Below are 144,179 nucleotides of genomic sequence, written 5' to 3'. Positions count from 1 at the left end.
TATGAATCCTTACATATAGCAATTCTTTTTTAGATTTGGTTTCTAGCGAAAAAATATTTTTCTAAAATTGACATTCTTTCTTTTGTCTGCTAATGATATGACACATATCTCGTTTCCACTTTTGCCTTGGCCTCCAGGAAGCTCAAAGTCATGTTTTATACTCACAGAAACTATATTATAAACTGTACATTATAATTATGTTACTAGACTACATTAGCAATACTGTATTTACTATATTTTTTCCTTTTAATCCTTAGTTCTCATTTCCACTCTGCTTTTATTAAGCCTATGATATGCTTTTGGTTGTAAATTATTTCAAAACCATTTTGGAGAAAGTCAGGGTTTCTATAAATGATAAAGTATAACTGTCTTTTATCGTCCAGCGAAGTTGTCTTTGTTTTATGCCTCTAGAAGAAATGGACTGCATCTCTCTTTTAAAAAATGAGAAGCAAATAGCTTGCTTCTTCATGAGGATGGGTATAGCATCCACATTAATAATAGATGCTTGAGACCAAGGATTACGTTTGATAACCAGGAAATTTTTCTTACCCATTTTCAGTAGCTTCCGCCTCTTACATTCTTTGTCCTTCGTATTTACTCTGGAAAGGTACTCAAGTTTATTAGCTAAGAGAAGATACAATTACACAGACAACAGCAATTAAGTTAGAATGATCATGATTAAATAGAGCAAAATTGAATTCAAGAATGTGAATGAGTGACAGTTAGACAGGCCCAGATAATCAGCACTGAGGCTCTGTCTGTTGGTGGGCTCGCTTCAGTGGCCGAGGCGTTAGCCACCCACCGTGCACAGATCGCCCCTGTGCAGCACTGCCTGTAGGAGCTCAGTGTTGAGCAGACTGTGTTCCTGCCATGGACAGACACAGAATCTCAGCCCTTGAACACGAGGCTTGATCTAACCAATGGGGCACAACTGCTTAGCTACGCTTTCCTGGTTGGTCTCAGGGGGCCACTCGTGTCAGTCATCTCTCATGCTCTTATCCACTCTTCATAATCACACTCATAATCACCAGTCTTCACTTCACACTCAAGACAAGAACCATATTTTGTCAACTACTAGTGGAGGCTAAGGAGCTTTCCATGAGAGCAAAGGCAGCCGGGCGAACCTCAGGAAGCCTCCTCGGGGTGATGTCTGTGGGCAGTGGTGTAGTCCACTCCCAGCTCACCCTTGGGCACTCTTGTGCATTGCACGGGGCAGCTGCAATTCGTTAAGCACTTCTGGATCCCATGTGTTTCCATGATCTGCTCTTCCTGTGCTATGTACTCATTAATTTTTCCCATTACATCACAAGTTCTTCAAGTCTAGAAGCAACGCTGACTTTTCCTTGGCAATTCTCTACAGCACAGTGGGGCTCCTGTGCCCTGCATCTTCTGAGCTGTGAGCGGCCCCCACGCTGCCCGGTTGGGTCACGACCAGAGTCTCTGGAGAAACCTGGAGTGATACACTTGGCCACCAACCAGGTGTGCATCTCGAAAACTGAAGTCCTCAAGCTCTTTGGCCTTAGGTTTTTCATTTGCAACATGAGGGAATTGGAATAGGCCCGTTTTCAACAATCTATTTGAGTTTATATTTGAAAAACCTGTTATAAACCCCCCAAAACTCCAAAACAAACAAACGAAAAAATCAAACGTGGGTCTTTTCCCAAAACCATGTCATCAGCAGCCTCTTTGAAGGTGGGAAACTTTTTTTTTTTTTTTTTTTTAATGATACCGCTGCGCCCTCCGGTGGTTGAAAGTAAACTCATCGAGCTGTTCATGCAGGAAGACAGAGCTGGGGGATAGGGAGGTCTGAGACACAGAGCCAAAGCCACGAAGATCAGTATGTGTATAAAATGACTATTCCAGAAAGCACGAATTGCCAAATCAAGTGGTTGCCCCGTACAACGGAGAGGCCCTAGGGGTCACCCGCCTGGGAATGCCAATCCCGAGACTGAGGCAACTTTCGCTTGGCTCACAGGAAATGGAGTATTTTTCAGTTACTTCCAAGAATCTCAGTATGCTGACAACTAGTGAGAGTCATCTTCCCTTCTTACTGGAGCCAGTACTAGATGAGGCTGTCAGGCAGGCTAGGGGTGCTGCCGGTGTCACCAGGACACCTAACAGTCTGCTGGAAGGCCCTGTCGAGTCCCCCTATTTCCTGGTTTGGAGTCCTCCAGAGCTCCAGACTCACCTACCATGTCAGGAAGAGTGATCACTGCTGACCTGTGGGGCGATAGAGAAAGCATGGGCCCCAACTCTGCGGTTCACTAGGTGTGTGTCGGTGCGAAAGTTACTTAAATCACTGCGAGCTTCCATATTCTCAATCGCAAGCCTGGTTGAATCATGAGGTTTGCTGGAATGAAATAACAAATTCAAAATCTCTGGCACTCCATGAATGTGATTCCTTGTGCAGCTCAAGGTATTCAGACACATTTCTGGATTCCTTTCATGGGTCACAGAATTTACGGTTGGTAAAAATTGAGGGATTTACCTAAGTCATAGAATGAAAAAAAAAAAGGCACGTGAAGAACTGGTTTCTAGGCAAAGTCTAAATAACTTCTGCAGGATGTGATGTAGCAGACACAGTCCTGGACTGTGAGAAGAATGGCCACGCAGCCAGAGCCCACTGTGTCCACAGGACCACCACCAAGAGAGAGAAAGGGTTAAAGAACGGTTTGGGTCCTTACTATCATCATAAAGGAACATTTATTGAACACTTATTATATATGGGGCAGTGGAAGAGATGCTGGTGAATATTAAGAAGAGTAAGTAAGGAAACGTTGTATTTGATCTTTCCAGGTAGCTGAAACTTTAGACATTCACTTGGAGGGTTCCCATAAGCACATCTGTACTGCTCAGCTCCTGGGCTTTTGGTTCTGAAAGATGTTATAAATTTAAGATATGTCATCTGCCTCCAAGAGATTTATATTCTAGCCATGAAGAAAATGCAGATATATATATAGGTGTATATATACATATATGTATATATATGTGTGTATATATATTATATGTACACACACATATATATACATACACACACACACACAATTTTAGTATAGATATATAATACAGAGGGTGCCAAAAAAAGGTGTACACACAGTGTGAGGGATATAAAAGATAAACGTCTAAGTATTACTTTGTCTTGTGCACCTGAAACTTAAAAAAAAAAAAGGGAAAAAAAAGGTGTACACATTTTAAGAAAGGAAAACTATATTAAAATTACAATACTCAATATATATCAATAACAAAATATGAACGCAAGTCACGTTTGACTTCTGCAATTACAAGAGGTGCTCAAAGTGGTTACCATCAATGTAATTTTAATATAATTTTTTCCTTTCTTAAAATGTGTATACTTTTTTTGGCACCCTGTATGTGTGTGTGTGTGTGTGTGTGTGTGTGTGTGTGTGTATACTTAAACATGGCTTCCCAAATTCTTTTGGTAACTTGAGACCTTAGAGTTTTACTAAGTTAAATAATAAAAATTATGAAATATCTAGATATTAAAAAAATCACAAAATACTGAAATATTAACTCTAAGGTAAGTCTGAGTTCATCTACTTTTGGTTTGTTATTATAGGAAAGCTAAAAGATAAGATCTGTTAATAAATGTGTTTTGTACTGTATGAAAAATATGATTGCAAAAGAATTGTCAATATATTGCCAACAAAGCCTACACTTCTAAAAATTACAAAGTATGTTTGTAGATGTTCCAAAAGAAATGCTAATTGTTTATTTATTAGTTATCAGTAGGAATTAAGATTCTGAAGGTTATGGATTCTAATTAATATGAAAGAAAATGATGTGTGTTTTCAGAAAACGTGTAAGATATAGAGATACATTTTTGAAGGAACTAAAAGAAAGTAGTTTGTCCTAAAGATGGTTATTTCTGAATGAGTGAGAAGAGACAAACTAAGAGGAACTGGGAAAGTTGTAGAAGGTTTGTGAAGAAAAAGTATTGAAATTTTTTATGTATGGTTAAGCTAAATATAATTAATTAAATAAACTTGAATACCAAAAGTAAGCTGGTGCAAAATTAGAGTTGAGTGTTCTCTCTCTGCTAAGTAGGACAAAGTTTCTTAGACTATTGGTCTCCTACTGATATTATGAAAAAGTTTTCTTCCTGAAAAGCAAGAAATAATTGTCATCAGAATAATTTTCTGTGTTTTATATTGTCTTAATCAGGTCCTTGGTTACTTAAGAAAACTAAATATCCACAATAGTAAGAACTAAGTTTTGCTAATAATTATATACGCGTCTATTTTGGGACTGTTGGAGTTCATGTGCCCTTCTTATGTCAGATACATATAAGTAAATGTAAAGAATGGTTTGACTGTGTAAGTTCAGGGTAAATTCATCAAGCTTGGCCTAGCAAAGTGTTATAATAATTCTGACTTACTGTAGCATCCCTGCTGAGAAGGTTCAGATCCTTAGGAAGGCCAGGAAACTTGTTATGACGTCTTTAACAACTGAGACAGGGAAAACAAGGAAAGAAAGGAACAGCGAGACCGGAGACGAGATCAGAGACAGGTCAGAGTTTTGGTGGCAGTTATAGACAGGAGTTATAACACCAGGAGCCTGATTTGGATGTGAAAGCCCAGATCACTGCAGTAAAGAATGTCCAAAACAGCTTTGCCCCCTATGCAAACAAAAAGGGCACTGAATGAGGAATTGTCCCCTACTCTAAAGGGAGCAGGGACCAACTCCTTCCCACAAATGGCTGCGATCAACTGATGGGGCCCAAGATTCCCAGCGACTCTCAAGAAAAAAGCCACGATCCTCATCACAGGGGAGGAAATGCAGGTGACCCTTAACGTGGCAGGTAAGCCTGTTAATTTCCTGATCAATACAGGAGCCACTTACTTTGTCTTAACCTCTCACTCTGGACCTATTTCCTCTGAAACCTGCTCAGTTGTGAGGATAAATAGAGCTCCGAGATATGGGCTCATACTTAGCCTGTTTCTTGCCAATGGCCTGCAACCAAGATTGAAAACGACTGGACTTGGAGCTGAGCTGCGCCCTCCACAACTACACTGAAGGACAATGACTTGACTTGGAGCTGATGGGCCCTGGAAAAGCACACTGTTCCTCAATATTCCCCAATAAAAAAAATTAAAAATAACATAAAATAAAATAAAAAATAACGTAGATCTTAAAAGTTCTCATCACAAGAATAAAAGAATCGTAACTATTTGAGATGATAGATGTTATCTAAACATATTGTGGTAATCATTTTGCAATATATACATATATCAAATCATTATGTTGTATACCATAAGCTAGCACAATGTTATATGTCAATTATATCTCAATGATAATAATAACAATAATAATAATACTAAAGTACAGACCCTCTAGTAGTAGGATGAAACTCACTTGGGTCTCTCTGATGTTCTCTCATGACCAGACTCAGTCCACACATTCTTTGCTGGAATACCTCAGAAATTATGCTGTGTTCTTCTTGGGGGCCAACTATATCACCCTGACCCACTTCAGTGACGCTAATATTTATGAAATGGTCAAGCTGGTGTCTGCCAGTTCCTCCATGATAAAGTCACCATTGTGCACTTTGTATTTGATTAGTGTTTTGGGAGAGATATTCAATATTATGTCAATATCTTCTTTGTCAAATCTCTGTGGACCTCTCTTAGCCACAAATTAGGCTCCTGTTTTCAGTAAAGAGAGGAAAAGTGGAGAGAGAGGAGAAGGCAGAAAGGGAAAGAAAATTAAGAGCATTTAAAGGTATCTAACTAGAAATATTTAAAGGTGGAGATCAACAACTTCTATTTCCCATTTTTAATATTTCTTCTAGCATTGCCTTGGGTTGCTATAATAATGCTTACCTAAACCAAGAAAATGTGTTCCAAAGACACATTTAACTGAACAAAATCTTATTATTAATGATAATCCCAACTGATTTTTTTTTCCAGAGTTTACTACTTGCTAAGGTTTCTCTAGGTATCAGTATTTTTAATCCTCACTACCATTGGATGCGCTGGCAGTATGGTGATTTCCACTTTACAGAGGAGGGAACTGAAGTATAGATAGCTTAAATAACCTGTTTTAGGACCCACAGCTAGTAAGCCACCTTAGAATTTCCATGGCTAAAATCTGTGATGGTAATTTTCATCTCTATTGATAAATGTAACTACTTAGAATCTGCCATGCCCAGAGTTCCACGGTGCTATATGCCAAAATGTTGAGTTCAATTTCAAATTTAAGGTCAAATGATGGAGTGGTTTCCAAAACTGGAGAATAAGTTTCCCATCTCCTACCATAGTTAGAATTCTTGAAATGATTGTTTTGTTTTTCAATTTCCAAATTTTGTTTTTCAGAGGAAGTAATGCTTTGACCTTCCATTTCACCCAGCTAGCTCAAGAAGAGTTTTGCATTTGGGAATAAGTAATAAGCTGAATATTCAGAATAAAATTGAGCAGTGTCCAGAGAAAGAATCAACTGCATAAACACAAAACACAACCTGGCAGGCAAGGAAATCTGGGCCTGAGTACAGACTCAGCATACTCACTGAGCACCCCATTTTCTACCTAAAAAGAGAAAGAGGGGTATCTCTTGAAGCCTACTATATAGTGAGATAGGAGCTTCGTACGCTCTAAAGAACCATGTGGAGGTGGCATTTTTATCTTGATTTCTCTGATGAGAAAATTGAAGCTCAGAGAGGTCAAATAGGTGGCCTCAGCTTGTATAGCTGGTAAGTAGTGGAGCTCAGATGTAAACCCACAAAAAGTGTGGTCTCCAAAAAGTGTGTTCTTTTAGTTTATATCATGATGACTACTTTTAGGTGAGTGATAGTCTACTTAGAATTGAGCAGTGTGTTTCTCAACTCCCTAAAACCCATTTGGCGAGACCTATATAATCTGATCATAACGTGGTGGGTTAGGAATCAAGAGACTGTAGAGCCAGGTGCCTGAGTGAGGGTGCAGAAGTCCTGCTGTTGGGTGAGAATCAAGGCTCCACTCCCAGCAGCGTGATTTTGGGTCTATTCCTTGACCCACAGGTTCATTAGTGTCTTCAACATAAAATGGCAGTTATAATATTTGTCTCTTAGAATTGAGAGGATTAAGTGAGATAATACGTAAGCAATGCTTAAGACAGGGCCTTGCAAACGGTAAGTGCCCAATAAAAGTTAGTTGTTAATATGTAGTATAACTGAATGGTATGGCGAAAGAATGTTGATTAAGTTATCAATATGAACCTAGATTATCGTTTCCAGAGGATTACAGCATTCTAACCGAAGCCCTGTCCCACTCAACAGCATAAGAGTAACCAGAGTGAGAGTGTGTATAATATACACAATCATCAAATTTAGGGTAAGAGAAAGCTGGGAGGAGTAGTGAATGTGTTGGGCAATAGAGCTGGATCCAGAAGGCTTGGGCAGTAGACAGTATTTAGCTGCCACCAACTATTCAGTGACCTAAACTAGCAGTCATTTATTGTCAACGGACCTCAGCTCTAGGCTGGGGTGTTTGAATTGGGGGCAACTGCGCTCCACGGGTGTTGTACCTTTCTCTGAGGATTAGCAGCCATCCCATATGCAGCCTTCTCATGTTCTATACATGAAGGTCTATCATATAAAAGAGAAATTAGACATGCGTGGTATTATTTCATAGGTAGACCTTAGACCTATGGAAAGAATAGTGAAAATTTGAATGCGAAGAATGATGCCGTAACCACTGCTTACCAGTTTGTGGGACCTTGGCTAAGCCATGTCAATGGCCTCATTTGTACAGAAGCAATAAAATGAATAGCAACTCAGTCCCATTGCGGATTAAATGGGAATGTGTTTTGTAACTGTACTTTGCAAATTATCAAGTGCTGTACAATTTTGGTATGATAATATGGGCATCAGATTCCAGTCCATTTTAAGGAAAGGTCTGAAGCATCTGAATGCTACTCTTAGAGTTTGATGAGACCATCGAAGCTGGTGGGAGATCACTGGGAATTTCTGGCAAGGATGTTGGAGAGAGGTTCAAGCAAGTGTGTGGGTCCTCAACCGGATTATTATGAAGGTCCCTTTTCACCCCAGGTATTCTGTGATTCTGCTGAAGAAGAAAGATAGTGCCAATTGTACAAAAAGAAAGCACCGGGTAGACACTACATAATCTGGTCTGGACTGAAGATTCAGGAAAACGGAGTGAGTCGTCTTAGAAGAGCTGTAATTGTGTCATTCCGGCAACCTTTAGTGTTATTAGACCAGTGTCAGTACCTATGAAGGCTTTCCCTTATGTTGGAAACACACCCATTCATGTTTCCGCCATTCTGGCCGAAATGTTTCCTTTCTTTCCAAGACCCATTGCAGGGAGTAAATGTAACCGAGAGAAGTACATTGCATGGACACTGTGGTGAAATGAAGCCAATGTGATTCATTTAAATAGGACCAAGCACTTCCCAGCCTGGGGTAATTGTTCATCATTGGTCATTTGAGAGCAGGGGTTCATGTGTTCTCAGGTATCTCAATTGTCAAGAGAAGCCAGAATTCTGGATTGTAAGTAAAATCGGCCCAACTTTTAAATGTCGACGTAATTCTTTAAACGCTTCAATTATTATTAGCATACATTTAACCTTGGGTGGAATGCATATTACATCAATAATACCATATTATAGATAGGAAAGCAAACACGGAGTGGTGAGAAGCTTGCCTACGGTCAGGCGGATAGGATTCGAACCCACATCGGTGATTTTCCAGTCTGATCTGCATTAGACCTTTGTGCCTACTTGACCCTCCAACAAATGAAAGCATTTTGTTTATAAACTGCTCAAAACTTAATAAAATGATTTTAAACACTGCATCTCGCATTTTCTCAGAACTAGCATGAATTAAGTGGGCCCAATAATACTAAATAAATATGAAAACCTTAAGACCCTTACCTCCTAGGTAGTTGGTTGCATTACATCGTCATATCATCCATTCCCTGGAAAAAGATAAGGTGAAGTGCTCCAAGAAAGGCTACTTCACAAGTAGCGATACCCTTGCTCTTCTAATAACACTTGTGGGTTTTCTGTCTCATTTGTATTCCATAATATTGGTATAATTTTGTGGAAAGACTGGCATGAGTTTAAGGGTGTGGGAGAAACACAGCTTTTAGAAAGACTAAGAGTCCTATTATGTTGGGAAAGAAGAGCTACAGGAGAATCTTCAAGTCATCATGTGGATGACATTCGTGTGAGGAAAGCTGATAGGCTTTATACCCCCAGCAATCTCCAAGCCCACAAAAAAGCAGCATTTGATATATTTTGTAATGGAGGACAGAGCACAGATTCCTCACAACTTGCCCCAGGTTTTACCAAGTGTCGGTGCCACTCTTTGAGCTGATACTATTTCTGCTTTTCTTATAAAGACAAATATGGCATTGAATATAGTTTTCTCAATCTTTCTATTATAAAGACAAATGTAGATTTTGGGTTTAAAAGCATGTTTTGTTTCTGTGTGTCTAACCTGCTCATCTGGATTTTACTGTGGCCTTTATGCCCAATTTTCTTGTCCTGTGAATAAGATCAGGGTAGGGTGGGGCTATGGCTGCCTTATTCTGAGTTACAATGGCGTGAGGAAGATGGAAAACACCCACTGTTCTCTCATCAAAACATCTGTGATGGATTCAGTTAGGAAAATGGTACTTAATTTTTTTTAAAGTAGGCTGGATTTCTCCACACTAAATTCTAACTGTGTGTGTGTGTGTGTGTGTGTGTGTGTGTGTGCGTGTGTGTGTTGCCACTTCTGGTAGGTAAAAGAATTCTTGAAAGAATATTGAACACTTCCTGAATCATTTGGGCAACCACAGGTTAGTACCTAGAGAATAATTTTAAAAGCATTAACAATAATATTCTTAGTTGTCGTTTAGGTTTCTTATACAATGTATCCATACTATGTAATATTATTTAGCAATTAAAAACTATGTATTTAAAGCATATGTAATAACTTGAGGAAATATTTTGTAATAATCAATAAAATAATGTCAATTCAAATTTAAATTGTTTGAATTAGATCTCTTTTGGTTGCCAGTAACATTGACCCAGCTCAGATAAAAGGGGTTTTAAGTATGTTTCAGAAGTGTCATGAAAATCAAAACATAGAAATCAATGACAGATAGATCTCTTAAAAACTGAACCTGGACCAGCACTGAGGGAAGGAAGGAAAGCCAGCAGGTCAGAGGAGGTGATTCCTGCTGACACCATCCAGCGCCCAGGAAGGAGAATCTCTCACAGAAGCCCCTGTGGACTTCCTGTATTATCTCATTGGCCAAAACTGGGTCATGAGTCCTTGCCTCATCCAATCACTAGCAGGGGGTTGGGGGAGGGGAGTGGTTGCCATAACTGACTTGGACCAACTGTGATTCCTTCCAACTGAGCATCCACAGGAAGAAGGCAGCATGTGTGTTACGTGAGCGAGCAACACCATCCTACCACAAAGGAGAAATGGACAAGGGAGCTGAGGGTTCAAAGCCAAGGGAACAGAAGACCAGGAGGGTACAACATGCAAAGGTGCAGAGTTGTGCCAGTTAAGTCCAAGTATTACATCACTCCGTGCTCCTCAAACCGGAGGATGCAAAACAAGAGTACCCAATACATCTTTCTGAAGCAAGACATTTATTGAAAGGTTTGGAAAACCGAGTACTTTAGTAAGAATCACCCCTTCCCACAGAGCAGGGGAAGGAAGAAGGGTCCCAGGAAAAAACAGTCCAGTCTCTGAAGTTGCACCCAGCTGGGGGCTGAAGTGGTGGGCCTGCAGCAAGGGTGGTCCCTCTTCTTCTTTACCAGGGAGCTCCAGGCAGTCTTCCAAGGCGGTCCTTCTGAAGGCCCCGACGATGCCAGATGCCACGGAGATGCCAGATACCCTGGCTGTGAATCCCATGCAGAGAACACCATGGCACTGTTCACATCTCCATTGTCGGCTGGACCAAGTCCTCTCGCCCACGGCTCCTTGGACACGTCATGTGTATGTTTTGTACTGCTGCCACCTGCAGTTTGCATCCAGCCTCTGGCTGATCTCCCCCACCACGTGGTCAGGCTCCTTGGACTTCAGCTTTATCCAGTTCAGACTTTAAACTGCTGGGAGCCCGGCTTGACCTCCCCAGAGTCTTGTTCTAGCCCTGCCTTTGCCGTCAAAATCTAAAGGGGCTTCACCTGATTGCCTTTGCAGTACCCCTTCTTGGGTGGCAGACAGAAGAGTTTTCGTAAAACGTTTAAGCCCCTCCTAGCCACCCGCCGCTGCAGGCCCTGCTTGATTTCTTCCGGGTTTTCACTGCTGCTGGTGGTTCTATGGCTAGAGAGAGAGTCCCCAGGGTGACACTGGGGGGCTGGGCTAAGGATGGTGGTGCTGAAACCAGGGCTGGGTTTGGGAGTGGCAGTTCTGGAGCCTGGGCTGTGCTCGGGAGTGGCGATCCTGGAGTCCCGGCTGGTCGCAGGAGTGGAGTTCTCCGAAGTGGAGGTCCTGGAGCCCCAGCAGTGCTTGGGAGTGGAGAGCTCAGGAATAGCATTCCTGGGCCCACAGCTGGGCTCAGGAGTGGCGGTCTTGGATCCCATGCTGGATGAGGAGGTGGTGGTCCTGGACTCCGAAAGGGTGGTGCTGTGCTCCAGGATGGCTGCAGGACCGGCAGACACTTGGGCCTTCTGCCCTGGCTCGTGGTCCATAGGCTGCTGCTCTGCCGGCCGGGAAACGGAGCACTCGGATTGAACCTTCTGGGCTGGGGAGGGGCTGCGGCTCTGGAACACAGGAGGATGGAAGGGCTTTACCTTGATGGTGCGATATGGGAATTTTGTTTTTTCTGTGTGTAAGATGCGGTATGTGGCCATGATGTTGTTGTATATTTTATTTGACAATGTGTCCTTGATGTCTCCCTGATGAAAGCCCAGATTAACCATCTCTTCTTCTACCCAGGGGTCTATGACATCACTGGGTGGCTCAACATACGGCTTCAGTTCTTCCTTTTGGCCCGTGTTTAGTCAAGGATCTGGCATGATGTCCTTTAGGTTTTCCCTCTGCTCAGGGTTGAGGGTTAGCAGTCTTTTGAGGAAGTTTTCCACGTCAGTGGACAGGTATTGCAGTACCATATACTGCCCACTGCCTATCTTCTTCAGCAGCTCCTTCCAGCTCATTGCGTCGAAAGGGATGGTGTTCGTGAGCATCTGGTACAGTAGCACTCCTAAGCTCCAGATGTCTGCGACACGTCCATCATATGTTTGGCCCAGGAATAGTTCTGGGGTTGCATACATGGGACTGCCACAAAACGTGCCGAGTTGATGGACATTGAAGGATGCTCTAAGTCCAAAGTCTGCAAGTTAACGTTCATCCGCGTGTCTAACAGCACGTTTTCTGGCTTCAGGTCCCTGTGAGCAATGCCCTTCTTGTGGCAGTAGTGCACTGCTGACACCAGCTGCTGGAATACGCGGTGGGCCTTGTCCTCCGACATGAGCCCATGGTCATGAAGATAGTCTAGCATGTCCCCTCCGGGCATGAGCTCCATGACAAGGATGAGGGATTCCACCATGCTGATCACATGGAATAGTTGGACAATGTCAGGATGGTGCAAGACCTCCATGCAGCGGACTTCATGCAGGAGAGATCTGTGTGTCCTGTCAGAGACCTCTTGGTGGATGATTTTCACAGCCACCTTTCTTTCCGTGAGAATGTGCTTGCCCAACACTACCTTGCCATAGGAGCCCTTGAGGATGTTTCCCTGGAGCTCGTAATGGGCACTGTGGGGCTCCTGGTCAACAGGGATGTCTGTAAAGTCATGTAACATGGTGACTCGCTAACTACACTCACTGACGACACTAACTATGCTCTCCAACTGTGCTCACAAACAATAAATATACCAACTATGCTGTATCGACAATATTGCTAACTATACTAATAATAATAACTATGCTAACTACACTGACTAAATATACTAACTGTATCAACAGTATTACTGTGCTAATAAACAATAATAACGATACTAACTACGCTGACTATATACGCTAAGAGAAAAAGGAGGAGAAAACAAGCTAAAAGGTCCAAGTCCAACAGGTCACCACAAATCAGCTTCCTGAGCTATCAGGGACAGAAAGCTCAGCCCAGGGCCTTACACAGCAGCTTGGGGTAATTCCCTCCCACTGGTGCTGTATGAGCTCAGAGCCAGAAGCTGACCGTATATGGCTAAGGATAAACTACAGTGGGTTTCTCAGTTTGGGGTTTCAAGACCCCTTTACTCTGAAAAAAAGGGAGGAGATCCCCAAAGAAATTTTTATTTATGTGGGTTATTAAAGGCTGATATTTATTTTATTAGAATTGAAAGTCTGTAGGATGCTTAAAAAAAAAAAGTTGTGTATTAGAATGTTTTCCAGGGGTGATAATGTTGCATTTTGAAAAGCCCCCTAAGATGATTTGTTTCCACTCCTTCAGCCAAGAAATGTGCTGCCCGTTAAGAAGCACTACTTGGGTGTATTGTATAATAAAGTAATTTTTTATGTAAAATGTTCATTTAAAAGGTATCTACATGTAATTGTTCTTTAAAACCACCTTGTGCTTATTAATACCATATCTTAGCTGAGTAGTCTCCTCAGAAAATACTTTCAGGTTGTGTATTCATTTTGGATACTTCAGGGTTTTTTTGTTGGTTTGTTTTTGTTTTTAAATAAATGGAACCTTGTTAAAAGTGGAAAAAAAAACACACAAAAAAACTGAACCTGGAAAATCCACTGAGCATAAGGCTTTTTCCTTGGACTACTGGATTTCCCTGTGGAGCCTTCTGCCTGCATGCCTGCTTCATATGTCTCTCTCTAACATACCGTAATGTACCCCCTCTCCTTAAACATGGTTGTTATTTTGTTACAGTTTCTTACACTTAATCCAAAATGTTTCCCTTACATCTTGCATCTGTTCCTCTCAGCTTTAGTACTTATAGGCTTCATCTCTCAGTCTCCCAATTCTAAATTCCTAAACTGATTGGCTCAGTTCATCTTTTGGGAGTCAGGCCACCAACTTGTAGGTCCTTAGGCAAAGAATGGGCTCCCCTTGAGTCTGATGGCCAGAGAGGTCAGGTCCTTTGGCATCAGTATGTACACAAAGGCTGGAGGAGTCTTATGTGAGAGACATCATAAATGTGTCTAGTTCTTAATACTATATAGACATATGAGGTAAGACAATTAAGTTCGTGAACTTGTTGCAACGATGTTGCTAACCTTTTTTGATATCAGAGGGATTATTCATTATGAATTTGTATCAAGTGGACAAACAGTTAATCAAATTTACTATTTGGAAGTGCTGAAAAGGCTGCATGAAAAAGTTAGATGACCTGAACTTTTCCCCAACAATTCATGGCTCTTGCATCATGACAATGCACCAGCTCACATGGCACTGTCTGTGAGGCAGTTTTTAGCCAGTAAACAAATAACTGTATTGGAACATCCTCCCTATTCACTTGGTCTTGCCCCCAGTGACTTCTTTCTTCACCTGAAGATAAAGGAAATATTGAAGGAAGACATTTGATGACTTCAGGACCATTGAAGGTGACAGTAGTGATATTCATCAATAAGGTATGTAGCACTTTTTCTAGAATGAGTTCGCAAACTTAAATGTCTGATCTTATAGTATGGATAGAAAACAGAATTAGGGAAAGAAACCAAAATATTAATAGCAGTTGTCTCTGGAAAGTAGTATTACAAAGAATTCTTTTTCTTCATTTTGAAAGTGGTCTTTTTTAAGACACTAGCCTTATACATTGATTTTTAAGATTGTGATCAACAATAAAACCAAAAGACACTAGAAAAATCACTGTGGAAAGCTAGATATCAAGACTAGAGAAAAGGTCCTCAAAAAGTGTCACTGTAAAAAAACAAATCATAATTATGTTCCCCACCATCCTATGGAAGATGCCTTCTCTCTCGGCTTGCCTATAAATACCTGTCACTACTATATTAATATGACTCTGTTGATGTAATATTAGTCTTTTCCACTAGAGAAAGTAGTGCAGAGTTCTGTAATACTCCAACTTGGCATAGACCAAATTTGATTGGAAGGAGAGAAGAGTCAACTGACTGGCCTAGAATACAAAGCTTGACCAATGAGGTTGCCAGCCTGCCCTGGATACCTCCAATGGCATGCTGGTACGTGCTTAATGACCAACAACCCTGTTTGTAGCAGCTGCATCTTTTTTTGGTGTAAACACTCCCACCATGGCTGATTTCAAGCTACCGATGTGATGCCACTGAATGCAAGATTAGGAAGAGATGTGCACAGTTGCCTCCAGCATTCCATCGAGCCCACCACAATGGGGCCTCGGACCGTGAGCTGAAAGCAGAAATGTACAAGACAACAGAACAATGGCCTGAGGGGGTTCCACGAAAACCAGCCCACCTGCCTCTTTCTCTAGGAGGTCTGCTTAGTGTTTGTCCTATCAGACCACAGAAGGTGTAACCTTAACCTACGAGGATATCAAACACCAAATCTAACTTGGTGATGCTGTATCCTGATTGGCAGTTGTAGACTTCCATGAGTGATTAAGATAATTAGGTAAGGGGATGAGTCAAACCTGGGCCCAGGAATGTGGGCCAGATGAACACCCTTTCGGTGAGGTGCAGTCCGTCTTTGCGGGGCTCAGCCTGGCAGTGGAGGTCATAGAGAAACAGGTCTCGATGTGTGAAGATTCTGAGCTCAGGTCCCAGATCATATCTCTTGTTGTTATGCACCCTCAGCAAACCGAAAAGTGACCTCCCAAATTGTTGGGGCTACATAATTGCCTTCTTTGTGGGTAAGCATCTTTGAATCCTGAGAAGGTTGTGAATTAAATATAAAAATGTGTAAGGGCTGAAATCCATCAATCTTGTGGCATTTATAGTTTAGTGCTGAGAAATAAATTGTGCATATTTGACAATTTAGTTATTTGTAATGTTGAAAAGAAATTGGGATATTGGAGCAACAGATTAGCCTACAAGTCTATTAAAAATATGTTACCGAATAGCTCATTTTGACTTGCTGTTTTACATTGAAGTTTTACACAAATTACATATATTTAAGATAACTTAAGAATCATGACATTTATGTTTGTTCGATTTCTAAGCGTCATTTAAATGCTCAAGAAAATTTTGTTTATTAAATTGTAGCACTTACAAGGAAAGTTGAATAGTTCACGTTTATAAATAAGTCTGAACTATTTATGGCAGTCTAAGTGAAAATTTCCTTAGTTGAGATTGCTCAAATTTGCTAGTCATGCTATTCATTTTATAAAATAATAAGATTTATAAGTTGGATTAAAAGCTAAATGAAAAATTAGATTTTATAATTTGTGACTTTACTAAAATATTGCTTTTTAAAATAAAAATCACCTTAGCGTAATATTTTGGTGCACAAAAGCCATTCTTGAGACTATCAGTCTGTCACTGACATGTGAGTCCCACAGGCAGCCATTTTCTTTCTTTCTGTCCTCTTGTCCCAACACTTGGTAGATGCATCTGATTATGCTCACGTCACACTCACTACCAGCTTGTGCTAGGCAGCTTGTGTGCCAGCTTGTGCCTTTCTTTCTCACAAGGCTCTGCACTTCTCCGGGGAGGGGGTCATTCTTATTTCTTTTTCTATCCCCTGAACCTCGTGCAAACCTTGGCACTAGTCTTAGCTCAGGCTGCTATTAGCGAATACCAGAGACCGGGCAGCTTAAGCAACAGATGTTTATTTATCACAGTTCTGGAGGCCAGAAGCATGAGGTCAGGGTGCCTTCCTGATCAGTGAGGACCCTCTTCCTGGGTTGCAGAGGGCAGCTTTCCTGCTGTGTGCTCACATTGTGGAGAGATCGTCTGTCTCCTGTCTCTTCTGATAAGGGCACTAATCCTTTTATGGGGGCCTCACCCTCATGACCTAATCCCCTCCCAAAGGCCCTACCTCCTAATACCTGCACATTGAAGATTAGGGCTTCCACATATGAATTTTAGGGGGACACAGACATTCAGTCCATAGCAGGGGACCTCAATAAATATTTGCTGAAGGAATAAACAGTGGGGAGAAAGCCGAGGTGGGGGAAGAAAGCAGCCCCAGGATGGACTCAGGGCAGGCGTGTGGAAGGGAGGCCAGGGGCTGGCCTCACACTGGTTTTTCTGGCCTGGCCTCTCACATGCTTCTCTCAGGCTCCATGCAATTCTGCATCTGTTTGTGAGTCACGGAGCTGGGCTCCATCATTTCCTAAGTCGCTCTTCTCCACATTCCAAAGAATCATTCAGGGTGATGTTATAGCAACACTTGCCAGTCATCGTTTGTAGAAGGATTCACTGAATTATGTCACCCCGTGACTGGAGGCAGCTGCTCCTGGTCCATCAGAAGTCTCCATCTCCTTGACAAGGTGGCCTCTGTGAGGCAGCAGCTGCTGTCTTCATTGTTTCCGAGGGAGCACAGCCAGGCATCAGCGATTTCTTTTTATTAATAAATGGATTTGTTTTAACTGGATAGTTGGCTATAAGGATAAAAGGAAATTCAGAATGAGTGACTCTGTCTTTTTCATTTCTATGATTGCACCTCGAAGCATAGTACCTTGTACCTAATAGACATGTTATTAAATATTTGTTGTGCAAGCAAATGTGAGAATGGATGAATGAGGAAAGCGTTCCATAAGGGAAGGGGTTGAATTCCATAAAAATGCTTTTGTAAAAGATGGCAGTGAAAGTGGTAACTGACAACTCGTTTATCTGTGTACAACAGTGAGTGCCTTTCTTCTTCCGGGAGCTCTTATTTCAAGTGTGAGTAACAGTTACCACCTTCCTCAAATCCCCTGCCCATCCACAGTGATTGGATAGAGCTGGCCCTGGGGCAGCTGGGGAGTGTCTGTCATTCAATGCGCCCAGTGCAGGGAATAAAACTGGCCAAAGAGAAAAACAGGCAAAAGACAAAGAGAGGGTCCATGTGGCATTTCAAACCCTGGTTTTATTAATTCCTCAGGCCAAAATTTCCTTTTTTTTTTTTTTTTTAAACCTAAACTAGTTTGAGTTAATTTCCTCAAAACTACAGTGGAAATGTAATGGCTGTGTGTGATGTCAGAGGAGTAGTAGATTGGGGGAGGGGGTTATCTCTTTATGAGGGGTATACATGTCTAACTATTACATTGTTTTGTACACCTGGAACTAACAATAATAATAAAAGCAAAACAAAACTAAGAACCCTTACTAATCGAAGATCGACGGTTCTAGTAATAATGTGGTATGTTTTGAGTGCTTACTGTGCTCACAGAAACCTTACAATGAAAGTTTTAGTATCATTGAGTTTTTCAGACGAAGAAGCAGCACCAACTAAGGTAGTTTCCATGCCCAAGTTCACACAGCTCCTCCCAGGGTGTTGAAGGACCTCTCCGAGCTCTAGCACCTGATGACAGCGAGGAAGGTGGTGCCCCCTCCCCCATTACGTCAGAAGCAGAGTCTAGCCCATCAGCGGGAGTCTGTGGAGTCCCACATAGAACCAACCAAGCCGGGAAGGGTGGGAGGGTGCCACACTCAGAGTGGCCTTGATGTTTCTACTAATCGTTGTTTGCTGCTAACCTTGGAGAACTTCTTGGGTGAGGGTATTTTTCTTGGCTTCTGCTGGGTATTCAGCTAGGTTAGGATAGGGCTAGGAGTAAGGAGGGACACTTAATCGGGAATGAACCAGTGACGGGGGACAGCTGAAGGGTCTGGTGGAGGCTGGTGGAGTCTTGATGCTCACGGCCCCTCACTTTGTGTGGATTCACAGTTGGCAATACATTCTATCTCACTTCATAATCATTATTGCTATCATAAAAAGGTGTGGTTAATCTCTAAATGCCTTGCACATATGCTATGCCAGATACAGCACAAAGCTTTTAGAGACATAAAAATTCTGATGCTCCCTTGACGATAATGGTTGCCCTACAGATCTGGGTACTTGGGAACTTGGGGAGTCTTAGTGTCTTCTAATTTACAGATGGCGAATAAACCTAAGTCCCTGGCAATGTGCATTTTTTTTGAGACTCTACATTTTTTTATTGAGATATATTGACACATAAAATTATATAAGTTTCAGGTATACTTGTACAACATAATGATTCGATATTAGTATATATTATGAAATGTTCACCACAATAAGTATAGTTTAGTTCACATCCATCACCACACAGTTATACATTTTGTTTCTTAAGACGAGAGCTTTTAAGACTTAACCTCTTAGCAACTTTCAAATATAAAATACAGTATTATTAACTATAGTCATCATGCAGTACATTACATTTCCATGACTTATTTATTTTACAACTGAAAGTTTGTACCTTTTAACCCCCTTCACCCATTTAACCTACCTCTGGCAACCACCAATTTGTTCTCTGTATCTATAACTATGATTTTTATTTTTATTACTTTTTAGATTTCACGTAAAGTGAGATCATACGGTATTTGTCTTTCTCTGATTTATTTCACTTAGCATAGTGCCCTCAAGGTCCATCCATGTTGTCACAAATAACAATATTTCGTTCTTTTTTTATGGCTGAATTACACACACACACACACACACACATATCTCACATTTTCTTTATACACTTAGGTTGTTTTTATTTCTTGGCAACTGTAAATAATGCTGCAATGAACATGGGAGTGCAGGTATCTTTCAAATTCATTTTTTAATTTTCTTCAGGTGAATATCCAGAGTGGAATTGCTGGGTCATGTGGTAGTTTTATTTTTAATTTTTTTCAGGAAGCTCCATACTGTTTTCCATACCAGCACCAATTTACGTTCCCATCAACAGTGCATGATAGTTGCCTTTTCTCCACATTCTCACCAACACTTGTTTGTTGATTTATTGATGATAGCCATACTGACAGGTGTGAGGTGGTATCTCATTGTGGTTTTAATTTACATTTTTCTGATTAGTGATGGGAGCATTTTATCACATGCCTGTTGGCCATCTGTATGTCCTCTTTGGAGAAATGTCTATTCAGGTCCTCTGCCCATTTTTTAAGATTATAATTTTTTTGATGTTGAGTTGTATGAGTTACTTTTATATTTTGCATATTAACCCCTTACCAGATATATCATGTGCAAATATCTTCTCCCATTTGGTAGGTTGTCTTTTTGTTTTGTTGATGATTTCCTTGCATTTTGTTTTAGTTTAATGTGGTCCAATTTGTTTATTTTTGTTTCTGTTGCCTTTGCCCGAGGAGACACATCCAAAACGATATTGCTAAAACCGGTATCAGAGAGTTTACTGCCTATGTTTTCTTCTAGGAGTCTTATAGTTTCAGGTCTTACTTTAAGTCTTTAATCCATATTGAGTTTATTTTTGTATATGGTGAAAGAGAGTGGTCCAGTTTTATATTTTTGCATGTATCTGTCCAGTTTTCCCAGCACCACTTATTGTAGAGACTGTTATTTCCCTATTGTATATTCTTGCCTCCTTTGTTGTAGATAAATTGACCTCATAAATGAGGGTATATTTCTTGGCTTTCTATTCTATCCTACACGTCCATCAATAGATGATTGGAAAAAGAAGATATGATACACACACACACACACACACACAAACACACACACATGCCCACGCAAGCTGTCTAACAATTAAGTTTGTAAACTTGTTACAATGATGTTGCTAACCTTTTTTGATATCAAAGGGATTATTCATTATGAATTTGTACCAACTGGACAGACCGTTAACCAAGTTTACTATTTGAAAGTGCTGAAAAGGCTGCATGAAAAAGTTAGACCACCTGAACTTTTCACCAACAATTCATGGCTCTTGCATCACGACAATGCACCAGCTCACATGGCACTGTCTGTGAGGGAGTTTTTAGCCAGTAAACAAATAACTGTATTGGAACACCCTCCCTACTCACCTGATCTGGCCCCCAATGACTTCTTTCTTTACCTGAAGATAAAGGAAATATTGAAAGGAAGACATTTTGATGACATTCAGGACATCAAGGGTAATATGACAACTCTGATGACTATTCTAAGAAAAGAGTTCCCAAATTGCTTTGAAGGGTGGACTAGGCACTGGTGTTGGTGCATAGCTTCCCAAGAGGAGTACTTCAAAGGTGACCGTAGTGATATTCAGCAATGAGGAATGTAACACTTTTTCTAGGATGAGTTTGTGAACTTAATTGTCATACTTGTGTGAGTGTGTGTGTGTGTATGTGTGTGTGTGTGTAATGGAATACTACTTAGCAATAAAAAGAATGAAATCTTGCCATTTGCTACAATCTGTATGGACCTAAAGGGTCTTATGCTAAGTGAAATAAGTCAGTTAGAGAAAGACATGTATCAAACAATTTCACTTATATATTAAATCTAAAAAAACAACAACAAAATGATCAAACAAAACAAAAACAGACTCACAAAAACAGAGAACAAGCTGATGATTGCCAAAGGGGAGGGAGGTTGGGGGAAGGGTGAAAAGGAATAAGAGGTACAAACTTCCAGTTATAAAATAAATAAGCCATGGAGTTGTAGTGAACAGCACAGGGAATATAGTCAGTAATATTGTAATTTTACATGGTGACAGATGGCTACTAGACTTATCATGGTGATCACATCAGAAGTTATATAAATGTCAAATCACTATGTTGTACACCTGAAACTAATATACTATTGTATGCCAAGTATACTTTAATAAGAATATAAAAAACAAGTAATGAATGTACACTAAAATAAAAAATAAAAGTACTTATTATAAGAACGATTTCTTACATTTATACAAAATGAATAAACTTTCCTTGAAAACATGAAGTGTCTTATATTTTTGCCTAGCAAATCCAATTAATAAATGAGACCACTCAATTTCTGCAATTAACTGGCTAAATTTATCTGTGATAGAATGGGAAACTTTTTTTTCCTATTGAGAATTGCCTATCAAGTAGTCCTCAGTCTAGTTTCACGCATAGAGAATTGTTGCTGTTTCGTTTACAAAGTTATTCTATCAGAGAAAAAAAAATGATATTAAAGAATGAATGATTTTACAATAAATAGTTCAGGGTAGAGAAGAGATAAATTATGGAAGCAACGTTGATGAGAAAACTCTGGCTTGCTAGCATTCTAAATGGAAACAGTCTTTGTTGCTTATACTAGAATTTGGATTTTTGGGGGAAGAATAACTGCTGTGATACAAAAAAGCTGCTTCTGTGATGTTGGCCAGTAACATAGAAGCAATAATAGTAATAACGAGAACAACAACACTAATAACAATAATGGTAAAAACTACCCCAACAACAGTAAGAGCAGCTCACACAACAATGTGAAAATGACGTGGCCAGGAGTCAGGCAGATGAGGGTTTGACATGTGACCGAGCCACTCAATAGCTGTGTTGCTTTGGGTAGATAATTTAAATTCTCTGTGCAATGGTTTTTGTTTTTTTTGTTTTTTTCAGTGACAGAGGGTGTTTTATTTCATCATCCGTTTAAAAATAGGAAATCCACTGTAATATCTGACAGTTGGAGATCTTCAGATGGTTTTTCACACATCCATTTTCTCAGGGCTAGTATTTTCACTGTGTGGATTGTATCTTTTTTTGAAATTTTTTTTATTAGTTTCAGGTGTACAAAACAATGTACTAGTTAGACATTTATCATTTAGATCCCCCCCCTGAGTAATAGCCTCCCCTCCCAAACCTACTACCCCTCTGACGTCGCACACAGCCTTTACACTTCCACGGTCTCTATGGTGCAATGGTTTTCTTCCTTGTAAAACGGTACCCCTATTTGAGAGGTGTACTAAGAGTAACATTTAAATGAAAGCAAGTAAAGTAGTGGCTCATAGGAGACGAATCAATTCCGTCGTCAGTAGCCGCTGCAGCTATTAGTTTGGAAATGTTATTGTAGGGAGTGATACATTCGACACCTTTGTTGATACTTTGAAGAGGTGAATGACGGAATCCCCCAAGGGCCGTGGGGCAGCTGTGTGTGCTGAGCAGAGGAGGACACAGGGGCACCCCAAGGGCCCTGTGTGTACTTCTGTGTGTACTCTTGGTCTTGGTCGACCAGGAGACAGATTTTGAAGAGGAGCCTGGGAAGCAGAGAGAAGGGAGAAGTATATTGTAAGGAAAACAGTGCTGGCAAGACGCAGGGCTGGCATCAGGGAGGCTGGGATCCCTAGGCGAGGAGTGAGAGGAAGCTGGGCGAGGGCAGTGGTAGCGAGAAGCGGTGCTCGGCTCTCTGTCCTAGGACACGGGCAGGGTGAGGAACAGCAAATCCACAGGGGCTTCCAAAACACCAGGAGTCGTTCTGCGCGCTTTTCCTTCAGTTGCTGAACCCCCGCGCTGGCCCGAGCGGTAGGAACATCGCATCGCTGTCTCCCTGTTTCATTTGGACCCAGGTTTAATTTATCAAGGCGGCTGACGGATAACACAGAGAGGTCAATACCATTGAAAGAGGCTCCATTGCTCACAGTTTTCAAGGGAAAGGGGCACGCCACGCCAAACCGGGCCACACGAAGAAGTACCAGGGTCAGGAGGCAGAGGATCGTAGGAGAAAGCATAGCCCAGAACCTTCATTGTGGTTTCTACAAGAAGGCAGGGGAGACAACTTTGAGCCAATTTAGGATTGGATACTTTGAATAATTCTGGGGGGCCCTGTGCTATAGAGTTGGTCTTCAGTTGTCCAGGACCTGGCCAGTGGGTGATCTAGGGCAGGAAAAATATTGGCTTGGGGTGGGAGAGTTAGATAAAGGAGGCAGTGGGTATATGGCTTTGGTTGGCTTGCATATGAAAAGCATGCTCTCAGGCAAGTTGTTTGCTGTGTATAAGAATTAGCTACCCCATGAATTAGCGAGGGCAGTGTCTCCCTGGCCAGCCAGTGAGGTCCCCAAGAAGTCGAGGCATCATAAAATATAGAAAAGAAAAAACATGGTTAATACACCCCCTGCCTTAAAAGATGAGGAAATTCTGACACAGAGAGGGTAATTAACTCACATAAAGCCACACAGCTAAGTGATGAAATTCGACGTTCAATCAAGGAATGGTTTCTGTGCTTACTCACTATGATCACTGCCTCCAGTTAATATTGATCTTTCTAAAAGTGGTAAACTGAGAGAGCTCAATTATTATGGGAAACAATTCTCTACAAACCAGCCGAGTTTATATAATGGCAGACAGAGAATGGGAAGCCAATGTCCCCGGTTCACATGAAGTCATAATCTGCTCTTGCAACTTGTCTAAATACATTTCACTTTCGTGATCCAAGGAAAAACGCCATCATCATGCACCAGAATGCCTTCCAGAATCAAGAGGGCACATTCGACTGGACGTCATTCTGATTAATGAGGAGCAGGTGGCATGACAGGGTAGGCGAGCTCTTATCTCCCAGGGGTGGCTTAGATGTAGGCTGGCCTGAAGCAGAGATGGTCTTTGATGACTTTCCAAGTTTCACTCGGGGCATAACATAACTTTTCTAGCTTCCATAGCCCGTGGATTCATACTTCCCTCCTGGTTTACACAAAATGAGCCAGTAAATAAACTGTTCAAAGTGACTTCAGCATTTTCCAAGTTGGGTGGACAAGCACGGCATTGTGAATATCTCTACAATTTGCTTAATCCCTGTTTCAAAATTTATCATGAGTGAACATATTTAGATGAAAATCAAAATACATATTTAGAGGAGAATCACAAATCACAACAATAATGTGTGGGAAATCAAATTGATCTTTCTTTTCCTGAATCAAAAATTACAAACATTTTGATTTCAAATACTTTTTAGGTTTACTCTTATGTAAGAAAAAGACAGACAAAAACTCACAAGTAAACCATTTACTTAATAGGTGTTGGAGTCTAATTCAGCGCAACTAAGAACACGTTTCTTAAAAGTTGGTTGGTTCCAAAGCAATTCACCTGCACAAAGAACTTAGGTACTGAACTTGAGATAGAAATGCTACTTCTCCGTTCTTTTCATCCCTTATAGACGCACTCACAGTGCTCCATTTTCATGTTTATCTTCCCCACTTATGTAAACATCTTTCAGGATAGAAGCTATGCTTTTGTTTTTCTTTTCTTTTCTTTTTTTTTTTTTACTTTTCAGGTGTACATTTAATATGCCGTAGAGGTGGGATGGCAATAACTATCTTTTTAAAAACTGCAAATGTGAACTCAGACACATGAAACACCCTTTTAAAATGGAAACTAGCTTTCAATCAGTAAATTTCCTCTGCCACCTAGGATTCTTAAAAATATTTAAAAATCAGATTGAATGTTCCTTTATTATTCTTGAGTCCCAAGGGAAAGAATAAAAGTACCATTCTCATGTAGACTTCAAGTTTTGAAATACCTATTAGAAATCCTTGTATTTGAGTTAGTTTTAAGGTTAGTTTTGATAACTGCCTCAAGTGACAAGTAAATGGCTAGTGTGAAAATTAATGATTATTCACAAAATGTGTTAGTTAATAAAATCAGTCAATGATAAGCTCATAAAAAAAAGAAAAAGAACACCTTACTTGGGTAGCTGTCCTGTGCAAGTCATTGTACTGGGCTATATCAAAACACCTTCTTTCAGTATCTTGTTTATAGATGCATGAGCAGGTCAGACTGCAGTAGGTATTTTTTTTGTCACTTCCTAATTGTTTTATTACATATTACTGCTATTATGTATTTTTTTGATACATATTGTTAAGTTGTGATTTTTTAAAATTAGTTTCAGGTGCACAAGACAAAGTAATACTTAGACGTTTATCATTTCTATCCCTCACACTGTGTGAACCCCCCTCCCCCCATACGCTATCTCTCTGACACCGCACAGAGCCATTACATTTCCACTGTCTCTATTCCTAATGCTGTACTCCGCTTCTTGTAAGTATATATATATATATATATATATATATATATATATATATATATATAAAATTATGGTTGGCATTCATTATTGTTCAGCTTCAGCTTCAGGTGTACAGTGCAGTGATCAGGCATCTACATGATCCCTGAGATGGTCTCCCAAATGGGACAAGTGTCCATCGGATACCCCACAAAATCTTTACAACATTATTGATTACATTCCCCAAATTAATTTTCAAAACCCCGTGGCCACCTTGTGGTTACTGACTGTTTTCTAATCCCCTCACCTTCCCCCTTATCCCCACCTTACCATTTGCAACAACATGGATGGATCTAGAGAACATTATGTTAAGTGAAATAAGTCAGACAGAGAAAGACAAATACCATATGATCTCACTTATATGTGGAATCTAAAGAAAAGAATAAGTGAATGAACTAATCAGAAACAGTTTTGGAGACATAGAGGAAAAACTGAGGGTTGTTATTATGTTTTGAGGGTTTTTTTTACATCTCTTGTGTCTGTATGGTAAAAAGTACTATAAACTGATGAGCTGCTGCATAATTTTTTTTGCAACTCCACGCTCAGTGATTTCATATTGTTAGCTTGAAATCGGCTAACAATGGTCGGTATTGTTTTTGTCTGACCAATAATGGACCCCAATGCCATCTCAGTGTTTTCCCAACATGAGCAGAGGTTGAGGGGTAGGCATGGTTGGCATTCGTTGGGTTGCTCAGTGATCCCTTTCGGTATCCAGCTCTTTCCAGATTTCTGCTCTGCCTTCTTTAGTGGGTTGGCTTTTGTCCACAGGCTTACTACTGCCAACTTGCAACCTCTTGTCTAACTCCTACACTGAGAACCCTGGCAGGAATCGACTGTTTGACCCCCTCCTCTTGGGCAACAACTCTTTATTTTTAGCCCAGAAAATAAAAATGTTATGTTGTCCATGGATCCAGGGCATCCATTACACAAGGCTGTCATCCCTGTGAGGAGAGAGTGAGCGAGGGTAAATGATCTTTTCATTCTTTAGTGGAAAAGTCCACGCTAGTGGAGGATGAAAAGACCCAGAGGATTTTTTCTGCATTCACTTTTCAGTATACCTTTTTGTCAGATTTCCCTTAATGTACCATCTCTATTCTTCACCAACTTTTGATCTGGACTGGATTCTAGGTCTTCTGCTGCTGTGGGGACAATACGTGATGAAGTTACAGTCAAAACTTGTGGCAGAAACACTGCCTTGCTAGGCTAGAAAGGCAGGTAACAACTTGAGGGTACAGACAGGAGCACGACAGCGTTAAACAGCCTCCTGACTCAGTAGCTCAGGGATGGTGTGGTGGTTTTTCTAGGTGTCATCTTGGTGAGGCCACCATCCCCAGTGACTCAATCATCTCATCTAGGGGACACTGGGCAGGTATTTTGCAGATCAAAACCTCAAGTCAGTTGATTTTAGGTAAGGGAGATTATCTTGGGGATAATCTGGGTGGGCCTGATTCAAACAATTGAAAGGCCTAAATAGCTGAGCGGAGGTGTGCCTGAGGAAGAAGAAAGTCTGTCTGTGGGCAGCAGCGTCAGCCTGTGCCAAGGGTTCTGGCCTGCCCTCCACTTTCAGACTTGCTTAACCAGGCCCTATAACCCCCAAGCCAATTCCTTCCAATAAATCACTTAATAATATCTCCTACTGGGTGAACCCTGACGAATATAAATGGTATTACTCAATACCTTGGAAGCTATACTAGCTCTCATTTTCAAACCTGCTCATTTATGTTCTTATACAATACGTTAGTTTCTTAGGGCTGCCATTACACATGACCACAAAGTAGATGACTTAAAGAGCAAACACTTATTTTCTCACATATTTGGAGGCTGGAAGCCGGAATCTGGGTGTTGGCAGAGACACACTCCCTCCAAAAGCTCATGGGGAATCCTCCCTTGCCTCTTGTAGCCTCTGGTGGCTTCAGGCGCTCCTTTCATGTACATCACACTCCCATCTCTGCTTCTGTCTTCACATGACCTTTTCTTCTGTGTCTTCTCTTCTGTCTCTTATAAGGATGTTCATCATTGGATGGAAGGCCCACCCAAATGATCCAGGCTGATCTCATCTCAAGACCCTTAATTTAATTACACCTATAAAGATACTTTTTCCAAATAAGGTCACATTCAGATTCCGGGGAATACATTTTTGGGGGAGCTACCATTCTACTCAGTACATGCAGTTTTCAGTTTGGGATAGTTCCCTAGGGGGTCTGCAATTCTGTGAAGAAATGACTCTGATCCTCTGTGACTTAATAAACCTTTATTTTTTTCATGATTCATTAGTTTCAAGATCACTAATTTAATTTTGCCAACATTTGAAAATATAGATGCATGAATATACAATAAGCATGAACATACATAAGTCATAATATATGTATGCTCCCCTACAAATTGAGTTCTGTTTGATATTAATTAATACAGAGTATATAATTAATCCAATATCAGTCTCTCATTTTACCTTAAGAACAGTACTTTTTGAAAAGTTCGAGTTGTCTTGTTCTTTCCAGTTGTGAAGTCTTCCCTGCTCTTCCGTGGAGCTCAGCTCACTTCCCCAATGTCATGGTAGGAAGGTTGATTATGAGTTGCAGTCTTTAAGTCCCTTGGTGATGCCTCAGTGTGTCTTGTGGTTACCCGCACGGCCCCCATAGAGAAGGATGAGCCTGGGGCAGGCCTTACCTTCCAGTACAGCCCTGTCCCACTTCCCTCCACAACACCTCCACAATAGTTGAGTGTGTCAGGTATAGTAGTGCCCCCCGCCCCCTTATCCATGGAAGATAGGTTCCAAGACCCCCAATGGATGTCTAAAACCAAGATAGTACCAAACCCCATGTATACTATGTGTCTTCCTATGTATACATACCGATGATAAAGTTTAATTTATAAATTAGGTACAGTAAGAGATGAACAACTAATAATAAAATAAAACATTTATAATAAGACACTGTGATAAAAATGATGTGAATGTGGTCTCTCTCTTACAAAATATCTTAGGGTGCTGTGCTCACATTTTCACTGAAAGGAAGTGCTTTACGCCCCCTCTTTGGCGTAATGGAGTTGCCAGTGGCACTAGTCTTGCACTTTGGGGCCATTAAGCAAAAGAAGAGTTAGTTACACAAGCACTGAGATACCGTGATAGTCAATCTGACAACCCAGATGGCTACTAAGTGACTAATGGGTGGGGAGTGGACACCTTGATATGGTGGCTTTGGTTCCAGATCACCGCTATAACGCAAATATCACAATAGAGCAAGTCACACAATTGTTTTGTTTCCCAGTGCATATAAACGTGATGTTTACACTACACTCTAGCCTATTAAGTGTACAACAGTATTGTGTCTAAAAAAATGCATACCTTAATTCAAAAATGCTTGTGCTGAAGAATGCTCACCATCCTCTGAGCCTTCCGTGAGTCGTAATCTTTTGCTGGCAGAGGATCTTACCTTCAATTTGGTTGGCTATGGATAACTGAAACCACAAGAAGCGAAACTGCGGATAACATGGGGGCGACCACCATATATTGGACTTTATGGCTCCTCATTTATTTTATCTTCTCGTCCAATGAGGTTATAGTTTCAAGAATTGTTAGTGAGTTAACATTCTAAATACATCTGGAGTGCCTTGAGGATCTTCTCTACTAGTTGATGCATTTACATGAAATTCAAATCTGACTTCAAAAGGGTTGAAGAATAATGTAGAATATTATTGTAGGTTTTATTGAGGGGATTGACAGAGTGCATCTGACAGGGAAACATCCTTACGTTTTATCACCCCCCACAGAGGCTGCTCAAAAATACCAGTTCTTGCCTCCACCACCTTCCTTATACAAATAATACAGACAAACTTCTAGTTGGTAATTAAGAAAAGGTGGCGGAGGGAGGAGAGGATATAACATAATTGGAAATAAGCCAAAGAAATGAACAACGATACAGAGAAAATTTTAAGAGTTATGGAACTATTTTGTAAAACTATGCAATTACATTTGATAACTTTCGTGGCTCAGCTTAAAACCAACAAAAGGAACACTGTTGTATGTTTCAGGTAAATGTGGACAAAAGCGGCACGTAACAATGAATACTTAACATGGCCTGTTTTGTCGTATGTTGTGGGTATGTGTGGGGCATCTTGCAGTAATAAAAGAAAACCGTCCTGGAGAAGGAATCATGAGGTATATATAGCTTCTGATTAGAGCTACCGTGTTTCCCCCAAAATAAAACCTAGCTGGATAATCAGTTCTAATGTGTCTTTTGGAGCAAAAATTAATATAAGACCTGGTCTAATATAATATAATATAATGTAATGTAATGTAATATAATATAATACAATACTGGGTCTTATGTTAATTTTTGCTCCAAAAGACATATTACAGTTGATTGTCCGGCTAGGTCTTATTTTTGGGGAAACACGGTATATGGATACTTGTTACTTGACACTTACTAACTGCATTTTCCTTAGGATGTCATCTGCCTCTCTGTGCTTCATTTTTATGTTTAGAAGATTAGGAGATTTATGATTCTGTGATTCTGCAATAGGAGCCTGAAGAATCCTGAAGTGAGATATACAAAGATTCAACAATGTATAGTAGAAAGTTACCCTGTTTCTCGAGTAGTTTCTTAACGAAGGATGGGAATCCAATTCATGTGATTTCAGACCTAACTAAGGGTCAAGGGGCAAGTATTAATGGCATGCCTGTGAAATCTGGAAGTGGCTCCCGTGAGTGGCCAACCCGTTTTACCGGGCAGGGACATCCATGTGCCATACAAGTCATGGTGAAGGAGAGAGGCCTGTTCAGTGGGCAGTGACTCAGCTCAGTCAGCAGGAGGTGTGTTGGCAGTGGGGAGGCAAAGTGCCTAAACAGACCGTGAGTGTCTCATTTACATGGGATGCCCCTGGGAGGGAAAGAGCCTGGGAGTTTTCCATTAACAGTAATTAGAGAAGGACGTGAGGCCGGGCTTATTGTCCACATTTACCTGAAACATACAACAGTGTTCCTTTTGTTGCTTTTAAGCTAAGCCATGAAAGTTTTCAAATGTAATTGCATAGTTTTACAAAATAGTTCTATAACTTTTAAAATTTTCTCTGTATCACTGAGGGATGAGACAGTGTCCAAAATCCAACAGGTAGTGGTGGTAGCTGCAGTTTTGATGGATGCAATTCACACAGACGAGGTTCAGAACTCTGGCTCTGCAAGATCTCTGTGCGACCTTGGGCAAGCTTGTTAATACTTCTGTCTGAACAGAGCAGTAAGCACACCGTCAGCTGTTAAGAGGCAGCTGGGCTGGGTCCACACGGTTGTGTTGGGTTCACCTTGTGAAGTGTCATGTGGGAAAAATGAAATCACCTACAACGTCCAATAAGATACAACTGTGCAGCAATTGGCAGTTGCTATGTTTGTAATCTCTTCTTAAAGCACGAGAAGGCCAGCATCTGAAGAGAAAGCTGTCCTGCAGAATGCTCTGGGGAGGGCTGGGCTGGTCTGAAACACTGAACTCTCGCTCACCAGGTATCAAAGGCTTGTTAAATGAACCCTGGGCTACTGGCCTTGATACCCAGCCAAAATATGTGTCCCCACAGCTTCATGCACAATTCAGCTCTGTTTTGCACGCCTCCCAATAGACTATGCGTTTGTTTTTCCTCCCTGGCTTTACTCAATCTTGGATAATGTTCTAGGTAAGGGGCCTGGCTGGCTCCCAGGCTTTATTCACATCCCGTATGTGGCAGCAACTCCACTCACAAGCTCACCCAGCCTGGGACCCATCACTAGACTCTCATTGTTAGCTTTGTGCAACTGCAGACACCAAAAGGCCAAGTGCCCTACAATGAATATAAAGGCCCAGAGAAGCCTAGATACAGATGATATAGGGCACAGAACACAGTGACACAGAGAAGATCCCTCAACAGCACCAAGCCGGGAAGGTCAGGATGAAGACTGAGACATTTCTTTCTTTTTTTTTTTTTAGACATTTTTCTTGAACTATTAAGTTTATATCTTATACCAACAATTTAGTTGATTTCATAGTTTGTGCCTTACCATTGTCAACAAATCCTTTCTGTTGTCTCACTGGAACTGAATGAGATGAACACTTCAGATAGCATTTCAGATAAGTACTTGGACCAGGCAGGCTCTGGATGACCAAGACAGCCCAGGACGGTTGTGTTTACTAACATGGTAGCCATATGCAGTGTGGCGCCCAGATGAGACCTCTTCCTGTGACCATTGGCCACACTGGGGTAACCCAAGTGGAGTGACAGGGACATTGGCAGAGGGGACATTCAGTTCTGCAGATAACTCATTTTCCCGCTTGGATTCCTATTCTATCTGCTTTATTAAAAACTGTGTTCATCCCCAAAATTATGCAATGAAAATATTATAAAAGATTTTGCTAAAACTCCATGATCTTACCACCTTTTCCAACTATTTTGACTATTTGGAGCCCATTCCCAGAGTTTTGGCTTGTGTATATATGTTCTATGTAGTTGTAATCACGGTGCATTTACTTAATTCATGTACCCTAGCTCCCATTTAACATATTGTAACATTTTCTATGTTTCTGTCAGGCTTCATGAAGTCCCACCAGATCCTACACTCAGAAGGGCCACACACCAGGTGTAATGCTCTGTTGTCACCCTCATGAAGTTCTTAATAATTTTGAACATGGTGTCCAACATTTTCATTTGGCCTGCAAATCACATAGCTGGTTTCTACTTTTATTTTGTTTTTGTGACTATGTTATTTCGTAATTTATTCTGTGCTCATTTAAGCTGTATTGAATACAGATAGTGTTGCAAAAATATCTGTAGAGTTTTGTATTTTTAAATTATTCAGGATGCATTCTAGATGCAGGTTTTATGGATCACAGTGTATACATTTTTTGTGTCTCACGTTACCATATCGTAATGTGATATCTATATTTCTCCCTCCATATTCTTTATTAAAAAATATTATACATCCTACTTCTTTTTAAGATTACTCAACTTTAGGCCTCTTGAAGAGAGATCTGCCCTTGTCCTTGTTACCCAGCCTGGGATAAAGGATGTGTGGATAAAGAATGGGTGAGAGCAGATACAAGTGTGTTTGTTCCTTACAGAGAAGGAAGGTGGCAATCACAGAGACCTGGGAGTAAATCACTCTAGACAGTGACTTCTTCATCTAATGCAGGAATAATACCCTGAAGGGCTACTTTTGTGAAGATTAAGAAAAGCATTAGAGTAACCAACAAAGCACCAGGAATGCAAAATAGGTAATAGTTTCTATTCTTTCTTAAAATCAACTTCCTCCACTTATTTGTTTAGGTACCCAAAGGTCAAAGAGTTTTCAGTCCCCTTTCCCTTTTCCTTGTCTTTTCCAAACTTACACAGATACACATCACAACAATAGGCCTGTCTCCTCTTATTTAGTATTATTTATAGTTTGTACTTTGTTATACTTTCTGATTTTACTCTTTTTCTAAAACCTCTATATTTGTTTAAATGACAAGTCTCCTTATTCATAATTTATTTAAATAGGTGTTTAAATGAAACTTTATGGTTATATATCTACATAAAAAACCTACCCAAAGTAAGGCCAGTGATAGTGAAATGGAAAGTGAAATACGTATCAGAATACGAAAGAAATCAATGTACGGAATCAGTAGCCAATCTTATTATAATTGAGCAATAACACGTGTCCATAGAATCTCCATTGCTCACAAGAAAGAGTGCTTCTTCTAGAAGACAGTCATTGTATTAAATTTTCAAAAAAATTTTGTCACATGAGTGAGGATATTGCCCACTTTGTTTATCCCAGTGTCCCGTTCACAGGAAGTATTCAATAAACGTGGAATAAATGAATATTGGACTTCATGCTGCTGACATTGAATACCACAGAAAAACAGCAATATTATAATAATTTCCTGCTAATATTTATGGAAGAGCTGAGCCAGGTGCTGTGCAAAGCGCCTTATGTGTATAGGCTCGTTTATTCCACACAATAAGGTATTATCATCCCCATTTTACATTTGAGGCATATAGACAATAAGTTGTGTTTCCAGGGCCCACAGTGGTTATGTGGGAGGCCAGGGCTGGCCACAGTTGGCACATTCTCTTACCCGTTCTGTCATATTGCCCCCCACTGCGGCACAGAGCCCCTTACATAAAGAGTGGGACTCACACCTTCACAAAGTCCTTCATGACTTCCTCATACCCTTTAAATCCTGAGGAACACCTGGAATCCTCATCTAAAAATGAATGTGGTTATTCTTACCCCTACTCGTGGGAATGTCAACTGGTGACTTCTTTCTGGAGGGCAGTTTGGCAACTGTTATGTAAGATGCTTTAAAAATGTCCATCCTCTTTGGTCCAGTATTAACTTCAAGGAATGTAACATAAGGAAATTATCCTAAATGCATGAAAAAATTATAGGTGTAATTGGGTATATCTGAAATACTCAACAATAGGGAAACTGATTTTCAAAAAGTATAATACAACTGAGATGGAATATATGTCTTTTCTTTAAAAAGGACACTTAAATAGACAGAGAAATGTTCACAGTGTTTGGTTATGTGGGAGAAAATGTAGTCTTAAACGAGCATATCATGGCTCTAATTAGCAAAATACACACTTCTGGTGGAATATTAAACCAATTAGTGGGTATAACTTCCGGTTATTCTGGAACATTGCAGTACCAGCACTTTAAGTGGATAGAGTCCTTAGACAGTACATAGTAAAGTTGAAAACCTAGGACCCAACAATTCCACTCCATATCCCTGCCAGAGAAAAATAGTCATATGGACATAAAGAGGCAAGTACAGTTTTATTTTTCAAAAATATTTACAAATTGGAAATCACCTTAAAATCTATGAAAGGAGGAGTTGAACACACTTATGTCTCCTAACTATAGAATACTATGCAATAGTTAGAAAGAATACGGTTCTGGCATGGGAATATAAGAATATTTACTGACAGATTGTTAGGTAAAAAAAGCAAGTTGCAAGAAGGAAGGTATAATTCATGTTCTTTTGAAGATTTAGTACAATATGTTGCTATGTTTATATGAGCATGAAGTATTGAAAAGATCTAGATTTATTTTAGGAGACATGTTGTATGATAATGTCTGTTTATTTTGAGATGAGAAATGGAAGACGTGCTGGTGATAAAGGAAGGTTTGTTTTAGCTGTAGTATTTAAATAATTTAGAAGAAAAATGAAATTACATGTTACTTGTGTAATTAAAAATAAACTAATCTTTAGAGTATAAAAAAAGAAATATATAAAAATTTTAAGAGTGGCTGTCTTTGTATTTGATTTTTTTCTTTGATGATATTCACCCTAGTCTCATTAAGAATTGTAGCTCTAGTTCTAAAATTCTATGTTTGATAATCTTTGCATATGATAAGTGTCCAGTAAATAATTTTTGATGGATATTTTTCTCTGTCTAAAATAGCACCTCCCCAATGCCATTACTGTATTCTTACTCTAATTAACTTTCTTTGAAACATTTATTTTACCACTTGGCATATGAGTTGTGATCAAACAATACGATGAATGTTCAAATTAAAAAAATGATTACAGTAAAAGACACATTGCCATTAATGCCTATCAAAATACTCCCCCTCTTTTTGAACACACTTAGTCCGTCGTTCTTGCCACTTTCTGAAGCAGTTCCGGAAGTCCTTTCGTGAGTGTCTTTAGTTGCGCTGTCGTGGCTGCCTCCATGTCCTGAATCGATTGGAAACATTTACCTTTCATGGTCATTTTGACTTTGGGGAAGAGCCAGAAGTCGCATGTTGCCAGATCCAGTGAATAAGGTAGATGAGGACACACCATAATGTTTTTACTCGACAGAAATTGCCATATATCAGAAGGGATGTGTGACACGGAGCATGGTAATGATGGAGGATGACTGACAACACCCTTTAAAATACACCTTCTCTCAACCATAGCTCACACCTGACTGACTGCACCGAACAAGTTGAAACTTGTCACACACTGTTACTAAGGTTCGACTTGCTGCTATTGGAGATCCCTGCCTTTCTGTTGGATGGCACTCGGCAGCAGCATTCACCGTATTATTTGATCACAACGGAAAGGCTCCTTGTCACACATCGCTTCTCGTACAGCAATTTCTGTCAAATAAAAACATTACAGCGTGTCCTCATCCACCTTATTCACCGGATCTGGCATCGTATCACTTCTGGCTCTTCCCCAAAGTCAAAATGACCATGAAAGGTAAACGTTTTAAATGGATTCAGGACATCAAGGTGGCCGCGACAGTGCAACTAAAGACACGAAAGAGGACTTCCAGAACTGCTTCACAAAGAGTGATGGGATAAGTGTGTTTGAAGCAAGGGGGAATATTTTGAGGGGAATTAATGGGAATGTGTCTTTTACTGTAATAAACTTAAAAAAAAATTAAACATTCACTGTATTTATTGTATATGTTTGCTTGTGTATATTTGGTCTCCCCACTAGAATGGAAATTTCACATTGTGGAACTCCAGCTTGGTGGTTTACTGCAGCACAGAAGACGCACAGTAAATAAATAAATAAATAAATAAATAAATAAATAAATTGTTGTTGATTGCACACATATGCCTAGGAAATAATCTGGAATAATTTACACCCACTGAAACACCAACAGTGTTTTACGGAGTATTATGGTTGATTTTCACATATTTTAAGTGAACTATTTTTCAAGTGTTTTTTTGTTTTTGTTTTTTTAATATGGGAGCTGGGAGGCTCATTTGAAACAACTCTGTGATATAGACCCTGTTTTGTGGACTCACGGAAGTTAGGGTTATTGGCAATAATATTTCTCTTCTGGTGAATTGATGATCCTGGAAATTGGTGTGCAGTTTATTATTATTTTTTTTAATTTTTAAATTTTTTTTAAATTTTATTATTTATTATTTATTTTTTAATTTTTTTTTTTTTTAGGTGTTGGGTGGCTTCATGCATCACCTTAAAAATCAATCGCAATTTTGCCTACACTGCATCATGTGGCAGAATTGGGTAGGTACGCTATAATTAAGATGAGCAAAGTTTGCAATCCTTCATTGTAATATCATTATATTGTAAAGCAGGGACAAAAGGAACATGATTTGGGCTTTGTACAGAAATCTACTTACAAGGAAGCTGTATAGTGATAGTCTTTGTCTATATGTCTATGTGACTATGCCTTGGAAGGCCCGGTTATTCTGGAACATCTTCGTACTATCCAAATACAGGGAATGTTAAGTCAGAATTGAACTCCAGGACTGACTTCTTAGAAAACAGTTCAGCGAACCAATGACAAGTCTGTAACTAGCAGAGGAGACAAATAAATCTTTTTCTCTAACCTCCTAGGTTCTGCAGCTGGGTGGAAATTAAACTGATTAACAAGTAAAAAGCTTACAAATTTTAGTAATGTGTGCAAAGTGCATACACACACGAGAAACTCAATAATGAGTAAGTAGTAGTAACTCAAAGGGGTAATTAGAACTTGGGGCTTATATAAAACCTTAACAAAGAACCCCAAGTTTATAGAGATGTGACAAGACAAAGGAGAAAGGATTTAGGCTTTTAGGGTGGCAAACTTTGGGAAGGTAGATATATGGGGAAACAAACAGGAGAAAAGGGTTGTTTAGCAAGATTTCCGTGTAGATTCCTCTGGACCAATAAGAGTCCAGAGTCCTCTCCCATGAGTAAGAGGAGGATAAAGAGCTTTTCTCTGTCTGATGTTTCTCAACGGTTTTCAGTTCAAAATAATCCACATGCCAACGTGGAATATTTTAGGGTGGCATATTCTGATACCCCATATAACACAGTGAGGCATGAGAACAAAATTGTCCTGAGGAAAAAGTGGGCTCTTCCCCAAGTCCCCTCTGTCCAGGTAACATTGGCCACACATCTACGTGCTCTCCCTGGGCTAGAAGCTGTGGAGGATTTAAAAGAAATCTACAATGTGGCTGGTGCCTTTCCCATGCCAGCTTAGTTGTCCCGAGGAGCCACAATGCTTATGAGGTAATGCTTCTTCTCTTCGTTGTTACCCGACACCATTCATATTTTCATAACTCAGGGTCTATGTGTCCTTCTTAGGGATCATTGTGCTGCTGTTGTTAGAAATGTAACTGGGGAGTTCATGAAAGTCTTGAGCTGAGATTACAGAGGTAGTTCCTAAGGGCAAGTGTCTTGTCCCCACCTCTAAAATTATACTCCTCAAATTGGAAAGTGTCCTAAAGCAGGAAAAGTAATAACCTCTAAATAAAAAATACAAAACTAATAACCTCTATAATTTGAACATCTATTATATGCCAAGCACTGTGTACTCCATATTGTAAGGTAGTATTCCCATTTTACAGATGAAGAAACTGAAGGCCAATAAGCATTGGCAACTTGCCTATACATTTACTGGTTTATAGGGATTGAGTTCATGTCTGCCCTACTAAACTGCCTAAAGTAGTTATTGAGATGGAGAGGGTACTGGCATTTTACACAGGTGAGGTAACAGAATCTGTTACAAAGACATGAAAGCTAAGACTCAAGAATTATGAATGGGTCCATCAACAAAACAAAAAGACATCCTACTGAATGGGAGAAGATATTCACCAATGATACATCTGATAAGGGCTTAATATCCAAAATTTATTAAAAAAAAAAAAAAAACTCATACAACTCAAAACCAAAAAAAACACAAAAAACCAAAAACCCAAAAAACAAAACAATACAAATCCAATTCAATTAAAAAAATGGGCAGAGTACCTGAATAGATATTTCTCCAAAGAGGACATACAGATGGCCAATCAACATGACTAATCATCAGAGAAATTCAAGTAAAAATTTGAATTATACACAATGAGATACCACCTCACACCTGTCAGAAAGGCTATCATCAATAAATTAACAAACAAGTGTTGGCGAAGATGTGGAGAAAAGGGAACCCTCATGCACTGTTGGTGGGATTGCAAATGGGTGCAGCCACTATGGAAAACAGGATGGAGGTTCCTCAAAAAATGTAAAATAGAACTACTTTACGACCCAGCTATTCCACTCCTGGGTAGTTATCCAAAGATATCCAAAACACTAATTTGAAAAAAATACAAGTACCCTTATATTTATTGCAGCACTATTCACAATAGCCAAGATGTTGAAACAACTGAAATGTCCATCAATAGATGACTGGATAAAGAAATTGTGGTATATTTATACAATGGCGTATTACTCTGCCCATAAAAAAGAATGAAATCTTACCATTTGCAACAACATGGATGGACCTAGAGGACGTGATGCTAGGTGAAATAAGTCAGACTGAGAAAGACAAATACCATATGATCTCACTTATATGTGAAATCTAAAGAACAGAATAAACAAGCAAGCAAAACAGAAATAGACTCAGAGATATATAGAAAAAAACTGATGGTTGCTAAATGGGAGGGGGTGGGGGTTGGGTGAGAAAGGAAAGTGATTAGGAAGTACAAATTGGTAGTCACAAAATAGTCACAGGGATATGAAATACAGTATGGGGAATATAATCAATAATATTGTAAAGACTATGTCAGATGGGCACTGGACTTATCATGGCGATCACTTCTTTACGTATATAAATGTTGAATAACTATGGTGTACACCTCAAACTAATGCAATATTGTAAGTTAGCTATATTTTAATAAAAACATTTTTAAAAGAATTATAAGTGGGTGCTGAGATTGAGCTGACATCTCTGAGGTTGAACAGCGACCATTTCTGAGTTGATGAAAATCTGACACTCATACAGCTTTGTGGAAGAGGACCACGAAGGACATGTGGTCTCCAGGCCACATGGGAAGAGAGGTTAGGCCACATGACAAGAGTGGGTCACAGTGAGAGCAACAGCTGGGAGTCATCTAGAAGAAGAAGCCAGAGGGCTGGTGGTGCCAGCTCTTTAAAAGCCCTCTGGTTAAACCTTTATGGTTCTGTGTTCTCAATAACACTTACGCCACTTTCTAGGGCCAGCTTTAGGTGAGGTAAAGATTGGTTGACCTCTAACCTACGTATATCAACAGTCAATCTTTGACCTGACTTTGGAAGATTCATGATTCACTAATTATCCAGAAACTGAAATCTAAATCTTTTGATCATAACATTCAAATACCATAAATGGTACCATGAATTTAACTGATCTCATATGGCTTATTGAGTATGCTAGTGTATCTGGAGAGTGGTGGGGTCAAGGGCTTGGGCTGTACATGAAACTATCTTCAGAATGCATGTGAAACCACATAGAAACACATGCAAATTACTATGACGGTAAAAAGGCATTCATGTGCAATGCTCATAGAAGCATCGAAACTTTAAACTCCGCGTTACTAGGCTATTTCTGCATAGCCCATATATTACTTTTATGCAGTGGGAATAGGTGGGCAAAAAGATATAACCTGTCTGAAAACAATATATATCAACCTAAAAATTGAACAATAGGGAATTGGTTGAATAAATTATGGTATAACTGTAAGAAAGGTTATCTTGCATCTATTAAAGAGTGTGTTCTTAAACAACAAAAATATTCTCAGGATAATATGAAGAAGGAAAACCAGATACAAAACTGACAATTACATTCACGAACTTGTTGCAATGATGTTGCTAACCTTTTTTGATATCAGAGGGATTATTCATTATCAATTTGTACCAACCGGACAAATAGTTAACCAAGTTTGCTATTTGGAAGTGCTGAAAAGGCTGAGTGAACAAATTAGACAACCTGAACTTTTCGCCAACAATCCATGGCTCTTGCATCACGACAATACACCAGCTCACATGGCATTGTCTGTGAGGGAATTTTTAGCTAATAAACAAATAACTGTATTGTAACACCCTCCCTACTCACCTGAAACAGCCCCCAATGACTTCTTTCTTTACCTGAAGATAAAGGAAATATTGAAAGGAAGACATTTTGATGACATTCAGGACATCAAGGGTAATATGATGACAGCTCTGATGGCCATTCCAGAAAAAGAGTTCCAAAATTGCTTTGAAGGGTGGACTAGGTGCTGGCCTCGGTGCATAGCTTCCCAAAGGGAGTCCTTTGAAGGTAGTGATATTCAGCAATGAGGTAAGTAGCACTTTATCTAGGATGAGTTCGCGTCTGTAATTGTCAGATCTCAGAAGAAGAGTTATTTCAGGTGGTAGAATTATGGGTTATAGTTCTCATATTTTCTAAAATAACACATTGCCTTTCTAATTAGTATAAAACAATAACTGTCATTTAAGAAAAATATCTAGGTTTTGTCATTTAATTGTGAAAACATCATCAAACGAATGACAGCACAAGGCCACGGGACTCCGTATAAGTAGTTGCACCCCGTGAATGTGGCTGGCTGGCTAAGCTCATGACCTTAGGGACCCTAGGAGGCAGGGAGCAGTGTGAAGAGCCACCTTTGATGAAAACAGAAAGTATTTAAGAGACAACAAAGAAGCAAGTGGAGTCATCCAGGCCTGAGGTAAAGAAATCTGGCCTCTGAGTGGTGGCAATACTGACGCAGAAGGAGAGCGAGAAGTTAGAGGTGGAGGTGGGGACAGTGAAGAGGAGGCCGGAGTGCGCAGTGGGCCACACCGAGGAGGCCTCTGGCCTGGACGGCACAGCTCCGTAGTCACTCTGCAACCGTCTCTTTGTCATCCAAATATGTCTTCTTGGTACCAGAGCTGAATGTGACTCAGTACTGTGTCACATTCCAAAGGATCCCAGCTACAGAAGCATAGAGGAGAAACAGGAATGTTTCTACTAAAGGTTTTTTTGTTTGTTTGTTTGTTTTGATGAGGGTACTGGAGACAGAATTACTTCGCACAACCCGCAACGTGACTTTCTAAAAATTCACTTTCTAAATCACTTTCCCCAAAGTTTCGCTCATCATAGAAACACTTCAAGTCTTCTCTCGCCTCTCCCTGACCCTCTTCAACCTTCCCAGCGCCTGGCTCCTGGAGATTTTTCTAGCTCGGTGGCACACCTACGCATAAGTAGAAGGATCTACCTTTTCTCTAGGCTTCTGCTACTTGCATCTCAACACTTTTAGGCTCAGCAAAACGAAATGGTCTTCTTGGGGAGCCCCTTTCCTTGGAAGGTGGTGGTGGGGATATAAGTACTTATAACTGAGAACTTTTGCCCCTATGGGGCTCTGAGAGTTCAAAGTTATGAGTAGATGACCATGCTGGGTGAACAACCGCGGAAGAGTCCCCTTTCAGTCCCCAGCGCCTCGCTGAGTGCCAGCGCTCAGTACATGTGTGCTTAATTAACTTGATGACAACTTAGTGGCGCTGTGAGAATTACGGTAGCTTCTGGAGGAGACAGGCTCACTTCCATAGGTGCATGCCACCAAGGGCCAGACTGCTGGTGGTCCACACAGCACTATGGTGACAGTCAGATAAAAGGGCTTCTCAAGACACGATTTCTCTCTGATAAAAACCTGTTATATAGTAATTTGTTAGAACAAGACATTTCCCTACTATCTCCTAGGAAATTTTATATATATATATATAAAATGTGTGTGTGTGTGTATACATACATACATACATATATATATATATATATATATCTCCGAATCTATGAGTCTAGGATGGGAAGAAAATGGCATTGGATTTGGTGTCTTAAGTGACAGCCCTGCATAGGGCCACTGCAGAGAGGCAGGTGGCTCTGCTTCTGAGGTGATTGATGACATCTGGGGCCGGCTTCCGTCTTCCCCAGGAGAGATCAGTTTAGCTTTTTTAGGTCTGGCGTTTGCTGAGCTGAGTTAGGTATTTTTCTCAGAGGTGAACTAACCGGGAGCTTCTACGTTCCAGTAGTTCTAGATAAGCCTCAATTTTAGATTTGTATTGATGACGTAGGCAGTTTTACTAAGGAGACTATAATGAGGAATATGGTGTACTGAAGGGGAGTAAAGGAGGCTGTTTAAAAAACAGGCTCCCTTGGTATATCACATCCCCATTTGTAGGAAGCAAGAAGATAGAGTTCTATTTGATTTATTGTTACAATATTTTTATCCTTCAATTGACAGTAACAGTGAAAAGTTAAAACACCTTACAGCTATATAGCATTTCACAGTTTATGAAGCATTTTGAGTGGATGCCTATTTTAGAATCTTTGGAACCTCATACCCAAATCTAAATGAAATACAAAAGTGTTTTGTAACCTATAACCTGCAATGCAAACATTATGTATTATTGTATTTTACCAGCAAGTGTGTAGCTGATGTTTTTGAATTTAATTTTGGTAAATGATCAGATTTCCAGGCTGGGCATTGCCTGGTCACAACTCTTCATTTTCCACGAGGTAAATGAGATCCAAGAGTGACTTGTCTAAGGTCATGAGGCCAGTGTTTAATTGAGCCAGCCATGCCTACCTTCTAAAATTAATCTTTGCTACTTGAGGAGAATACAAAATTCATTTACTGTTATTTTGCATCTTCAGTGAGCAACCATGCTGCATTTTGCAGCATTATTGAAACTAAGGTTGATGATAGTCCTATCTCTTTAAAAAGAAAAAAAAAAAGTCCGCTGGGGGTTGGGGGTGGGGGGGCTGCTGACTGCGGCATCTCATCCAGTCAGTCTGGACCCAGTGCAGCTGCGGTGGCAGTCACGCTGGAACCTGCTGATGTGACAAAGGAAAACAAAGGCGCGGGGATGCGAAGCTGACAGCTACCAGTAAGTATTTGAGGATCCAGATAGATAACAAACGAGAAGGGAAAATGAAGGAGCTTAGAAATAAGCCGGCGCCACAATTTGATCAGTCATTCAGTCGTCTGCAAACTGGGCTGGAACCAGGTCAGTCAGTCACTGCAGTTTTTTGTGGAGACCGTTGGCCACTTTCCTAAGGTTCAGCTTTGTTAGAGGATAGTCTTTAACGTGTTGGGCAGCTGTGAGTAACGGGTGCTTTTTAAAATTGGGGCTGGCAGGCTGGGGATTGCGGGTGAGGTGCCAGCTACAGAGTTACTAGAGATCCATGCTGGTCAAGATGCTCGGACAAGCCGGCTTTGTCATTTTAATTTCCACCCTGGATTGCAGTCTTTGCTCACACTGGGCCTACTGCTGTAATCCAGTGTGGGGTCAAGAGTTCTGTTGAACAAGAGTGTGAGATCCTCAAAGTAGCTTCTAGTTTAATTTATAGTAATTGTCCTCGTTTTAAACAGCATGCCTTTAAATGATTCCATACGTCATAGTTACCTTATATAATAATATTTGAAAAATCTGCTTTTACTTTAAAAGCATTTTACTTAGTTATTTAATTGTATTGTAATAAGTGATCATTAAATTCTTAGAAAGAGTATGGCAGTTTTAACAACACAAATCTCTTGCTGTCTTTTTTGTCCTTAAAACAAAGTTGATACCTCACTGAAGAGTGCTAGATTCATTTCTAACACGTCAATTGTTTTGGCTTTAATTTTATCCTCTCTGTGGAATGATAGCCTGTTCTGATTATGTAAAAGGCGCAAAGCAGGTTACTTCTGTGGTTGCCCAGCACAGCTGCTGGGAAGTTATACTGAAGGGGAGTTCTTTATTTCTCCACCAATGCAGATAAAAGTAATTGCCACTTCATCCCATCTTGTTTGTCACGTGAAAAGTAAATTTTCCGCATTGTTTTGTTAAGCTACTCATTAATAATCATATACATACTAGGTTAATGCACGGTTAGTATGTCCCAATGGTTTTTCTTATGACTGACCAGCTTTCCCTCCCTAATCTTGCGTGGAAGTCTTACTTCATGCTGTGGATAAATGACAGCCAGTTCCTTTTCCCTTTTCCTCTGTGGCCATCCCTTTCATCCCTTCTTTACCCTTCCTGGCTTTTTGGGCTGGCCAATTTCCCCCTTTTCTGGCTAGATCCAGGCTCCTTCAGTCTCCCTTTCAAACAAACCTAACCCAGTTTTCCAAATTCCCATATTTTCCTTGTGACTCAGTTGGTTTGTAAGATCTTTCCCATGATTAACATGGTATTTTGTTTTTTTCACATACTAGGAAGAAAAGCCCAATTACAACTTTTTAAGACCAGGGTTAGCTTACCTCAGAAGCATGGCATTGTTGCCTCATGCTGGATTTGCTCTCAGAAGCCTTAGGTTCAAATCTGCCATAACCTAGCTTAGCAGCCACTGAAAATTCATTTAACTTCTGTAAGCCCCAGTCCCTTCCTGTGTTAGAGATGATGGCAGCCACTGTTCACACAATTGTCATAGAGTCGGAATGAGGTAATGTATGTGGAAGGACAGTGCTGGGTACAGGGTAGCTATTTAGCAGGTGTTTTGTCCGTTTCCTATTCAGTCCACATATCGACCTATCCACTCATCCATGGGGAAGCACGCTAACGTGGTTTCTCATGCTGTTCCCCCAAAGGAATGAATTTTGAAATGATCCTTTGACCAAATAATCAGCTCCAACCAAGCACAAAACATATATTCAGTCCTTGCTCAGGATGTCTTCCCTATAAAAGTACTGTTGATACTCTATGCTGCCTTGGGAGTGTCCTGTTGGAGGAGGGAAAGCCAGCTCCCTTTGCACAGCCCCTAGGGAGTCCTGTCTGATGGCAGCAGGGATGCTGTTGTTGACCGTCCTGTGAGCGCAAGTGAGGACCGCTACGTGTGATTGATGCAAAGGGCGCCAAATCGGAAATCAGAAAAATTCCCGTGGCTCGTCTGATTTTGGACGACTTGGGTGGCAATTTGCTCTTAGTATTGCTGATCCTGTTACTATTATAGTTTCTGCCTTATATGCCTTTCTCCTCCCCCCTTGCTACCATTGCTTAAACTCTACACTCAGCACATTGTGTCAGATTTAAAAGTCTAGGATGGAGCTGTTCCACTTGTACTTAAAGGGGAACATCATGGAGTTGGAAGAAGCCCTGGATTGGAAACAGAGGGAGGTGGCACTAGCTGTGCCTTTGCTTTTTGTGCTAACTGAAAAGTCATTTAACCTCATCTCTAGGATAAGAGGTATGGAGTAGATAATTCTAAATTTCCTTCAAGTTCTGGATACATGATCCATATAGTTCTCTGTGGAGTAGACTCAGTTTATAACAATTATTCGATCAAAAATGTGTCGTCTGATTTCATTCTCACAATAGCTGTATGAAACAGGCAATCCCATTTTGCAGATTATAAAATGTAAGGTTGGGAGAGAGTAAAACCCCAACTATTTTTTATTTGTAAAAAAAGAGGGTTGACTGGATGATATCTAAGTTTGCTTTTCTTGCTGAACATCAGCGAAACCTCAGGTTGCAAACCCTGAGCTCTGCTCCCCACGTGACCGTGTCACCGTTCATCATCTCCGTTTTGAAAGGAGAAATCTGTCCCACTTACAGCAACTTCACATCCAGACAAACATTTGTTTTAAATATTCTGCTGTGTACAAGACAACGAGTCTGTTTTCTAGTCCAGAAAAATATGGGCTCTGCAGTTCGTATATCCTTTTCATGCGTTCTGAAACTACATTTTAAAATAAGTCAAAGCCACTCTAGTATCGTTATGGGTGATCACTTAAACGTCATAGATTTCTTTCTTTTGTTAAAGTACTAAGTGTTAGAGAGGAGAACGTATTTGAATTTTTAGGTATCGGGAATTTGAGCACAATTTTACATAGTAGTAGATGTTCAGCTTTTCTTGTGTTTTTAATGCAATGATAAATTTAACCATTAAAAAATTCCTAATAGGGTTATCAGATAAAATGCAGGAAATACTGACTAAGACATACATACGCGTATAATAAAAAAACTGTTTTGTTATTTTTTTGAAATTCGAACTTAACTAAGCATAGTTTTATTTACTAAATCTGGCAACCCTATATAAACAGAAGCTTAATCGATGAATTAAATAATACTTTGAGTTTATGAATATTAATTTGTTAGGTTTTTAAGCTTAAAACATAAATCATATCCAATCTTTACCAATTTTCCATAATATGCCAAATATCTCACTAGTTTTATTTATTAATGTTTTTGTTTATTACATTTTAAGTTAAGTGACTATCCTCAGAAACTCTCATCCTGAAGAACATAGTATTATGTCCAACTCACCTTCATATTTCCCGAAGACCCTGCTACTGAATGAAAAAAACCCACAAAAACCCAAATTTTTAATATATTTTTATTTGGAGCCAGATAAACTTGGTTTTAAAAATTGGCTCTACATCATGCTAACTCTGATACTTCACCTCCTGGAACTTGAATTTCCTCCTTAAATGGGACTGATAATGGGTTAATCATCCCACAGCAGCGCTCAGACACAGGTAAGGAAAGGGTCTGGCATGGCTTTACATGGTGGGCTCCCCAAGGAAATGTTGGGTTTTAAGTGAATGAAAGAATACTCTGTTTCCCTTCAAAAAGCTAGATAATAATAATAGTAGTCAGATAATATCAAATGAAATATATTTTAATCACATAATCCATTTTTAATATATAATTTTTCAAAAGATGTCTTGGGATGGAATTCACATACCATCCATTTCGCCCCTGTGGTATATATTATTTTTATGTAAAATTTTATCTTTGAAGATAAATCGAGCTTTTAAAGGCAAACCTAAGACTGAGGAGCTTCTAGACCAGTGCTAGCCACCTCCCCACCCCTGTTTCCCATAATTCTCTCTGCTGATTGACAGGCTGTGAGCTGTGGCTAGATCAACTCAATTTAAGATCTGCTATAAAAGTATATGTGTATTTTTATTACCTGGAAATTGGCCAAAGTAACTAAATTATTCACTCTTTATTGAACTTTCTGCATCCATGGTCCTGAAAGTGACTGAGTAGCAGATTCAAAGATGAATAAGACGTCCTTGAGGAACTTTAGTAGACCAGGAAGATTTGTATAACACAGAAGCCATTTGGAACACTGAAGGAATAAGTTACATATTTTCCTTATCAAATTTGAAATACACTATCTTTTCTGTTGTACATTTTACATGGAAATATTTAATTGCACACACACACACATCCCTTTAGTTTTACCTTTGGTGCTCTATAAAGTGCATTTATGTACATATTCAGTTCCAACTATGTATATTTGAGGTCAAATAATGGCTGTGGTGACCATTGGTACATTCTACAACAGATTGTACCAATCCAGTTCTGTCGCTAATGACATCTGCAATTCTTGCTATCTCTTACCTTTTGGTTATTGATTTAGAGGGTGAATTAATCTGACTTGTTCATTTTGCAAAGATGCCATTTTAAACTCCTTGCTGACTCATGTTTTGTTCTGACGTCAAAGAGGGCATACTGATTATTCTGAGGGTAATTCCAGTGGAAGCTTTCTGTGGGCTTGGAGGATATCTGTATGTGGCTTCTTGTTTTTGTAATGTTAGGGACTTTCAAGGGTAAATGTTCACCACATCACAGAGGATTTAGCTGTGAACTTGTTTGGTCACACATGATAAAAAGCCACATTGATTTTTAATTCCCACATTTAGATGTATGTATATCCCATTCTCAGGAGGTCTCCAAAGGCAGTTCTGGCTCTCTTCTTTGCTATAAATGGGTTAAGAGACTGTTTCTAAGAAAACTAAAGCTATTGTGATAGGTAAAGCTACACAGGTAGCTTTCAATGCAGCACTAACAGCAGTGAAAGCAAAAGGGGTCCCCCCACTCCCCGATGGGCTTGTTTCATCCAGGACATTCCTCTCCTACCCCATGAAGAAGGGGTTTTTCTAGTTCTAAGTCTATGCACAAAGGATGAGGTTCTGAAACTTCACAGACGCCCTTGCACAAAGAGAAAGGTCATCATACTGAAGAGGATTGAATACTAAGGTTAGCTCCTGACTGTATTTTTATCTCATCCCTGTAAGAAAGATCTTTCTTTTCATTCTCTCAGGTGACAGCCAGGAGTCTGTGTACTAGTTCCTGGGAAGTTTGCTTTGTCCTCTTTCCTCTGGTCAAGTCCATCTTCTTCCACCTTAGGAACTCTTTCATCTTCCCGTGCGCTTCTCCCTGCCTACATCTACCAATGGGCGGCTTTGGGTTAAGGGCACATCAGCAGTTGTTTATACAATGGTCATGATTTAATGAAGCCCCGAGTCTCGGGGCTGTACCTGTTTCAAGTACTATAACTCAAAGAAATGTTCACCTCAGTGAGTAAGTGAAGCTGGCATGTTTCTTTCCTACTCCTTAATTGAGATCATATATAGTGCCAAATCCACCGACTACGGGAAATGCCCAGGATGCGAAAATAGGATATTTTTGCCAGGAGGGCGAAGAGGTCACTGAATGGGCACACTGTGCTTCTATTAGCCATGGGCAGTGACTTCAGGTTTTAGAGCCAAATGAATGGTTCCACAGCTGGTGACGATGGCTGTCCAAGCCCCATTCCCTGAGCATCCATTGTTTGGATCCATGATGCATTAGAGGAGGACATGAATCCGTGGTGGGAGAATATCACGAACACATTTCATGTCACTTCATGTCTTCAAGAATATGACGTGAGCAAAAAGAGTGCCTCCAATATTTACAAAAACCACCTGCAAACCTTTCAGACACAGTTGAATTCTGTCTTTGTGAGGATCCTGTTCGTGGATAGGGCAGGTTCGTCCTGTTTTACGGATGAGGAATGTTGGGCACAGAGAGCTTATGTGATTCTCACGTCGTGGTCTCCATCATGCCACACCATCCCCCAAATGGTATGGTGTGGAGGCAGCTTTCTTCCCCCTTGGGGAAGGAGTGGAGAGAGGAAGAAACAATACGTGAGTGCCTGCATTGTATCAGGCACTCAATAGCAGGGACTAAAGGAAGAGCTGGGAGCCAGAGGATCTGGGCTTACGTCCCAGTACCCGGTGTGGGATATTGCTTGACTTTGCTGAACGCCAATTTCTTTATCTGTGAAACAGAATTAATAATTTCCTTCCAAATCACCAGGCAGTCACGAGCCTGAAGTAACATAATATCTATGAAATCACTTTAGCAAATTAAAATACCATATCTCTACAAAAAATAATCTTACTATGCTTACTATGCATTTTGATTTTATGCTCCATTACATTTCAATTGTATGTAAAATTTAGGACATGCTAATATTTTTCGCCATGTTAATGAACTACATAAACATGAAATTATCATCAAAGCAGGAAAATATAGCAGGTTTATGATATCATGATTAATTTGATGGTCTTATTGAGGAACTGTCTTAAATTTATTAGCAATGGATAGTTTTGAATGCTTGCACTTCTTATTTTTAAATTGTATTAGATTGCTCTTCAATCATATTAGATGCAATAAAAAAGTCTACTAGGTTTTATCCTCCACGCAATGTCATTGTTAAAGGTTTATAAAAGTAAATATGTGACATATTGAAGCATTCAAAAATTGATGCATTATCACATGAGGATTATATTCAAGAGGAACATCAAACATATAAGTATAAAAATCCTATATAATGTTAATCACACAATCAGTAAGGAACAAAAGCATTTCTGTGGTTTAAAATAAAAATGAAATAGAACTAAATATATATTTAATTACAAGCAGAGATATTCTTTGCATATATGCGCATATATCTGCATATGCAGAATTTTTAATTATGGTACATCAGAAAATGGATATCTGTTGAATTGAATATAGGTGTGTGTGTATGTGTGTGTGTGTGTAAGAAATCTCGAATTGGAAATTTTTATATTTCTATTGCTTATATTGTACATCTGGAATTAGTACACAGTACTCATGAGAATAAATAAAACAATATATAATAAATGCTTTGGGACTGTTCATGTGTTCTACACATTTCAATACTATTATATGAAAAATGGTCTGATTTATCAGAGAAACTCCCTGAACTACGGGCTTAGAGCTTGTATTGGAGCTGTGTCACTTCCTCGGTGTGACCTTGCAGTGAGTGACATACCAAGTTTCCCCTAAAATAAGACCTAGCCGGACCATCAGCTCTAATGCGTCTTTTGGAGCAAAAATTAATATAAGACCCAGTATTATATTATATTATATTGTATTGTATAAGTCTGGGTCTCATTTTATAGTAAAATAAGACCCGGTCTTATATTAATTTTTGCTCCAAAAGACGCATTAGAGCTGATGGTCCAGCTAGGTGTTATTTTTGGGGAAACATGGTAGTACCCCAAAAGGCACTCTGATGGGGTGCACACTCTCCCTCCTATGCTGTGACTGCAGAGGTAGAGTTTTCAAAGACTGACTTGTTTATGGCAGCCCTGTAGACTGGCCCTGGGAATTTTGGTCACCTTGTGCTCTTTTCTATGACCTAAGAGCCTGAGGGTTTTCTTTAACTTCTGTAAACATCAGTCTCTTGTCCCATAAAATAAAGATATCTGGTCTACCTCTTTATAAAGTTGTCTTGACTGTCACATGAGACAATGTATACAATTGTAAAGGGCTACACAAACATAGTTGCTATTATTTAAATACCACATGTAGAATTTCATATTCATTAAGAAGGGTTTACCAGTACCATGTGGATCTTTGGAAGACTAAGGAATACTTTGCAAAGCTTGGGGAATAAGTTCTCATGGAGTGTTTCACAAGGTGTGGGACGCATGATCTGATGACAGTGAGAGGGTAGTTGGTGTTCAGGGAAGAAGTAGGTGCTACTCAGGTAGGCACCAAAAAAATGAAATTATGCAGTGAGGAGAGACCCCTTTTGCCAATCCGTTCACTGTTTGTCTCTCTTCCCTTTCCCTTCCCTTCTTTCCTTTCTGAAAAAAACTTTATTATGTAGGCTCTATTATTCCATCTATACTTAATTCTCAACTAATAGCTACTATGATAATAAATGAAAGATATTAACATTATTTTTTTACATATAGCATTAATTTTAATAATATATTTTATTTAACCCAGCATATTCAAAATGTGATAATTTCAACATGTAATCAAAATAAAACTTATTACTGAGATATTTTACATTTTTTTGATACAAAATCTTCAAAATCTGGGATGGTTTTTTTTTTTTTTTTTTTTATTTTTTTATTTATTTTTTTTTGGGATGGTTTTGTATTTACATCTTGATTCAGATTAGCCTCATTACAAGTACTCATGGGGCTACTTGGAGAAACTATTTCAGAGATGTCATCATATAGTCTCCATTAAGTTATAAAACTATTTTCAATATTATCCCATGTATGAGACACAATTTATAATACAAATTTAATTTTTATTATTTAAAATATTATAGGTACAAAAGAGTATATACAAATTAGAGTCTTTTGCCCACTTTTCTTTTATGTTGTTTCTTGTTTTATTTTCAAGAGTTCTCTATATATTCCAGACACAAAACCTTTGTCAATTACATGTGTGGCAAATTCATTGTTCTGATTTATCTGGCTTGCCTTAGGTGGACAGAAGTTCTGTTTTAATGTAGTTTGAATGTGACCATCTTTTCTTTTATGGTTAGTGCTTTCTTTTTGTTGTTTTAGGAATTCTTCTCTACTCTCCGGTCATAAAGATATTGTGATAAGCTCTATGATTATGTTTTATTTTCTTACTATGCCCTTAATCACCTGGAATTGGTATTTGTGCACAGTGTGAGGTACAGATAAATTTTTGTTTCTATGTGATAACCATTTGTCCCAGTAATATTTTTTGTATGGTACAGGTTTCCCCAGTGAACTCCACGAATACCTCTGTCATTGCAATAATGCATGGATCTGTTTCTAAGCTCTTTACTTTATCGTTTCTATGTGAAAGCCACACTAACTTTGTTATTAGAGTTTGATATTAAGGTTTGTAAGGAAAGTAAGTTTTTTTCCCTTATGCTTCTTGTCCCTTTGTTCTTCCAAAAAACTTTTAGAATCAATTGTCAAGATTTATGTTTTAAATGAATTTGTTTATTTATTTATTTGGTTGTTGGGATTTGGGTTGGAATTCCTTTGAATTAAAAGATCAGTTTGAGGAGAGTTGACATTTCAATGATATTGAGCCTTCCTGCTCATGATGTACGTATGTCCATTTTTCTTTTTAAGGGACTTTTGCATGTCTTTTGTCAAAGTTTATAGATTTTCTAATTTTTCAATAAAAGTTCTTTTGTTATAATTATTTCAAGATGACTTATTTTTCCTTGCTATTATAAATGGCTATCTTTTTTAAAAAATACAGAAGGTGCCAAAAAAAATGTATACACATTTTAAGAATGAAAAACTGTATTAAAATTGTAATACTCAATATATACTGATAACAAAAGATGAATACAAGTCATGTTTGACGTCTGCAATTACAAATGGTGCTCAAAGTGTCCAGACACTTCTGATTATGGCGAACTACTGCTTCAACAACATTGACCAAAGTGTCCACTTGTATACAGTTTTTTGGCACCCCTGGTATTTTAAAATACTTGGTTTTTAAAATTCTTGCTGGTACGTAGAAATACAATTGAATTTTTATCAGTAATCTCGATAAGCTCTATGATTATGTTAATTTCTCTGAATTTTGTTGGAATATTCCATCTGTGAATACTGAAAGTTTTGTTTCCCCTCTCCCTCCCCCACTCCTCCTTGTTCCTCTGTTCCTTTTTCTGTCGTGTACTGGCTAGCAACTCTGGTAAAATGTGAATAGAAATGGAAACAGAAAAGACTCTATCCATATCGCTGTTAAGCATGAGGTTTGCCTTTAGTTTGCCCTTTAAAGAAGTTCTCATCTACTTCTTGTTTATTAAAAGTATTTTCTTTCCTTTTTTTTATCATTGATAGACATTAGATTTTTATCCTCTGATAAATCCAATCAATGTGGTCATCAGGTATTCTCTTTTTTATACATTGCTGGGTTCAACTTGCATTAATATGTATTTGGAATTTCTGCATCTATGTTTATGAATGAGATTAGCAAGTAAGTGTCCTTTTTTGTATTGTTCCAATCTGGTTTAGATAAACTGGTTTGGGAATATCACCAGCCTCATGAATTTATTTGGACACATTGCCTGTTTTTCTGTTCTCCGGTAGAATTTGTAATATATTAGAGTTACCTGTTTAGTGAATATTTGGTAGAGCTCACCAATAAAATCATTTAGTCTAATGTTTTCTCCATGGAGGGATTTTAGATATCAGTGATTGAATTTATTTATTAGGATTGACTTATTTCTTGAATTAATTTTGTTATTTTATATTTTTTTTCAGGAATTTGTCCATTTTCAAATTTTTCAAATTCATTACTTTCCAGTTCTTATAATAGTCTCTTATCTTTTTAATTTCTGATGCATTCCATTTTTCATTCCAACATTGGTTTGTGTGTGTGTGTGTGTGTGTGTGTGTGTGTGTGACTTCTTTGTTTTTATCTTGTTCAGCCTTGCCACAGTTTGGCCAATATTATTAGTCTTTTTAAGGACTAACATTTGTTTTTGCTAATATTTTCCCTTGTATCTTTGTTTCTAGTTCATTAATTCTGCTGTCATCTTTATTTTCTGTTGTCTTTGGGTTTATCCCCATTACCTTTTTTGCTAAGTTCTTGAAATGGACACTTAAAGTTCAACCTTTCCTCTTTCTGAATGAAATCATTAAAGGCTATAAATGTTCCCATAAATTTACTAATCCACATTTAAAAATGTGTTTTAAATTTTCAGTTACAGTCTACATTCAATATTATATTAGTTTCAGGTGTATAGTACAGTTACTCTTCCCGATTTTTAATTAAGAGAGAGCAAGTCAAAAACTTAGTGTTTTTTGTGGGCACTTGTATCCAACCAGAATTTAATAACATTCCATTTGTGTTCATTTTTATATTTATTTTTAGACTTGGCATCTATTTGTGGCACATGATACTGGGTTTCCATTTATGGTGTGGATGGAAAGTTTCCTTTTATAATACATTAAGTAGAGAGCAACTTTAAGGAAAATATTAAGTAAGTAATCAAGCAGGGATACACAAATAGGCCAAAGATCCCCAAAGTGGTATGTTGTATCTCAAACATGATGAAGATTAAGGGGGTGATTATTAGTGACTAGTTTGGGAAACTGATGATGTTCCAGGCAACACACTGCCTTCTCTCATCCACAGGCAAGATGATCTCATTGGCATATGCAGTTGTTCAGTCAAAGGGGGTAATTTCTGAATAATCACAGCATAAGATAGGTCTTGGGGAGATGAACATACACAATATTCCAGTGTCCAAAAAAGGAATAATAGTTTTTGAAATTCTAAATTGTGAGTTAGGTGTTAATTGTAAAAGTGATATAAAATGAAAGATTGGATTGTTGCAAAGAGAGAGAGGGAGTTCAAGAGCTATTAGACAAAGACATAGCAGTGATTCCATCAAGAACAGGTCAATGACGTGTTAATGGACTTCCCCTTTTAACAAAATTATTAGACTGGCAGCTCAGGGGAGGTCAGGAGAAAGGCTATATTGTGGCTTTCGTAATTCATTGGGCGAAGTCACGTGTCCTGCTAGAAATCATAGAAATAAATGTGCTTGATAATAGTACATTCATAAGTTCTCAGAGTTATTTAGGGAAAGCTATTCGAAGCTTGTGTTTGTAGCGAAGATATCATTGTCCATCTGGAGGAAAGTTGTAATAATTCGCCCCAGGGCTCTACGCTGTTTAGCATTTTTATCAAACATACCAGGTGATATAAAGCTAATTAATACTTCACATTACAGGATATGTATCTTTAAAGATATTGTTAAATTAGAATTAGAGGTTAAGAATGAATGTGCACTATTTCACCTTAGATCAATACTTCTATTTCCCTCGAATGTTCCCACAGAGGCGGAACATCAGGAACAAATAATTCCAGATTTCCCTTGGAGTCTCATATTTTATCACCAACACTCAGACAAAACTGCAAACATTCATATTTTATGGTCATATTTAGAATGACAGTTTATTGGCAAGCACTCTTTTTATTTAGAAGACATATTTGGATTAATTCCTATTCTCAGAATTGTAGATGAGTTAAAAATATATACTTGTCTGGAATCACAGCATTTTAGAAGTGTTAATAACTTAAAACACCTATTCCAATCCCCTTTTTTTTACAGATAAAGAAATTGATCCTAATTCTCTACTATATTATACCTAATCTCTCTTAATCTAAACATTTCAAATTGAAGAGACCAATTTTTAAAATCTATTACACAATAGCTTCCATCCTCTTGCTAATATAAGTCCTTAATGTAATTTTGATTCTTAATTTTAATTTTAAATCTAGAATTTCTTCAATTCTTGACATGTGACAATCAAAATTCCATGATATATATTTTATATGAAATAACAAAAAGTTTGGATTGGTTCATTTCAGTTACTCTCCCGCATGATGCATAGTAATATTTTTATTATAGCAAGTACCTGGGGAAGTGTTTACAAGGAAGAGTTTCCAGTGAGTTTTGAGTTCTTTTCCTGGGTTTTAGTGAACACATCCAAGAAGCTATAGTGTTATAAGTTCCATTTAGATTATTATCTCTGTATTACTTTGTCCACAATGAAACATTGTTGGATAGCAAAAACAGAATAACAAGTCCAGAGCTGGTTTTCCAGTTTCCAGTCTGTCACTTCCTAGGCTAGTGAACTTAAAACAGTTACTTACCTTCCTGCATGCAAGTTTCTTTAATATATTAGCAATTCTACCTTTCCTGTTCTGTCTCCTTCAAAGAACCATTAAATGTGATAATACCTAAGAGTGCACCTTGAAAATTATCAAGTATTTATAATTATGATATTTGCATAAATGGGTAGAAAATTCAATCTCATGTGTCCCTCTGGTTTATCATTGTGGTAAAAGCTTGTCATTTTTTTTCTAGTTTATTTCGTAAAATGTTGACTGTTGCAGGCACCAATAAGTTGTTGAGAATATTACTTGAAAAATTAAGACTTTAAAATAGACACATTTCCTCTTCTTTTTCTAACATAGGTGTTTCACTTTCAAACATGAGTTACATTATGTGTAAATTCATAAGTTTGGATTTAAGGGTACTGTTCCTGAAAAAAGGCACATTGTATGAAGCATATATTTCTACTTAGAAGCCAATGAAAAGAAATGTATAGGGAATGAGAACATGAAACTAAATTAAGTAGTATGTTTTTTGTTTATAGAGACTGCCATGTCTAGTTCCACATGGGCATTTGTTGGTTGCGAGACGAGGGATAAATGCCATGCCATCTGGCAGGGCTGTGGTGTAACCAGCAGTTTATAATTAGAAAGTCACCATGGCTGTCCTCCACAAGGAGTTACATTTTAAGTGCAATTACTTCAAGTACTTTTCCCTACTCCTTCCTTTACCCTTCCTTGACTTTTCTTTCAGGATCACAGAAGTGATGCCAAAACGCAGGTGTCACCAGAACAAGAAGAAAGTCACTGACCACTGAGGATTTTCCATCTGCTGAAATGAGGGTGAGAAACACCCACCCTGAGAACGGCTACACCATTTTACCCCATCACCTTCAAAAAAAGATACAGGAAATTCTCAGATGAAACTAGCTTATTTTTTGTTTTGGAGAAAAACCAAAAATCATTAGCTGATCAATACTTTTTTACGTTAAGAACTGCTGTGTGTTGTTGGATCACATCTGTATGTTGTTGGAGGCATAATCCAAGGAGGCAACCCCTTCCAGAGACTGGTGAGTCATATTTCAAGGAACGCAAACACAAAATGTGACAATGCTTTTGGACATCGGATGATGAATGGACACTGAGGAGAAAGCAGGCTTTTCACTGGCCGGGCAGAGCTGAACTTGGAGTACACGTTTAAAAGAAACACAAACCAAAAACACAAAGAAGAAAGAAAAATATTTTCATGGTTTTCACAGACAAATATTCCAGGGGAAGTGATAATGGAGACCAAGGATAATCGGTAAATGAGTTAATGTTTTAAATTACAACAGTTTGCATTGAGATTTTAATGCTTATGGGGTTTTCTCAAGTGAGACATAGGATGGCAAAAACAAATGAAAGGTATCTAGAGGTAAAAGTGAATCAACTATAGATACTTCAGTTCTAACTGGAATTGTGTATTTAACATTTCAAGTTAAGGGTTGGAAACCATTCCTTACATTTGTCCAGATGGTTTGGATTTTCTCTCTCAAGGACAGTTGACTAGATGTATCCCACTTTCTCCTTCATCAAATGTATATATTAGTGCCTCTTACTGAACATATGTTTATTTGGAAAGTATTAAATAAGCAACAGTAAAGTACTTAGAATTGTATCAAATACACTGAGAAAGAAGAGAGAGAGCACTCTGCTTTTCCTTTTTAAACTATGATGATTCAAGTTTATGCTTGTTCCTTTCCTCAAATTTGCTATTTTATAAGAAGGTATTGCTATTTTTACAAGCTTGAGGATTTATGCACAAACATAATGTTAATATATATTTATAATTATTCCTTAAATTTCTATGTGCTTTTTTTTCCCTTAAGCATATGACAAAATACTCTTTCATTGATTTTGACTGCTGTATTCAAATAGTACGTCCAATAATTGCAATTTTAGTGCCAGAAACATGAGGTAAGGCTTTACATCTTGTAACCGACTCGTATTAACAGAAAAGACTTTTTAAATTTGGCTTTCCAAATTTGAAACATTGAAACAATTCAATATTTGTTTTTCTCTTAACCTTTTGAAATTTTTACTCGTTAGACAGAGGAAGTAAGCATAAGTTTTTCAAGAGAACTTGCCTCTTAACAAATGAGAATTAATTTTGTGACTGATTGTTATTTAAATATGTGAATGCACAAAGGTATTGAGACTACTTAGCGTGTTTGATTTTTATTGAAATATTGGGATATTTTATGTTTTCTGTATTATCTAGTATTATAAGAAGTCATCTGAGATGAATTTTTACTATTATTGATGCTAAGTTGTTTAAACATGAGCAAAGTATACTCATGTGTCATCACACAAGTTATATCACAATATTTCTGTGAAAATTTCTTTTTACCTTCTAAAGTGCTTCCATATAGTGCTTTCCCCTTTGTTTTGAAAGTAGGTATTTTTTCAAATTAAAGGTGAATTCATTTTCATTCACCTTATCAGTAGTCTGATTTGTTAGAAATAATTTCATTTATAATTTATTTTAAAAGCAGTAATTATATAGAATCATTGATACTTACACTAAGTATAAATTTTCAACAAAAATCAGGATTGATTTCAAGCATCTAATAGATGCTGGGGAAAAAAACCTGATTAGATTGTCTTTGTAATCACTAGGTGACAAATTCTATTTATAGCTAGAAAAAATGTAAATTAACTGAGAGAATCTTTGCAGCGGTTTACATTATATAGGTTGGATACTTTAGAATTTCCTCAGAACTTATATTTACTTAATGCTAAAATGTCAGTGGGTGGATATAGCCACATTTATGAATACACAGAATAGAGTATGTGGGTTGAGAGTCAAGACATCAATTTAAGATTATTTTTATAGACACAGTTTTATTAAGACATTTAAAACCTGCCTTATTACTAAGATCATAACCATGTGGAACTTGACTGCCTGGTCTCCTTGTTCCTGGGGCAAGACAATAATTTTTAAAGCTAAAAAAGATCTAGTGTATACTTCTTGATCTCTGGGGTCTTGTGTCCCGAGTTCCCAGGGGTTTGTGTGAGTGGTAGAGGTTTACTCAGAGTCACCACATTAACTTGGGGGGCCTTCCCAGGACACTAGCTTTCTGTAAATATTTTGGGGAAAAAGATTATCCATCTGATAAGCAATCTAAAATGTTATGCTAAAATAAAAGCAGATACATTATTGATGATAGCATCTAAATATTTAAGGTAAAAGTTGAGACAATCTCTCTTATTGAAGGCCCCCTTGGGATTGGTTCCCTCTCCGTTGCCTTCAGGAAGATTCTGGAGCATCAGTCAGTATGTGACAGTGCAGAGAGCAGATTCCAGGATATGGAGCGTGGATCAGGTTTGGGGAAACCGCCTCTTAGGATGCCAAGGAAACCATTGTAGGTACGATGTGCTAAGAAGCTGGGCATATTTGGGATTGATTCAAGCTAGTGGCAATATCTAAGAGGGCCTGTCTTGGGGATCTCATTTAATAGATGGGAAAACTGAAGTCACGTGACTTGTTCCAACTCATAGGGTTGGTTAAAGAAAAAAATATTCCCACACTTGTTAAAATGGTAAGGAAGACCTTATTTAGGACAATCACAATCGTTGTCAAGACCACTGCAACAGGGGAGAGAGATAGGGCTTAACTCTGAATATAGCAGAGAGCTGGGGATTTATAGCCAACGAGCAGAGTAAGGGGATTAGTGGATGGCAAATTAATAAGAGGAGCCATCAAGGGTGGGGGTGGTTCTTGCTAAACTGACTTGACTGGGTTCTTGCTGAAGCCAAGCGAGGGTGATCAGGTCTTAAGGGGGTTGGGGATGAAGAATTTCATTAGCTATTGAGGATTATCAGATACTAAGAGTGAGGGATTCCTGCTCAACTGATTTAGCAGGATTCTTAGTAAAACTGGGAGAGCCAGGTCAAAGACAGAGCTCAAGGACAAGGCCGAGTTGACAAGAAGGCTCAGAGGAGCCTTCTGAAGTTTGATCAAGGAGACAGACTTTGTCAGGTTCAAGCCCAGTCAGGACAGGACCCACCTCTCCTGTCTCCTCCCTCCAGGGTTTGCCCTATGTATCTGGCTCTACATCTAACCTGGGATTGCAGTGTGGCACTTCCACTTAGGATTCTCCAAACAAACTTTTGTCCTTCAAATGGTTCATTCAACTACCATGTCTTGAGCGTTTATTATGTGCCAGGTCCTTAGAATACATCAGGGAATGAAACTGATATAGATATTAACTTTGGGGAAATTTACCTTCTAGCAGGGGAAGACCGAATAAATCTAATCAATGATTAAATTATACGGTACCTTATGTGGTGGAACAAAAGGAATGGTAGGCCAGGAAAGTGAGGTGGGTTGTGTAGGGACATGTGTCCCAAGTTTAAGTAGGATGGTCAAGGCAGACCTCATGGAGAAGGTGAAATCTGAGCAAACACTTGGAAGAGGTAAGGGAAGTAACTGTAAGTTATTTATGGAAAGAATGTTCCAGATCGGGGAACATGTACAAGGCCCCCAGGTGGGAGCTGCTGGGCAAGTTTAAGAACACGGAGGAGCTGGCCATGCTAAAGAGAAGTGAGACAGGGCCAGGAAAGTTGACATGTGGTTGACAAGGTAGCCAGGCACCACATCGCTGTGAAGGAAAAGGGGTCCATTGTAGGGTTTTAAGGAGTGACATGATCTGAATTATGTTTTTTTTTTCCAGTTAATGTTTTCAAAAATTGAAGTGTAGTTGGTACACAATATTTTATTCGTTATATTAGTTTCAGGTGTACAATATAGTGACTCAACATTTTTATATCTTTCAATGCAGTCACCCCACTAATTCTAGTAATCATCTGTTGACTTGCATTTTTAAAGTATCCCTCTAGTGGCTGTGTAGAGGTGCAGGGGTAGAAGTGGGGAAACCCAGTATAGGCTGTTGTAACAATCCAGATGATGGCGGCTGTGGCCAGGATGGTAGCCTGTGGAGGTACTTACCTACTGTCTCTATGGTGGTTTATGTGTCAGTCACTTTAGCGAGGCTGTGAGAATATCCTTACCATCTGACATTGTGAATACATTTAAGATGAAGATCAACAACCAGATTATGATGGGTGTTGTGTCATTTTTCCAACAACAATCAATAGCCAGATTTTCCAATACCAACTGGTGTCCAACAATGCAACTCAATTCTGATGCCAAGTACGCAGAGTGGGCACAAACCCCACAGGTTAAGGGCTCAGTCCTGTAAGACTATCCCCCTTCAGGTGTCAGCTGCAAATGAAATCCCCAGGCTACCCAACTACAAATTTGGGGATTCCTATGACTCCTCCCACCTCAGGTTCAATAATTCACTAGAACAACTCAGAACTCAGAAAGTTCTTTACTTATATTACAGTTTATTATAAAGGTATGAGCCAGGAACAGCCAAATGGAAGAGATACCTAGGTCAAGATTTCGGGCCAGGGGTTGTGCAGAGCTTCTGTGCCCTTTTCAGGTGTACCACCGTCCCAGCACGTGGATGTGTTCACCAACTTGGAATCTCCCTTTCCCTTGTCTCAGAGTTATTTTCAAAGTGTCGTTATGTAGATATTGTTGATTAAATCACTGGCCATTGGAGATTGGACTCAACCTCTAGCCTCTCTCCTCTCCCTGAAGGTCAGGGCTGGGGCTGGAAGTTCTAACCCTCTAATATCATAGTAGGGTCCTTTGGTGACTAACCACTATCCTGAAGCTATCCCAGGGCTCTGCCTGGGATAGAAATTCTAAGAGTTTTAGGAGCTCTGTGCCAGGACCTGGAGACAAAGACCAAATATATGTTTGTTACCATACCACAATGGATGTAACAAAAAATTCAGATGGGAGAGCAGAGTCCAGTGTCCAGGAAAGCAGACAAATAAACTGGGTCCAAGTGTAGGAAAAGTAAGTCCAGACAGAGAAGAGCAGGTGGGCAACAGAGAGCCAAGGAAACAAGGCAGCCCTGTACTTCTGATGAGTTACAGGAGTGGACTTAGGCTTGGAGCCATGAACCCAGTGGCAGAAATAGAGCCAGAGTGTCAGGGATCCAAAGAAAGAACAAGTGGATTAGCAATTATTCCACACCTCCTCGGCTGCAGTAGTTCACAAGGTCAGTTACTATTTACACCCACATCTCCATGACTCCAAACCTCCCCATGCCTGACAAGACCTTAACCCTCATGCTCCTCTCTTCTGCTTAAATTCTTCCCTAGTTATTCTGGGTGTGCTCAGGGCACTGACCTCCCATAGGGGCTCAGGAACAAACTTACGCATAGTCTTTCGACTTGAGCCTCTCAGTCAAGGGGACTTGTCATGGCTTCGGCAGCTGCTGCCTCTATCAGATGTTCCCCCTGCACCCAATGGACCCCTTCAGCCTAAAGTGACTCTGCAACCTGTGGGAGGCGAGATGTATAGCTTCTCTATAAGCCTGTGCTAACACTGTTTTATAGGATGGAAGAAGTATGGTTGGACTTAGACCTAGCCAGTATTTCATGAACACTGTGCCTTCACTCTCTGTCCTCAGAGGCTCAAAACCAGTCCCTCCTGTTTGACCAGAGAAGGGAGGGTGGGTCCTGTCCTGTCCCTTCTATGTCTTCTCTCTCTCCTCTTTTCCTTAGATACCTCTACATCTAAACAAAAGAAAACCAACTCTCAGCAAATATCTACCCAGCTCCTTTAAGAGAAAACAAACTGTGGAATGAAAAGAGTGTAAACTTTTGAGTCAGACATATTAGGTTTGGAACTCAGCTTTGCCATTGGCTAGTCATGTGGCTTTGAATATAGGGGAAATCATGCTTATAATATTATAAAATTAGAGATCATGCATGTAAAACAATTTGCATAGTATCTGACGCAGAGTACCCAAGAAAAGGAAGCCATTGTTATGACTCCATTCTCTAGTAACTAGCACAAAGTCTGGCCATCCTTTGATTTCCACTTCCACACCCCAAAATGCTGTCACTGTGCAAGTGTTACAGGAAAGGTGCTTCCCACCACTCGCCTGGCCTAATGAGCTGTTGCAGACCTGTGGGCCTCCTCCCTGTAGGTTGGTTGTGGGGAGTTTCCTTCCTGCCACGATCATCTTCTTGGTGTGTCCTCGTATGCCATGGTCTGTTCGGGGGAAGGTTTTATTGAGTGTCTTTGGCCATCGAATAGGAAATACAAGATACAGAGAAGGGCCTAGGGAGAATCCTGGTGAATATCACTCAGTATATTTACAAAAAGAATCATCCAAAGCTGCCAGGATGACTCCTCACAATTGGTGGTCCTCCACAAGTGGTGAGGAAAAGACCAGCTTGGTTTCTGCACAGCTCCCTGCGAAGGGTTCCAGCAGCAGCTCCCATCTTCCTGGTTCCTGGGAGAGGGCAAACTCAGCCTGCATGTGTGATGCTCAGCTCTTCCATGGAGTATCTGTGGCCTGTCTGGTCTGCAACAGGTGACTCACTATTAGTGCTGTCAACTTCAGAGGGGTAAGAATCCATCTTCCTTGTGTAAGGGAAGAAATTTGGTGAAGGAAGGAGGGAAAAACACACTGATGAGTGAGTGCTTTGCAGTGTTTTTCGGCCAGTTAGGCATGCTGCTGCTTTTCACAATAGTGAGTGTGATTCACCCTCTCCTTCATAGGTACAGTAGGTGATCAGGCTGCATTGAGTGGTCTATCAGCCAGGGCCCCCACAGTCTACTTAGGATAACTCAACGGTTTATATGCAAAGGAACCATAAGAAATCACCAGGGAACCTGATGCTAGAAACAGTGGCTTTGTTACTTCTCAAGATCCAAGGGACTAAGAATAGGAGAAATTGCCTGAACCTTGATGGATGAGACTGTAGAGCCAGACCCCTTGAGAAAGGCAGTGACCTTTGATTGAAAGACACAGTCTGGGCGAGGCTGTGGGATGGGTATGGGGGAAAGGACTTTCCTGACCTCACTCTCGTCCCTTCTTCCTACCTTCTGCTGGGGTTCATATCAGCCAACTCGGAGTGCAGCCCTGGGACTCTGTGGAACAGTGTAGAGAGAAGGCCTAAGGGACAAAGGGACGATATTTGGTATATGTGGAGAGATGCTTGGGCTTTCATGCTCTTTACCCAGAATTGACAGAAATTCTATGCTTGGCCTTGGTGCCTCTTTACCTCTTTAAAAAATTTTTATCATGAACAATTTCAGGTATACATAGAAATAGAGGAAACTCTTACAATAAACACCCGTATACCCATTGTGTAGATTCAACAACTGTTGAAATTTTGCCCAATTTGTTCCTATCCCACTTTTTCTGCGCTTCAGCATGTTCAAAAATTTCTAGAATCCTATTTTGCACTGGTCCAACTCAAGGCCTGTGGCGTGCAGCTGTGTGGGGGCACTTCTCAAACTGTACAATGATCATCCAAAGGGGCCTGAGGCCTGCTACACTCCAGGCAGGTTTGTGTGAGAAAAGGAGGGACTTCTGTGTGTGGGGGCAGAGGAACTCAGTTCAATCACCTGAAGGTATCAGAGGGGACAGTGAGGTCATAGCAATAAAAATACTTTTGTGATTTAACATGTATGGGTTTTGGAATAATTTCCATTTAGGCACTATTTAGGAAGGTCCCCTTCACTGAAATAGCAACAGGTAGCTTTTCATGAGAATGATATAGAATTAATTGATTACCCTACGTGAGACATTAGGATTTTATGTCATTTACTCACTCTCCTCAGGGGAGAGGGAATGTCATATAGAAATGATAACTTAGAGTCAAATTGACTCAAGATTTTTTAAAATTAAAAAGTAGGAAAGATGATTTATTTGTGAAGCTTTAATATAAATGACTCTCAGTTCTAGTCTGTTATGATTGAAAATAGTAGCCATAAGAAAAGCCGTGGAGAAACACAACACTAATTCTTTTCAGAGCCAAACACAATCTGAAACCTACTGCAGCTCCTAGACTAAATAAATACGTTCTATAGAAAGACCTCTCATAGAATGAATAGGAAAAAAAAAATCCCTTGAAAAATCTTAGAAAAATCTAAAAAACAGAAAAGCTGTATAAAAGTGACTGCATATTATTGTGATCTCTGGCACATGTAGGCATAACCAAACAATCTGACCTTTTGACAGAAAATTAATTTGCTCCCTTTCCTGCCCCCCAAAAAGAAAAAAGGGAAGAAAAGAATTGACCCTTCTCGTGTTGCAAGAAAGTGGTAGCTAAATGCAGAGTCCAAAACAGAACAGATTTCAGACATTGTAATTTGCTCTTTTAATCTGTGGAGAAGAATGAAAGCAAAGGTGTGCTTCAAAGAGAATGATGTACTACAGACCCCTATACATGTGTACTGTCTTTTTCTTTTGCTCCCACCTGCCCGGGTATTTTTAAGCCGTTGTTTCTCAGTCTAGCTGTGGGGTGCAGCTCCGTGGCCCATGCTGGAATTATGAGCCTTGCGCTCCACCCAGCAGTCGGTGGCCGGTCTCGTTGATCGGCCACTCATAGCAGCTCTCGGATGCCAGCCACGGCTGCCGTTGGTGGGTATCGAACCTGTAGCCTTCAGCGTTAGGAGCTTGGCACTCCAAACGCCTGAGTCACCCGGCCACCCTGTCTTTTTATTTTTTAACTAGGGAAGGCTTAGCTCAGACCTTCAATTGAGTCACAGAAGGAGAGGATAGATGATTTGCAAGGAGAACATGTGCTTTGCAGACGTTGTATTAAGTGCGAAGGCAGCTCATCGTTTCTCTCTTTCCACTGACCAGTCATTGAAATTGGCAAACAGTCATTTTCATATCTACATTTTACTAATTAATAGTACCTTATCATAGTCTTTGGATCCATAGGTCATGTTACAATAAGAGCTTGTTAAAGACCCTGATTTCGTATTCTGGCACAGTGACTTGTAACTATGCGTTTTGAAAGAAAGTACCCAATTTCCTTTAACTTATTTAGTGAAGACTGCTCAAAGGTTTAGGTTCAGGATCTTTTAGGCCATTCCTTTGATTCCTAAAGTGGCTTGCCCGTGATTAAGTTGTCTTCTTCACCTTCTGCTTCCAGTCAGTTGACTGTTTAAGCCACACCTTGTTGTTGGTGGTTTATTTTCACTTTAAGGTCTTTAAAATGGAATAATGAACATTTTCTAATTTATAATCTTTCTTATAGGTTGTCACGTATTATAAAACGGTAGTTTTTAAATACGTTATTTCTCATAATTAAAAAGGATTTTTAAGTTTAAGACATTTTAAGTGTAAGGAAGGAGTTAAGGCACAAGTGCCTGGTAAGGAAGAGCATCGTTGAATGATGCTGCCCTTCCAGATTCTTCTGCTCTGGAGATTCTCCTCATGAACTGTATCACCAGAACGCAAACCGTCACCCTACACAGATGAATGGTACTTTCACAGATAAATGGTTAAATATCAGCCACATATTAAGACCAAAGAGAAATGTTTAGGGTGACCAGACGAGCCAGCTGCTCTCTAAGAGGTCTTTGAGCTCCTGAATGAAGACCTTAGAACAATAAGAGATCAGAAAATGCTAATGTCATTGACAAAAATTTTTTTTTGGATTTTGCACATATGCAATCATTTCTCCATCCTCAGATCTTTCAGAGTCTGGATCCCAACTTTCCCTTGGCCCTGGTGCTTTCTTCACTGTTACTTCCCCAAACATATGTGTAGTGAAGGAGTACACCTCTTCCCAAGCTTTGAAAAATTGTTTTGAAGTTTGCCAATGAAAGGCTAGATCAACTCACAATCTTATCTAATGCCAGATTATTAATATCTGTTCATTAAGAGAACTGTTCAAGAAAAGAAAAGTTAAAAAGGACCCACTTTTCTCCTATATGTTAATTTTTACAGAGGTGGCCCAGTGCTTTATTGAATGGTCATGAGAAACCAAGTATGTGAAAACCACAGCAATCACATATTTGACAGTGCGTGACGTGAAACATAGAATGACATATAAGAGACTAGTCACCTAGGGGGTTTCAATAGTTAATGAATAAAGGAAATTAATTCCTTATTCGATCACTCATAAGTGGAACTTAAGTGCTGAACATTTTCAAGAAGATAGAGGTCTCTTTTCATTGGCTCGACTAGGGAAAGCTATCTCTTCTTCTGGCTGGGCATTGATTGATGGGTAGAAGCCCAATAGTGTTATTAAGGTTTTCCCACCTCTGATATGTTTGATATCTATCTAATGAAATGTGAAGAAGTGTTTCCAACACTCCATTCATGCACCTAAATGACTTAAATGTAAGATCAGTGCTTCCCTGTTACATGATCTGAGTCTGAATTTCTAGTTTCTCATTGACTCTCCAGAGAAAGAGATCTTGTGATTAATTACCCTGCTTACTTATTTCAGTCCTGTTCACTCCATATGCTCTTACTGGGTTGTGCCATGTACTGGAGAAGGGATGCCAAGACCTATTTCCTGTTCTTAAGATGTTTCCAGTCTCCAGAGGGGGACACAGCCACGTAAATACATGGTGTATGTAATGTGGAAAGATTTGAGATCAATGGATATAAGAAAGGAGACATAAACTTTATTTGTCATCAACCCCTTCCCATTTTTTTTTTTTTTAAACAGTTTTGGGTAGAGAGGGAAGGTTTCACAATTGAAGTGACATTTGAGCTGGGCCAACAGTGATGGATAAAGGGTATAACAGGTAAGAGGAGGCAGATGCAGCAAGAGGAAATATAATGTGCAGAGAAATGTGCAAAAATAAATATAAAGATATCATCTGCAGAGCTCTGGGAAGATGTCCAGGAAGGACGGGTGAGGATAAGTCTGGCAGCCCTGTCTTTGAAGCATTTGGACTTTATCATGCAGGTAACTTGGAGTACTGAATATCATTGTGACAGGGAGCGGTTTAGTCATACTCCATTATGCGATAACTTGGTGGGAAAATGAAAGATTGATTGGAGGAGAAAGGATTTGGGGCAGTGAGAATAGTTGTGACCCTGACCTAATGGTCTTAGTATGAGAGGGGAAGGACCTGAACCAATACAAACAAGAGGAGGGAATGGATTCAAAAGATATTTAGCATGGATGAGCACTTAGACACGATTACCGTATTTCCCCGAAAATAAGACCTAGCCGGGCAATCAGCTCTAATGCATCTTTGGGAGCAAAAATTATAAGACCAAGTCTTACATTATATTATATATTACATTATATATTATATTATATAAGACCCGGTCTTATTTTACTATAAGACCCGGTCTTATTTTACTATGTTAATTCTTGCTCCAAAAGATGCATTAGAGCTGATTGTCCAGCTAGGTCTTATTTTCGGGGAAACAGGGTAGATGTGTAAGTAAAGGGATTACTGAGAATGATCAACATTTCTTTCGTGGAATATTTGTTTTTGTCTATAACATCTGCAAATTATGTAACCAAAAAATTAGAAAACAGAAAAGTAACTAAAGTCTTAAAAAACAAATACACAATGTTAAATACCAATTAAAAGTATTGTCTGAAGTATATTTTATTGCCCTAAATAGCTCTCCAATTGATGAGCTTTTAATGTAAATTACTTCTCAATTATAATTATAGGTAATATAGAAATAGTAAACTATCAAACAATTTGTTTAGATTTAGATTTGGGTGAATTCTGAAAAAAGTATACATTTGAATATTATTAAAAGCTTTCTCTATTTAAGAATTTTCTCCTTGGAGCTTCAGAAATATTCATTTTTATAAGCAGTGAGTAAATTAACATCTTCTTTTTCCACTTTATAATTGTCTAATGAAATCCTATCAAGCGAAAATTTAAAGTGGTATAGGAAATTAGCAAAATGTAGGATTTTAACAGATGAAGCTTCTATTCAATTGTAGTACTCATGTAAAATCCAGTTGTTTTGTTCTTTTATGGATTCATTCCCAATTTTCCATAAAAAACTCGCTTGGCCTATTTCTAACTAGCATTTTCTTTGTGTCTCCTCCAGCAGAGGTTGCCTGCCAGAAATTATTAATATAGTTGTTCTCCAAGACAGCAAATATGTGCAACCATTTAAAACCCTCCACGTGAAGAAGACTGTAGCATGCTCCTCTTTTAATACAAAGAAAAGAAAAAAGTAGAGAGTTATTTTCACAAGTTCACAGATCTGTAATTTTGTGGACGTGGTTTCTTTGATTCCTATTTCCAAGTTATTGTGGAATTGGCCCTACACAGAGATAAAATAATTATCACCCTTTTAACTCTTCATTGACAAAACCTCTCCAATCCAGATAAAAGTGGGATACATAAGGTGTTTTTTTAATTTAAAAAAGACTTTAATGAACATAAGCAAGAAATACTAAAGATAAAATATGACAAAAATAAATAAGATTCACATTTATTTTTCACAAATAAATTGTTATTTCTCATATACTTCTCAGAGGATATTAATTTAATCAAATTATGATATAGGAATTCTATCTGAGACACCATTTCAAAACTAAAAAAAGGGGAGTGAATTTTTAAACAAGTAACTCAACTGGCTATAATTAACTAAATAGAAGTAGTTAATCATAAAGTCTCCCACTTTTTGCTGCATGTTTGTGTCTCTATTTTGTAATTCATTCATACTTGTATATTTATCACATACATTTAGAAGTGTTTTCCAGTGTCTGTGTTTTGGGTGGGGTGGGGTGGGGGTGGGGCTTGTGTGCTGCCTACATCCAGCCAGACTATAAAATTGCCACATGCTTGAAAATGTAAGATTGTGATGATCTCTTAGGAGAGAACTTAGGACACTGTTGTCCCTAAAGCATGCTGATAGTGCATGATTTTTAGACTCTCAAGCAAAGTGTTTCTTCTTCTCTTCAATTCTGGAGAACAATACAGAATAAAAGAAATTGAATGGAGACCTGGGTTCCAATCTTGACACTTGCGTTTGCAAGAAACCTTAGACAAACTACTTTTCTCTCTGGGTTCTGAATCCTGACTTATAATTGCGGCTGATAGTGGACGTGACGGATTTGACATGTAATCGGTGAAGGTCTAAAGAGATGAAAAGAAAAATAAGTTCTATGTGGAAACACACAAAGACACATGAAAATGCACAAAAAAGGAGAACCAGGGCTACATTAGAGTGAGACTTTTTTCAAGGGTGTAGGGGAACTGAAGTGTGACCTAAATAAATCTGACTGGGAGCCGAGCCCCGCAGTATGCTTAGGAATGAAGATAGTGAGGGAAGAAAAGGAAAAAAAACAAAACAAAACAGATTTCATTCCAGAGGTAAAATCAAGCAGGAATGCAGTCTCTTTCATGCCTGGGACATGAAGCTATGGTGCTAGTCCAGGAAAGCCCTGTTAATGGAAGACGATTATTTTGGCATTTGTAGCAACTAATGACTTAGGTAGGTTTCCTATATTTGAGCACTTTCCCTTTTATATTGAAATTATGTTTGCTATGTTTGTGTAGCGTTCCATACTTTGAGCTCCTATGGGCAGTGGGGTTGTTATTATTACCATTATCTTTGATTTCTGAGGACCCAGCAGAGGGCTTGCCCATAGAATGTGCACAGTTGCTATTTACTGAACTCAAGAGAGCTGGGAAAGTGGTGGAGAAAAGGGTAGGGCACAGCAGGAGAAGGAAGTGAAGTTGAGATAAAGAGGTTTAAGAGAACCCAAGACATCCTTTGCCTGATTCTCATTTTTTTTTTGTTTTTTTTTTTTGGTATCAATCTTGACTGTTTGGATGCCAATGCAAGAGAGAAGGGTGAAGGAAGAGGCTGAGGGTGAGAAGAAAGGAGGGTGGACACTGCCGTCTTGAAATTCTTGTGGGTGCTACACATTTCTATTATATGAATAAATGAGCACCTCACTGGTCAGGGACAGCCCAATTCCACCTGACAATAACACTGGGACGAAGGTGTTACTAGTCCAATTGAACGAGTGCGAAAGTGAGTGCAGAGCAGTGGCAACCCACGCAGCTGGCAGGAGTGAGAACTGGGGGTCATATTCTCAAGTCACTACCACACAAGGGGCAGAGGATGGAGAAGGCATAATGTGAGGAACAACCCAGAACAGGGAGGGACAAAACAGAAAAATTAACTGACCAGAAGAATACCAATAGTCGGAAGAAACAGAAAAAAGGAAGTGTCTTGTGGCATTTGTTGCTCGTACCATTTCCTTTTTGTTTATGTTCAATGTAATCAATTTTATGATGGAATATTTTATAGGTTACTGTCATTAGTTTCCTACTAGTGTGTCTAGGGCTGAGATTCCATTCAAACATTCTAATTATTAGCACACAATACATTTATTTTAATGTACATACTGCTATAACCAGCTCACTCTGTCTCTACATTTTCTATAAAACGTTCCAAGAGGTGGCGTTTAATCGAAGGTCATTATAAATGTAAAAAGAATTCAGAAAGCACATGTAGTTTTATTATTCCCGGAAATGGCTAATATGGCTCAAGCTGTGTCACCTTTACAATACCTGAGGGCCTGAGTCACTTTTTTCCTTTCTAATGCAAAGTCTTGTTGGATTACTCAATTGATGTATGGCAGACAGCATGACCACACAAGGCCCTCACTGGTTAATTTTGTGTTGCCAAAGCTGTTTTTGAATAACCTAAGATTTTTGGCAAACTAACAAATCGCTCTCATTAAAATTAATAATAGATTCAAAAGCATCATGTAAAGTCTGTACCATCCTCTTGTCTCATAACTTTTACAGCACTTTAGGGAATTCACAATGCCCTCTTTGGAAGTAGAAAAGGCAGGAATGGTAAATCAGAAACATGACATCATTCCCCAAAGCATATTTAATGTAACTAAAAATAAAAGGTAAGCAACTGTGTCTACATTAGCACAAAGAGAAGGGAAGTTTTGTCATTTGTTTGACTTACTGGTTATTAAATGTGGCCTGTTGGATAAATTCTGCCTGGGCCTCCGGCATTTCTGGTTGAAGAGCTAGTCTTCCTGTAAAGAGATTACTTTGTGTAAGGTTTTAAAGGTGGAGCTGTGTCCAGCCCTCACTCTGAGAGCAGGAGGGAGGAGATAGAGATGGGATAAACACCTAGGAGGTGGACATGGGGCTCCTGGTAGTTGTGGTGTCTTGAGAAGCATCAGGCTTCCTAGATGAAGCTTGAGTGGGAAGGAGGAGGGACATGGAGGAAGGAAGGAGGATACAGTCTTCCCTTGGTGTCTGAGGAGGATGGGTTGCAGACCCCCCTCAGATGGATACCCAAATCTGCCTATGCTCAAGATCCTTAGTCAATCAACCTCGGATCCAAATTTAGATGCTGATCTGAGCCTGCGGCTATGGAGGGCTGACCGTACATGCAAAGGCCGTGTGAGAAAGCTTGGAGAGTTGATGTGATGAGGCGAGAGCATAGCATGGAAAGGGGGCTGGAGGTGGGGAAAGTAAATTGGGACGGGGGTCATAATAGCTGAGAGTGAAAAGTAGAACTTCAATATTTTGACAAGAACTTTGTGTTTTATCTTGTTTATGTATGTATTCGGGAGGGAGCAAAGATGTCAGTTCTCTTGATGGTTTCAGCTGTGAGTTCTCACTTGGATTTTAAGAATCTTCATTACAGTAATAAAATGTGTCCGTGATCTGGGAGTCCAGGAGGTGGGCAGAGCAAGCATTCACCCATTCGAATATTCAACAATACTTACTGAGTGAGTACCTGTGGTATGCCAGGTGCAGTCCAGTGCTGGGAAGAGAGTGTAGAATTAAAAAGACAACTGCTTTGTTCTCCTGGAGCGAACAGAATAGTGGGTTGAGATAGACGTTGTACAAATAAACCACTGAATGTATATCAGATGGTGATAGGTGCTGTGGAGAGGGATCAGGTAACTTAAGGGGAATGAAAAGTGCTGGGGATGGCATTGGGAGTGTTGCTATTTTTTATACGGTGGTCGGGAAGACCTCCTGAAAAAGATTACATTTGTTTGCAGGCATAAAGGAGGGTGAGGGAGTAAGAAATGCCATCTGGATAAAGATCATGCCAAACAAGAGGAAAAGCAAATGCAAAGACCCTGAGGCAGGGAACATGGTTTTGTATTCAAGAACTAAAGGTTGCCAAGTGTGGTCAGGTGGAATGAGCCTGAGGAAGACGAGGCAGGATTAAGGCCTTGTAGGCTAAGCACTCTGACTTTCCTCTGAGTGACATGGGAAGCCATTAGTACACGACTCTTCAGCTTGCCATTTTCCCTTGATTTTGCGCCTGACTTGCGTAGCCACGTATTCCAAATGTGGCTACCTGCAGTCTTCTTTCGTGTTTTTATTCAGACTTTGGGTCACCAATTCATTTCACATGTAGTCATGTGTGAACTCAAAATTGTTTGTCAGAACAGTACCGATATCTGAATAGTTGTTTCCAGAAAGGCCTAGGAGAGGAAAGAGAAGACGTGATGGTGGTGCCAGAACAGATGGTAGTAGGAGGGGTGTGGGGAGGTGGACGGGGAAGTGTGGGGATTCCCTAAGAGAACCTAAAGAGAAGGATAGTGAACTGACATACTTTCCTGATTTAGGAAAGTATAGTTATCATGTTGTTTCAAGGTCAGTGTGAATCTGAGAGAAAGCTGTAACAGAGGGGGTTTATCAAGCATAGCAAGATAAGTAACACGGGGGTAAGGACGAGAAGAAGGCCATAGGGAAGAGGCTTTATGAGATAAGCACAGAGACGCATGGCTTTCTTCTAGCTGAAGTGAAAGTATTATTAACGGCCCCAGCTAACATCCCCTTCCGCCCTGCTGTCATGGGTCTGGGGTGCTACCTTCTACCCCTCCCCCCATTGATGTGCCTATCCTGTCATAACTATGAGGCGTTTTAGGATGTGACGGGACAAACGGGAATAGGGCAGCTTCCTCATTGAGCTTGTGCGGCGTGTCGCCAGGCACAGACAGCTGACAGCCCTGCAGCTGGCTGCCATCAGTGATCGCGGTTCATGGCAGTTCAGGTTCATAAAGACTCATAGGGAGCTAAACGCACAGTAACAGTTGCCTTCCAGGTGCCCAAGTGTGTACTCAGGATTGTACACACTAGTGTCGTGTGGGAAGAGGGACAAAAATGAAGTGCGTCCCTTGAAAGCCATAATATTCATCGAATGAACTGAAAAACAAAACCAATGTTAAACGAAATATTTATCAATTTGAAGAATGCCTCAATTAAATTGGTAGTTTAATTGACTTTAGAAGAGGTACTCCATTTAGTAACCTGCAGTGGGTTAAACATACAGGATTCTGATACAAGTATCATCTTAAATTGAAACACTTTATGCAGATTTTAACACTTTAAACAGTAATAATGTGAGGTGAGTTAAGGAGAATAAAGGAGAAACACTAATTTTCTTTTTTATGGAGAAGAAAGAAGATCCTTACAACTTACGTTTGGGTAAGAGTTGTGTTTTCGCAATCACCAACATCATCCCAAAGCTTCCTGCCATACGTTTTCTCACTTGTCACAGTTGGTTCTCTTCTCAGATGACCTCCATATAATATAGTACCACAGCCCATGTCCTCTTCTATTCCTTGCCCACTATGTTTCATCATACAACTTATTTCTACTTTGCATATTATATGTCTGCGTATTTACGCATTTTCTGCCTCCCATTGTGATCCCACTGTAAACCCCATAGGAGCTGGGTGTTGTTTTATTTAACTGCTTTAATTCTGACATGCTGTGGTGTCTGAACTTTGAATTAATGAACGTATATTATATTTCTATCACATATATTTTTGATGATTTAGAGTTATTCATATTCTTTCTTCTCTCGGGCTCTATGAGAACACAATTTGAATTGTTCTGATGGCTAATGTATATCTGAGGTAAAAAAGAGCTAAAATAAAGTGCTTCCTACCTGTGTTTTGACAGCGATATTATATACGAAAGTGTTTGGAGAGCAGACCTGACCTTTTCTACACAAAGGGCCTCTGAGCAAGTTCCCTGATGGAGACCTCCTCAGCCAGAGTAGAGAGGGAAGAGTAGTTTCGAGAGAATTTCTTTGGAGGCAGATGTTGCCAAGTGGACAGACTTGAGGTGTTGGCCTCCTTCACATCAAGCCTGGTGAGCCACACAGAGACCTTGAGACATATGCTCCCAGAATGCTGTGCACAGCACTTCAAGGCAGCGGGAGGGAGTGGCCTGCACGGCCCAAGCTTGTTTGGTGAGGGATATGAGAGAATTTTCCAGAGACCACAGCTGAACTAAGTGGCAGAGCATCAGATTAGGGTTGAACTGGGGCCTCTTCAATAGGGTCTGCTTGAGGGGGTCAGAGCCAGAGCAACAAGAAGTGGGAGGTGATGTAGAACTCCTCAAGGGTGTGGAAGTAGACGTGAGTGACCACTTGGTTTAGAAATGCATTTACCCAGGTTATGAGGACCTTAGCAGAGAGGTCCTCTGTGTGGGGACTTTCTAAAGAGCCCACAAGAGATAGGGTACGCTTACTGACCTGCCAGACCCATAGGGCTCAAAGCCACTCAGCCCAGTAGGAATAGGCCATCCTCCTGGCTTTCCTGTCTTCACAGCTTTGGCCTGTGTGGGGTCACATTTCAGCGACTAATTGGGGGAACAGGGAGAGAGCAGAAACTGCCCACCCCTCCCTCCTGGAAGGCAGGCAGCCTCTGACGACAGACCTTAGTGGTGAGGTGTTGATGGCAGTATCAAGGAGAAAGCTGACCTTTGAATGAAGATTGAAGCTTGAAATTTATTTAATGATTCTGGATGGATTTATTCGAATTATAGAATTGAAATTATGTTTTGTAACTCAAAGTGACCTCAGGACTGTCATAAGACTGAGCAGAAAAATCCCTGGGATTTACCCAAATTCCTATCCCAAGGCAAAGAAAGATTCCTTGCATAAACTATTTCCCCTGCCATCCTTTTAAAAAATGTCTTGCTACGTCACTAATCAGGCTTTAAAAATCTTACCAGTTACACTGTTTTCAAACATTTCTGAGACTTTATAAATTTGCCATGTAGAGCAATGCTATAGATAGTTTTGTAGACGCATCCAACTGTCACTTACAAACCCCTACTCTCCTGCTGGATCTTTCTATTACAGAAGCTCACAAAACTAACTATTCATTTTTCCTGCCTTCCTTGTAGCTAGGGGTTGGCATGTGATAAAAGTTCTGGACAATAGGCGAGAAATAGAAGTCTGATGGGAAAATTCTTATTTTCCTGATAAAGCAGATAGAGCTGTGGTCGTCCCCTTACCCGTTCGTGCTACATTGAATATGGATATATTAGCGCTGTATTAGCCATTTTATGACAAGGAGAGAACGTCCCCAAACCTCGCTGGGATGCTGGTCCTGACGCTGTTGAGGAAGGGTCTTCCTTTAGACTCCTTGACATGTGAGAAAAACAACCCTTATCGGGTTAGCTATTGCTAGTTAGGTAATCAGTTACCTGCAGCCAAGAGCATTTTGAACAGAACCAAAAAGAAACAAAACCTTGCTGACTGATGTTAGGAGTGAAGTTGATATTTACCTGAATGCAGTCATTCATTTAACTCTCAAATATCTTAGTAACATTTATTGACTATTACTCTGTGCTAGGCCCTTAGGGTACAAAGAAGATGGGGAGATACTCCCATTGCAATGAATAAAAAATTAATTATAATAAAAATGTGATACTTGGTATAATACCAATGTGAATATACAAAGTACAATTTATATAGAAAGAAGCACATGGAAGAGATGAGGGAAAGCTGGGGAAAGCTGTGATTCTGAGATTAGGACTTAGGGATTTATTGGATGGAGAGTGATGAGGACCCCAGGTAGGTATGGACATGGCAGGTAGAGTACCTGAGGATCTCTAGGCAATATGAAGCGGCTGTTATTTCGTAAATATTGTAGTTTAATATTTAATAGTGCCTGGGCTCTGGGGTTGGACTACGTGGGGTTCGAATCCTGGCTCTTCCTGTTATAACTGTAGAACTACAAGCAAGCTGTTTATTTTCATTTTCTTTGTCTGAAAATTGATGTTTTATGTACTTTGAGGAGTTGTTGGAAAGATCAAATGAGCAAAATCACATACGGCTTTTAGTAGGTGCCTGGCTGGTACATAGTCAGTATTCCGTAAATGTTACGTATTATTCTCAGCTGGTCACGGAGACAGACTGTATTATGGATGGTGGGGTGACCTCAGGAGAATCCAACGAGGTGGACTGGGGTTAAATTTTGATGGGCCTTGTGTGCCACACAGAATAACTTGAACTTGATCCTACAGTCATTGGGAAATTCTTATAGGTTCTGGAACTCAAAAATAAGTCAACACTGGCCTCCTCGTTGTCAAATCCTATGGGCACATTACCTCTGTGATACTGGGCACTGCTGATTTCCTTCTGGAAGCTTTTTACTTATTCTCACCGACACCATTGTTTTCTTGGTTTTGTTCCTATTTTAAGTCTTGTCTCCTTCCAAATCATCCTCAGTCCTTCTGCCTGAAGAATCTTTGGAACATGTAATTGTGATCACCTGACCCGATTAAAATCCAAAAGTGGCTCCCTATCCCGTTCAGGTAACTCTGCCGTATGTGGTATACAAGAGACTTCAGGACCGTATTCCTGCAGACTCCTGTAGGATCGTGTTTTTTATGCCATCACAGGAATCCCATCCTCTGACGCTATCACACGGAACTACTGGGAGTTCCTCAGCTTTATTGCAATGTTTTGACTCCATACTTTTGCAGGTGCTCTTTCCTCTCCTTTGGAGATCTTTTTCCTGTTTTTACTTGGCTTATTATGGCTTTAATTCATTATTTAGGACTTCACTGAATGGCATGTCCACAATTTCCTCATCTTTTTATCTTTCAAGATCAACAGCCTTGTGCTGACCCATTAAACAAAGGAATAATGAAGTGTTTACATCACTGGTGAACGTTCTCCAGAAGGGACTGATTTATTGTTTCCCTATGACCAAAGACACGCTATTAGGCACATTCCTTTTCATAAAATCATAAGCATTATCTCAGGGGAAGTGAAGTCTCAGCCTTGAGCTATGCTTCCACATTGTAGTTGACATGGTGTGTGAGGCTGAGAATGGACCGGAATAAAGGGAGCCCGGTTACGATTTAAAAATTTTTTTACATTGAGTTGGACTGGTGTTTGATTATCGCCGTGGATAGGATTTTCAAGTACTAAAATGGGTCCATTTTTGGGACTGGAAGGAACTGGAAGATTTTTATCTCCTAAGAGTGATGGGGAAGCGAGGGCCCATGCTATGCTAGGTACGTCATCCCCTGAAAAGGAAAGAAAGAAGCACCAGGGCAAGTTAAAGCAGGGCTCGTGGGAAGGAATAACATTGTTTTCTGCTTCTGTCCTGCTGAGTCCAGCTTGTGCAATAAAATAATTTTATTTGCCCATCTGTACAGCTGAAGTAGGCTCAAAGGGTGGACGGATGACTCCCCATTTCTTACTTTTTGGACTCTCTCTAAAAGAAGGGACTGAAATTTTGTCTTCTTGTTGTGCTGCATTTGATAATATGTTCCTACAGAATGAATTAAGACTCAGCTAAACATTTCATAGAATTTTTGTAAATTTCCTCCTCATCCTAAATAGTGGAGAAAGTTCATTAACAAAGATATTTAATGACGTTTGTGCACTTTTGAAAAATTAAAATACCCATGTAAGTATCAGTAGGGTTAAGAAGCCTAACATACTTCTTCTCAATGGAAAATTAGAATTATTAGAAATTAGTTATTAGAAATGAGATTTATACAGTGATAAAAATATTGAAAAATACTATGTACCCACAATATAATTGCAATCATGTTAAAAACCTTTAAATTAATGACAATGTATAAAAGTGTTGTTTGTATTAGGGTACTAGAATTGTGAATAATGTTTGAGATTCTTTCTACTTTTCTGTATTTTCCAGGTATTTATTTATTCGTTCTTTCCTCCCTTTCTCCCTGCCTGTCTCCCTCCCTTCATTCACTTCTTTCTTCCTTTCTTCATAGTTAATGCACTTTTGTTCTGTGTTAGGGCCTCTTCCCAGCACTGGGAAGATATAGTAAACAAAAGAGACACCAATTCCAAATTTTGATTTTGTGGTAAGTTGGGGAATGGATGAGAAAGGAGAGAAGTAGAGGAGGGAGAACAAGTAGGAGCTGATAATACCAAATCCAGGTCAAAGATGATGGAAGCATGAACTACAGCAGTTGCTCTGCTCCCTTTTCTTCTCACATTTGTTTTTGGATGATTTCATCTTCTTGTGTTTCATTCAAGCCTCTGCTCAAATGTCACTTCTTAGAAAGGAGTTCTACAACCATCCTAGCTCCTTTACTCTCTTAACCTGCCCTGCCCCATTTCCTTCCCCCAACTTTTAAATCGTACTTATCTGCATAGCCAATTAGCTCAGTTGGTTAGAGCATGGTGCTAATAACACCAAAGTTGCTGGTTCGATCCCTACATGGGCCACTGTGAGCTGCGCCCTCCTTAAAAAAAAAAAAAAAAAAAAAAAAGTACTTATCCCTACCTGGTTGACACCATAGGATGAATTGATATATTATTGTCTATTTGTTTATTGTTGTCTTTCTTCCATAGAATAAAAGCATGAGATAGGGACTCTGTGTTGTTCATTGTTGTATTTCTGTCTTTTAGAAATGTGTCCATCTGGGACATAGGAGAGTTTTAATAAACATTGTCTGAATGATTAGACAAATGATTGCTAAATCTACATCTTTAGCTTTGAGATCTCTCTTGAGTTCCAGATTTGTAGTTCTCATGTCGACTAACCCTTTAAAGTGTATTCTGAGAATACGAGGTGTGATCAAACAATACAGTGAATGTTTAAATAAAACAATTTATTAAAGTAAAAGACACATTGCCATTAATCCCTCTCAAAATACCCCCCTCACTTCAAACACACTTGTTCCATCATTGTTGCCACTTTCTGAAGCAATTCTGGAAGTCTTCTATTCTGAGTGTCTTTAGTTGCTCTATTGTGGCTGCCTTGATATACCGAATCATTTTGACTTTGAGGAAGAGCCAGAAGTCCCACGGGCCCAGATCTGTTGAATAAGGTGGATGGGGACATATCCTAATGTTTTTATTTGACAGAAATTGCCGTACCAGCAGAGATATGTGACATGGAGCATTGTCATGATGGAGGATGATTGACTGCACACTTTAAAACACACCTTCTCTCAACCATAGTTCACACCTGATTGACTGTGTTGAACAAGTTGAAAGTTGTCACACACTGTTACTAAGGTTCAATGCCTCGCTTCCCGTATTGAAGATCCCTGCCTTTCCGTTGGATGGTACTTGGCAGCAGCATTCACGATATTTTGCGATCACAATGGAAAGGTTTCATGTCACACATCACTTCTGGTACAGCAATTTCTGTCAAATAAACAGATTACATACAGTGTGTCCTCATCCACCTTATTCACTGGATATGGCACTGTGCGACTTTTGGCTCTTCCCCAAAAGTCCATGAAAGGTAAATGTTTTGAATCGATTCAGGATACAGAGGCAGCCACAACCTTGCAAGTGAAGACACTCATGAAAGAGGACTTCCAAGAACCGCTTCAGAAAGTGGCAAGAACAATAGGATGAGTGTGTTTGAAGTGAGGGGATGTATTTTGAGGGAGATTAATGGCAATATGTCTTTTGCTGTAATAATTTTTTAAATTTAAACATTCACCATATGTTTTGATTACTCCTCATAATTTGAATTCCAGATGTTCAAAGCTTTTTGTGATCAGCCTCCTTCCCCAGCCAAATCGGCTTCTTGTGAAATCCTCTCCATTAAGATTATTCTTTGTTTCTTAAGTTTTCAACTCACCACTTATGTTCCTTTGTCACCTCGTGCTAGGATAGAGAATAGGAAGCAGGTAGATCTGGGGGAGAGGGTTATTAAAGGATTTAGGTGTGAAGGATTTGATCTGGGCTAGGTGTGCTGGGTCACTATAGCTGAGGGGTGACAGCTCACATCCTTCCCACTTGTTGATATTCTAACGCATTTGCTTGTGTAGTCTTGTCTGATTGAAGAAGTAAATATGCATCCATTAGGGTTTTCTGGATCTTTATATTGAAATAGCATATTCTTTTCTCACTGATTAAGCGTGCTTACTTGTCCCAACTAGGGAAAGACCTGCACGACTTACAGCACTTTCCCTTTTAAATATGGTTAGAAGAAAGGGATGGAGTAGCTGTAAGGGCATTCTATGTTTTTATTCTGAGTAAACTTTTTGTGGAGAAGGGGGAAAAGAGGTAATTGGAAGCTAGTATTTAATACCATTTCTTTGGGGGGGGGTCAACACTAAAATTTAATTCTCTTCAGGGTATTTAAGCAAGAAGCAGACAAATTTACTTGTTCACAGCTTAGCCTTTGAGTTGCCTTAATAGATGGTTGTTTTTTTTTTCCAATGTGTCTCATCCATGCCTATGAGAAATAAGCCAGAGAAAGGACTAAGATCATTTTCTGAGGCTTCATCAAACCACATACACTTTCAAATGACAAGGCAACATTAATTACTTTGGGGCAATCCCATCAAAGACTCAAGTTTCTGATTTCAAGGAGCTTGCAGGGGTGATGGAAAAAATTAGGGTACCAACAATATAATATTGCCAAATTAATGACATGGATCATTTAACATGTCATAGGATATGTTTATGTGTGTTCTCATCTGTTACTTTCCTACTTTACTCCTTTTTCCAGCAAACTGAATCATTGATCCTACTTTTGTGTCTTATACGTAAACAGGAATTGAAACTGTGGAAGACACTTGTGTTCTGCAATCACCACGTTCCCCTCTAGTGTCTAAGAGGCCACCATAAATCTTATCCAAATAAGATGCTTCCAGAGATTAAAAGTCATCAGAGATGAAGGAGATGTAGGCCCTAGAAACGTCTAGTTCTGCATTTCATAGCACTATTTAACTCCATTAGCGAAAATACATCTTTTCTAAATGAGCGTTCCACATATATGGTTAAGCGTTTGAGGTTATTTGGGCGCTGGTGCTGCAGCAGAAGCAGGCAGGGTAGGGCAAGGCCAAGGGGACCAGGCGGCTTCCCAACTAACGGTCCGGACGGGGCGGGGCCCGGCGGGCGGGGCGGAGCGTCTCCTCCGCTAAAGGTCCTTGCAGGCGGGCGCGTGCCCGCAGGCGGCGCCTCCAGGGCCCTTGGCGGCCGGGAGCGCGCCGCCGCCGCCTCTGTTGGCTGCTCCCGCGCGGCCGCGGCTTCCTCTCGCGTTTCCACCTCGGCTCGGGCGGCGGCGACCGAGCCCGGTTGGGGCGGCGGTGGCCTGCGCCATGAGGATCCCGCCCTCCAGGCCGGTGCCGGGCCTCTCGGTGCGGCAGGGCGGGCCGTGACCGGGCGCCCGCTCAACCGCGGGCAGGACACCGGCGATGGGGGACAGGTAATCCCGCCCGGCCGGGCCCAGGGCCTCGAGGGTCCCCGCAACCCTGATGTCGGGCAGTAGGGCGCGCGCTGGGCGGGCGCGGGCCCCCACTGATGGTCCCTTTGCCTTTCGCACAGGTGGCTCCGGGTGACCGTCCTCCCCGGCTGCGTGGGGTGCAGGACCGTGGACGTTCTAGAGTCCTGGACCGTGCGCGATGTCAAGGAGCGCATCTTGGCTGAGACCGGCTTCCCGGTGTCGGAGCAGCGACTGTGGCTCGGCGACAGGGAGGTACGGTCCCCGCTCTGCTCACTAGGACGATGGGCCTGCCGTCTGTGCTGAGGGTTTTAGCACATCAATTTGCTAGTCAGTGGGATCGCTGATAGTGAAACTGAACGGGTTTTATTCTTGTGTCTTGGAAAACAGATAGATGCTCATTTAATGATCACCCGGAAATAATGCTTTGTAAATATGTTCCTATCATTAGTTGTGATTTTTATTGATTTACTATTTCAACTTTGTGTTACCCCCTCCCGCGTTTTGTCTGAATCTTCACTTCCTGAAATTAAGATACTTTTTTGATGGGCTTTATAGCTATAGGGGTTTTTGTTTCCTTGCTTGTTTAGAGACTTCATCATTGAAGTGACTTAATCATTACTCACATTTTTCTAATAATTGTGTTATACATTTAACTGGAATGCTGGTAAATGTCTTCACCTTTTATGTCTTAGAAGTTTTCCTCCAGTTCTGAATCACAGAAATTGAAACGATCTTCAGACATGCTTTAATATAGAAGCTATTATTTTGAGGAGTAAACTTGTGTTAAAACTTATAAGGTGCAAATGAATGACTTAGCAGATCAAAATGTTAGCGGACCAAAACTTTGGAAGATAAGAGTATTTCATATTATTATATACTATAAAATGGGTGAAAATTAGGTTGGGGCAAAAGTAATTGCGGTTTTTGCAATTGTTTTTAACCTTTTAAACCGCAGTTACTTTTGTACCAACCTAAAACTACAGTTCTCTTAAAAGAGGAGTTACGGAGACGTGTTACTGAAAATGACTCTCTTATCCTATCACTTTTTATATGACAAAGGAACATCATTTCCAAGATTTAAAAGGGGCAAAAAAAGAGTTGAACAGATACACAAGAAATACCTGAGCCCTACAGAATGACATCTTACGTATTAGATTTCCTTACTTTCCAGTACAAATACTGGTGAAGTACTTGGTACCTGTGATTTTTGACCCCCTCAGTGTAATCTGTACATTCTGGGTCTACTCTCTGGTGTCTTGCCCACGTAGACCGAGGTTTCCGGTTACTCTTTTCTTATGCTCCGCCACAGACCCGTCTTCCCTACCAATTCCCCAAGGGGTTTGGTGGCATGTAGACAGTGACTTGATCGAGGACTTTGAACAGGACTGACCCGTCTTCCCTACCAATTCCCCAAGGGGTTTGGTGGCATGTAGACAGTGACTTGATCGAGGACTTTGAACAGGACTGAGGAGCAAAGCTCGTCATTCTTACCTCTTTTTCTGTGCCTACCAATATCTTCTAACCTTCCCTTGTATACTCTCCTGGTCCTCTACCCACTTCTTTGGTTATTCCTCTGGTTCTGCTTTGTCAGCTTGTCCCCTACATGTGGTTACACCCAAAGGCTCAGTTGTGACGGGGTCTTGCCATTAGAATGTATTTGGAGGTGTCTATGCAATGCATCAACGTCGGATGGTGAACATGGCAGTGGAGTGGAGAGTGTTTCGGATTGAATGCGTGGTTGGTGGGGGTCTAGTTAGGAAACTTATGCTAGTATGACGTAATGAGGTTCTAGACTACCATTACAGAGGTGACTCTGAAAGGAAAGGATGTACAGGAGACTTTGAAAAAGACAAAATTATGGCAGTTTGGTACCAGATGGATATGGAGCGGGTGTGGGGGGGAAACAATAGGTGAGGGGGAGGGGGTTGGACATACAATAAGGCAGAAGGACTTGCCCAGGATGTTCACAAGTCTTGAATCAGATCAGGAAAATAATGGTTCAATTAGCAGAGATAATTATACAATTGCAGAGGGGGGTCAAATTTTGGAGAAAAGGTGGTGTGACCAGTTTGCTTTTGCATATGGTTCAGCTGATGGCCGGACATAAAAAAAAAAAAAAAAGCATTTAGAAAAATGCATGAAGAGGTAGATGACCCAGAGCCTACTTCCAGTACTGCCAGTGGATAACAGGCCAAATTAATTAACGTGTTAGAATCTGCTTTCCTGTTTCTAATAGGAATGGGATAAAAGAATTCTAAGCAATTCTAAGGTCTCTGCTACGTATGAGTCTAGACTAGAGAGTGATAGTCGACAGGCAGCAGATCTGGGGCTGAAGCTCAGGGGAGAGAGGTCAGGGCTGGAAATATAATTTTGGGAAGTAACTTGCCCAGCACATTTCTCCTTCTGTACTTTGTAAATACATTGGGCATATGATTAACATTTATTGAGTAGCTGTGTTCCATACACTGTTCTAGGTATTTTGCATACATCATCTCATTTACTACTCAAAACAACCTCAGGAGTTACTTATTACTACTCCATTTTGCAGACTAGTAAAGCCAAAATTCAGAGAGATGAAATATCAAGTCAGGATTTAAACCCAGGTCTGTCTGATTCCAAAGTCTGTGGACTTTTTACTGTTCCTCACCAAAGAGAACATGTCAGGGTGTCAATCAATAAAAAAGTTAAATGTAAAGTTCTTTTAAACAGAGAAGAAGAGCTTAAACCATTAAAAAGGAACGTCAAAGTCAAGGCTGTAGCTCACCCAGAAAACAAGTTGAGGGCACATTCTCTCTGCATTCAGAGAGGACAGGCTTATGACTTCTGTCCTGGTAAATTTAGTAATGCTTATGCGTGCCATTAAAAGGGGTCACCTTTATATAAGCAAATCTTTCACAGAGGTGGCTTTCTTTTCTTTTTAAATTTAATGCTGCTCAGAACCTTTGAGATTTGAATTATTGGCAAGAATTCTAAATAGGGTAGGGTAGGCAGGAAACAAAAGCTGTTGACAGCTCCTTGTCACTGGTTTTGGCCGCAGGGCAGTAGGCACTTAGTCCTCTGTCTTTCTGGGTCACATGCCATCTTCTTTCTACTTGTCTCTTTTGCTTTTCTTGGCCTAGAAGTGGAATTTGCAAGTTCTTCACGTTACCTCCTGCCCAGAGACTGAAGCTATTCGTTATAGCTGAGCATCTTTCTGATCCTTTTTCCTGATCTGTACCAAACGTGTTTGAGCCTCAAACCGGGTTTCAAGTATCATTTAACTTTCCTGTGTTTTAATTGATCGAAGACGTCCTCCCTGTTAGCTCTTGAATCTTGAGAACCTGTTTGTGTCCTTGACAACTGAACAAAGGAAGGAGTGTTGGCCGACCCAGATTGCAGTTGATATTGTGTTGTTTGCTTAATAATTTGGAGAGAGTTATTGTTTCATAGTAGATAAAAATGAGCATATGTGAGGTTTTTAAGGGAGTCTGAGGCTGGCATGGACAGAGACCCAGATGTTCAAATTAGTTTATAATCACTGTGTTAAAACAAAATACAAAGACTGACATGGTCAACTTCGAAGATTTTATTACCTTTGGAGATGAATAGGGCCAGTGTTTCTTGGCTTGACTGGAGTGATTTCAGGTCCAGGAAAGAGTGAGGCGCAAGCAAAACCCCCAAATCTTGGCAAGCTCAGGAGGAGAAAGCAGACAGCTTTGCTGAGGTTATCTGTGCTGCTTGATTTCTCTTGGGGAGAATCACTTCCCTGTAAATGGACCTCTGATAACAGTCTACCAAAACATTCATTGTCAGAATCACATAGCAAGTTGTGTCTATTTTAACTAACAAGGTTGCGCTCTGCGTCTTCTTCCTTTTCATGTCCTCTTTAAGACCTGGAAACTTCTTCCTGCATTATGGTTTTTCTTCCTTCCTCTCTTCCTGCCTTTCTTCCTTTAAATGTACCTTAGCTATACTGAATTGGACTAATAATCCTTGGCTCATACGTGACGTTCTTTTAGTAATTGATTAATTAGTTAGTTAATCAATTAACAATACAATGAACAACCATGATGACATTATCCAACAGGAGAACTAGAACACTGTTGATAGTTTATATTTACCTCTGTGCTTCTCCCCAGCCTATATGCCTGTGTCCCTTTCCTTACCCCTTTGTGTTTATTATTTTTTGCCTTTTTTGTAGTTGTTTTAATAGTTTTATGAGTGTGTGTATGTGTTTATATGTATGCAGACCTATGTATATGTGGTGTTGTATAACCTAAGTATGTAACCTAAACAATATAGTATTACTTTTAGTTGCTTATGAACTTTATAAGAAGCTTATTATTCTATATGTAGTAACCTGGAATTAGCTTTTTCACTCAATATTATGTTACAAATATTCACCCAAATGTATGTGCAGTTTAGTTAATTTCTTATTGCTGTATAATATTCCACTGTATCAATATGTCATACAATCTGGGTTTTTAAATTTTTGTTTTAAACAACAGTGCTGCTATGATTATACTTAATTCCTATTTCCTGTGCAAGGAGTGTTTACAGGCTTGCTCTAAGATCCAGTGGGAATATGTATGGAAAGTGCTTTATAAACTGGGAACTGTAACAACATGTTCAGATTTGTATTTTGGAAATGAGAACTAGAATGAAGATGATGTATAGAAAGTAAGGAAACCAGATGGAGATTGCTATAAAATCCCAGAGATGTGGAGAGTATGCATAGTTGGAAATGGAGAAGAACAAGTTAGCGAGGAGAGAAATTGGGGATGGACACGCTGCGACCCAGAGATTAATTGGACATGTGGTTTGAGAGAGAGAAAACTTGTCCCCCCGCCTTCCCGTTACAGTGACAAGGTAAAAGATGCCACTAGTAATTGAGATAAAGAGTGAAAGATGAGAGGTAAGTACTAGGAGGAAAGCTAGTGAGGTCACCTTTTGACAGGTTGAACTGTAGGGACTTTGGAGGATAGCAGTGTGAGATGGGTAGTAGACGGTTGGAAATGCTGAATTTTTCACATGGGAAATGATGTCCTTCACACCTGACAAGGAAGATAAGGTAGAAACAAAGGTGTCTCTTCAGGTGAGCTTTTGAGTAATGTTTTGCAGATTGTTGACTTGTAAGGGGTCACGCTGTAGCAGCACTTAAAAGTGGACCGCTGTGGAGGAAGTTGATCTGGCTTTGGGTTATTGACCTTATTTTCCAAAAAAGGTACTCTTATTACACCGCTCCTGTGGGTCACAATCACACTCATGTACCCTGCCCTTATAAGAAACAGAACGATCACCAAAAGGAAAATGTATATCAAGGCGTTTTTCAGGAAGCCAATTTCAGGGAAGCTGTAGACCAAAGCAGTGCCGCAGGCTGGAGTCCTTATTTGTCTCTTCCTTCTACATCACACCTTTTTGGTAGAAGCATCTATAGCAGTGTTTCCTCAAGTGTGTTTCTAGGAACAAAAAAGCCTGTAAGATGCTCTTTGAAAAAAAAAAAAAATGTGCTGCTAAAATTTGTGAAATGTTGCTTAGTATAATCCTTTGTAAGAAAGTTACAATACAGATTAATATGTTAAGTACCCTAAAATCCAGATTATTCCAAGTAATTTAAAACATATTTTCCCTCACTATCTGTTGACATCTCATAGAGCTTTGTTCTGAGCAATACACTCTGGAAATGTTGATCAAAAGAATGATTTTGTTTCTGTTGATGATCCTGGTTCATCATAAAAATTTTAAATAATTTTAAAGCAGAAATATATGTGTCTTTATAATTATTTAAGGAAAAAAGTCCTTTAAATTTTTAGTATATGTGCTGCTGAAGCGAGCACATTCCTTTAAATTTTTAAATAAAATTTTTGACTAAATTTCTCTTTGAAATACCCACTTCTCCAGAACAATGTATTTTCTGATAAAAACAGTTAACGAGCGTTACTTCTTAAGTGGGAAAAAACAAAACAAAACAAAACAAAAACAAAAAAAAAATTAAGGTAAAATTTTGAATTTACAATATGAGGAACTATATTGCTTCTCATCCATTTTCTTTTCTTTTTTTTCAGTTATCTGACTGGATCAAGATTGGAGAGCTGACTTCCAAAAATTGTCATCTTTTTGTAAACCTTCAATCAAAAGGCTTAAAAGGGGGAGGTATAACACTGACTTTACCAGGAGTAGTTGCCATTTTTAGTTGAATTAAGATTATGTTTTAAAAGTGAAAGCAAGTATATACAATTGGGGTGTGGTGAGGGGTATGAGGAAAACAAGGGCCGATGCAGCCAGTGAGTTGTAAGTATGTATGGGATGTGATCGTCTGTGGAACAGCTGGGGTTTGGCCTTGGTGGATAGTTGTACCAAAATGATGCAAATACATTTATAGTGATGATTTTGTTTTTTAAGCACAGATTTCTTTTTTTCCTTATATACAGATTTTATATGTGTGTGTGTGTGTGTGTGTGTGTGTGTGTATATATGTATATTCTATGCATCTAAGAAATTACTTCCCCCCATTCTCCCTGTACTTTCCTGTCACCTATCTGAAGATAACCTGGTCAGTCAGTTCTAAGAATCGCTAGTTTAGGAAGGACTTAAGGGTATTTGAACTGGACAGCCATTCAGACAGTGGCGGTGCTGAGTTTCAGAACAATCAGAACATCAGTTGAGTTTGAGAATATTAAAAATGTCACCATCAGCACCCCTATCTCTGGCTTATAATTTAGCAGCAAAGTACCCTTTATTTATTTCAGTTCTGTTAGAAAATAGCACCCCCCACCATGCTTTTTATTTTTGAATCCATAATTTTCTGTGACAGTATTTTTTTGAATATTTTTTAAAAACTGAATTTGTAGTTGAATGAAAAATCTTGAGATTTGATAAAATTGAATCTGTGCTACTTTCTACTGAATCTGTTTAGTCAGGTACCTTTTCGTGCCAGAGAGTAAACCATGAAGTTGTAACTTACCCTGTTTCCCTGAAAATAAACCCAGCCTTATAAGACAGGGTCTTATATCAATTTTTGCTCCAAAAGACGCATTAGAGCTAATGGTCCGGCTAGGTCTTATTTTCGGAGAAACACGGTATGTAATTTTATGATGTCTTGGAACCAAATAACACATTGGTGACACGCCATGGGGTTTTATTTTAGGTCGATTTGGTCAAACAACTCCACCACTTGTTGATTTTCTCAAGGACATTTTAAGAAGATACCCAGAAGGAGGGCAGATTCTCAAGGTAGGGAACGTCCGTGTACGTGTGTGAATTTACTTTGATAAAAATGAGATTGGTGTAAAATTACTTAGAAGTCTTGCTAGTGTTTACATTGTTTAAAATGTCATCTTGATGTGCATGACTGTATTTGTTCCCCTCTGAATGGCTGGATGGGAAGGGCTGACGATACAGTCAGTGTATGTGAGGTTTCAGAGGCAGAGGAGCCCGCTAGGCTGCTGTGTGCTGTAATCAAGCACAGGTTTTGCAATTTTATGTAATTCTATCACGTAACAATTTTATGAATTGATGTTTAACATTGTGCAGTGGTGTTACAAACCAACCAGCCAGCCACACAAACAAAATAACACACAAAACCCACATGCAGGGGCCATGAACACATACCTGTTTGACCCTTGGATTTAGAGGTTTGCTTTTTGGGACAGTTTAATAGGATAATTATTTCAGTTATTTATATCTATTTATGATACATTCTTTTAGTTTGAATACACACATTAAAAAACAAAACAAAACCTGAACAACCATAAAAGAAAGCAATTATGGAAGATATTGCAAAAATTAGATTTTGTGTTTCAGCTTAATAAGAGACCTCCTTAATTAATTGTAAAAGCAGATCAGTTATGCATTTTCCTTCTCATTAACTTACTTAGTATTTATTGCCCTCATTCTATTTGGTGGTGTAGACGGTACATTTTTAGAGAATAAGGCCTAAGTCTAGTCACACTTGGCTAGGCACTCATTGAGGATTACCACATCTTCAGCGATTTTAATAATGACGATGTATTCTTTCAGAATAGGCATCAGTGATTCACAGAAACTTAATTTGAAAACCGTTGTTATATTGCGATATTAAGAAATACTGCGATATTGGGAAGAGTGTGGCTGTGGGGGTAGAGGAGTGAATAGAGTAAATTTAAAATGAAGCTTTAGTTGCTGGTAGCAGGAATAGGGTCTCATGAATTCATACCGTTTTTCCCCGAAAATAAGACCTAGCCGGACCATCAGCTCTAATGCGTCTTTTGGAGCAAACATTAATATAAGACCCGCTATTGTATTGTATCATATCGTATCGTATTGTATCGTATTATACCTTTTAGTAAAATAAGACCGTGTCTTATATTAATTTTTGCTCCAAAAGACGCATTAGAGCTGATGGTCCAGCTAGGTCTTACTTTTGGGGAAACACGGTACATGAGTGCTGGGGATCCTGTCGGGGAACGAGGCAGCGGTTATGAGTGACGTCTTTGTGCTTTCTGACAGTTAGCAAGCAGCCGATGCTCTGTCCTTCTCCTTGGCTTCCTGTATACATATATGTGTGGGAGCCAGCTCATTATCATCTCTGTTTCTTGGATGTTTTAGTAGAATCTGGTCATTTTAGATTAAATAGGAATCTTAGAAATCACAGAAAACACCTGTGAGGTTTGCGGAAGGGTCCAGAGATATTTTAATGTCTTCCCCAAGATCATGTCCAAATTGGCACATTTATTTCCCCTTCTCAGAATCCCCTGAGAAAAAGCGTCCCATCCTGTTTTTTGTTCAACTTGAGAATGATAGTTGGAGCCCGGGACTTGGGATTTTATCCCCAGTGTCTTCATCTCTGCTCCCTAAAATACACATAAATGACAAATAGGGATCAAAATGAAAAAAAGATCGAACCTCTATAAAGTGCTGTCCTTTTGTAAGTTAACCTTGTATTTTGCTCCCTATTAATTCTTATTCCAGTCTTTCATATTGTAATATCCTAATGTAAATAAGATTGCTAATTTTTAGGGATTCTGTTAGACTAAATAAGGTCTTAAAAATCCTGTGAGAAATAGGTAGTTACATTAGTAGGAGGACTTTGTTGCCGTTAACAGGTAGATAAGGGCGTGGGTCCAATGTGCATGTTGAGGGTTGCACAGCAGGTGGCGTAGGACCCCCAGCCTTTTGGTGTGCACCTGGTGAGTGGAGCGCCTCACTCGGTCCTAGGCGTCTCACTTCATATGGGCACTGTCACCTTTCTGCTCTGATAAAGCTTTGCTCTTGGCGTTGCTGTTGTATCAGTATAAGCCCCGTTCTGTTCTTGCCTGTTCTTACCATCGTCCACCCTGGTTTAGTAATGCCAAGCTGCTGGAAAAGTAAGAAAACTAGTTCTCCCCAAAGTTACAGGTTCATGAGTACAACAATACAGGGTGAGTTACTGTGTAAAGACCCATCCATTTAAAATATAACCACTTGATTTGGTTTGGCCTAAGTCACAGCTCATCCAGGTAATTGTCGTGTGTTGACTTTTCTGTACTTCAGACAAAAGTCCGGAGTAAACTAGGGGTAATATCTCTGGAGTTCATTTCAAGTTCCGATGATTATGGTGTCAGCTCTAGGATTGGACTCTTATTTCAGAGTTTGGAGCTCCCAGCATGATTTTGGTAGATGTGCCAGGGTGATAGGATTGTTGAGACTGGGGATTTGTTTTTGAGGCTACCAATGGGGGTAAGTCTTGTAGGTTTCCCTTTCCTCTATATTACGGAGGTTTGACCACTCGTTCACCCGTCCACTCATCATCCACCAAACACTATTACTACCTTTTTAAGGACAGGAATAAGTCAGTCCTGACTTTCAAGAAACTTTCAGGAGAAAGACATGTTCACATCTCAAGTTCTCAAGAATGCAGCATACTGCACTAACCAGTACATATAGACTGATACGTTTTTTCCTAAGAGAAGGTAAGTTTGGTGAGCAAATGATAAATAAGGGTCTTTTTTTTTTTTTTTTTTTTTTTTTTTTGGTAACTGCTGAAAAACAAGGTACTTGTCCCAGATGACAGAACTATCTGTGCAGCTTTTGGAAATGGAGTAATTTCATTTGAATGAAGCCTTTGCTTGATTGTAAATAAGAGGCAGAGTTGTAAATAGTCTCAGGATTTGTATTTAGAGGCCAAGAGGTAGCAGGTTAAAAACTGCAGTTAGGGATGTATAATTGAAGAAGGCAGGACTCATGATCTTGACAACCGTACTCCCATATGTGTGTAACAATTACTTTCAGTAGTATCGTCGCCAGCTCTTATAGATAATGATGCAAGTCGTGCGTTTCCTTTACTTAAATGGAATTACTTTTTAAATAGTATAGGTAAACACAAAGATGGGCAGTAGAGTACTGTATTCTTAAATATTATTTTTGGTGTATTTCTTGGTTAGGAATTAATTCAGAACGCAGAAGATGCTGGGGCCACAGAAGTTAAATTTTTATATGATGAAACCCAATATGGAACGGAAACGCTTTGGTCAAAAGATATGGCACAATATCAGGGTAAGAATCAATATTTAGGAACAAGTTTTATATACTAACAGGTGATTTTTACAGGTGATTTACAATACTCTGTTTAATGAATAGTCTAATTACCACTTGTACTTTACTTCTTGGCATATTTTACTCCACTTCTTTAGAAGTTTTTCTCTCCCATTGGTGGGCAGGTGTCTCTGCTAGCTGGTATTTTTAGAGAACAAAGGAAAAATCTTGAAGCTGAAAGTAACAAGCAATATAAATGCAGCTGACCCTTGAACAATACAGGTTTGAACTGCATGGGTCCACTTATATGAGGATTCTTTTCAATAAATAGTTGGCCCTCTGTATTCCCAGGTTTCTTATCTTCAGGTTCAAGCAACTGTGGACCGAAAACAGTGTTTTCGGTCCACAGTTGGGAACCTGCTAATGCGGAGGGCCAGCTGTGTGCCTTGTTCTGTGCCATTTTATAGAAGGGACTTGAGCATGTTCGATTTTGGTATCTGCAGGGGGATCCTAGAACGAATCCCCCACGGATACTGAGGGATGACTGAATGTTTTGGGGAGTCAAGTTATATGCAGATTTCTGACTGGGGGGGTGTTGGTGCCCCCAATCCCCACACTATTCAAGGGTCACTTGTACATTAACTTCTTGTTCTATTTAGTCAACTTGTGAGTGTTTTATATCATTAGCAAGACAAAAGGACACCCTTTCCATATATATAACACTTCTCTGAAGTAAAAAGCCATGCTTTTGTGTATTGTTTTCTGCTGTTAGGGTACCCTTGAAGTTTTGCAGTGGGGTGGAAGGAAATTTTGAAGGGGAGAAGGGAATAAGGAAAATGAAAGGAAAGACAGTAAGAGAACCATACCAATAAGCTCCTGACATCTCAGTTCTACCTACTCTTTGAAGTGTGGTGTTGAAAAGAATGTTTATAACGTTTGGTGCAGCTTTGAAGTCAGTAGGATGATTGCAAATGACTGTATATGATAGAAAGTTATTGAGAAAAGGGAGGATCAATTCACTTTCCTGGACATGTTTTTCAAGAGAAGTAAGTCATATATTTTTAAAAAGATGTTTTGTGATTTAGGAGGATGTCAACATGATTGTTAAATATTTAAACATTAAATATTTCGCCTTTCTTGTAGGTGATATTCCTAGGTCAAATTTGTGATATGAAAGTTGCATTTTTTTGTTCTGTAAAGAGATGTGGTGAGACAATATATCAGAGATTTTCATTCTGGTCCTAACTCCTGCTGCCTTGGTGATTCGGGGCAAGTCATCTCACCTTCATTGGTCAGGAGAGGAGTGAGCCAGTAAGGTTTACTGGTTCTAAGATTCTTTAGTGTAACTGTTGTTGAAAGACAGGTGTGGATGTGAGGAGCTTTCATCGAAGTCCTGGGCCTACCCCAGGCTGCCATGTTCTACATCTCTACAGGGCAGCGGGGTGTGGAGTGGCAGCTCTTACCCTCATACCGTGTTTCCCCGAAAATAAGACCGGGTCTTATATCAAGGTTTGTTCCAAAAGACGCATTAGGACTTATGTTCAGGGGATGTCATCCTGAAAAATCATGCCAGCGCTTATTTTCCGGTTAGGTCTTATTTTCAGGGAAACACGGTATTATTCAATGTGATTAAGCAGGTTACTGAGCCTTGCTTAAGTTCAGTCTGCTCACCCATAAAATGGTAATAAGAACAAAATCTACCTCCCAGTGATTTTGAGGATTAAATGAGATCATAGATGTGATAATGGTTTGTGTCTGGTGTCATACTAATATTAGTTATTAGTGTGTACTATAGAACCATAAAAGGGAGAGTGTAAAGAGATCCTTGAAGTATTTTGCTTCAAAATTCTACCTAATGTCTTCTATTTTTTGCTTCCAGCCTTGACTTCACCTCATTTAAAAAAAGTATTTGAAGCAAGATTATTTAGCTGAGTTTGTGCATAAGTATACTTAGAGATAGAATCTTTAAAGAGATACCTGATTAGCCTATTTAAAATATACTTGGACATATAAAAGCAGGTGAAAATGATCTTTGATATCTTTAACAAATGTTGGTTGGGGCCCTACACGCTCTTGTATATTTGAAAATGTCTTTCTCTTGTGTTCAGATGTGAATGTGGTCTTTGCTGGCATCATCTTGGTGGATTACAGTTTTTTTCCCCCTTTATTGATACCTAGTTTTGAAAATGAGAACTCTTGAGTCCAACTTAATTTTTGTTCCTTTTCATATAATCAGATGGCAAAGCCTCGATTCGTCAAATCAGTTGCTGAAGAATAAGAGATCTTACCCAGTTTCACATTTTACTAAGGATTTCAAGGATGTGGTTAATTAAGAGACAGATGCAGGTGAAGGCAGCGTGGAGACGTCTTGGACTCCCAGTGCCTCCTGGGTTCTTTCATGTGTGTTAGGACATAGCTTGGCCTCTAAGCGACGCACGCAGGCCTTCACTTAACACAAACGGACCTATTTCAGTCATAACACGTTCACGCTCTTCTCTGATAATTATGTAGCTTGGGACATTCTTAGGAAATTATGCCTCATACACCTATAAATTCCAGATTTATTTACAACAAGCAACCTTCTAAAAGCATCCACCAGATAAAGTCTCTTCTGCTAGTAAATACTAGTGGTGTGTTTACAAGATTTGGCTGGGTTATCTCTCTTGAATATTCCTTTTTAAAGAGGAGAAAATAGATTGCAGGCCTGCTGCTAACCCTTTCCTTCCCAGATCACCTTTTGTTTTTTCCTCAGGGTGTTCATTCTTTTCTTATCTCACTCTCACACCCTTTTGGTTAGGATAGATGTGGAGTATTTTAAAGTTGATCTCAGTGATGGAGACAGGAAGTCAGTGAGACTCAAGTAGATTGGAGCAAAGGCAAAAGATACAGTTTCTCACCTCATTCCAGGATGAGTATGATCAGAATTATACCTTGATTAAAAACCTTAAATAATAACTAGATTATGCCTGCCAGGTGCAGAAACCAGTTGAGAAGGCTGCATCTGGCTGTGCTGGGCTTGTGTGTGTACTGCCCGTCCTGACGCTGCTGAGCCAGGGCTGAGGGGACCTCGAACAGCCAATGGACAGGACACTCCGCTTCCAGGGTGTTTTCTGTTTTCCTTCTTTCTACTTGCATTGGTGTGTAGGATGGCAAACAGTTTTCACATGTTGGGAAACCGTGCAGCATGGGGATGTGAGGCAGAAATCCTTTTTCATGGGAAACACTTTTTTATTTGAATTTGTAAAAACAAGCGTCCGTTACTTTGTAATTGAACAAGTGTTTTACAAAAGCTGTCAGGCCGCAATGTTGTCCCGTTGACAGCGGGAGGGAAGGTGCGCCCTCTACAGGCCGGCAGCTCTGCTTCCTTGCTGGCTACCTGGAGTGTCACCTGCTGGATTGCTAACTGCCTCCCATGGACCTCCTAGTTATGTGAGTTGTTTTTTTGTTTTTCCGTTTTTGATTCTGGCAAGACGCCCACTGTCAGTCCCAGTGTTCAATGTTGTGAGTTTTTGAGGTTCTTGTTTCTGTGTCTTCATAGGTGTTTTTAATGGATGTTTACAGCAGGCAGAACCAGGCACTGCCTGCCACATGCCATTTTTAAACCAGCTGTAGGTAGCTGTTGGTATAAGATACTTATTTTATTAATACTCCTGTAATACGAGTATTTATTTTGTTACTAGTAAAGACTGACAGTACTATGTAGTACTAATGATTATGACAGTAATAATGTCTGACTTTTTAGGTGTTTTCTCTATGCTGGGTACTGCGCTGAGCCCTGCTTTGATTATCTCATTTGATCCTCAGCACTTCTTGGCAGGTGGATGCTGTTCTCATCCTTACTTTACAGATGACGAAACTGAGTCTTGCTGACCTTCGTTTGCCTGCAGTGTTGCAGTTGGAAACGGTAGAGCTGGGTCTGAGACCTCAGTTTACCTGCTCTAGAACCCACTCTGACCACTGTGTGCTTTCTTTGTTCCTCTAAAAAAAACCTCGACCTATTTTCATAGCCCTACTTTGACTTTTACAAATAGCAGTCACGCCATTTTATAAAACAAAGTATGGCCAACATCCCCATATCGGTGCTTGAATTTATAGACGCATGAGAAGAGGCTTCTGGGTGCTGGAATGTTGTCTGTAATTCAGGTGGATGGAGGTTACACAGGGTTTTTCACTTTGTAAGAATTCATCAAGCAGAGGCCTTAAAACTTTGAACTTCATTGTATATAGGTTATACTTTAGTAATTTTTTCAAATAAAATGTTAATTATTGTAAAATTATGATGAGTTACTATAGTTGAACATATTCAAAGAATATTACAGATTCTGAAGATCAGTCTCAAAAGTGGAGTTCTGAAAATATTTTGTGCAAAATTACAACTTTTTAAAGGAACTACATTGGAGACAGGATGGTATTATTCTGAAGTGTTTATTTAAAAATTTGTCACAGTAATGATTTTTAAAATTATGTAAGTAATGCCTTGCATAGAAAAATCAGAGGCTGCCAAAAACTAAAACAAAAACAAACACTTACAAGGCGATTATTAAGCTTGGTAAAGGATTACTGTTCTCCTTCTGAAATAATATATGAACAAGGTTTCTTTAGATAGCAAGTCTCCTTAGTACATTTACAGGTAATCCCATTTATAAAAACAAATTAAATATGCTATTTAGGAACACATTTTACAAAGTACTACACTGTAATTAATTTCCTTGTTTACCCCATGTTTTGGGTATTTAAGTACTACATCACTCTTAATTTTTCCTTTTTGGATTTTTGGCTAACAGTGCTATATTCCTTTTGCTGATCGTTTTTACCATTAATTTGTGTTTTTATTTTTATTGTGAAACCAATCAGAATTAGAATGCAGAATTCAGTCATTCCATTCACTTCTTTACATCTTCCCATCCAATAAGCAACTTTGTGCGGAGGAAGTTCTTGAAAGAACTGAACACCTTGGCGTACTTCTTTCTGAATACGTGCGTGTGCATTTTCACATCCAGGGGCAGCTCTGTATGTATACAACAATGCGGTTTTTACCCCCGAGGACTGGCATGGCATTCAAGAAATAGCGAGAAGCAGGAAAAAGGACGACCCGTTGAAGGTTGGAAGATTTGGAATTGGGTTTAATTCTGTCTATCACATAACAGGTACAATATTTGGCTTTTCAGTCTTGACATCGAAAGTTCTTTTAGCCTGTTTGTAATTTATTGGGTTAACTTCAGAGATGATATTGTTTTAAAAGGCATCTTTTCCAAATTCTTTGTTAGTGGCAATAAATATGTCAATAAAATATCAGTGTGTCTTGAGTTTTCAAGATACCATGCTAATTACGACTATCCTGAAGCTTTATCACGTGATGCTGAAAGTCAATGTTAGCACAGTGCAGTGGAATCAGTGTAATGTATTTTCATTTTATGTGGAGGTTGAAATGTAGCTCTTGAAATGCCTAAACAAAATTGGTACTCTAACGTATTTTACACTGAAAATGTTTGAGTGAAGCAAACTGATTCTCACAGATTTTCTTGTACATATTTTAATTATCATGAGGTTAACGAGGGAGGTGTAATATCTAATGGTATCGAATAACTGACAAAATAAAATTCTCTGACATGATTTGGGTTTCTCTACATTTTCTTCATAGAAGTTTTGCTCTTAAACTTAGGAGTATTTTAAAGATTACTTTGAAATCATATTTTGAATCTAGAAAGAATATGAGGTTTCTGGCTCACAGTTATAATAGGAAATACTTGAAACTTAGTGTTGGCATCTCTAAGAGTATGTGTTTATTCTTCCAGAATGAAAGCTCTTAGTGTTTACTACAGTTTGTGATAAAAAATTTTTTATGGAATTGGTCCTTGTTATGGTTTGGTTTCAAACTGTTTTTGCATTTTGAACTTGCAGGAGAAGGAGAGATTGACCTGGCAGACTTATAGCTATAGCTAGGGTGACCATATAATTTATCATTCACTTAGGAGACTGTGGTATATTTTCAGACAACTGGCCTAAATTCGGACTGCAATGGGTGAGTGGGACAAAGGGTCACCCTCAGTATAGCCCAATTTTAGTAAGCCTATTTTTTTTGTATTGCATTTACATTCTTACAATGTATTGTATTAAGTAATATTAGTTATATACTAAAATTATATTAAATCATTTTTGTGGTATTATATAACTATTATACATGAATATTAATGTTCATGTGTTCAGCTGTTTGCGAATTACCCCTCAGGTCTGTGACATATGACATGGGGACACAGATGTAGATTGCAGAAGCATGGAGACTTGTACAGGAATGAATTGTTTAGTTAGAGTCCAGCTGACAGCCAGTGTCTGCGTCTCCCTCTGAATTTGTTCTCCGTTTGAGAATGAGCGTGTTTATGTGGGACAGTATTAACTGGACTGCTAGTCTCTAATCTGAGGATTTGTGAAGGTCTTGGGTCATGCTTTAAAACTGTCAGGAGTCTCCCTGGCATAATTTCAGTAAAGGGAGTGTGAACACTGCTGACTGAGAGTATCTGGATCACATTGTTGATAGATTCAGTGGCTGGGTTGGTGGACATAACATTTACTACTTAAAATACCTGAGAGCTTAGGAGTTGCTGGTTGTAACACCGGGGTTTGCAGTTGATGACCAAAAATACCAAAGGTGGACTTCAGTGGAGTTGTATTTTGCATGAAGATTAGGTGCTATAGTCAGCATGGGAGGTGCAGAATTTCTTGCAATACAACACATCCACCACGTGTAGTTTTTCTGCCAGTGTTTAACTAACTGTCACTTTGTCTTTGGTTGAAGACCAGGTGAAGCAGTCGGTATCAATGTAGGGGCTGTGCTATATGAAAATATGTATAGAAGCACTGAACTTAGTAGCTTCCACGTGGTGAGGTGCTCCCAGCCTGAGGGCACGTCCACTCAGCAGCAGTGGGGTGGACACCAACCGAGGGGACTCATTTCACACTCGCTCGAGAACACGTGCTTACTGGGTATGGGCAGAATTGCCTGCGTTGTTAATTCTCTGCCCTGCTTTCTTCCCAGAATCTGCTCGTGAGGTTTTGATTCTGAGCATAGGGTGCAGCTCTGTTCCACCTAATTGGGTTCACATGGCTGTGGGAGCTGAGTGTAAATATCCAGATACTCTTGACATATTTTAAGTGTTTAGTAAGTGTTTGAAGATATATCTCAGGCTTTCACAATAGTCATGTAAAAATGTAAATTCTCTTTGCCTGGTACTTACTGAATCAAAAGAGAAATCATGCTTTTTCACGTTCAAAGAATTGTATTTCCAGAGCTAAATTTAGTTTTCTTTTAGACAAATCTGTTTTAGCGTCATTTTATGGCTCACGCTTTTTCACGTGTAACATTTTTATAGTAATTATAATTATCCATTAAATGTCAGAGTTGATCATGACTATTGAATTTTTCTTTACAGATGTTCCTTGTATCTTTAGTGGTGATCAGATTGGGATGTTAGATCCCCATCAGACACTTTTTGGTCCGCATGAATCAGGTCAATGTTGGAATCTCAAAGATGACAGCAAAGAAATCAGTGAACTTTCAGACCAGTTTGCACCATTTGTTGGCATTTTTGGAAGCACCAAGGAAACATTTATGAATGGCAATTTTCCAGGAACGTTTTTTCCGTTTCCCTCTTCGTCTGCAACCTTCGCAGCTTAGCAGTAACCTCTACAATAAGCAGAAAGTTCTCGAGTTGTTTGAATCTTTTCGGGCAGATGCAGACACGGTGTTGCTCTTCCTGAAAAGCGTGCAGAATGTCTCCTTACAAGTCCGAGAGGCCGACGGAACAGAGAAACTGGTGTTTAGAGTGACTGCTAGTGAGAATCAGGCCCTGAAACAGGAACGGCCGAATTCTATCAAGATTCTGGGAACTGCTATAAGTAACTATTGTAAAAAGATTCCAAGCAATAGCATAACCTGCGTAACATATCACATGAATATAGTTTTAGAAGACGAGGGTACGAAGGACACCCAGAAAACATCCTGGTTGGTGTGTAACAGTGTGGGTGGGCGAGGGATTAGTGGTAAACTTGATTCTTTAGCCGATGACTTGAAATTCGTCCCTCTCATTGGAATAGCCATGTCTTTATCAAGCAGAGATGATGAAGAAAAAGGAGCAACATCTGATTTCTCAGGAAAAGCATTTTGTTTTCTTCCTCTACCGCCTGGCGAGGAGAGTCAAACGGGCCTCCCGGTTCACATCAGTGGGTTCTTTGGCCTGACTGACAATCGCAGAAGCATAAAATGGAGAGAGCTGGACCAGTGGAGAGACCCAGCAGCCTTGTGGAACGAACTTCTTGTCCTGAATGTGGTCCCGAAAGCCTACGCTACTCTGATCTTAGATTCAATCCAACGCCTTGAGTCACCGGGGAGCTCTGGTTTGCCCTTGTCGGTTGACGTCATCTACAAGCTCTGGCCTGATGTGAACAGAGTCAGGGTGCACTGGCAGCCGGTGTTAGAGCCTCTGTTCCACGAGCTGTTCCAGAACGCAGTGATTTATTCCATTAGCAGCCACTGGGTCAAGCTGGAGCAGACGTACTTCTCAGAACTCGACGAAAATTTGGAACACACGAAAACTGTGCTCAACTACCTCCACAGCTCAGGGAAGCAGGTCGCCAAGGTACCAGCGAATCTAGCTGCTGCCGTCCAGCTCACAGCCTCCAGTGACAAGCCTGTGAGGAAGGTGACGCCCTCCTGGGTGCGGCAGGTGCTGAGGAAGTCTGCACACGTGGGCAGCGCTGAAGAAAAGCTTCACCTTTTGGAATTCGTGCTTTCTGACCAAGCCTACAGTGAACTGCTTGGGTTGGAGCTGCTACCTTTACAAAATGGAAATTTTGTTCCCTTCTCCTCATCTGTATCAGATCAAGATGTTATTTATATTACCTCAGAAGACTATCCAAGGTATAGATGCCACTTTAGACATACTTGTTTACTCCTAAGGAGTCCTCTGCCTCTGCCCACATTTAGAGTCCTTTCTTGTGAAATTCATCAATTATTAATGCAGATTTTATAGTTAGGAAGACTTTTGCAGAAATACTTGGTTAAAATGTGGGAGGATACATGTTTACATTCTAAAGTGAAAACACATTCAGATGTTTTATCAGTTAAAAATTTATCCAAGCAGATGTTTTTTTTGGGAATTTGAATAATAAAACACTGAAAACAATGGTTATAAAGTATAAATAATAACTACGTCAGGTTAGTCAATAATGAATTATTTTTATGACATTTAGTTTAAATGAATTAAAATACTGTATTAAGTAATTCTTTAGAACTGAGGATGTGTCTTAACATTCAGGAAATAAAATTAGTTTTATTCTGAGATGTTTGGATTATTTCCGGATTTGGATATGGTGTAGGATGCCCTCATGTTTTAAAGTGAAGCCTCGTTAATATTTGATCAAAAAGTATTGCAATGTGATTTGATGTGTATGTTATGATTTATGTAAAATAGTATCTTTAACTGGCTTGAAATTATTGGATTTTAGAATCGTTAGTAAATTATAATTACTGTGTTCTATTCTCTTTTTAGGTCCCTTTTCCCAGGTCTTGAAGGAAGATTTATTTTGGATAACTTGAAGCCTCACCTTTTAGCTGCTTTAAAAGAAGCTGCCCAAACCCGAGGTATTATCGTTGTTTAGTTTTGTTTTTTTTTTTTAAGTAAATAAACCTATTTTTAAACCTATTCTTAAAATTTTAAACAGTTTTTATAAGTTTTCTATTTAGTTGAGCCAATATGAAATTGTCAGTAGTTACCCATTTTAGACCGATAAGTCAACAATTTCACATGGTGCAACCTAATGTAATTGTTATATTTTAAGATGTTTTAGTACTGGATTCTAACATCTAGAAGAATCCAAAGGTGATACTGTATTTAAAAATCTCTCCTGTCATAGTATGGTGGTATACATTTATGGAAATAATTTCTTACACCTGCACAGTGCTTTACTTTCAATCCTTTCCCATTTGTTTTTTCATTTGAGCCCTTGGCCTCATACATTGTAGCGTGGGTAGTAGTGAGGACAGCTGTTGTCTCAGATTGCACAGATGAGGAGAGAAAGAGGTTGAGTTCAAGGTCATCAGCTGATGTGTGCCTGGAGCTCAGGTCTTCCACTTGTCAGCCTTGTTCTGTTGCCCATACCATCCTGCCGTCCCCAGTTCTGTGTGGTTGTGTTAGGTCAGCTTCAGGGAAATGCAGAAGATAAAGTGAACTCTGCCACAGTGTCAGGAGAGGGGACTGCAGGGGTCTTAGCAAAGGGTGGGTGTCCTTTACTGAAAATTCTTTTTAGGAAAAGACAGAATGGTTTTGGGGGAAAAATCACCATGATTCTAAGTTTAATATTATCTTACAACTTTTGCAAGCATCCTTTTCCTTGTAAGACTCCCAAAACATTTTTCCCGGAACTTTCTCTAAGTTAGATATTGGGCTGCAAAATTCTGGATTTGTCCCACTGGTTAAGGTTGTAAAGCATATTCTTTGTGATGTATCTTATAGCATGTGTTGTTTCCTTTTCAAAGATAATGATTAAAGGAAAAGTTACTAATAATTGTACATATTTATTCATTGAAATATAAGTGAAAGGAATTGGAATGGGGGAGGCAAATTAAGGATGGAGTCCAAGTGAGACTAAAGAAAAATGAGTATGTAAATACTGTTTACCATAAGGAATCTGTAACTATGAGGTAGTGACTGTGGCATTGATCTTTCCGGTACGTGGGTTACTCACTTAATTGGGAATTGTCATCCTTTTTTGGGGGAGTCTAAACATGGATTCCTATAACTCTGCCATTCTTTGCTCCAAAGTTTTAGAAATCCTTATTTTTCAAATTTGTTATTATATTCTGGTATAAAAACTTTACACTGAAATATAATGCACATACAGAAAGTTGTACATATCAAAATTTTTATAAACCGAACACACCTAGTTCAAAAAACAGAAGATTGCCAACACCCAGTAACCCTTCTCATGGCTTTTACAGTCACTCCCACTCAAGGGTGACTGTGATCCTGACTTTTAATAAGCATTGACTAATTCAGCTAGTTATTGTAGTTTCTCTAAAAGGAATCATAGAGTATGTATTCTTTGTATCTGCTTCTTTTACTTTTATATTTGTGAGATCCATTGAGGTTGTTGTATGGAATTGTAGATCATTCTTTCTCGTCGCTGTGGTATTTCATTGTGTGGTGTATTACTTTCTTTTGAAGAGAATATTTTTGTTAATGGCCAATAGTTTCTGAGGTGGATATGGATTTAGGTTATGGATTTTGGTTAATCAGCCAAAAGTTATTCAGAACCAAATCAGGTAAAAAGGGTGGAAGGCCAACACAATAATACTGCTTTTACTCACAAATTTTCAGATACCCTCTGGCATAGGGCTTGGCCATGACTTGTTTTTCTAGCCTTGGTGGATGCAAGTACTCGTTGCTAGTTTTTAGGGATGAGTTAAATTTATATATTAATTTAGGCAATTTGACATCTTTACAGAGTTGAGTCTTCCCACTTTGTATGTCTTCATTTTCTCAACTATTGTGGATTCTGATTTGTTATTCTGGGATTCTTCCATAGGCACCATGTTTTGTTTCTGGTTTTTAGTTAATTTTCTTTGAACTATTACACTAGATGGGATAACCTTACTGTTTCTGTTTGTCACCCATAATGTGTGCTTGGTTCTCCCAGAAATTGTCTTCATGGCCACTTTTAAAAAAAAAAATTTTTTTTTACCTTGATTTAAGTGTTAGGCTACCATTCTTATGATTATTTTATAATTCTTTTCAATATATTTATTTAGCTTGATTTGTCATGGGTAATTGACTCCTTGGGCACCTTCCTTGTTATTTTTTTTATCATTAGTTGCAGACAGAAATTAGTTTTTGATATTACTTTATTGCCATGAATAATTTTTAATACTGGGGAGCATTATAATGTAGGGACTGATGGGGACCCCAAAAAAATGACCCTTGCTTCTCTTTCCTGAGATCTGAGTCAGTGAAGATATGCAGAAAAGAGTCTAGCAGATAGATGTCAAAAGTCATCCCTGTATTACTGATAATTCTGGTATTGGAGACCTGGAATTGGAGATCAACTGCACTTCCACGGTTGAACTCCAGAATTAAACAGATTAGCTGAACTGTCCAGTCACAGGCAGCACTCGGTTAGCACAGGCTCCCCTCACGGGGGCGGGGAGGCCCCTGCACAGTGGGCCCGGGCGGCCCTGCATAGCAAAGCGCGGAGGGGCTGTCCTTGAGGGACTTCTGAGCAGGCGCAGATTCTGTTTACCAGTCAGACACGTCATGCCGCTCTGGTGGTGTGGTGTGGCTGGAGGGAATTAGTGAGTGTGGGAGAAGGTGGGCCAACAGGGTTGTATTTATAGAGCTCCCTTCATATGATAGGAAACATCACAAATATCTAACAACATTTCATATTTTTTGCTATAAATAATGATTACACGATTGTTCTGTTGATACAAGGCACTGTGGACTTCTATTTATTGTCAATAAAAACTGGCCCGTTTTAAAAGGACAGTTGCATAAAATTGAAATGTGAGGTCTCTCCCCCTAACCCCATGGGTACTTCTCTAATTCCATAGTTCAAGCAAAGTCGGCCTCACTATTTGATAGTTCTGCCTTTCACTTGTATCACATTTAAAATCCTGAGATAAATGTTAAGTTACTGCTTTTATTTTCACTCTTTACCTCTACTGCCTCTTTCTCATTAGCAATTAAACGCATTTCAGTCTTTCTCATTTTGGGGAAAACGAATAAACCTTGACTTTGATTTCCTTTCTTGCATTCTAGAAAGAGTAGCGTATACTTATTTTCTACACAGTAGGCCCCGTTATCCGCGGTTTCACTGTCTAGGGTTTCAGTTAACCCTGTGGTTGAGTAGCCGTCTCAGTTCCCAGATAGACTGGCAGTATCCCAGGCCTTGTACTCAGATAGCCCTTATTTTACTTAGTGATGGCCCCAAAGCGCAGTAAAGCTTTTTGCTGACTTTCGTTTTTCCTTACTTTCTTTGAGTATACTCATGGACTCCCATGCATGTGTGATCACTTCCGTATCTTCAGTTGCCACCCCAGTCTCATGCGAGGTAGTGTAGTGGTTACAAGCCTGGACTTTGTAGTCACACAAATCTGGGGCTCAGACTTGACTCCTCTAGTGTGTGACTTTGAACAAATTACCCAACCTTCCCGAGCCTGTTTCTTCATCAATAATATGCTAATATAGTAACCTCCTTTCATTAGAGTATATTTGAAGTCCTTAAGATTCAATTACATAAAATGCAAGATTGCTTTATTACAAGGTTAATGAAAGAAGAATAAGGGTTGAGTGGCGGATGGCAGGCAATCACAACTTACTAATTGAATTTTATCCAATTTTGCGTTATCACAGTAAGGCAGATTATTGCAAAGCTTTCTTGTAATATTGTATTCATAGTAGGCATTACTCTGGAGATCAGATGATATATACTAATATACTATATAGTTTAACACAATAGCTGGCACATAATACATACTGATACAGCTGTTATCATTTTGCACTTGGAGTTCATAAGTATCTCACAATCAACGTTTTCACTTGAGTCCTCATCCTCTCTCCAAATCTGTTTCTCCTTTTGGGTGACCTTATTGAGAAAGGTACTCATTATCCACAAAGTTGCTCAGGAATGAATACTCAATTTTTCTTTGTTCTCCAGTTTCCAGGTTCTGTTGATTAAGTTTTCTGCAGCAGTCCCTTTTTCTCAGTGCACCACGTGGCTGTGGGTGGGCCCTACATCTCCATGGCCTTGTGCACGGCAGCCTTTGCAGGGGTCCCCCCCCAACTGCTCGCGCTTCATCCCATCATGCCGCTCCCCTGTGGAAAGTCTTCCAGTGATACCAGTTCTCTCGGTATTGTGTTTGTGTGGAAGGCTTTCCATGACTGTGAACTTGCCACCTCGTTGGCCGTGACTCAGTGTCCCTCTTCTGTTCTCCCAAGCACTTGCAGATTGATTAACTCGAGTGCTCCCTTAATCTCCTGAGAGCAGACTCCTGTGAGCTGTGTCACCACCATGTAGCAGTGCCTACTCCAAGGTGGGTGCTCAGTAAATTTAGTTTTTTACTGAACAAAGGTTTTTTCACATCGGTATTTATGTACATGGTGTTCCTTTTGCTTTGAGTACTCTCCTCCCATCCTCCACTTTGCTGACTTTTGTTCATCTTTTAACATTCAGCAGACAAGTCTCTTCCGAAGGCTTTCTGTAACAACTCTCCCCACACTCCCCACCGCCATGCACGTCTGAGGTACATGCCTCTGCGTTGCTCACGGAGCCCAGTACATAGTCCATTTAATCCTCTCTGCCTTAAAATAATCATGTCTCTACTGTGCTAGACGATAAACTCCTTGAGAGCCGAGGCAGTCTGTTATTTTAATTTTGTATTCCCAGTGCCTGGTTGATAAGTTTGGTTGGACATATTAATGCTTCCGTATGGTATATTGGGGGAGCAGGGGTGCAGAGATGAAAAAGCAAATCTCTGGTATTGTGCCTGTGGTTTAGTTTTTTTTTTTTTCAAATAAGTATCTTCTATTATCTTATTTTTACTCCATGGTCGTGACATAATAGAACCTTATTATCATCTTTTGAGAGACATTGAAGCTGGAGGATTTGCAGAGTTGGAACTGTGGTTCTGTTTTTGTTTTTTATGTTTTTGTCTTTTTTTCCTATTTCCAGGTCTAGATTATTTCTGTATTAAGTTACTTGAGTAAATGGGTGACTGTAAGAAATTGGGGAATAGTTAGAAGAACCGGTAAATGGGTTTTGGAGGAAATAAACAGAAAAAAAACGAGCAGTCATGTCAGACAAATGTTAGGAATGCCTGATAGGTTGGCACCAAGATCCTATTTATATTTACAATATTTTCATACTTATTCCATATGGCCTCATGCCTTGTTCCATTTCATGACCAAAGACTCTTCAATAGACGTTTGTTTGGATTTCCCCTGAGTACCAGGTATCGTGCTAGATGGAGATAATACACAGATGAGTAAACTGAAGGAGCCCAGAGCTGTGTGGGGGCAGTAATGTAAAGAATACAGTCAGTTAGTATGACTGGTCCTCCTTCACATCCTGAGAATCGAGTTGGTGCAGGAGGCGGGTGGCACGTCGGGGGACGTCATAGTGGAGCTGGCACCTGGTCTGTCTCCAGCGTTCAGGGGGAGACTGCAGAATTCATGCCTGGAGGGATAGCATGTTCACACTGTCCATTTTAAAACAGCTTCGTGATGGTTTGTACTATTCATTACGGGGTAATAGTACCTCATGTGTAGGGAGAAATCCTTAGAAAAAGTAGCAATTTTAGGCACCAGCCTCAGGAGTTTGGATCAGCAGTCTTCCAGAGATGTTGGTGTAGGATTTGTGCCATGAGAATGTTCTTGGCCATGACTTCCAGCCTCTTGTCACACCACAGAGCCATGTTTTAGGAAGCCTTTCTCCCTCTCAACCCCACCCCTACCCTCGTTCAGGCCACCATCATGTCTCACCTGGAATGCAGAAGTGACCTCGAAAACCTGCCCACATCCATTCTTGCCTCTGCTAGGATTACAACACAATACTGCTAGGATTATCTTTCTAAAATATTATTTTCCCACTTCTTATCTGAAAAGCTTTCAAAGGCTTCCCCTTGTTCCTTGTGACAAAGACCAAAATCCTTAACACTTCCTGTGAGGCTCTTCATTATCCGGCTCCATTTTGTGGGTATTACAGAGATGCCCGGTACGTGGCAAGGCTGCATCCTGTTAGCTCTTCTGATTCTTATTGATAATCTCCTTCATTATTTCCCTTGGTCTTTCTCATGTTTGGGAGGCTGCTTGTTCTTTTCGTCCCTTAGATGTGGTGCGTGATGTCCTCCGCCAAACCCTTCGTCTCACTATGTCGTGTTCATCTTCCCACAGCCCGTCTGTGCTAACATAGTACTGAGCTCCTCGTAACACGCATACTTTTGTACCTGTTTCATCATTTATAATTATCCCGTTAGACTGAGACAAAGTCGGGGACCACGTCTATTTTTTTCTGTCTCTAGCACTCAGTCAGTATTGACCGACTGACAAAAGGCCTCTCATGTAATAGGAAGGATGTTAAGGTTAGAAAACTTAAATTCCTTTGGTAAGACCAGTGGTCTCTGCATTTGCTGCCAAGTTTAGCCCAAGGCACCCAAATACACAAACACCTCACAGAATTGTAGAGATGTACTTGGTCAAATAAATGGCACGCTTTTGGCAGAGGACAGGTTAGCTGTTCATGGAGCTGTTCTTTGAAGTTTGTAATTATTGGTGGTTACCATAAGCAAGTGGTGGAAATACAGGATAAAATCTCCCTTTCTTTTCATAAAGTCAGAATTAATGAATTAACTGTATACTTTGTAGAGATACTCTAAAACTTTGTAAAAATTAGATGTCTTCCCTTTCTTAACTCTTATCCAGAATATCTGAATATTATATGATGACAGCCTGTACAAAAAGCCCTTTGAGAGCTTATCAAATTGCTTTATTTCTGTTGTTGAAATGTAATTCACACATATAAAGTACATTCTCCTTTCTTTGCTTTCTTTCTGAACTAAGAGTCCCTGCCCTTATGTAGTTTGGATTTAGCTTGCATTGAAATGCATCAGTAAGTCTTAAATGTACCATATTTTGCTGTGTATAATGTGCACTTTTTTGCCCAAATTTGTGAGGGAAAAATAAGGATGCGCATTATATATGGGTAGGACTAATTCCGTGTCTATTTAAATGTTTTTAATTCTTTTATTTATGCTTATGAGTTAAAAGTGTAACTCTAGAAATCAGTAATGATATCTGTGTGTAAAATAATACCCTGGAATACCATAATCAGTTTTGTTGAATTTACGACAAACTTGCAATGATGAATAGTTCTTGGCTTTCTAGGATGCGTAAATATCGTAAATTTGTTACAGGTACATAAAATTTCTTGCTCCCTGTATCTGTTCTTGTGTTTTGTAGTTATTTGTTACATAAAATTTCTTGTACCATAATATGTTAAAAAAATAAATGCTGAAAGTCCTTTATAATACAAAAAATAAGTACCTAAATGTAAACAAATAAAAATTTGAATTAAAAATTAAAACGCAAGATTTTTTCCCTGAAAGTTTGGGCCAAAAACGTGGGTGCGCATTATACACAGGAGCACATTATACATGGCAAAGTATGGTATATTCTGCTATGTTTGGAGTTTTGTTTGTGACTTTTCTTTTACATAATTTGTTAAGACGCTACAAAACAGTGTTATCTTAAGATACAGAATAATTTTTGTAGCCATCATGTGAAAATTGTGACAATTCTGTTTTTTTCTAAGAACGGATTTAATTATATTCTAGCACAACAACTTCTCTGGGGATATTCAGGTATGATAACCTACTAAACGTGTTCATTTGTAGCCTGATGTTTTTGTTCATTTGAGTCTTTGAATCCTGTTTTTTCATTTACCTAAGTAGCTAGAAATTATGTCAACAATTTTTTTTTTCTGGTGGTAATAACTACTAAAGGAGAGAGGAAACTATTGATATAGGTATATAGGTGCTTGTAACACATACCACAATAAAGCCATATTTAAATGACTCGGAAACATTCATTTCATTGAACATTTAGTCTCAAATGAAAGAATTATGCTGAAATTGGTACATCAGGCTGTGGTATTTGAAGGGAAATTGTGAGCATGAGCACGCCTCTGTTATACGATGCACATAAATACTGAGGTTAAAAAGGACAGCAGGAATCAATTGTGGGGCTGTGAGGAGGAAGTGAGAGGACCTTTCGTGGAGCGTAGCGTGGTGTGGACTGTAGCTGAAGCTGGGACCAGCGGGCGGAAAGGAAAGTGGCTGATGCAGCTTTCATTAGGAACAATCGGCTGATTGTTCTTACAGTGCCTAGTGCGCCATTTTACTGTCTTTTTTTTAATAAAAAGTGTTTGACTCAACTTACACTATTTTCCCCCAGTTCGTGTTTCATGTGGAAACTTAGAGGATGCATTTGCTTTACAGAATTTTTTTTATGGTAATTAGTATTTTTGGAGTCAATCTTTTCTGTGAAGCAGGCTATCCTATATTGAAATTCATTTAGAAACTAAGCCATTGTTATACTGATAATTCATATAAATATTACAGTTGGTTTCTACCTTATATTAAAAGTGGCTTAGCATTCACAGCTACTATTATTATATACCCTTAAATCTTAATCAGTATATCTTACATTTTTAAGATCTAATCAGAGAGGAAAACAAAATCTTGCTAGAAGGGGGCTGCCTAGTGCCCCCAGCCCTAGGGCTCTGGGTTATATGTGATCTTTCCAGTTAGTGCGACCTATTCAAGATGGAAGCAAGGAAGGCAGCAGTGTCAGTGCTGACTTCTTGAGAAGATTTGGTCCCTAGTGCTATTTTGGAACCATCTTGGCTGCTCCATCCACGTTAGAGTGGAAGTTTCTGCTGCCCCTTCCCCCCCTTGCCTGCTCTGCTGCTGCTAGACTTGTGGGGTGCCAAAATCGAGTGCTTCCTTGGCATGCAGCTTTTCCTTCCTTCCTTGGTTGGGTCATTTTCTTTTCCTTTTGTCCTTTTTGTTTCTTTGAAGATCTGACTGACTACAGTTTACTGTTGAATTGGACCTTCACTTTATCACATATGTATTTACAAAGAGGTTTGGATATCTCTGCACAGTGGAGCATTGTTAGAACTCAGCCATCAAAGCTGCCGTTGCCCCTTTCTGTACAAGAAAAGTATAAAGAAACAGTTGCTGGACTTACAGGCTCGGGTCATCAGAGTGGTCAGCTGGCTGTGACTGGAAAAGTCTGGTCAAGGGTAGTAAACTCCCAGTTAATAAAAGCAATAAGGGCTGAGGTTCTTCAGTTCAGTATATTTTGAAATAGACTGAATATCCTGTTTCCATCCATGTTGAAAATCTTGCACAAAGTTAGTACTGAACGTAAACATCTAACTAAACATAAACAATAGCAACGTAGTGCAGTCATTCAATCATGGTTCAGCGTGTTGATGTTATTATTTTGGACTGATCTATATAGTAAAGCAAACACTACTCTTAGAAGAGTTATTTCTAAATTAAATAATATTTGATAATAGCTTAGATAAAACCTTCGTGTCTCTAGGAACACTTTCAGCGCTATATAGTTACCTTCTTTTGACAGTGCTGATAATTTTAAAGGCTAGGCCACAAACACAAGTCACGTATTAAAATGCTATCAGTTATTTCGCTGACACTGTTAGAATTGCTCTAGAATTTGAGTGGCTTTCTAACCCAGGACATGAAGACATTTTTCTGTGTTAGCATTTATACTTTAGGGTTCAAAGCTAAAGGCTTACATACAAAACAAATAAAAATCAGGACTTCAGATTGAATTGACTTATGTACTTAGAATTGTGTCTTACTACATTTTCTCTCTCCTTTATTTTCCGTTCTGTTTTTTTTTTTTTCAGTTGAGCATGACTGGTGTGTTAGTCGCATGCTACATGTGGTGTGTGTGTTTTATTGGCATTTTATTTATACATTAATATTAGATAATTTTCCTGAAGGTAGGTATGTGTTTTGTAAATTGCCAAATTCCATGCAAGGATATTGGAGAGGATTACCTACAAAATGCATGTTATGTGGCAGTTATTAACATAGAACATAGTGTGGTGTGTATTTTTTGTTTTCTGAGTGTTCTGAACTTTAATTTCTAACTCGTTTTGTATCTTTGATATTATATCCTTGCCTTAATTATGATTTGGATATTCTGTTATTGTTTCTTTAATTCAGTAAGCATTATTTTAGAACACTATCTTTAAAAATTAATTATAAAAATTATATTCTAATGGGACTCACAGATCAAGGAGGCTCTACTAGTCAGACTCCTGACAAGATTTTATGACTTACCCTAAATCATACAATGTAGAAACTGAAGATATTCAGAATTTAGGTATTGGTAGCTTTGAAAAGTTGTGAAAATGTGCCCTTGTTTAAACTTCTGTGGCAGTAATATTAAAAGGTCTTGTTGCAACAGGAAAGGTAATTTTCCTGGTGAAGGTAAAGTCATCTTCCTGATGTGTAAGATTGAAATAAGGATGTCCTTCCTTGGTAAAATACAATGATATACAAGTGTCAAGGCGTTTGAGGTGCACCCTTTCTTATATCTTTTTTCAAAATTAGTCTTTTAAGAGTCTAGAAATTCTATGTGCTTAGAAAGAAAATTGAATGTTAGTTTTCCAAAGATTGAATATGAGATGCTATTTCTCTATATGGACAAATACATACCTATAGGTATATAATGTTATTTTTAAAATTTTGTTCCTATTTGTATTATAAATACTCTGAAACACAAAATGCACTTAGAAATAAAATTTTATTTTCTAAACCAGTGGTTAAAAATCAGCTAAAGCCTTTTTCCGCAGACAAAATCTTATCAGTCTCTTAGTCTATGAAACATCCTGGAAGTGGTGCTGCTGGGTGGTGGAAAACCCCTACCTTCTCAGCGCTGTCCCTCTGCTCCTTTGCTTGGCCCTGAAGCATTTCTGCAAAAACCAGGGCTCTGAAGAGCACACTTATTTCATAGGTAGTTAGTTGCTAGTAAGCTACTCTAGAAAACTTGGGAATATGCTCCCTACTGCGCCATGTATGCAGAGCAGTCTTGAGACCTAGAACCTCAACCCCATTTTTTTTCCAGATGAGAGAATTCAAGTCCTAGAAAGATTAAGGGACACCTAACTTACACTTCTAGTGGGTGGTTGAAAGGAAACTATGAAAGTTTCCTTTCTGTCTCATCACAGAAAGTGTTGTTCAGCTGAGGCTGAGACTCCAGCCTCTGTCCTTACTTCATGCCCTTCTTGTTACCCTCTGTAGTCATGTGGCTCCTGGAAACATGAGAAAAGAGATTCATGTTGGGTTTGCTTAGAAATCACTTACCCCGAAATAAAATGGTACTTATTTAAACTTTATCCACTTTTCTTTGGTGCTTTTATTTATGGACAAATAACCACTAAAAATTATTTTTCATGTTGATTCCATTTGTAGAACATTATAGGGTAATTTTTAAAACACATGTACATGCATTTTATGTATTTATTTACGCACTTTCCAGAGAGAATTATTTCTCCCATAGATTCTTATAAATATGGATTTGATTCTCTATCATTATTTAAAAATTATTTTAGCACCATTATGCTGAATTTTTCCATTTTTACAATGTACTTAAAACTCTTAAAAGGACTTTCTAATGCAATCTAATTGGCAAGAATAGAAAAATAAGTAAGTTGTGGTAGAATTAAATTATATGTATTTATAATATGTCTGTATATGATTTACAGGAAGACCATGTACTCAGCTGCAGCTTCTAAACCCAGAACGATTTGCACGTCTTATCAAAGAAGTAATGAACACATTCTGGCCTGGCAGAGATTTGATCGTTCAGTGGTATCCATTTGATGAAGACAAAAATCACCCATCTGTTTCATGGCTCAAAATGGTTTGGAAGAATCTCTATATACATTTTGCAGAGGACTTGACTTTATTTGATGAGATGCCACTTATCCCTAGAACTACACTAGAAGAAGGTCAGACATGTGTGGAGCTCATTAGACTCAGGATTCCATCGTTAGTCATTTTAGATGATGAACCTGAAGCACAGCTTCCAGAATTTGTAGCTGACATTGTACAGAAACTTGGAGGGATTGTCCTTAAAAAATTAGATGCCTCCATACAACATCCACTGATTAAAAAATACATTCATTCACCATTGCCAAGTGCTGTTCTGCAGATAATGGAGAAGATGCCATTGCAGAAATTGTGTAGTCAAATAGCTTCGCTACTTCCAACGCACAAAGATGCCCTGAGGAAATTCTTAGCCAGTTTAACTGATAGCAGTGAAAAGGAGAAAAGAATAATTCAGGAATTGACAATATTCCAGCGAGTTAACCATTCATCTGGTCAGGGAGTTTCCTCTTACACAAAACTGAAAGGTTGTAAAGTCTTGCACCATACTGCCAAAATTCCGCCAGCTCTGCGACTTTCTATTTCAGTGATAGACAGTAGTGACGAAGCCACTATCCGCTTGGCAAACATGTTGAAAATAGAGAAGTTAAAGACCACTAGTTGCTTAAAGCTTGTTTTAAAAGATATTGAAAATGCATTTTATTCACATGACGAGATAACACACCTTATGTCATGGATCCTTGAGAATCTAGCCTCTCTTAAAAATGAGAATCCAAATGTGCTTGATTGGTTAATGCCATTAAAATTCATTCAGATTTCACAGGAACGGATGGTATCAGCAAGTGAACTCTTTGATCCTGATATAGAAGTACTAAAGGACCTCTTTTATAATGAAGAAGAAGCTTGCTTCCCACCTTCAGTTTTTACCTCACCAGATATTCTTCACTCTTTAAGACAGATTGGTTTAAAAAACGAAGCCAGTCTCAAAGAGAAAGATATCGTGCAAGTGGCCAAAAAAATTGAAGCCTTACAGGTTAGTTCTTGTCCAAATCAGGATGTTCTTCTCAAGAAAGCCAAAACGCTCTTACTGGTTTTAAATAAGAATCATACCCTGTTGCAGTCATCTGAAGGAAAGATGACGTTGAAAAAAATCAAATGGGTTCCGGCTTGCAAGGAAAGGCCTCCAAATTATCCAGGCTCTTTGGTTTGGAAAGGAGATGTCTGTAACCTTTGTGCACCACCGGATATGTGTGATGCAGCCCATGCAGTGCTAGTTGGCTCAGCACTTCCTCTTGTTGAAAGTGTCCATATAAACTTGGAAAAAGCTTTAGGTATCTTCACAAAGCCTAGCATCAGTGCTGTCTTGAAACACTTTAAAATTGTTGTTGATTGGTATACTTCAAAAACTTTTAGTGATGAAGACTACTATCAATTCCAACATATTTTGCTTGAAATTTATGGATTCATGCATGATAATTTAAATGAAGGGAAAGATGCTTTCAGAGCCTTAAAATTTCCATGGGTTTGGACTGGCAAAAAATTTTGTCCCCTCACCCAAGCTGTGATAAAACCATTCCATGATCTTGACCTTCAGCCTTATTTGCATAGTGTGCCAAAAACCATGGCAAGGTTCCACCAATTGTTTAAGGTCTGTGGCTCAATAGAAGAGTTGACATCAGATCATATTTCCATGGTCATTCAGAAGGTATATCTCAAAGGCGATCAAGACCTCAGTGAACAGGAAAGCAAACAAAATCTTCATCTTATGTTGAATATTATCAGATGGCTATATAGCAATCAGATTCCAGTAAGCCCCAACACACCAGTTCCTATACATCATAGCAGAAACCCTTCTAAACTTATCATGAAGCCGATTCATGAATGCTGTTACTGTGACATCAAAGTTGATGACCTTAATGACTTACTTGAAGATTCAGTGGAACCAATCATTTTGGTGCATGAGGACATACCCATGAAAACTGCAGAATGGCTGAAAGTCCCATGCCTGAGTACAAGATTGATCAATCCTGAAAACATGGGATTTGAGCAGTCAGGACAAAGAGAACCACTTACTGTAAGAATTAAAAATATTCTGGAAGAATATCCTTCAGTGTCAGATATTTTTAAAGAACTACTTCAAAATGCTGATGATGCAAATGCCACAGAATGCAGTTTCATGATTGACATGAGAAGAAATATGGACATTCGAGAGAATCTCCTGGACCCAGGGATGGCAGCTTGTCATGGACCCGCTTTGTGGTCATTCAATAATTCTGAATTCTCAGATTCAGATTTTGTGAACATAACTAGGTTAGGGGAATCTTTAAAAAGAGAAGAAGTTGACAAAGTTGGAAAGTTTGGTCTTGGATTTAATTCTGTGTACCATATCACCGACATTCCCATCATTATGAGTCGAGAATTCATGATAATGTTCGATCCAAACATCAACCACATCAGTAAACACATCAAAGACAAATCTAATCCTGGGATCAAGATTAATTGGAGTAAGCAACAGAAAAGACTTAGGAAATTTCCTAATCAGTTCAAACCATTTATAGACGTGTTTGGCTGTCAGTTACCTTTGACTGTAGAAACCCCGTACAGCTACAATGGAACTCTTTTCCGACTGTCCTTCAGAACTCAACAAGAAGCGAAAGTGAGTGAAGTTAGTAGTGTCTGCTATAATACAGCAGATATTTACTCTCTGGTGGATGAATTTAGTCTCTGTGGACACAGGCTTATCATTTTCACTCAGAGTGTGAACTCAATGTATTTGAAGTACTTGAAAATCGAGGAGAGCAATCCCAGCTTAGCGCAAGATACAGTAATAATTAAAAAAAAAATTCTGCTCCTCGAAAGCATTGAATGCCCCTGTCTTAAGTGTTTTAAAAGAAGCCGCAGGGCTCATGAAAACTTGCAGCGGTAGTCATAAAAAGCTTCCTACTGATGCACCAAAGTCATCTTGCGTTCTTCAGATCACAGTTGAAGAATTTCACCACGTGTTCAGAAGGATTGCAGATTTACAGTCGCCACTCTTTAGAGGTCCAGATGACGACCCAGCTGCCCTCTTTGAAATGGCTAAGTCTGGCCAATCAAAGAAACCATCAGATGAGTTGCCACAAAAAACAGTAGAATGCACCACGTGGCTTATATGCAGCTGCATGGATACAGGCGATGCTCTAAAGTTTTCCCTGAATGAAAGTGGAAGAAGACTAGGACTGGTTCCTTGTGGGGCAGTAGGCGTTCTGCTGTCTGAAATCCAGGACCAGAAGTGGGCTGTGAAGCCACACATTGGAGAGGTGTTTTGCTATTTACCTTTACGCATAAAAACAGGATTGCCAGTTCACATCAATGGGTGCTTTGCTGTTACTTCAAATAGGAAAGAAATCTGGAAGACAGATACAAAAGGACGATGGAATAACACCTTCATGAGACACGTCATTGTGAAAGCTTACTTAGAGGCACTCAGTGTCCTCCGTGACCTGGCCATCAGTGGGGAGCTCATGGATTATACTTACTATGCAGTGTGGCCTGATCCTGATTCAGTTCACGATGATTTTTCTGTAATTTGTCAAGGATTCTATGAAGATATAGCCCATGGAAAAGGGAAAGAACTGACCAGAGTCTTCTCGGATGGATCTACGTGGGTTTCCATGAAGAATGTGAGATTTCTAGATGACTCTATACTTAAAAGAAGAGATGTTGGTCCAGCAGCCTTCAAGATATTTTTGAAATACCTCAAGAAGACTGGATCCAAAAACCTTTGTGCTGTTGAACTTCCTTCTTCAGTGAAGTTAGGATTTGAAGAAGCTGGCTGCAAACAGATACTGCTTGAAAATACATTTTCAGAGAAACAATTCTTTCAGAAGTGTTTTTTCCTAATATTCAAGAAATTGAAGCCGAACTCAGAGATCCTTTAATGAATTTTGTTCTAAATGAAAAAGTTGATGAATTCGCAGGAATTCTTCGTGTGACTCCGTGTATTCCTTGCTCTTCGGAGGGGCATCCTCTGGTTTTACCGTCAAGATTAATTCACCCTGAAGGCCGAGTTGCAAAGTTATTTGACACTAAAGATGGACGATTTCCTTACGGTTCTACTCAGGATTATCTCCATCCTATTATTTTGATTAAACTAGTTCAGTTAGGCATGGCGAAAGATGATATTTTATGGGATGACATGCTTGAACGTGCAGAGTCAGTAGCTGAAATTAATAAAAGTGATCATGCTGCTGCTTGTCTAAGGAGTAGTATCCTGTTAAGTCTTATTGATGAAAAATTAAAAATAAGGGATCCAAGAGCAAAGGATTTTGCTGCCAAGTACCAAACTATCCCCTTCCTTCCATTTCTAACAAAACCAGCAGGTTTTCCTTTGGACTGGAAAGGCAACAGTTTTAAACCTGAAACCATGTTTGCAGCAACGGACCTCTATACAGCTGAGCATCAAGATGTAGTTTGTCTTTTGCAGCCAATTCTAAATGAAAACTCACATTCCTTCAGAGGCTGTGGTTCTGTGCCATTGGCTGTTAAAGAGTTTTTGGGATTACTAAGGAAGCCAACAGTTGATCTGGTTGTAAACCAGTTGAAAGAAGTTGCAAAATCAGTTGATGATGGAATTACATTGTACCAGGAGAATATCACAAATGCTTGCTACAAATACCTTCATGAAGCAATGATGCAAAATGAAACCACTAAGCTATCAATTGTTGAAAAGTTAAAGCCCTTTAGCTTCATCCTAGTTGAGAATGCCTATGTTGACTCAGAAAAAGTTTCTTTTCATTTGAATTTTGAAGCAGCACCATACCTTTATCAGTTGCCTAATAAATATAAAAATAATTTCCGTGAACTTTTTGAAAGTGTGGGCGTAAGGCAGTCATTTACTGTTGAAGATTTTGCCCTTGTTTGGAATCTATTGATCAAGAAAGAGGAACAAAGCAAATAACAGAAGAAAATTTTCAGCTTTGCCGGCGGATAATTAGTGAAGGAATATGGAGTCTCATTAGAGAAAAGAAACAAGAATTTTGTGAGAAAAATTATGGCAAAATATTATTGCCAGATACTAATCTTAAGCTTCTCCCTGCGAAATCTTTATGCTACAATGACTGTCCCTGGATAAAAGTGAAGGATACCACTGTAAAATATTGCCATGCTGATATACCCAGGGAAGTGGCTGTAAAACTAGGAGCAGTACCAAAGCGACATAAAGCCTTAGAAAGATACGCGTCCAACATCTGTTTTACAACACTTGGCACTGAATTTGGACAGAAAGAAAAACTGACTAGCAGAATCAAGAGTATCCTTAATGCCTATCCTTCAGAAAAAGAAATGTTGAAAGAACTTCTTCAAAATGCTGATGATGCAAAGGCCACAGAAATCTGTTTTGTGTTTGATCCTAGACAGCATCCAGTGGATAGAATATTTGACGATAAGTGGGCCCCACTGCAGGGGCCAGCACTTTGTGTGTATAACAACCAACCTTTTACAGAAGATGATGTCAGAGGAATTCAGAATCTTGGAAAAGGCACCAAAGAAGGAAATCCTTATAAAACGGGACAATATGGAATAGGATTCAATTCTGTGTATCACATTACAGACTGCCCTTCTTTTATTTCTGGCAATGACATCCTGTGTATTTTTGACCCTCATGCCAGATATGCACCAGGAGCCACATCCATTAGTCCTGGTCGCATGTTTAGAGATTTGGATGCAGATTTTAGGACTCAGTTCTCAGATGTCCTAGATCTTTATTTGGGAACCCACTTTAAACTGGATAATTGCACAATGTTCAGATTTCCTCTTCGGAATGCAGAAATGGCAAAAGTTTCAGAAATTTCATCGGTTCCATCATCAGACAGAATGGTCCAGAATCTTTTGGACAAACTGCGGTCAGATGGGGCAGAACTTTTAATGTTTCTTAATCACATGGAAAAAATTTCTATTTGTGAAATAGATAAAACTACTGGAGCACTAAATGTGCTGTATTCTGTAAAGGGCAAAATCACTGATGGAGACAGACTGAAAAGGAAACAATTTCATGCATCCGTAATTGATAGTGTCACCAAAAAAAGGCAGCTCAAAGATATACCTGTTCAACAGATCACCTATACTATGGATACTGAGGACTCTGAAGGAAATCTTACCACATGGCTCCTTTGTAATAGATCAGGTTTTTCAAGTATGGAAAAAGTATCTAAGAGCGTTATATCAGCTCACAAGAACCAAGATATTACTCTCTTCCCACGTGGTGGAGTCGCTGCCTGCATTACTCACAACTATAAAAAACCCCATAGGGCCTTCTGTTTTTTGCCCCTCTCTTTAGAGACAGGATTGCCATTTCATATGAATGGCCACTTTGCTCTAGATTCAGCCAGAAGAAATCTGTGGCGTGATGATAATGGAGTTGGTGTTCGAAGTGACTGGAATAACAGCTTAATGACGGCATTAATAGCTCCCGCGTATGTCGAATTACTGATCCAGTTAAAAAAGCGGTATTTCCCTGGTTCTGACCCCACATTATCAGTTTTACAGAACACGCCTATTCACGTTGTAAAGGACACCTTAAAGAAGTTTTTATCATTTTTCCCAGTTAACAGGCTTGATCTACAGCCAGATTTTATTGTCTAGTGAAAGCGCTTTATAGTTGCATCCATGAAGACATGAAACGTCTTTTACCTGTTGTGCGGGCTCCAAATATCGATGGCTCTGATTTGCACTCTGCAGTTATAATCACTTGGATTAATATGTCTACTTCCAATAAAACTAGACCATTTTTTGACAATTTACTACAGGATGAATTACAACACCTTAAAAATGCAGATTATAACATCACAACACGGAAACAGTCGCAGAGAATGTCTATAGACTAAAGCACCTGCTTTTAGAAATTGGTTTCAACTTGGTTTATAACTGTGATGAAACTGCTAATCTGTACCACTGTCTTATAGATGCAGATATTCCTGTTAGTTATGTAACTCCTGCTGATGTCAGATGTTTTTAATGACATTTTCCTCTCCTGATACTAATTGCCATATTGGGAAGCTGCCCTGTCGTCTCCAGCAGACTAACCTAAAACTTTTCCATAGTTTAAAACTTTTAGTTGATTATTGTTTTAAGGATGCCGAAGAAAATGAGATGGAAGTGGAGGGACTGCCCCTTCTCATTACACTGGACAGTGTTCTGCAAACTTTTGATGCAAAAAGACCCAAGTTTCTAACAACATACCATGAATTGATTCCATCTCGCAAAGACTTGTTCATGAATACATTGTATTTGAAATACAGTAATATTTTATTGAACTGCAAAGTTGCAAAAGTGTTTGACATTTCCAGCTTTGCTGATTGTTGTCCTCTGTGTTGCCTCGTTGAATATAAGACCAAAAATTGTACAAAGTGGAAAGACAATTTTGCAAGTGAGTCTTGGCTTAAGAATGCATGGCATTTTATTAGCGAGTCTGTGAATGTGAAAGAAGATCAAGAAGAAACAAAACCAACATTTGACATTGTTGTCGATACCCTGAAAGACTGGGCATTGCTTCCGGGAACGAAGTTCACTGTTTCGTCCAGTCAGCTTGTAGTTCCTGAAGGGGATGTTCTGCTTCCCCTAAGCCCTCTGCACATTGCAGTTTTTCCAAATGCCCAAAGTGATAAAGTTTTTCATGCTCTCATGAAAGCTGGCTGTATTCAGCTTGCTTTGAACAAAATATGCTCCAAAGACAGTGCATTTGTTCCTCTGTTGTCATGTCACACAGCAAACATTGAGAGCCCACAAGCATTTTGAGGGCTTGTACATTATATGGTCCAAACTTCAACATTTAGAACTGAAAAGCTAGTAGAAAATGACTTTGAAGCACTTTGATGTATTTCAACTGCAATTTGAGTCACTTGATGTCCCAAGATGACATAAAAAATTTTAAAGTCACTTCCATGCTACAAATCCATCAGTGGTCGCTACATGAGCATTGCAAAATTTGGAACGTGCTATGTACTTACAAAAAGTATTCCTTCAGCTGAAGTGGAAAAAATGGACACAATCGTCATCATCGGCATTTCTTGAAGAAAAAATACACTTAAAGAACTATATGAGGTAGTTGGTTGTGAACCTGTAGATGAGCTTGAGGTATATTTGAAACACCTCTTACCAAAAATTGAAAATCTCTCATATGATGCAAAATTAGAGCATTTGATCTATCTGAAGAATAGATTATCAAGTATTGAGGAATTGTCAGAAATCAAGGAACAACTCTTTGAAAAACTGGAAGGTTTATTGATAATCTATGATGCTAACAGTCGACTGAAGCAAGCAAAGCATTTCTACGATCGAACTGTGAGAGTTTTTGAAGTTATGCTTCCTGAAAAATTGTTTATTCCTAAGGACTTCTTTAAAAAATTGGAACAACTTATAAAACCCAAAATCAAGTTGCATTTATGAACCTCTTGGGTGGAATTCTAAGGAATATTGGGCTAAAGTACATACTTTCTCAGCAGCAGTTGTTACAGTTTGCTAAGGAAATCAGTGTGAGAGCTAATACAGAAAACTGGTCTAAAGAAACATTGCAAAATACAGTTGATATCCTTCTCCATCATATATTCCAAGAACGAATGGATTTATTATCTGGAAATTTTCTGAAAGAACTCTCTTTAATACCATTCTTATGTCCTGAGCGGGCCCCTGCGGAATTTATTAGATTTCATCCTCAATATCAAGAGGTAAATGGAACACTTCCTCTTATAAAGTTCAATGGAGCACAAGTAAATCCAAAATTCAAGCAGTGTGATGTGGTCCAGCTGTTATGGACATCCTGTCCCATTCTTCCAGAGAAAGCCACACCTTGAGTATCAAAGAACAAGCAGTAGTGACCTTGGTCCGCAAGAACAGCTTGAACAAGTCTTAAGTCTGCATAATGTAAACCTGGATCCCCTCTGACAAGGTATTAATAACTGCAGAAACCTATGCAACATAACAACTTTGATGAAGAAATGGTGAAAACGAGAGAAAGGTCTTAAGGTAGCTATATGAATTTCTCAGTGCAGAAAAACGGGGAGTTTCGTTTTCAGCCTGCGGGGGGTTGCTTTTGTGATGGTAGAAGATGGCTGGAAACTTCTGAAGCCTGAAGAGGGTAGTGATAAACCTGGAATATGAATCTGATTTCAAACCTTATTTGTACAAGCTACCCTTAGAAACTTGGCACCTTTCATCAGTTGTTCAAACATTTAGGCACTGAAGATGTTATTTCAAACTAAACAGTATGTTGAAGTGTTGAGCCGGATATTCAAAAGTCTGAAGGAAAACAGTTAGATCCTAATGAAATGCGTACAGTTAAGAGAGTAGTTTCTGCTTGTTCAAGAGTCTGCAAAACGATTCAGTCAAGGTGAGGAGTGATCTTGAGAATGTCCGCGACCTTGCACTTTACCTTCCAAGTCAGGATGGCCGATTGGTGAAGTCCAGCATCTTGGTGTTTGATGATGCACCGCATTACAAAAGTAGAATCCAGGGGAATATTGGTGTGCAATGTTGGTGGATCTTAGCCAGTGCTACTTAGGGAAAGACCACGGATTTCATACGAAGCTGATAATGCTCTTTCCTCAAAACTCAGGCCTCGTTTATTGAGCAGTATACTTGAAGAGCAGTTAGATGAAGAGACCCCCAAGGTTTGTCAGTTTGGAGCATTGTGTTCTCTCCAGGGAAGACTGCAGTTACTCCTGTCTTCTGAACAGTTCATTACAGGACTGATTAGAATTATGAAGCATGAAAATGATAATGCTTTCCTGGCCAATGAAGAAAAAGCCGTAAGACTTTGCAAAGCCCCTAAGAGAAGGATTAAAAGTGTCCTGTTTGAAAAGCTTCAAACAACATTAAGAGTTAAAGGTTTTAATCCTATTCCCACAGTAAAAGTGAAACTTTTGCTTTTTTGAAGAGATTTGGTAATGCCGTCATCCTGCTCTACATACAACATTCAGACAGTAAAGACATTAATTTCCTACTAGCATTAGCAATGAACACTTAAATCAGCAACTGACAATTTGATTTCTGACACTTCGTATTAATTGCTATGCCTGGATGCAATGATATTTACAGAATCAGTGAGAAACTTGACAGTTTAGGAGTGAAATATGACTCTTCAGAACCATCAAAACTTGAACTTCCAATGCCCGGCACGCCAATACCTGCTGAAATTCATTATACTCTGCTTATGGATCCGATGAATGTTTTCTACCCAGGAGAATATGTTGGGTACCTTGTTGATGCTGAGGTGGTGATATCTATGGGTCCTACCAGCCACGTATACATATGCAATTATTGTACAAGAAGTTGAAAGAGAAGATGCTGACAACTCTAGTTTTCTAGGAAAGATCTATCAGATTGACCTTGGTATAGTGAATATAAAATAGTTAGCTTCTCGATCTGTATAAATTTTCAAGGCCTGAGGAAAGCTCTCAAAGCAGAGACAGTGCCCCGTCGACAACCAACCAGCCCTACAGAGTTCTAGCCCCTGGAATACGGAGCATTCCTTCTCTTTTCTCTGGTAAAGAGAGCCACAAGACTCATCTTCAAACATCATTCCCCCAAAAAGCTTAAGTGAATTCTTTACCAGAAATTCTAAAAAGAAGTGAAACAGTGGTGGAGCAAGCTTGGAAGCTTCCAGAATCTGAAAGAAAAAAGATATTAGACGGTTGTATTGAAATGGCACCCTGACAAAATCCAGAGAATCATGACATTGCTAATGAAGTTTTCAAACATTTGCAGAATGAAATCAGCAGATTAGAGAAACAGGCTTTTCTAGATCAAAATGCAGACAGAGCCTAAGGCGGACATTTTCAACATCAGCATCCCTGTTCAGTCGGACAAGTACTTCATTTCAGAGATTTATACTTCATGGAATCAAGAAGCAACAAGCCATAAATCTGAAAGGCAACAACAAAATAACGAAATAATGCCAACCTTCGGCCGGACAGACTTACTCTCAAAGGTTTCTTGTTCCTCCCACTTTCAAGCAGTTGGTATCCAGTTGAAGCACGTAGATGGTTAAGACAAGCGAGAGCCAATTTTTCAGCTGCCAGGAATGATCTTCATAAGAATGCCAATGAATGGGTGTGCTTTAAATGTTACCTTTCTACCAAATTAGCTTTGATTGCTGCTGACTATGCTGTGAGGGGGAAGTCCGATAAAGATGTAAAGCCAACTGCCCTTGCACAAAAAATAGAAGAATATAGCCAGCAGCTTGAAGGACTGACAAATGATGTCCATACGTTGGAAGCTTATGGCGTTGACAGTTTGAAAACAAGATATCCTGATTTGCTTCCTTTCCCACAGATTCCAAATGACAGGTTCACTTCTGAGGTTGCTATGAGGGTGATGGAATGTACTGCCTGTATCATAATAAAACTTGAAAATTTTATACAACAAAAAGTATGAAAATACTTGAAGAAAAAAAGTAGAGCTAGATCTTGAATGTGTTGTAGCACAACCTTCTGTAAGCTCCGTTGCCTCTTACTTAGGAATTGTGAAGCACATTGCAGATTGTTCGGGAGGAATTTTGGAGTTGTCATGAACATGAATATTGACAGACAACCTTGACCAACTCTAAAAGGAAATTATTTTGAAGACGGTGGTGAACTGCAAAATTGATAGATGTGTTTGAATGGCTAGGATGGCACATTATTAAACTGCACTTTATATAACCAAAGCTTAGCAGTTTGTTAGAGAAGAGTCTGTACGTGTCTCCAGTTAGGATGAAGTTAATTTTGTGTTTTTTAACATGGTAATTTTGAAGGGGCTAATGAAACACTGGACAGCTCATTGGTTTAAACGATTAAGGGGAGTCTTGGAGTTTTATCATTTCTTTAAGTGGATGCTCTTGGATGTGCTGTTTTCTTATCAGCTGGATCTGATTATGAATTTGTTGCAATTTTACATCTTAAATACTCAGTACATTTAAAAAATGGTACCGTATTTTAATCCTGAACATTACTTGATTAAGAGTATGCAGACAGTTCTTAGGGTGCACTGAGTGCACTTTACATCTTTATTTTAAATGTTTTTTACACCTTATGTTTACAAGCTTCCTCTTTCATGAAGATAGCATACAGGAACTTAAAATGGTGGCAGTTCTTACCACAGATGTTAATATTGCTTCTAAGAACTGCTTACCAAAACAACTGTATCAGTCAGAACATTTGCTTTATGTTTGTTTGTACATGTTTTCCACAAATGTTATAATTTATATAGTGTGAACAGGATGCAATCTTTTGTTGTCTAAAGGTGCTGCAGTTAAATCTTCCATCTTTCAACATGGCACTTAGTGGGGCTTTTTGGATTTCACTTTGAAAACATGAAAAATTGTAAAATCATTGTGACAATAACCAGTAATTATAAACAGAGGAATTATCAGTTGTATTTTCTCCATGAATGAATTCAGAACCTGAAATTTATTTTCCTCATGTTTGAATGTCCTACCATAGGTATTTAAACATATTTTCTTTTGTAGACTGTAAAAGAAAGGTAATGACAATTAGTTTATACAAGTATGCTGGCTGTAATGATGCTCAATATAATATTTTATGCAATTAAGGGCTTATGGAACATATTAAAACTTTTTTACTTTTATTGGTAATAAGGAATGTTTGCACCTCCACTATTCTATTGCTTCTGGATGTGAAGCCGTGTGATTATTTCTGCTATTAAGTGCCATAATTTTAATAAAGCAAATGTACATATGAAATCATTGTAACTGGTATTTCCTGAGAAATAGTTCACTGAAAATCAAGCTTCATATCTTCCTATATATAAGTTTCAATATGTGTGTATATGTCTGTTTATTGGAAATACTAGGATGGGATATTTCCTATATATTTTTATATTGGAATTTTAGTAAATTTTTTTGATTGAATATAAAGTATGAGGTTTATTAGGTGCTTATTGATTTAATTAAGAGTTGTGTTTCACCTTTTAAAGGAATGAGATTATAGTGCTTCCCTGAAAATAAGACCTAGCCGACCATCAGCTCTAATGCATCTTTTGGAGCAAAAAGTAACATAAGACTTGGTCTATTTTAATTAATATAAGACAGGTATAATATATAATATAATATAATATAATATAATATAATATAATATAATAATAATATAATATAATAACGGGTCCTTATATTAATTTTGCTCCAAAGACGCATTAGAGCTGATGGTCCAGCTAGATCGTATTTTTGGGGAAATACAATAGTTGGTATATATGGTATGTATATGTATTTGGAAATACATCATGAAATACGGTTCTTCTGTAGGTACAGCCTGACTTGATATTTTCCTTGCCTCAGGAGAGGCTTCGTGTTTGGAGCTAATTCACACTTGAGCCCTAACAGATAGGAAATGTTCCTCTTTATACCTGAGGTTCAAAGTTAGGCAGACCACACTAAGAGTTCTCTGTTCTGGGGACCACCCAAACTGGGTCTTCAGCTTTCTGGGCCTTTCTTAAAGAAGTGCTTCCTACTTTGAAACTCAGATTTAGCACTTGAAAGATATTTTATTGCTTTTGGACTTTAAAAACGTACATAGAAGCCTTGTCAGGCCTTGTGATAGTTAATCTAGTTGGGAGTTTTGTGTCTTATTCTAGACTTCCTTTTTTTAAAAACTTACAGGTTCACAAATCCATTATAGGGAACCCTTGCATTCAAATGTATATTCAGAATTTGTATTTAGAAAGTTTTTAAGGAAGCATTCCCATCTGGGTTGGGCAATACCCTTCAATCAAACACATTCCTATTTTTGCAGTGACTCTATGAATATTCACACTAAATTAAATACATAGACCTGATAAATAGCCCTCATCTAAATTTAGGTCAGGTGGTGCCAGCAATGGTTGCAGATGACGTATTGGAAAGTGTTCATTTGTGAAGAGTTTTTTGATTTTAGAATTCAGCGTAAGGAATTTTGGACCGGAACTCATTTTATTTTATGCTTTTTTTTTTTTTTTTCCTTTCCTGTTTTGTTGTTCGTATTAGAGGAAAATGGAGACTATCTGGCGGTTTGTAGAGGAGCTGCTCTTGAGTAGCATGCAGTGTAGAAAGGGGTTGGAACTGACATCCCCGCAGCCAGGAGGAGCAGGCTTTGTGCTGCCGATGGCAGAGGGATAAAAATGTCCCCAGCAGGATGGCTGAATTGTTCATAGCCCCGTGAGGAAACTAGTGAAGAACTTGCACAGTCCAATTAGTTTAAAAACTAGGGGCGGGCAGTGGGGAGTGCTGAGAGCCCAAGCACGATGTTGGTGAAAGTTCAAATCGGTGTTTAGTAAACAAAAGTTTGTTCCCAGGTCTGAGTTGAGGATAGTGGGGTTTGTCTTCTGTTAGTGCCAGTCCGACGTTTCTGTACATCAAATGTTTGTAGATGTCAAGGATGAAATGTGTAGTGCTGGGAGAAAATAGGAATTACACGAACTTTTATTTGTCATGTATTAACCAGGGTTCTACCAGAGAAACAGAACCCATAGAAGATATATATATATACCGGGGGTACCAAAAAAATGTACACATTTTAAGAGATGTTATCTATGTATTACTTTTCCAAGTAGAATTACGGTACCAATGTGTAGTATGACGTTCGCTCCAAAGAGGGCGTTCATCAAATGAATGCTAGCGTCATTCATTGTATTACAATTTTAATACAGTTTTTTTCCTGTCATAAAATGTGTATACATTTGTTTGGCACCCTCTGTAAATTCGTAAAGAGATCTGTTTCCAGGAATTGACTCGCGATCGTGGCGGCTGGCAAGTTCGCAATCCACAGGGCAGGCCTACGCAGGCTGGAAACACTTGGGCAGGAGCTGAAGTTGCCGTCAGCAGGTGGAATGTCCTGAATCTTTGGCTTTTAACTTTTTTTCCATTTATCTTATTTTAACAAATGTGGCTTAGAATAGTGCCTGCTGAGCACTCTGAAGGTATTATGTCCTTCATTGGAGATAGGGAGGTGCCACCCAGAAACCGGTGAGACTTGTCTACTTATATTCTAGAACTACTACTTGTACACTGAAGCCAAACTTAGACTTTATTTTAAAATAAGAATTATGTGTTTAAAATGTATGCTGCTTTCTCTTCTAGTTGGTAAGTGGCTTGGCAAGTACCCTCATTGACTGTGAATACAAAGCCCGGATCTCTTAAGAAGACAAAATTGAGGTTGCTCTGTCTAGTCAGTTAAAAATTTGTGTTTTACTTACAATGCCCTTAGACCTTCTTGTTCCACCTGCTTGTTTATACTTGATACAAAGTGCATTCAGTTTTCAAAGCACAGTGAACTTAAAGTGGAATTTGAAATATGGACGAGACTGCTAAAGCTAAATAAGAAGTGACGTTTCAAATTGGGGGAGAAACTATATAAAGCAGACGCCATCTGATAGCCTTAGTGTGAGGGGTTCTGCCCTTTCTGAGAGTAGCTTGCACCCTCCTCACTGTTCCCCAAAGGAGTGGAGATTGATCTGGTGGGTGAGTTGGGGCACAGGACCTGAGTATGGGTAGCTCACCCCTCCCCATTACCTTGAATCAGCTGCCTTCAGAGCAAGGTGCATCTGCCCACTCTCCTCCGTGTACTGAGCTGTGGGAGCCGGGAGCCTACAGTTCTGCCCAGGACGGGGGAAGGTCGTGCATTTATTCATCATCTGTCAAGTCTCAGGAAAGCTGATATTTTGATCTTTATCTTTTTTATTCATGTCTACTTCTCCGTTTGGACATTGGAAAAGAACTAAGGGTTATCACTAAAATATCAACACTCAATGGTTTATAACTGCTTAGTATATAGGCATGTCAGGTATATACCTCATTAGATAATATTCATAACCATGACCTTGGACCTTGAATGAAAATTTAAATTATGTTGTATAATGTATTTTAGAAGGTAGGTTTATGTAATACAATTTAGACTACAGCCTATCTAGAAGTTTCCATTCTAACAGGATAAATTCCTCATATCACTCTGAAGAATGCACTCTGGAAAACTATCCTGAACAGCTTTTTTCACGGTGATTTCATATAGCAAAGGAGAAAAAAAATCCACACTTTTATTTAAAGTTTCTGTTCTTCATACTATCTCCTTGATTCGTTTTCTTTACTTCACTTTATCATCTCAGTCCCTTTTTTAGACATGTACTATGAGAACCAAGCTAATTTATACCGTGTTTCCCCGAAAATAAGACCTAGCCGGACAATCAACTCTAATGTGTCTTTTGGAGCAAAAATTAATATAAGACCCAGTATTACTATATTTTATAAGACCCGGTCTTATAGTAAAATATAGTAAAATATTTTTTGCTCCAAAAGATGCATTAGAGCTGATTGTCCGGCTAGGTCTTATTTTTGGGGAAACACAGTAAGTGTTCCATGGTGATTCTGTGTATGTTAACCAGGATTGAAGACACATGTACTTATTTTACACAAACATGAAACCAGAGAGTAAATATGATAAAAAAAAAATGGCAACACTATTTACTCTGACAAAGGACTGTTGTAGCAAGAAAGTAGACATAATTGAAAAAATCAGGCTTAACTAATTGGAAAAGGTGAATACCAGTTTATAATCTAAAATCACCCAGCCGCCTGTAGGAGCGTTGTATTTAGTTCGGTTTGCTCTTAACTGCTTAGGAAGCACTGTATGTTTAGTTTTTTATTTCAAGTGTTTATACATACTAGCAATTTAAAAATCGAGTTGTTATAAGTGGCTACACCTTGTTAAAATAGCATTAGAAATGGGTTCCCTTTTCTATTTTCTCTTGGTTTTGAGACTGTAGAAAACAAATTTGAACTTAGGTTTATAGTCATAAATCCCATAATTAGAAAGTTGCAGTGCTGTTGGCCCCACCACATCTTGTGCTGTTTGGGGATTCTAATTACAACAACTGTTAAAACACACCCAAGTCCATACCCACCACTCTCTGATGAAGGGCATTTAAAAAGTAAGTGGCTTGCACATAACTAACTTGTTTTCATAGGTTCAGTGTGTCCTATTTGATTTATATAGCAACTTGAACAACCATTGGTACTGAACATTTTCACAAAGTGTGAGAATCTGATTCTGTGAAGTTACATCCAGTCTTATTGATTTTGTAGAGATCAGTGCACAAGTTGGGCAGCTATGAGTCCCACTGATTACCAGCCGTTTGAGCTTGGTGGAAGACAAAACCCCTTTGGACTTTGATTTCTTCACTTGTAAACGAGTCTTATCCCATCTACACACTTACATAGGTTGGTGTTTTGGGTAGAATGAGACAACAAAGTTTTTCAAAGTGAAAACAGCTATTCAAATGTAAGGTCACATTTGGGGCCGGCCGGTGGCTCAGGCAGTTAGAGCTCCATGCTCCTAACTCCGAAGGCTGCCAGTTCGATTCCCACATGGGCCACTGGGCTCTCAACCACAAGGTTGCCGGTTCAACTTGAGATCCGCAAAGCATGGTGGCTCCACCCCCTGCAACTAAGATTGAACAGGGCACCTTGAGCTGAGCTGCAGCTGAGCTTCCAGATGGCTCGGTTGGAGCGCGTCCTCTCAACCATAAGGTTGCCAGTTTGACTCTGGCAAGGGATGGTGGGCTGTGCCCCCTGCAACTAGAAACGGCAACTGGACCTGGAGCTGAGCTGCGTCCTCCACAACTAAGACTGAAATGACAACAACTTGAAGCTGAACGGCACCCTTCACAACTAAGATTGAAAGGACAACAACTTGACTTGGAAAAAAGGTGTGGAATTACACACTGTTCCCCAATAAAGTCCTGTTCCCCTTTCCCAATAAAAAATCTTTAAAAAAAAAATGTAAGGTCACATTTTAGTTTAGGTAGATAACTGTATGAACTTGTGACTTGTCGTACCTGAATTTATTTGTATCACCAGTAACTTGGGGAAAAATAATATGTACCTCAAAGAGTTATTGTGAGGATTAAAGAAAGTAAGACACTCAAACTGGGAAGTTTGTGAAAAATGTAGGTTGATTTTTATTGCTCATTGACTATATACGTATAAAGAAAGCATGATTAATTTTGTATAATTTATTCCTTTGAGTACATATTGCAAATCAGATCAACCTCAAAGTCCCTTTAAAACCTGAAGATTTTCTTGTGAAACCTGACATACTTTGCATTAAAATGGAGAACTCACATGTTTGCGTGAAATAATGGAAATACCTCATACAACTTTGGGGTTATTTTACTATTGACCAATGCTACTTTTATGGGGAGTTAGATATCCACAGTTAACCATCATAAATTAATTCCATACAGCAGTTGAATATTTCATTGTAGTTGACATGTACAAGAAAGGAAAGGAAGTCACATGATTCTGATGAAAATTAATCAATTTAGTAGAATAAATACATTCTGTTGATATTTCTTTGACTTTTGTGTTTAACATCCACACACCATATATCTGAACACTTGCCTTGGTACATTTTTCTTTGAGTTTCTTCCGAAAGTGTCCTGCTTCCATTGCCATCTCAGTTTCATAGCATGTCAAGTCGTTCTAAGTGTGAAGGCTTGAATCAGTCCTTTCAAGTTCCCTGAAATGAGGCAGGTGCTGTGTGGAAGATGTGGGTGGTTCAGTGACAGACGTGGCTGTTTTCGTGGCATGTGGTATCCACACCAGCCACAGACCGGTAAAGCTTCCCATCTGGACACACACAAATTTCATAGAGTCTCTGTGAGCTGCTAGCAGGACCCTGAGTCCCCTGAACCAATTTGGGTAAACACACAGTTTCTGCATCGAGCACAAGCTGTTTGAGAGAAAATGAGAGAAGCGGTAAAGGAGGAATGAACATGATAAGCATGAAATTTATATTCTCAAAATGATCCAAATAAATTAGATTTTTTCTCTGCAGAGGAAAATGCAATAAGCACCTCGTTTTACTTAAGTCATATTATAATAGATTGTTTTAAAGCTTATTTTTGGTTTGCATTCGTGCAAAATCTGAATAGTCCCTTCTCCAAATCGGAGGGAAGTCATTTTTTTCTTTCACCCATTGTGTTAGCTGAGTTAGGAAAAATTACGAAGTTATACTACCCAAATACCTTTCAGAATTATCTGGCAAAAATAGTAGAATTCTTTCGCTGATTCACATTTATCTTGTGATCCGCTGTGACTTGATGTTAAATCATTGTCCCATTAGGATAAAGTACAAGCCACAGAAATACATTCGTCTTAATAATTTTTACCTGTCAATGTTGGAATTTCTCCTGGTTCTATTTTCCTAAAGAGGCAAGTAAATTCATCCTATTAGCTATCGACCATTTCCCTAACTTTTAAAACATTATTTGAAATTGCTGTCTTCTATTAGATACAGAAGAGCAATAGACAGACTAAAGCCAACTAAAACAAAATGAAAGCTACTGAGCGTTTTGTTCCTATGAGAGTTTAGTTAAACTGAAATGCAAGCACATGGCCATTGGTGGAGATCTGGAAATCTTCTTGATAACAGAAGGGAGAATGGTGGCCCTGAGCAGCGAACCCTAACCCATTCCAGGGCGCTCATTTGTTAGAAGGAATTCAAGTACGTGGTGGTTACACATAATGTGCTTCCTGGCCAGCATGGTTAGATCCTTACTTCATTTTATGTGGCTCTCATCCATGAACTCCAGTTTTTCAATAAAGTGACGTCTCCGGTCTGTACTCCCTCCCCCCATCCCCACTCGGGGGACACTGACCACGCACCATGTGAAGCAGTTCGTGGAACCTACGAGTGGCATTACAGGCAAAGCTGTATTTACCCTTGTGGTCCCGGACACTCTCAGAGTAAAAGGAATCACTTGGGTATATTTTTTAAAAAGCCAAACCTGTTTATTGTCCAATGCTTTGGATTCTGTGGGTACTTGTGGGTTGATATTCTCTGTCAACTCTGAGAGTCTAGTCTTTTTTCAAAGATGAAAGTAGCAAGAGACTTGAACACAAATAGCAAAGATAGCTGTCTGGGTCCATTATAGAATTACTTTAACCTTTCTTGGCCCTTCTTTCAATGCTAAGTTGTCTTTGCTTTCGTTTCATATTTTCTACTCTACGCCTGTGGGGACAGAGCCAAGAGTGCAGTTTCCAGGCTCTCGGCCTCACACGGAAAGGTGCTGGCTCAGGTAGTAAATGGCCATCAACTGGGATTGGATGGCCATCAGCTGTGGCTAGTTGGCCGTCAGCTGTAACCAGTGAGCCATTGGCCACTAACATAACTGCCGTGGCTAGGCTGGCAGCAAACTGGGGGGCTGGCAAGAAGATGGTGGCTGAGCCTGCAAGAGCGGATTGCAGCTAGCACAGTGGAGTCGGGAAGGAGTCAAGGAGAGTCGGTCGGTTGGCAGAAAAGCGGACAGCAGGTCGCACGTCGTGTGAATCCAGCCTCCAGTGAGACTACAGTGGTATGACTCCCCTACCTATGGCTCCGTGGGTGTTCCTTTTTGGCCTCGCCACATCCTGCGTTCTTGTGTGGGGAGCGGGAGCAGACACCCCGCAGGCCGCCCTGCGTGACACATGGCGCAGCGAGCAGGGTCTCCTGCACAACAACGCCTTTCATGTTTCTTTACAAACTACCATAACTTTAACATACTGATACCTTATGGACATCAGTGTCATCAGGACATACTACGAAAGGTTGATCTATTTAACTCACCATTCCATCACTGCTATGAAAAGTGATATCCATTTGAGAAAGGGCCTCAATTTTCCCAGCATGAGCTTTGATATGAACTCCCTTTGGGGCATCCATGCTTAGACTCCGTGTGGGGGATTCTAATCTGAAATGAGGGAAAGAAACCAAGAAAAAATAGTATCAAATAAAAGCCACTCCAGGAATCCCTCAATGAACAGCTTGGCATAAAAAAATATAATTAATAAGGTATATGGTATCTTCATGTCATTCTTGAATGCTAATATTTTGTATATTATTCATTGACAAATCCAGAAAGAATGTGCAATAAAGAAATTAACTTCTTATCAGTGAGAGTCTATAGAATTAGTATCCTCTAAAAACAGGTAAACCATTAGAGAACCCTAACTCTGTGCAATAGTTTCAGATGGCACAGTTAAGCACTCTGGCATACCACACCAGAAGAGAATGCTGTTTGTGAAAAACTTTGTAAAACCATTTTTTAGTTAAAACACCAACTCGTTTGTGAAAAAGACAAATTTAAGGGCAACATGTGCATTTGCTACATGTTCATAAAATAGAGTGTAAGTTTGGCCTTTAGGTTTTGTTGTTTTTGTGGTTTTTTTTAATTTCAGAAGATTACAGGGCAGACGCAAAGATTTCTTTTGGGAAAATACTGAACTGATGGAGTTGATACACAGGATGGAGATTGGTTTTGGCTGGCTTTGGTTTTGTGAAATTTATCAGAATCTCCTTGTGATTAAGTCAAACAAAGATACAGAACAAGAACACAACACATGGGCCAGAAAAATTCTCTTATTTGCCTCCGCCTGGAAAAGACTCAATGTCCACTAGATGGCACCTTGTGATCAGTAGAAAGTTTTTCAGCTGCTCCAACCCAGCTCAACAAAAAAGTTTGAAAGGCTGATTTGATTGAAACGGTTAAAGATCTATGAGAGGGAGAACTGGATAGAAAAGTGTCTGTAATCCTCCCTGTAGGGTAAGAGTAGAGTGGAGGTGGGGAAGGAAAGAGAAAGGGAAATGGTTACGAAGAGAGAAGTACCCTGATAATTTGCATTTGAAATAACTGGATATTTATTTGATACTTTTAACAGATGGTTGCTACCTTTAATTGGCCAGTTTTTTGGCTACCACCATTTGTTATAGAAAACAGTTTCATTTTCTTATGTACATCTCAGTATGTAAAATCTGATGTTGCACATTTTGAAATCTTACTTTCAGTGTGAGAAAACACTTAGAGACATTTATTGGTCAAATTATGCTAGTCTAAGGTTATGGGGAAACCCTGATGTGTCTCATTGAGCTGATGGCTCATTTTGTTATTTCCATCTCGGCTAATTGCCCACATTTTTCTCCCTGGATTGATAGAAAGGGGGAGGGGAAGGAAGGAAGGGAGAAAGACATGTAAGCAACCTATAGAGGTCTGGTCCATCTCAGGCAAACCATTTGTAAACTTGAAGACCCTAGTGAAGGTGAACCTGTTTCAAAGATCAGTTATCAACAAAATTGCCTCAATAAGGCCAACTACTAGTTTTTAATTATAATATGATGCTTCCAGAAGAGCAAACTTCTTCCCCTTTGCATAATTTCTAGCCTTGAAGATGAAATATTTCAGTTCGACACAGGTTAAGACACATTTTACCAAAAAAGCTACGATTAGGATATTCTGAAGTATACATCTCCACAAACACAGTGAACAGTACTCAGATATAAAAAAACATTTTTTTTATTATATTTCAGTTTGCTAGTTAGATGTCTATCCTTTTCTTCAAGTATGTGAATATATATTTACTCATGACATATGTGACGAGTAAAAAGTTTTGAACACTCACAGAAATATATCCAAATAAATAAATAAGCTGTATATACTCATATATACTTGTATTTTGGCTACTGTAAATAATGCTGCAATGAACATAGGGGTGCATAGATCTTTTTGAATTAGTGTTTTCATTTTCTTGGGATAAGTACCCAGAAGTGGAATTGCTGGATCATAATGTAGTTCTATTTTGTTTTTTGAGGAATCTACATACTGTTTTCCATAGTGGTTGCACTAATTTGCAATCCCACCAACAGTTCACAAAGGTTCCCCTTTTCTCCACATCCTCACCAACACTTGCTATTTGTTGACTTTTTGATAATTGGCATTCTGATATGTATATGGTATTATCTCATTGTGGTTTTGATTTGCATTCCCCTGGTGATTAGTGATGTTGAGCATCTTTTCATATGTCTGTTGGCCATTTGTATGTCTTCTATGGAGAAATGTCTCTTCATATCCTTTGCCCATTTTTTCATCAGATGTTCTTTCTTTGTTGTTGTTTTTGAGTTGTATAAGTTCCTTATATATTTTGGATATCAATTCCATGTTGTATATATCATTTACAAATATAGTCTCCCATTCAGTAAATTGTACTTTCGTCTGTTGATGGTTTCCTTTGCTGTGCAGAAGCTTTTTATTTGATGAAGTCCCATTTGTTTATTTTTGCTTTTGTATCCCTTGCTTGAGGGGATATATCCAAAAAGATATTACTAACAGCAATGTCAAAGAGTTTACTACCTATGTTTTATTATAGCATTTTTGTGGTTTCATGTCTTCCATTTAGGTCTTTAATCCATTTTGAATTAAATGGATTAATTCATTTAATTAATTTAAATTATTAAATTAATAATTTTTGTATATTGCATAAGAAAGTGATCCAGTTTCATTTTTTTTGCATGTATCTGTTCAGTTTTCCCAGCACCACTTGTGGAAGAGACTATAATTTCTCCATTGTATATTCTTGCCTCCTTTGTTGTATATTAATTGACACATGAGTTGACAATTAAGTTTGCAAACTCATCCTAGAAAAAGTGCTACATAACTCATTGATGAATATCACTATGGTCACCTTTGAAGTACTCCCCTTGAGAAGCTATACACCGACGCCAGCACCTAGTCCACCGTTCAAAGCAATTTTGGAACTCTTTTTCTGGAATGGTCATCAGAGCTGTCATCGTATTACCCTTAATGTCCTGAATGTCATCAAAATATCTTCCTTTCAATATTTCCTTTATCTTCAGGTAAAGAAAGAAGTCATTGGGGGCCAGATCAGGTGAGTAGGGAGGGTGTTCCAATACAGTTATTTGTTTACTGGCTAAAAACTCCCTCACAGTCAGTGCCGTGTGAGCTCGTGCATTTTCGTAATGCAAGAGCCATGAATTGTTGGTGAAAATTTCAGGTCGATTTTGTCTAGCTTTTTCATGCTGCCTTTTCAGCACTTCCAAATCATGAACTTGGTTAACTGTTTGTCCAGTTGGTACAAATTCATAATGAATAATCCCTCTGATATCAAAAAAGTTTAGCAACATCATTTTGACTCTTGATTTAGACTGACAGAGCTTTTTTCGTCATGGAGAATTGGCTGACTTCCATTGTGCACTTTGACACTTTGTTTCAGGGTCGTATCGGTACATCCATGTTTCTTCACTAGTGATAACACCGCCTAAAACATCATCTTGCCTCTCCAAAAGGTCTTGGCAAACTTCAACTCTCATTTGTCTTTGTTCATCAGTGAGCTCCTTTGGGACCATTTTTGCACATACCTGTCTCATGCCAAGATTTTCAGTTAAGATTTTCCTGTTTCTCTATCGATGTTTACTTGGTCTGCTGTGCTTCTCACAGTCAGCCAATGATTTTGACACACAATTTGACGAATTTTTGCAATATTTTCCTCAGTTCTGCTCTTTACTGACCTCTCTTCATCAGTGACGTGTTCTCTCCTCTCAGAAAAATGTTTACTCCATTTGTACACTGCAGTTTTCTTCATGTCATTATCCCCATAAACTTGGACTAACATGTCCCTGATTTCACTTCCACTCTTGCCAAGTGTAACAAGAAATTTACTGTTTATTCGTTGCTCTAATTCAAACTCAGACATTCTTGCAATGGCACACAAAAACACGCAACAACAATAATGAACGCCACTCAGCAAGACACCACCACACTTCGACACTAACACAGCTGTGAGACACTGATATACCAAGGTTATGAAACCTTACCAAGCTGTTTGTACAGTGCTGCCAATGTAAGTGCACGGTGGCGAGTTCGTGAACTTAATTGTCATATCTTGTGTATAAGTGATAGTTTATTTCTGGGCTCTTTATTCTGTCCTATTGATCTGTGTGTCTGTTTTTGTGCCATTACCACACTTGTGATTATTATAGCTTTATATTACAGTTTGAAATAAGGAAGCATGATACCTCCAACTTTGTTCTCTCAAGTTTTATTTAGCTATTTGAGGTCTTTTGAGGTTCCATATAAATTTAGGATTAGTTGTTCTAGTTCTGAAGAGAATGCTATTGGTATTTTAATAGGCATTGCATTGAATCTGTATTGCTTTGGGTAATATGGTCATTTTAACAGTATTACACCTTCCAGTCCATGAGCATAGTATATCCTTCCATTTATTTGTGTCCTCTTCAATTTCTTTCTTCAAAGTCTTATGCTTTTCAGAATACAGATCTTTTACCTCCTTGGTTAAATTATTCCTAGGTATTTTATTCTTTTTGATGCAACTGTTTTCTTAATTTATTATTCTGATCATTTGTTATTAGTGTATAGAAACATGACAGATTTCTGTATATTAATTTTGTATCCTGCTACTTGACTGAATTCATTTATTCTATTAATTTTCTGGTGGCTTTTTAAAGGGTTTTCTATATATAGTATTATGTCATCTGAAAATAGTGAGTTTTACTTCTTGCTTCCCAATTTGGATGCCTTTTATTTCTTGTCTGATTGCTGTGGCTAGGACTTCCAATATTATATTGAATAAAAGAGGAGAGTGTAGGTATCCGCGTCTTTTTCCTGATCTTAGAGGAAAAACTTTCAGCTTTTCATCATTGAGTATGATGTTAGCTGTGAGCTTGTCATATTTTTCCTTTGTTATATTGAGGTAAGTTTTTCCTATACCCAATTTTGTTGAAGTTTTTATCATAAATGGATTTTGAATTTTGTCAAACTTTTTTTTTCTGCATCTATTGAGACTTATCATATGATTTTTATTCTTGGTTTTATTGATGTGATATAGCACATAATTGTTTTACAAATGTTGAACTACCCTTGCATCCTAGGTATAAATCCCACTTGATCATGGTGTATAATCTTTTAAATATATTGTTGAATTCAGTTTGATAGTATTTTGTTGAGAATTTTTGCATCTATATATTTTGCATCTATATAGTGACAGTGCTATTTGCCTGTATTCTTTTTTTTTTTTTTTTTTTTTTTGTCTGGTTTTGGTGTCATGGTAATGCTGGCCTTGTACAATGAGTTTGGAAACATTCCTTCTTCTTCAATATTTTGAATAGTGTGAGAAGAATAGGTATTAATTCTTCTTTAAATGTTTAATAGAATTCACCTGTGGAGCCCTCTTGTCCTGACCTTTTTTTTTTTTTTAAAGGAGTTTTTTTCATTACAATATCGATTTCATTGCTAATAATTGGTCTGTTCAGATTTTCTCTTTCTTCCTGGGTTAATCTTAGAAGGTTGTATGTTTCTAGAAATTTATCCATTTCTTTTACATTGTCCAATTTGTTGGCATATAATTGTTCATAGTATTCTTTATTAATCTTTGTATTTCTGTGGTGTTAGTTGTAATCTCTCCTCTTTCATTTCTGTTTTTATTTATTTGGACTCTCCTCTTTTTTTCTTGATGATTCTTGGTAGAGGATGTTAATTTTATACATCCTTTCAAAGGACCAGCTCTTAGTTTCATTGATCTTTTCTATTGTTTTATTTTGGGTTTTTTTGGTCTCTATTTTTTATTTCCATTCTGATATTTATTCTTTCCCTCCTTCTACTTAATTTGAGTTTCATTTGTTCTTCTTTTTCTAGTTCCTTTAAGTATAAAGTTAGATTGTTTATTTGGGATTTTTCTTGTTTCTTGATGTATAGCTATGAACTTCCTTCTTAGACCTGCTTTTGCTGCATCCCATACATTTTGGCAAGTTCTGTTTTCATTTTCATTTGTCTCAAGGTAGTTTCTGATTTCCTCTTTGATCCATTGGTTTTTTAGTACTATGTTGTTTAATCTCCACGTAATTGTGTTTTTTTTTTAGTTTTCTTCCTACAGTTGATTTCTGGTTTCATTCCACTGGGGTCAGAAAATATGCTTGATATAATGTCCATCTTCTTGAATTTATTGAAGCTTATTTTGTGGCCTAATATGTGGTCTACCTGGAAAATGTTCCATGTGCACTTGAGAAGAATGTGTCATCTGCAGTTTTGGGATGAAATGTTCTAAAAATGTCTATTAAGTCAGTTTGGTCTAATGTGGTATTTAAAGCCATTATTTCCTTATTAATTTTCTGCCTGGATGAGCTATGCATTGATGTGATGGGGTATAAAAATTCCTTATTATTATTGTGTTACTGTTAAATTCTGCCTGTATGTCCATTAATATTTTCTGCCCTTAAGAACCTAACATTCAAGCAACTTAAAGGACATAGTGAAGGAACGGCAAGATTCAATTTTTGTTTAAAAAATATCACTTTGATAAACCTGGTCAAAACAGATGAATAGAGACAGAGCTCTCCCCTCCTGCCCTCCCACCCCCCCGTTACATATAAATGTTGGATAAAACATAATCAAATATAATTTTTAAAAAACATTAAAACATACTAGGAATAAACACAAAACAAAATAAAATGAAAGGGTATTTTTAAAGTGCCAGAAACAGAAGAAGCGCATAGCCAGAGTGATGTGTGGGGACTTGATGCTGGAGCCCGTGGGGTTAATGGGCAGGTAGATGCCTTAAGGAGGTCTGGTGTTTGAAATCTCTATGGGGAGGGCGTTGTGGCCCCTCCCCACTGCAGGGGAGGAGCGTTGGAAATGGGATCTGGGCCTACAGATGGGCGTTGAGACACAGCATGGTCACGATCTTAAAACAGGCTGCTCTTTCTGTGGTGTGAGTAAAACATCATAAATCGTGCATTAGTATAGAACCGAAATCCACACCCTTCATTAAGCTGAGAAATACATCTGAAAGCCAGTTTTAGAGCAGTGACCCCTACAGGGCCCTGGCAGAAGTTAATGTGAAATAGACATTGAAGGCAAATGAAAGACAGTTTTCCCCGACAACTGTCCCCAGACAAATAACCCAAGAGGATGAACTTCCAGGCAAAATTTTCAAACCATATGAGGGAATCTATCAACATGAGGAATTAGAGATAACAGAGCAGTCAGAAAAGGGATAAAACGTAATTAAGTTTAGATGATTAAATGAGATACATTAATAATATCCATGGAACAACCAGAATAGAAAAGAAAAATTTAAAATCCAAGTCATTGAAAAAAAAAAAAAAAAACTAAAACAAAAAACAGGTAATTGGAAATTCAAAAAATAAAGAGATTAAAGTTTTCAGGTAGACTAAACAGTAGATGTGACATATATGAAGAGAGAATAGGACACTGAAATGTATATTTGGTAATTCCATGAGAAAACAAGAAATGTAAAGTCTTAAATATATGAGGCAAGGATGATAAAAAGGGGACTTCAATGTCCTCAACAGGTATCATAGAGGGGGACTTGCACAAAGGTTCTTAACTTCCTTTTATGCCACCACCATTTGGTACTCTGGTGAAGTCCATGGATTTAATGATTTTAAAGGCCTAAAATAAAGCTCAAAGAATTTCAAAGGAAACAAGTAACTTGGAAATACAAGGGTAAAAATATCCTTAAATTTGTGAGCTTATTTAGTAATGCATTACAAAAGATCTAGTCATAGGTCTTACGACTACTGTAATTTCAAAGCAATGAAGAACATGAAAATTATTATATTTTGAGATATTTGCTACAACTTTTTTAAATTATTAGTTTCAGGTGTACAAAGCAACATAATAGTTGGACATTTACACTCCTTACAAAGTGATAACCTTCCTCCCCCAAGCTACTACCCCTCTGACATCTTATATAACTGTTACAGTACCACTATTTTCCTTATGCTACAACTTTTACATGATATGAAAACATCTCTGACTTCTGCAGATGAAAAAGTCAAAGGAACTTCCAATACTATTGTGATTTGTTGGCTATCATTTATAGTTGAAGGAATGCTAAATTTTAGCTAGAAGTCAGTGAAAATGAAGAATTTCTTCACATTCAAAATCATTAACCCACTAAATTTTATTCTTCGATCCCCCAAGAGATCCGCAGACCACATGTTAAGAACCCCCGTATTCCAGAGAATAGATGATGGCTAATAATTTTCCAGAGTTAAAAAATAACATGAGTTCCTAAAGTTGAAGAAGTATACCGATATTCAAGTATGAATTAAAATATAGTCAACACCCAAACACTTTGTGGTGAAACTGCAAGACATTAAGATTAACAAGAAAGTTTTAAAGTATTCAGAATGAAAATCAGATTGCTTACAAAGAACCAAAATTATGAACAATATCTTTTAAATGCTGATGCAAAATTTTTGTCAGCCTAGAAATAGATCTCAGCTTAACTATCATTTAACCATAAAAGAAACAAACATTTCAAGCCTAGAGGAAAAATTTTACTAACTATACAGATCCTCACTGAAAAAGGTATTTAAAGAAATTAAAACAAGAAGAAAAGAGTATTTTGCAAGAAGCAGTGGGGGGCATTAGAAAAATCAATAAAATGTGTTGGTAAAATTATATATGTACTGCCTGAAAACATAAAGCAGGGAGATGAGTATAAGCAAAGTTGAAATAAAACAACATGGAAAGGGAAGTTTGAAGGGAAATAACTTTCTAATTTTTTTTGTATTATTTGGGGAGAGATTGATAATTACATGATCAATCTCTTAAACTTAGAAAGTACTAATTTATCTCCATGCATAGAAAAAATAAAGGACAATTATTAAAAGAATAAAAAAAAAACAGAACAGAGGGAAATACAGGTGGGGAGAATAAGGAAAAACATATTCATCCAACAAAAGGTCAGAAAGAAAAAGTGAAAAGAAAAAGCACAGTAAATAAAACATAACACAAGATAATAGAAATATGTCATATCACTGGTCATAATAAATGTAAATGGTTAAATTCACTCATTAAAAGATAGACATTTAAGTGCAGAGGATTTAAAGAAAATCTTAAATCAAGAAATTTCACCCCTAGAGAAATAACTGAAAATGCTGCAAAAAAATTGAAAATAAAATGTTGGGAAAAGGTAAATCAGTGC

At 39.0% G+C, this 144,179-nt stretch overlaps 2 protein-coding genes across 2 annotated transcripts in view; one reads left to right on the top strand and one right to left on the bottom strand.

Annotated features, from left to right (window-relative positions):
* The first annotated feature begins 43,294 nt into the window (after positions 1-43,294).
* On the top strand, positions 43,295-127,140 carry SACS (sacsin molecular chaperone). The gene is given in 44 exon segments (XM_033104216.1): positions 43,295-43,377; positions 56,894-57,442; positions 82,539-82,689; positions 88,482-88,569; positions 89,564-89,649; positions 92,817-92,928; positions 97,908-98,054; positions 100,335-100,537; positions 100,539-101,821; positions 102,453-102,544; positions 114,259-117,215; positions 117,217-118,243; positions 118,246-119,277; positions 119,280-120,989; positions 120,992-121,213; positions 121,216-121,365; positions 121,368-122,225; positions 122,228-122,280; positions 122,282-122,395; positions 122,397-122,442; positions 122,445-122,822; positions 122,825-123,227; positions 123,229-123,341; positions 123,344-123,367; positions 123,370-123,416; positions 123,419-123,493; positions 123,495-123,557; positions 123,559-123,612; positions 123,614-123,650; positions 123,653-123,709; positions 123,712-123,882; positions 123,885-123,959; positions 123,962-124,255; positions 124,258-124,373; positions 124,375-124,417; positions 124,420-124,623; positions 124,626-124,655; positions 124,658-124,744; positions 124,747-124,770; positions 124,773-125,177; positions 125,180-125,206; positions 125,209-125,309; positions 125,311-125,375; positions 125,377-127,140. Coding segments are annotated over 43 exon segments (13,659 nt in total). The 5' UTR covers positions 43,295-43,377; positions 56,894-57,422; the 3' UTR covers positions 125,792-127,140.
* A 5,016-nt stretch (positions 127,141-132,156) lies between these two features.
* The window catches only part of SGCG (sarcoglycan gamma), an 88,503-nt gene continuing 76,480 nt past the window's right edge, over positions 132,157-144,179 (bottom strand). The window contains exons 7-8 of the mRNA XM_033103868.1: positions 134,986-135,109; positions 132,157-133,110 (exon numbers count right to left, since the gene is read on the bottom strand). Coding sequence (XP_032959759.1) covers positions 132,937-133,110; positions 134,986-135,109 — 298 coding nt within the window. The 3' untranslated portion in view covers positions 132,157-132,936. The remainder of the gene's footprint in view (positions 133,111-134,985; positions 135,110-144,179) is intronic.

The sequence above is a fragment of the Rhinolophus ferrumequinum genome, chromosome 4 (genome assembly GCF_004115265.2).
Source record: "Rhinolophus ferrumequinum isolate MPI-CBG mRhiFer1 chromosome 4, mRhiFer1_v1.p, whole genome shotgun sequence".
Taxonomy (NCBI): Eukaryota; Metazoa; Chordata; class Mammalia; order Chiroptera; family Rhinolophidae; genus Rhinolophus; species Rhinolophus ferrumequinum.
This window is presented reverse-complemented; position numbering and strand designations above follow the sequence as displayed.